The sequence below is a fragment of the Camelus bactrianus genome, chromosome 11 (genome assembly GCF_048773025.1).
Source record: "Camelus bactrianus isolate YW-2024 breed Bactrian camel chromosome 11, ASM4877302v1, whole genome shotgun sequence".
NCBI classification, from domain to species: domain Eukaryota; kingdom Metazoa; phylum Chordata; class Mammalia; order Artiodactyla; family Camelidae; genus Camelus; species Camelus bactrianus.
The window spans coordinates 84,855,578-84,999,756 of NC_133549.1; the positions used below are offsets into that span (position 1 = coordinate 84,855,578).

At 38.9% G+C, this 144,179-nt stretch overlaps 1 protein-coding gene, 1 non-coding gene and 1 pseudogene across 2 annotated transcripts; 1 reads left to right on the forward strand and 2 right to left on the reverse strand.

Annotated features, from left to right (window-relative positions):
- Nucleotides 1-15,470: 15,470 nt before the first annotated feature.
- Nucleotides 15,471-15,588, reverse strand: LOC141579272 (small nucleolar RNA SNORA71). Its single transcript, XR_012510428.1, has one exon. It is a non-coding gene; the product is annotated as a small nucleolar RNA SNORA71 (small nucleolar RNA).
- Nucleotides 15,589-36,125: 20,537 nt separating this feature from the next.
- On the forward strand, nt 36,126-65,199 carry LOC105076991 (cortactin-binding protein 2-like). Its single transcript, XM_074373122.1, is given in 13 exon segments — nt 36,126-36,146; nt 36,229-36,328; nt 47,434-47,586; nt 47,764-47,951; nt 51,285-51,442; nt 53,213-53,244; nt 53,561-53,917; nt 54,259-54,458; nt 57,787-57,845; nt 58,958-59,090; nt 60,113-60,214; nt 64,178-64,284; nt 64,286-65,199. Coding segments are annotated over 13 exon segments (1,725 nt in total). The 5' UTR covers nt 36,126-36,140; the 3' UTR covers nt 64,416-65,199.
- Nucleotides 49,628-49,727, reverse strand: LOC123619931 (U6 spliceosomal RNA; annotated as a pseudogene).
- Nucleotides 65,200-144,179: the final 78,980 nt, after the last annotated feature.

Consider the following 144,179-nt stretch of genomic DNA (forward strand, 5'->3'; position numbering starts at 1 on the left):
AACTGGGAGTTAGAGATCAGTGGGGTAGAGGTAAGAAAGTTTATTGCACTTTGATTCAATTTTTTTTTTTAGTTTCATTTGTCTTATTTTTTTTAAGTATTGTCGTAAAATATGTATAATATAAAATTTACCATTAACAACATTTAGTATATCACAAGGTTGTTCAGTCAGCACTATTTCATTCTCAGAATATTTTCATTAGTCCAAAAGGAAACCTTGCACCCAATAAACAATCACTGCCCAGTCCCCACTCCACCTAGCCCCTGGCAACTGTTAACCTGTTTTCTGTTTCTGTGAATTTGCCGATTCTGAGTATTTCATATAAGTGGATTTGAACAATGTATGGCCTTTTGAAAGTGGCTTCTTTCACTTATATATATTTTCAAGTTTCATCCACCCTATAGCATGAATTGGTACTTCATTTCTTCTTGTGACTAAATAATATTCCACTGTATTGATATACTATGCTTTTTTTATTCATTCATAATTTGATGGTCATTTGAGTTGTTTCCACATTTTAGCTATTGTCTATAGAGCTTCTATGAACATTTGTGTATAGGTTTTTGTGGTGAATACCTGTTTTTAATTCTTTTGGATATATACTTAGGATTACAATTCCCAGGTCATTGGTAATTCCATATTTAACTTAATGCAAACCAACCAAACTGTTTTCCACAGTGGCTGCACCATTTTGTATTTCAACCAGCAATGTACAAGTGTTCCATTTCCACATTCTCACTCACACTTGTCCATTCTTTTAATGGACTAAAAATTTATAAAATTCTTAATACAACTAACAGCTCTGTGTATATAGTGCTATTATAAATTAAAATTATTAAAATAAAACTACAAGGTGATATCATTAATAACATAAATAAGGATGAAGAAAAATTGGGGAACTGTCAGAACCTTATCAGGTATATTAATTTCCTTTTGCTGTTATAACAAACTACCAAAAATTTAATGGCTTAAACCAACAGAAATTCATTCTCTGGGGGTCAGAAATACAAAGCAGGTCACACTGGGCTAAAATCAAGGTGTTGGTAAGGCTGTGCTCTTTTCGGAGACTCCAGGGAGAACCTGTTTTCCTGCCTTGACTTCCTTGTCTTATTCAGCTTCTAGAGCTTGCCAGCACTCCTTGACTTGTGGCCCCTTTCCTCCATACTCAAAGCTAGCAGTGTAGCATCTTCTCTCCTGTCTTACCCTCTCCATTTTTACATCTCTTCTCCCAGAAACTGACCCTCCTGCCTCCCTCTTATAAGGACCCTGTGACTACAATGGGTTCACCAACATCACCCAATATCATTTTGCCATCTCAAAATGCTACACTTCATCCCATCTGCAAAACCCCTTTTGCCATGTGAGGTAATATATTCACAGGTTCTGGACTGAATGTAGAAGTTTTGGGAAAACTACTATTCAGCCTTCCACACCAAGGAAACTATTGTAGACTAAGGTCTTACTTGTGGAGAAGCAACCAGAAAGGGCCTGTAAAGAAGAAAATGGCAAAGTAACTTGAAGAATTTATGAACTCCTCAAGCCTTAGTTTTCTAAACTAAGTTTAGTTTAATAAAAGGATAAATATGTTACCTACTGTACACTCTTGGGGGGAAAATAAAATTTTTAAATGCTTAACTATCCTACTCACATTTCCACCAAGCACCCTTAATGCTCTTAGCAGACTGCAGGCAAAGCTCATAGCTGCAAATTTTAGATATGACATTTCTTTGAAGTCTCATATTTTATCTGAGAAATTCATGTGAATTATGCATTATATTTAATAATAGATGTGTGTTTCTTTTAATATAAAATAACATTTTAAATGTGTTACCAATAGGAACAATAAATTGGCACTCTTATTCTTTGATCTTGTATACCCCCATCACATCTCTGATGATCTCTGTTTGAAAAACAACATTATATAAATGGAAGCACATTGTAAACTGTGATGGGCAATGAAAAATTCATATTATTAGATTCAAATATAAAATATTGAAAGCATCACATTGGTCTTAGCTTCACATAGTGAATCTAAGGAGAGGGGAAAAAAAGGTTTTCTTTTATTTTTTTGAGTTAGGGAAAACAGAACTCACAAAAACATATGATTTCTGGAATTTTACCCTGTATGAACACAGTATGTCCTGTTCTTCAAACTGTGGTACAGTAGGCTTTTTCAGTTTTGCTGATTGCCAGGGAGGTGGGAGACTTATTATCAAGGAGAAATATGTAAACAGGGATAAAAGCCAGTGTAGTGTATGCAAATGTGAGAGATACTGGGGTCTCTGGTCCCCCCAGTAATCTCCTTAAACCTCTTGAACATCATCTTTTTAAGACGGTCAACTGATGTTTTCTCAATCTTCTTTGAATTTCGTGCAGATTCAAAAAGTATCACTTTTCTATCCAGATCACCATTTCTTTAGAAATTCTAGTGCCATTATTTTTACATCAATAATGTCAGTATTCACAAGGGCACCATGAAAGAGCATCAGGGTTGCCTAAGACTCCTGGGTAGTGGCAAAGAAATAGATAATTCAGGGTGTTGGAAGCCCTTCCTGAGATTTGAGGGAGACCTGTCCTGTGTTTCCTTTGCTCAGCTATTAAAGTGGCCTCAGACCTGTTGAACCTTTAGCCAGGAAAGCAAAAGAAAAAGAGCAGGTTTCATCAGGGGCCCCAGGATTCATTCCCATAATTAACAGCACTGGGGGACTATCTCATCCACTTACAATTTCTTTCATCTTATCTCTATTAGAGAACGTAATACAAACTTGAAACACAGCTCCTTCTCAAGAAATCCTTAAAGAAAATAACACTCCTGTCCAGTTATTTATAAATGCATGCTGATATTGTCATTAGAAGAATATTGTTTTAACATGTATAAAAGGTGAAGCTATATCACAACAATTGTATCTCTTTTTGAAAAAAGTCGCCATACAATTTTGGCAAATGAATGAATGAGATAATATTCTAAAATGTGTAGTCAGAGTTTAAATGGCTAAAAAGTTGAAGTCTAATGAAGGTTTGTTACTGAAGGAAAGGAGAGTTTGGGGAGTGCACACACAATTGCTAACAGGACAGTGTCAAAACAAGCGTTCATGAGGCTGATTGAGAATCTGCAGAATGAAACAAGCAGACACAGGCTTTTGTGGGTTCATGTGATTAAACAGTGATAGGTGAGTCAGGTCTGGTATAAAAGACAAAGACTGCTTCAGAAGGTGAAAATGAGTAGCTTAAAGCAGGAATTTAAAAATAATATCCCTGGCAAATAACCCTTTGATTATTTTTCTAAACAAGAAAAATGTTGCATGTTTTTATTCATGTCATGTGAGAAATTAAATCCCAATTCTTTTGTCTTCTATTTTCTAATAAATTATCAGTTTGCATTTGTTTCCTTTTAGTAAAATTAACAAGTCCAAAAATGCTATGAACTCCATCCCGATCCAAACTGTTCTCAAACAAAAGGACCTCGTTCACTCTTTGTCCTCCCTTAACCTGACCAGCCTTCTATTTTTACCTCTTAGCCCTGATATGACTTTGGCTCTTAATTTGAATTTCCTTCACCTTGTACATGTTCTAACTTAACTTGGAGATGTCGATGTTTGGTTCACTAGTCACAGTCCAATTCTTACCAACCTGTGTCCCCATAAGATTCACCTCAAATTTCCATTAACTCATACATCAAATTGCTTCTAAGCATATGACACTTTGGACATGATTAGAAGGCCAAGTGAAAAATATTTAGCGACATTACATGACAGGGCCACTTGGACAAAACTAACTTGTGGATGTGACTGCACACAATGGGAAATCACGAACTTTTTCTCACCCTGTAGTGGCACTGGGCCAGAGTCAGCTTAGAAGCTACTCTCTGGCATGGTTCTGGAAATCTTTTCAGACTTCCAGGAATCCAGAGTTTTTATACTAAAATATACATTAACATTGGGAATAATTAATGATTTTTCATGGATTAAAACCTATATCAGCCCCTAAATCTTGTTTAAGAACACTACCCTTTTAAAGGCTATAAATCTCATTCATTACTAACATTTTGTTCATGAAACAGTTTGTCATATATGGGAATATAGGTAAAAGAAAGAGCATAACAGCAATAAGAATGGCAAAAACAAGGGAGCTGATTTAAAGTCATTGTTCATGTAAGTGAATATTGTCCTTTCAGAAAATAACCTTTTTTTTTTAAATTTAAAAATATATTTCTGAAGTTCCCACTGTATGCTCTGAACTGGGCTGGGGGTGATGGAGAACATAGGGCACTGACAGAACATAGATCCTCCTTTAAAGGGGATTAGTCTTGTAGAAAGAGGCATTGTAATAAAATTAAGAAAGAATAGAAACCTACACTTAAATGTAGTGCATGTCAGATATTTTATGTACTTTAGCTCTTTTTTTTAACATTTTTTATTGATTATAATCATTTTACAATGTTGTGTCAAATTCCAGTGTAGAGCACAATTTTTCAGTTATACATGAACATATATATATTCATTGTCACATAGCTCTTATCTTCACAACAATCTTGCACAGAAGACATTATCTTTCCCAATTTATCTATATGGAAATGTGATTCAGGAAGGTGAGGTAACTTGCTTGGGGTCACTTAGCTAGGAAGTTGCCAAAGCAGGATTCACAGTCAGATATTACTAACTTTAGAGAACCAAGTCATTTCCACTAGGAGAAATATGTAAACAGCATCTAGCATCTCCTGTTTCTAGTGTATCACTTCCCATCAAGATGAAGGAGGATGCTGAATACTAGATGCTTGTACTCAGCTTGAAAGGTTCAGAGAGACATTTCAAGATTTTTGCCAAATTCCCCATGCCACTACTTACTGCTTCAGATCTTGAACTTGATAAGTCACCCGGCTGAGAAGCTCGGATCCTGTAACAGAAAAGATAACTGTTGGATTCAGAAATATTAGTATTGCCTGACAAAAACAGAGCCCATAAATTCATGGTAAATGAGTGAATAAGGTCTGAGAAGTATGAAAATTTATCGAGTTTTCCTGGAGAGTTAATAGATTGGCCCTGAGTTACCAGTATCACCTGATTCTCCTAGGCAAGCCCTCTTAGACCCCTACATGTGAGAGAGGGGCCTGGATGAGGATACTATGTGTGATTGTCAATGTCTTTCATCTGTGCTAAGTGACTGGCCCGTTTAGGGGCTCAGTCCAGTGCAGGCCTGATGACAGCTGTGCTCTAGGCAGCTTAGCCAAAGACCTGCAGGTGGGCATAACAACATGAAGTTTTTTTATAATGACTGTAGTTTCTGTTTACTAAGTGCTACTAAGTAGTGGACACAGCTGGAATTCAAACAAGTATTTATCTGCTTTCACAGCATCATTTTGCCTCTTGAGTATATATGGATCAGTCTTGTCATTCTTTCAAGGAACAAATTCTTTTTCTTCTATACAATCTATTCCAGAGCATGGAAAGCCACCCAACTCATTTTTAACTCTCAAAACCATGTAGCACAGCCTGGAGAGACAGGCTACCCCATCAAGCTGTATGATCTTAGCCTTAGTTCCTTATCTGTGAAATATAGATAATGCTATATCTGTAACTGTTGAAAGAATTACACAAGAAAATATAGTGTTTGGAACATGGTACAAGCTTATCACAACTACCATTATTATTATTGATAATAAAACCTAACAAAGATATGATAAAAAGAAAAAAATCTTTTACAATTCTAAATAATTTAATAACCAATGGAACTAAATAATATTTGAAAAAATAATCTACCAGTTTGGTCTAATATTAGAAAATTTACTGTTGTATCATATTGAGATTAAATAAGAAAAACCATATGATCATTACATTTGGAAAAGCATAAAAAGTATTACAATCATTTCTAACGAGAAAAGTCTTTTTGTTCCCTATGAATACAAGAATAATTCCTTACCACATTAAGGAATATTATACACAGACAGCTCATATCATAATTATTGTGAAAATACCAGTGGAGACATTTCCATTAACATCAGGAACAAAACAAAGCTGTCTACCATCCTCCTTATAGTTATTTTATGTTTTATGTTTTGTTTACAGCAGAAAACAAAGATAGGAAGTGTGATGACTAGAAAAAAGAAAAGAAAATTATCATTGTCTGTAGATGGTATCATATAACTAGAAAAACTCTAGAGAACCAGCTAAAAAATATTAGAAGTGAGTTCAGCAAGATGAATGAATATAAATATCAGTGGATTTCAAACATACCCACCACAATCAGGAAATATAATGAGGGAAAAAATCTCTTTCACAATAGTAACAGAAATATAAAGAACCTAGAAATATAAGCTTAATTAAAAAATGTTTCAGACTTCTGTGAAAAACACAAGACTATACCGAGAAACTTATAATAAGGCTTAAATAAATAGGAAGCCATATAGTGTATCTGTGTGGACTATTATAAATATATAAATTTCACCACCATTAATTTCCAGATCTAATGCAATCCAATACACTCTCAGTGGGATTTTTCTTTGGGAGTTTTGCTCGAAGAATAAATATATAAGAATAGCAAAAGAAAATTTGGAAAGGAAAGCTAATGAGGACAGGTGAGGGTGAACTCATTTTACCAGTTAGAAGATACATTGCAAAGCGACTGTAAAGAGTGGTATTTGCACAAGAATGGATCAATATAAGAGACTAGCCCTCAAAAAAGAAAGCACCTTGTAATGTACAATGGCCTGAGATACTGTAAAGGCAATGTTACAAAACAAAGGAAGGGATGGATTACACAATAAATGGAATATGGAAAACATTAGCCTAGGTCCTAAGCTTACCCCATATGTCACACACACTAATCAATTCCAGTGACGTCTGTATAAAACAATGTACGTAGCAAATAAAACAACACAAATATTAGAAACAAATAAAATTGACACTCAGGAGAAGGGTTTTTTTCAGATTGGGAGTAGGAACCTTTGAGCAAAGGACAAGATCAATAGAATTGGTGACATAAAGTTTTAAACACTGTATATCAAAGCTCTCATTCCTTAAATTAAAATGAAAATATCACAGGAAACAGTAAAATGAAAAAGTTGGGGAAATGTTTGCCACTGATGATAGGCAAAAGAGGTAACAGTTTTTTTCTAGAGTTTTAATAAATTTGTAAGAAAAATACTAACACTTCTAAAGAAAAATGTATAAAAAGGCATAAGTCATTTATGGAGGAATTACCAATGGCCAATAAAGATGGAGGAAAGTTCAAATTCCTGATAATCTCACAAATCTCAGCATCACTTTAACCCTATTTAATTGTCCACGCAGGGTGAGAGAGGGTCAGGTGGTGGCTACTGTCAGATAACTGGGGGGAGTGTCCAGTCACTATCTTCCTGGGGTGGTATTTCGTGGTATGTTTCAGGAGATTAAAAACCTCTGGTCTTTTGGCCAGGGATTCTTCTAGAAAGGTTTCATTAGAAATGAAAAAGAGATGCAACAATGCTTTTTCACAGAGATGGTCTTTACATTCTATTTATAATATCAAAAACTGGAAAGAAGTTAAATGAAAAATTGTATTGGAATGGTAGATTATGGTACATTGATGATTCTGAAAAAAATCTTATTTTAAAGAAATGTAATGATGTGTAAATGTTCACTATATAATTTTTCAGTTTAAGTATATAATTCAGAAATGCATCCTTGAGAACGTACCTCGAGAATTTAGGGCATGGTATTTCAGTTGGAATCATTATTTGCATTTTTAATACTTTTTTTTTTAAATAAGATGCAATGTCTCCATAATAAAAAAAAAAAAAAAGAAAAAGAAAACTAGTGTAAGTGTGTCTATGTGTATTTAAGGTGCAATATGTGTAAGTCAGTATGCTTTTCAAGAAACCGATCAAACATTGGCTCCCCTCGCCCGGCCCCGCGCCGCCTTCCGCGCTGCTGCCCACTTCCGGCTCTGGTGGCCGCTGCCTGAGTGGAGGACCGCGGAGCCCCAGAGTGGGGGGTTGGGGGTGTCGGGCGCGTGCTCGCGCCTCCCAACCTCCAGCCGCGGGGGCGCGCTCGGCCGGGCCCCAGAGGCGGCTCGGGGCCGAGGGGAGGGTCCGCTCCGACTGCGGGGGCGGCGCGCCGGGGGCCCGCGTCCACGGTGCCCCCGGGTCCGAGCTGCTGCCTGGGCCGCGGCCCCCGGAGCCGTGTACCGCAGCGGCGCCCGCCCCTCCGGCTCTGCGCACCGGCCTGAGGAGAGCGGCGGGGCGGCCCGCGCACCGGCCGCAGCCCCGGCTCGTCCTCAGGCCCGGCTCGCAGCACCTCTCCGCCGTCCTCCGGCTCCTCCTCGTCGCGGACGCCGGGTCGCCGGCCCCGCCGAGGGGTCGTCGCGTCTCCCCGCCCCGCGGGGCCGACAAGTCTTCCCGCCGGGCTCGGCCGGTTTCCAAGGCAGCGGCCGGGGAGATTCCCGCGCCGACTTAGCCCGGGACACCGCGGGGACCGTCCAGGCGACAGTGGCAGCCGGGTAATCCCACCCCTCGACCAGGACTCCCTCCATACTCCAGCGCCCTCCCCCGGGGTTCCCGCTTTCAGAAACGCCTGTAGCCCCGGTGCCCCGAGGCCTCCAGGCCAGGGTCTCCAAACCGAAGGCCCTCCACTCCCGCGGGTTCCATAGCGACTCTGTAACCTGGAGGCCCCTGGTCTCCGCCGGGAGTTCGGTTCGCACAGTGACGGACTCAGAATGCGCCTGGCGCGGGTCGGGAGGCAGTGCTGGATTTCCTGGGAATAGACTAAGTCTCTCACTCTGGATGAGGTGTGGGAAAGTTTGCTAAATAAACAAAAACCCTTTTGGGTGAATCAGCTTTGAAAATATTCTTCACACTGCAATGCTCCTAGAGCAACCCCAAATTAATCACCAATATTGGATCACTCTTGAACTAGTGCCATTTCTTCAGTATGTTGGAGGTAATAATGCCTATTCTAAGGATTATTGTGAGAACTAGGAATAGAAATAGGAACAATTCTTAGCACACTAAAAATCTCTGGGATGATGATGGTGATGAAAATCTGTGTCTAAATCTGCACTGGTGCAGAAAAATCAAGAGTGAATCCAATACTCCATCGACAGACAAAAGTTCACACGCAGGGAATTGCAGGAACCCAGAAAGCTGGAGCTGGCGTGTGCCCTAGAGACCAGCCTCTCGCATTTTATTGTGGAAGAACCTGAGACATGTAGATGTTAAATGATTTGCCAGAGAAGTAGGCCTGAAGCCTCAGAACATTACTGAAAAAAAGACTTGTGTGCCTGGAGGCCAGAGGTGCTGGTGAATTAGCGAGCCCTTCACTTTTCCTAAGCTATTTAAATAATATGCCAGCAAAGGTCTGCTTACGAGTCAGACACAGTGTGCTCCAGGAGTCTCTTCTCTTCTCCTGAAATCAGTCATTAGCCTAATCGTTCCTAGCACTCATTGTTCTAGAAGCTGAAATCAGAATAACCAAAACTCGCATCTTGGGGTACAAATACTGTCTGGATCAAAGTGATGTTTTTCTCCTTTTTAGCATTACATCTCTGTGTTAGGCCATTTCCTACTATGTTTCTGTAAGGTACTGTGTGCTGCAGTTGGTGAGGGGCTAACAGAGACACTGGTGGTGTACTAGGACTTGCAGAAAGAAAAGCAATGTGAATACTATCACCTTTTCTTTTGCCATTTCTGACAACGGAGAAAATTCATTTCAGTCAATATTAATTCAGGCTCTGTGTAACTCCTGGGCTTGGCTATGGCTCTGTTTCTTCACTATAGTGCTGCAGTCAAGCGTAGGAAGCAGGTAATAGGTGTGAGTCCATCACACACATCCATTCTGCCTTTCTCTGCCTTATGTCCCCTTCCAGAGGGATTCTGCTTCTCCTCTCAGTGCCTCTTTACTCCAATAAGCTAAAAATACATGAGTCCGCATTCTTTGAACTTAAACTTCTTCAACTCTAAATATGGGATATTAATATCTTTATTAATGGTTTGCTGGGATAATTTAATTAATCTAAATAGTAAAAGCTATTGAACAAAAATTATATATGTGTATATACACACACACACACACACACACACACACACACACACACACACACACACACACACATATATAATAAGTACTGTTTACCTTCCTGTCCTTCCCTGACTCCTTCCTCCCTCCCTTTATTTTCTCCATTATTCCCCCTCATTCCTCCCTCTCTCACCCTTTCTTTCCTCCACCTTCATGCTGTCCAGACACATTGATCCTACATCCCAGCATCCTACAATGAACATGGACCACACACGCCACAGTCTCTACTCTTTTGCGACTACCTCTTCCATTTTGTGAACTAGAAGAGAAGCATCCATTTAGAATTTTGGACCAAGATCCTTCCAACTCTAAAACCCCACAATTCTTTTCATGGCACCAAACCATCCAGCGTTTGTGGTAGAAGTACTTCTAGGGACAGGTTGATTATAAATATGTTTGCTTTGGGACTTGGGTTTTTAAAAACTTCTGATAAAAATCACTCATTCCCTTTTTTAAAGAGAGAATTAGAGAGCTGCCTAGGTTGGGGAAAACACACATTTTCCCCTGATGACTTTTCAGTGTTCTGAAGTCAAGAAACTAATATTGATATATATTTCTTCATTTTCTAAAGAGAAATATGAATGTTTCATGTGCTTTTTTTACCTACAGTGGGTTTGGGGTTGAAACAATTATCTAAAAAGACAAATGTCTTGAGGACTAACCCGGAAGTTTGGTGTCAGTGAATTGTATTTATACCTGGCTTTCCATTATTTCAAATTCCCATTAAAGTACACAATATTGTGCTGTGGGGTTTAGCTTTCACTCTTCTCTTCCTCCTAAGATTTGGAGACCTAGAGATACAAAATGAAATGAACCAAAAGGGGAGAATTTCCTAGAAATATTTTTGAATTAGAAAATTACTTAGCTGGGTTAATACTGTGTTTCTTTGCACCCATTTCAGGGAAAGAATGTAGATTCAAATGTATCATCATAGCGAAAGAAGTATCACAAGCGTGAGAACTGTAAGAGGGGCAGGAAGAGAGGGAGGAGAGCACAGAGACAGAGAAACAGATGAATAAAAATAGATTCTCTCCTAAAGTCACAGGCATAAAAATCTTGAGTCATCAATCCAAGCTCCATTTCAGGAAGATTTTTAAACTCACAGTAACTGTTAAGTACCTGTCCTCACACTGGGTGGCTGCCTAGTTTACTGTCAGAATGAAAGCTTGGGTTTAGGGTTTGGGTTGGGCTATTGCTATTTAAATGGTACACCCAATACAGAGGAAGGAAAAGACAATAAGCAAAAAGTCCTGGATCACAGAGAGGAGAAAGCGGGGAGGGGGCTGCTGAGGACAACCCACCCAGAGCTAGGTTTCCTGGGGGCTCCCTGGTTACTTAACCTACCCAACTCCCAGAATGAGCTACAGAAGCCCTTTCTGAGGGAAGTCGGTTGGTCTCAGGTTCTTGCCCAAGCATCCATATGATCAAAATCACCATCCAGATGAATGTACAAGCAGAACATGATATAGACATACAATGGAATATCATTCATTGTCAAAAAGGAAGGAAATTCTGACACATGCTATAACAATGATGAACCTTGAGGACATTACGCTGTGGGAAACAAGGACAAATACTGTGAGATTCCACTTACATGAGGTGCCTAGAATAGTCAAATTGGTAGAGAAGGAAAGTAGAATGGTGGTTGCCAGTGGCTGACAGGAGGAAGCAATGGGGAGTTAATGTTTGGTGGGTACAGAGGGAAGATGAAACAGTTCTGGAGGTGGATGTTGGTAATGGTTGCAGAACAACATGAACTGTACCCTTAAAAGTCATAAAAATAGTAAATTTTATGTTATGTGTGTTTTACCAAAATAACAACAACAATAAAAAAAAAATGAATAAATGAATTACTATGCAGGCCAGAAAGAGCAGCAATGGAGAAAGTTGCTTCATAGGAAATGAGCTGCCTCTAGATGAAGTAACACAGGGGGATGGAGAGAAGGGGAGTAATTTTTACCATAAAAGTTTCCTGCTGTCTCAGACATGATGTTAATGTTACCTTATTCAGCAAAAACTCTGTAGAGCAAATCTCATCAGGAAACCAAGGCTCAGAGGTTACTAGCTTGCTTATTCTTACAGTGGGGGGGTGGGTCACATAAGGAATTTGAGGCCAAGTCTGTCTGTGACAAAGCCCATATTCTTTCCTACACTGGGCTTTCTTTAAAGAGCTAGTTTTCAATGAGTTTGAAATACTGAAGATAAGTCCATACATAGGAATATTTAAGAAAATGCAAGCACTGCACAGTTGTGAGAAGAGAAAGCAGGAAGAAATGGTCTCTAGCAAAGCTAGAACGATGGAGAACCCGTGGCAGGATAAGAAAGTTCTCATTAACTTCCAAAGATTATTTTGGCTTTCTTACCTCCTTTGACTTCTGAATTTGAAAGCTCAATAGTAGATATGCCTACTTTACCCCTAAACTGGAAAAGGTGCAACAGGAGACTAAGCCAGCCTTTTCTGGATATTCTAATGATAATAGAGAGTTTGGCATTAGTTTTGATTTTTAAGAGAAAAGAGGGCCAATCCAAATCAAAGACAGCACAGCTCAAAATTGAATTAAAACCTTGGGGGTCAGGGCATCATCTGAATAATATCAGCTATCTTTCTGATTTTCTTCACAAAATGAGCAAAATGTTCTGTGGTAGAAAGAACACTGGTACAGGAATCATAGAAGGAGGCTCAATCTGTCATTAGCTGCTTTCAGTAATGTCACTTTGAACTCCTCTCTTAACCTCTGTGAGTGTCAGTTTTCTAACATATATAGGAATAATAATGCCTAACTTACAAGGTTATTGAAGGGTTGAATCACATTATTCCTAACACAGCTGGATATTCATTAGACTGCCTGGCATAGTTTGATTTAATATGCAATGGTTGTTTATTCTCTATGAAAAAAAGATGCTTTATTTTTCAAGTAACTGGTCTCCTATGTGAGAACAAGGGTAGGCAAGTTCAGGCCTATCTAAATCTCAAAGTTACTAGTAAGGAAGGGAAATGTTTCATAAAAAATATTAAAACTTTCCATGCTTTGATGCAAAAGGTAACTGGAATCATATTAAGATTAAATGGAACCATATGATCCAGCAATCCCACTCCAGGGTATATATTCAGAGAGAACTCTAATTCAAAAGGATACATGCACCCCAATATTCATAGCAGCACTGTATACAAGAGCCAAGACATGGAAGCAACATAAATGTCCAAAAACAGATGGCTGGATAAAGAAGTTGTGGTATATTTATACAATGAAATACTATTCAGCCATAAAAAGAATTAAATAATTCCATTTGCAGCAGCATGGATGGACGTAGAGATCATCATTTTAAGTGAAGTAAGCCAGAAAGAGAAAAATACCATATGATATCACTCATATGTGGAATCTTAAAAAAAAAAAAAAAAAAAAGAAAGAAAAAAACACACTATGAACTCATCTACAAAACAGAAATAGACTTGCAGACAAGTAAACAACCTTGTGGTTACCAGGGAAAGGGGGTGGGAAGGGATAAATTTGGGAGTTTGAGATTTACAAATGTTAGCCACTTTATATAAAAATAGATTAAAAATTTTTTCTTCTGTATAGCACAGGGAATTATGTCCAATATCTTGTAATAATCTTTAATGAAAAAATATGAAAACACATATATGTATGTATATGCATGACGGGGACATTGTGCTGTTCACCAGAAATTGACACATTTTAACTGGTTGGACTTCAATTAAAAAAAAAAATGGAGATCCAATGAACAAAAAATAACATGGTGCCCTGCTGTCATATCACACTTTAGGCTGGCTATTAAAAAACAGAAAAACAAAGATACAAAAGAAAACACAACAAAACAAACAAGCAGAGAACTCCCTATCTTAAATCTGTAGGAAAACTGATTGGTATTAGCTAATCACATTTATTAAAAGAAATATTTTATAGAGCTTTTTTTTTTTTTTTTTACTAGCATTCTGCATGTATAACAAAAATAGTTCATTTAACTGAAGCAAACGGGTAGCTGGGCAGATTCAGAACACATCTGCTGAAAGAGAGATTAACAGTTAAAATATAAAGCCACCATTTTTAAGCTACAATTATTGGCTTCAATGGGGTGAAAATTATCTGAGAAACTAGCCTTTTCAGTCTCTCATCAGCTGCTTTTCAGTAAATGAGTGTTTTAAAAAGCTAGTTTTGAACTCCTGGTCAGAGCTGGTCCATTGGTGTCACTTGGAGTGAGGTGGAGAATGAAAAAGTTGAGGCATTTTTCTTCTGATAAAATGTTCTGTATCCATATTCCAAATTTGTACATAACCATTAAGATCAGTGGAATTGCAAGTTTCATCCAATACTGACAGGCCATCTCCCAGATTACTAATTATTCATCCTCCTTCATGGACTGGGAATTATAGTTAGGTAGGAAAATCATATCAAGCCTACAGAGACATGAGAGAATGGATATCTAGTTTCATAAATGCATAGATGTTTGCATACTTACAATTGTGGAAATCATTAGCTGTTTATTGGAAATATGTTTTGCCTTCATTGCTACAGAGTATTGTAACTTCGAGGCAAAACCAGCTTGCCAGCATTCTTAAGAAAGAAAAAGTTTCTTATGAAAGTTTATGACACAGTGGACCTCTTTTTTTGGGGGGTGGGGGCAGCTTCAAGATTTATTGAAGCAGGTGAGAGGACAAGGTGCACACACACAAACTCCAACACAAACTCTCGGTTCTAAAAAGTTACACAGCAGTAGGCAGCGTGACATGGAGGCCACTGGATGACCTGGTCCAGATGGAAGAAAATCAGTTTTCTGGGTCTGCAGCACTCTGTGGCATCTGCTAGGGAGAGGCAAAGCTAAGTGAAGGTCTCCAGCTCTGAACCCCAAGTCCCTAGAATCGCAGGACTTTCCATCTGCCCCCTTTACAGAGGGGCTAAGTCCTTCCATTCTGTGATGAGCCAACCAAAGATAGATCTAGCTATGGTCATACGGCAACATCGCTCTTCCCTCTGCTACACAGTGTCTGTGACAGCCCCAAAATAACCATGAGGAGGCCCCTCCAGGGGATCTGGGATCCAGGTCACCAACCTGAGGGGAGCCACTGCTTTCCCTTCTTCCAACCAAGTCCAGGTCCCAGGCAGCACCCTGAGGGTGATGAGGAGGTCACAAAGCAGGAGCTCATGACAAGGATTTGCTCTCCAGCGTTACCTTATCTTTCTTCAAGCTGACATCCGTGAGAATGCCCCCACTTAGTCAGGGATGAGCTGCAGGTGTTTTTCACATCAAACTTGGCTCAAGAAGGAATCTCAATCCTCCTCAACCTGACACAGACACAGCCTGGCTCTGATAACAGGAAGGCAAGCTCCAAGTCTCCTCACTGCCTCTCACTCAGCAGGGCCCGGGGCCTGAGAGCCAAAAGCACTGGCTGGAGAGAAGTCAGAGTGTGTGAAAGTGCCAGCATTTGAAAGGGACAGGTGTGGACCCTCCAAACATGGGAAACTGCTTTCCACAATTCCTCTCCCCGCATCATCAACAACTGGACCTCTTGTGTTAAAAAGGGCTTTAACATTCTTAAAAGACAAAATAGCAGAATAATTTATTTTTTCTCCTTCATCAAGGAACATGTAGCATTGGTGCCAGTTATAGAGGGTGAATACAGAGGTGGCAAATGTACTTCTCCATGTATGGTGGTGAAATTGTGATTCATTTGTTTATTGATAACATCACTTAAGATCAACTAGAAATTTGGTGACAGCACTGGCTTTACTTTTTTATGAAAATATCTTAGTCCCTTTCAGTTTTGACTTTCTTATTTCTTAGGGAGTCATAGGGAGAGAAGAAAGCAAGCAAGACATCAAATTCTTGGCATGTTTTTTCTGATGTCAAATTTTAATATGTCAAAATGTTCCTAATAAAATCAGCTCCTCTCTTTCCCCCTCACTCCTGACTGCTTCATGCACAGAGGTTGATGGTAACAGGTCAGGATCTGAGTTGACTGTGACATCTTAATTTGATCATCAAGTCATTTGGAACTCCTAACTGCCAAAATTCCAGTGATAATTTGGCATGTGTTAACAAGCCACTGAATAAGGAAGTAATTTCACCTACTTCTTACCTTCCCTTTTTGCTTAACTGGCTACTCAACAAGTGGTTTTCTCATCTGTGACATTCTAAGACCCAGGGCCACCCCTTAACCCCACCTCTTTGGGACCTCTCATTTCCTTTTCTAGTTTATTTCTTATTTAAGCAGATTTCAATGGATCTCATTTTAGTCTCTGAAAGAATTAATGCTTTTCACTTGATGCCAAATGATAAAACTTAATGTCACCAGCTTTGTTTTAAATGTTAACTGCTTATTCATTATTGTAGTTTGATATTGTTAATCAACTACTGTAAATAAATGCTAATTAACATAATGTCAATTGACTTTCAAAGCAGCTGCAGACGGCTTTTACTTTTCAAAAACAGTTTCAGCATTATCAGCATCAGGGGAAGAACCACCATATCTGACAACACAGTGATCCATTATTGTTCCAACATATACATTTTAAATTAGGCTCAATACAGTGTCTACTAAATTATACATTTTAATTGATTTAATAATGTCTAATGGGATTATAATAAATGAGCCTCATTGGATGAAGTCTAAATATAGTTAAAAGATATTTTTGAAGAGTCATGAAAGAAAGAGAAGAATAGGAATGCTCACATGAACATATCTACATAGAATTGTCTCCTATTTTCCTCATTTTGAAGCATTTGGTAAAAAAGTATAGGCTCAAAAAGCAAAAGATTAGGAAATTATTGGAGCCAAATTAATGTTTGCAAGATAAAGAAGGAAACTTCATCTCTAAACAACAGGAAGAACCTCACTGAATTAGAGACACTCAGAAGTTAGCAGAGATTAACCTGAAGCTTAAAAACTCAGATTAGGGAAGTATGTCTTCCCAGACATTGGACCAGAAGCCCACACCTCAGGCAACATGTGACAGACACATTCTTTTAGTTGAAGGTCTGGACATATTCATACATACAAACTAGGTAGACTTAGCCCTAAAGTAATGAAGCCATAAGACATCTAAGTGGTATTGGAATAAGGTTCTAATGTATCTGAGAAGACATCTAGAGTAATTTTCTTGTGTCTGACAAAGAAGAAAGATGAAAGCAGAGAGATAAAAATTGTATGTTTCTACTATAGAAAGCTTATCCTACTTCCAGCAATAATGGAGTATCTCACTGCAGATCAAGCCTCCTGCTGAAACACCTAGATAATCCACATAAAACATGAAATACACATTTTTGTAAGATATTAAAAGCAGCCAAGATACCCAAGACTTGAGGAGTCAAGATCACAGGAGGAGAGAAACTCATGTAAGTTGAATATTCTCTGTGCCACATTCAGGGTCCCTGCCATTTTTGGCATAGAAGGGAAGGCTGGGAGTTGGGTAGAAGTTAGATGCTAAGAGGCAAGAATCCATCAGAGTTTTCAGTATCTCACGCAGCTAGGGAGACAGAAATTGGAGTTTTGGAGTTCATGACTGGGAAGACAGGACCGAGGCTAAGACCTCTGAGATGAGAAGTGAAGAGGATACTCTTGTTTTCATTTAGAGGCATTTGTTGAGTTCTTAAGGTGTACAGGCAAGAGGCTGAAAAGTCAAGTAGAAAGCAGGTTAAAAGCGAAAAAGGAGTTTGCAGCAGTCTCAGGAGGGTGAGGTGGTAAAAACTGGAGTTCAGGGTCTGCTCAGGAGGACTTTGGAACTAGGCTCATTTCCCTGATTTGCAGCAAGCCAAATGCTGAGACACTGAGGTTTGCTGCAGAGAAGCAACATAGATGGACCTGAAGATTGTCATTCTAAGTGAAATAAGCCAGAAAGGGAAGATATCATATGATATCACATATATGTGGAAGCTTAAAAGAAAGAAAAGAAAAGAAATGAATTTATTTATAAAACAGAAACAGACTTACAGACAGAGAAAACAAACTTACGGTTACCAGTGGGGGAAGGGGTGGGAAGGGAGAAAGGGATAAATTGGGAGTTTGGGATTTGCGGATAGAAACTTTTATATAAAAGTTTTATATATATATATATAGTTTATACTATATAGCACAGGGAACTATATTCAATAGCTTGTAGTAACCTATGGTGGAAAACAATATAAAAATGAATATATGTATGTTCATGTATGACTGAAGCATTATGCTGTACACCAGAAACCTGACACAGTGTAAACTGACTATACTTCAACAAAATATATATTAAAAAAATAGGTTTATTCAGGAGGCAGCCAAGTGACGAGATGAGATGGGAGAACAAATTTCAAATCTGTTTCCCCGAAGGTGAGGGCCTTGGGATATTTATGGGATAAAGAAGCAGGATGGTCTGAGGCATGGTTGGGAAAGGTGATTGGAGGTGAGAAAAAGGTGATGTCATTATTGTTCTCTACAGGAGCAACTAAGGTACATGCTTTTTCATGGGATGCAGGTACAGGAAATGTTGGTGTTAGCTTGTTCTGAGGGTGGAGCTTTTGACCCTTTGATGCCAATAGGTCATGGATTGGACACGGTGCATAACCCAGTTGTGGATCAGTGGTTCCAACAAGCTGGGGCTCAAACTTGAAAACAGCTGATTCCAAGTTCCTGAAAAACAGCTTGGGCAAACATTGTTTAGACTGTGTGATGCTTGAAGGATATGTGAGTTTCTGTAAAGACAAAGTGAGCTTAATCATTAAAGGCAGGTTACAGTTTACTGTTTATTAAGCAAGTTATAGTTTAATGGATCTAACCAATGACTGACCTCAGTTTCACTAGTAAGTATCCTAAGCTCTCAGTTGACATGCTAGAGGTATTAAAGTCTTACAGAGATTACAAGTTGTTTGAATCAGCCCAGTCTCTTGTTTACTATAGCTGTTTGTCAGAGAATGGGATATATTTCCTTTGAAGAAAGATAACATCATCCTGAACATCTACAATTTTCCATAAACAATGTTGTACATTCAGTAAAATATTGCAAGTCATTCCAGGAAACAGCATTCTAAACAAAAACTGGCAATAGAAACAGATCCATAGTTAAGCTAGATGCTAGGATTAAGAGACATGGGTTTTTTAAAATCCTGATTAATATATTCAAGAAAAATAGATGTCAAGAAGGGAATTACACCAGAGAAATTCTATAAAAGCATCAAATGGAATTTCTACACCTGAAGAATGTAGCAAGTGAAATTAGGTTCTAAATAGGTTTAATCACATATTGGACATAACAAAAAGAGGATTTGTTAACTGGTTAAGTCAGTTAAAATATTCAAATTGAAGGACAGGGAGCAGAAGGTTGAAGAATGCAGAAAAGTCACGTAAGAGATACATGCAACATGGGGAAAAGATCCAACGTTGAAATCGGAGAAGAAATGGAGATCATAGCGCAGAAGCAGTATTTGAAAAAATAATAGCTGAGATTTTTTCCCCCCCAAAACTGATGAAAGGTATCAAAAAAGTGCTACAAACTCCAAGCTGGATAAGAACAAAAGAAGCCACAATTAGACTCATGATTGTAAAATTTCTGCAAGCCAAAATCTTAAGAGCATCCAGAGAAAACTGACACTTTTAAAGGAGCATCAATCAGACTGATAGCTATTTTCTCAAAAGAGAACTGAAAACCAGAAGGCAATGCAATGATATCTCCAAAATGCAAGAGAAAAAAGCCAAAAATGTCAACCCAGAATTGATCAGCTAGTGACAATATTTTTCAAATGTGAAAGTGAAATAAACAGTTTTCTAGACAAACAAAAACAGAGAAATTCATCACCAGGAGACTCACACTAAGATAAATGCTAAAGGGAATTCTTTGGACTGGAGGAAAGTTATCCCAGAAATCCAAAAAGGAGTAAAGAACAAGAGAAATAGTGGGTGGTAAATACAATGCTATTGATAGTTTTGCAGGGCTTAAAATATACAGAAAATTACAGTTCATGAAAACTATAACACAAAATTAGGACGGGTGTCATTTAGACTATCATTTATTGTTAAGCCAAAAAACCTCAATCATATTGAATTGGTCAAGTCTTTGTGATCTCTCTGAAGGCTTCTGGGCGGAGTTCAGTCTGAGTGAAATTAGTTACAAAAGGGGCCAGGGGACCTTGGGAATATCAGGCTAAGGGCAGTGTCCAGGGCTGAGGGAGAAAGGATTACATGGCCCTCTCTCTGAGAGGCGGGACTACCAGTGCAACTAACAGTCTCATGTGTAGACTTTTAAATGCTTCTACATGAAGAAATATTTTTTATCAATACTCTTTCATTGTTTGCCCCCCTCAAATCCCAACTTTATTTATGTTTGGTTATTAAACACAAGGGCCATTTGATGAGTAGCAGGGTGTTCTTTTTTCATTTCATTATCTAGAACAAACTGAAACTAAAGTGTGAGAACTTGAATTTCACTGTGGCAGATCAAGTTAATTTGATCACACAACAAAAATTCCTAGATAGGACAGAAGGATCAATGTCTTGGTGGCCTGATGGGGAGTTTGTTGTAAGGAGGCAGAATGAAGCTCCAAAACTGGGTTGAAAATCATTACTTTAAGGTGGGCAGGAAAAGATGGTAAGTTTTCCTCTCTCCTCTAGCAATATAAACACATATTACCACAAAGTTGGCCATTTGTTGAAAAATTAATGGGATGTTGAAATCCAAAGAAATTAACATCATTTTGTGGCCTTTTCTACTTGTGGAATATTGGGCACCTCTTCTCCAAATGTGGGGCTACAAATATCTAATTCTCTCTTTTCATATGTCTAATCTGCTGTTAAAAATTTCTATTAAGTTTTTAATTTTTGGCTGTTTCATTTTCCCTTTTTAGATGTTCTATTGTTTCTTTAAAGAAAAATTTACACTGCCATTTTTGTGGTTTTCTGCTATCAATCCGGTTCTTTCTTTTCCTTTAAGAATAGTACACACTCTTGCGCTCTAACCTGTCTCTGATACTTCTAACAGCCAAAGTATTTGCAAATCTGTTTTTGTTGATGTCCTGGTGCTGTGTTTAATTGTGTAGCTTGTTTTCTTGATGGTGTGCTGGGTCCTCATGCTTGGGAAAACATACATAGGAGTAATCTGAGGCCCAGGATAAGTTATACGTGCCTCCTTCCAGAGATGATGTATCTTTGTTTCTGAAAGATGTCTGGAGGAACTATCACCTTCAACCAAGTTCAAGGCTAGAGGGTCTTTGATCTACCTGGGGATGTGAAACCTACCTATTTGCAGGACAGCTGCTTCACTTCTGGCTCTCTTTTACCCCAGGACTTATTCCCTTTGAGTTTCAAGTATATAGTAATAGTGATTTCTTAAAGATTTTCTAGCTTGTACAGGCCCTAGGCTTTGATTTCTGCCTCGATCACCCCATGAATTATCAAAAGCAAAGTTCAGTTTTGCCAGAATCAGCAAATGGTGTCAGGGCAAAATTTGCTTCTGTGCTTGCTTAATATTTTCTCTCCATTTAGTTCTGGTAGTTTCTTCCTATCTTGTTTCCTCTCAGATGCTTTTAGGTAGATTTTTTTTTTTTTTTATATTCAGCATTGTCAGTAGGATATTTGATATAGATAATCTACCCCACTATTCCCAGAAACTGGAAGCCCAAGATAATAAATAATCTGCATTAAGATGATATTAGCTCACAGAATTTGCAGTTCGAGCAGATAGTGTGTACTTTCTAAGCTGAAAATAGCTGTTAAGTTGTCAGTTATTACTATTGTTAGAAAGTAGAAGAAAGAAACCCAGTTATTGTGTATTGGCTACCAGCTTATATGGGGCTGTGTCATCCCCTCAGAATGGCTTTGGTTTTACAAGCTCCCATTCATAGTTTAGCCAAAGAAGAAAATGTATTAGAGCTTTGCTAGGAAGCAGAGGTTGGCAAACTATGACCTAAGAGCCAAATCTGATCTGTGGCTTGTTTTCATACATAAAATTTTATTGGAACAAGGTCCCACATTCATTTACGTATTGGGTATGGCTGCTTCTGTATTAATAAGGAAAGAGTTGGACAGTTTCAACAGAAGCAACATGGACCACAAAACATATGATATTTACTCTCTGGCTCTCTACGGAAAAAGTTTGCCAATCCAAAGTATTATTCCACCCAGCTCTTTTCTGACAAGTGGTTGTGCTGGGAGCAAGTCAATTATTTTCTGCAATATTTGTGTACAATTTTAAATACTGGAAGCTTAGTCTTGATACGATAGACTCCTCAGTCACACTGAAAAAAAATAAAAAGGAAACAGCAATAATGAGCACAATAAAATATCTTCAAGTAGCAACACTGTAATTAAATCACTACTCTTATTTAGTTCAGAAAAATATTTTCCTTATCCTCCACAGATATTAGCTCACTTAGTTTTTGCTTTTTTAGAGAATGTATTTTCTACTTCATTTATAAAGTCAAGCTCTTCATTTTTTCATTAACCTCTGCTCCTCGGGCCTATGTGAAGGAGAGAAGGCTTAGAGAAAATGGAAACTCACAAGCAGCAAAGAAAGGTGAATCCAGGCACCCATTATTTGTGGGAGAGTGGTTTTGAGCAGACATACAGCTCTCTTTCTCTATGCTGGACTAGCAGGATTTGTGGGGCAGGATGAGCCAGCAGGGGTTTCTGCCAAAGAGCAAGATACTTTCTGAGATGATTCCTGCTTCTCAGGAGTAATGATAGAGACTTTCGCACAAAAATCAAAGAAAAAGAAACTGGAAGAGGAAGCAACATTCAAAGCCCAGTACATTTCTTTTTTGCTCAGCACCAGCTCTAATGAACAGATCCCTTGTTTCTGTGTATGGTGTCAATTAAGCTACTGTTCTGGCTCCCAGATACACAAGGGTGTTCTATATGTAAATGGTATTGATGTCATTCATGCTATCAATGTTAAGACTGCATCAGTGTCTCTGCATTATTTTGGTTTAATCATAAATACCACGGAGTCTAGAAGATGACCAGGTTGAAAAGCATCTTTCTGAGATGAATCAGAATAGTGAAAAATGCACTGGTTCCATTGTGAAAGTGTGTTGCTAAATTAAAAACAAGGAACACAGTAATTTCCTCGACCCAGAGCCCTGTTGGACGGATGTCTTCTGAGATGTGGTAAGTATATAAAAGGGATGGGATCCAGGAGTGAGAAATAAAGAAATAATGAAATCATTTCTTTATAGAGAATCAGCTGCCTTACATGCATGCCACTTTACATATTAAATCATCTGAAATTCCCTGGGGATCTGGAGCTGGCTCTTCACCTGCTGATGAGTTTGTAACTCAGTGCTAATTAACTGTAATGACTTTGAGAAATACCCTTCTAAATCACCACCCCATCCTGGGTTGCCAAAAGCCACCTGCACCTAGGTGGCTGGCTAACAGCATCCCAATTTTATTCCATTTTTCATGTGGAATCCATTGTCCTCTGTCTTCACTGGAGAGCCAAGATGTCTCTAAACTTCTTCTGTGATGTGGTGTGGTAGGGGAAGAGAAGCTGCAGCCACAGAAGGTGGATATGTGAGAAAAGCTAAGGGGCTCTCTTCTGTAAGACCAGGACACAAAATCCCCCTCTGTTCCTGACCAACTGGGCTCACAATTCTCATTGTATGAGAATGTAGGGGTTGATCAGATAGTCTGAGGAACCAGGAGTGTCAGGGAAGGCAGTTCCCATGTGGCCAGTTCCTGGTGGCCTGGTGAGAACTGCAAGAGGCTTCTGGTAATTTTCCAGGCACTCAGCATGCTCCATGGTGCCCCTTGCACAGGCACAATGGCCGCATGGCCAGGGAGCCAGATGGACTCCATTCTAGGCAAAGGCAGAAAAGGGATGACAGAGTCTGAATTTGCTTAGCCCCTTAGCCTTGCTGCTGGCCCTCTGTCTTCCAGGGCCAGATTTACACTTCATGGTCCCCAAAGGGAGAGCACATCCCAGCTTGGTCACATGGAAGCTGTAGATTTGCTGATTTGCACCCTTGTGCATATTTTTATGTGGGCTGGGAAAACAGATGTCTCCATCCTGGTTAGTGAAAACCAAGCTGGTTACTGCTGCATCAGAATGACCTGGGTTTGGGGATCTGAGTTTTCCTTGCCAGAGCCTTGGGCAAGTCGGGAAATATGTCAGTCTTTGAGTTGGAGCACAGATGGAGGAGGTCTGAATCACTGCATCCCTCTCTCTCCTGTGTGCTGTAGGGATTACAGGAACAGTGACTGTAAGCATAGTACATTACACCCAGTGCCCCTGCTCCCTTACATCATTTTTAAAAATTAGGCAGGTTGAAAATTAATTCAAACCAACCAACCAACAAAGCAACCAACAGAATCATCCTATAGTCTCTTCCACTTTTTAAACTAAACCTGCACCACACCCTCCATTCTAGGTAACGATGAAATAGACCTTCATAAAATGGGTACTTGACCAGAATCTTCTGGCCAATGAGACAGCAAGTCTGCTGTGGAATACCTAGGGAAGCTTCCTCCCTCCTAAGAAAACAACACTTGAAGAAAGTTTCCTCTTTCTCCCACAGATGTTGCCCTATCTTCTCTAAGCAAAGGTGAGGGGGCGAGGAGTGTTTCAGCAGGGAAGAGATATGGTTTGACTGGGGTTAAGTTTGACCAGCGCAGGAAGCATCACAGGGAGATGGCTGGAAATAACTGCTGGAGGGCTGTGGATGCGTCCAGGGTTCTGCTTCCCAAAGCAGGTGATGGTGTTATCCTTACAGTCCTGGCTGCAGCACAGCAACAACACAGCATCTTGATTCAAGGCAACGTTGTGCTGGGTATAGAAGACAGTGCTGACAGGTGAGGTGGTGCAGCACTGAGAAATAGAGGTGGCTCTTTTTAGTAAAGACTATGCCAAAATGACATATTCTGTAGAAGCCCTTGAAGCTACATACTTGCCTTTTCAGCCACTCTCGTTATAATTACTCACCACTGAAATAATATATGTAAGGTGCTAAGTATAGTATCATGAGCATGGCAAATACTCAGTATGCATTAGCTACCGGCAGTATTGCAGACAGCAAAAGCTCCTTCCTGGATGCCAAGGATAGCAGAATAATCTATAAAAATAACCCCGGGGGATCTGTCTCCCCTTCTCTGCCAGGTGGGAAGTCGGTTTGCCCTGTTGCATCGTTATGCTTGTAATGCTTATCTTCTTCCTCCGGTTTCTCATTGTGCTGCTGGGCCCCTGGGGTGGTGGTGCTGGCAGGGCCCTGGCTGCAGGCTGCATGCAGCCTTGCTGGTCCAAATCTTCAAATTTAGGTTGTGATCCCACAAGCACAAACCCCTTGGCTCCATGTCTGGTTCTCTCCGCTTCAGTTAGACAGGAAACTAAAGCTGGGCAAACCTCCAGATTTTCAGATAGGCCTTCTGTTCAAATAAGCTTCCAAGGATGTTTCTGCTTGGGAACAGTAACACCTCAGGTTCCTTCTTGGGTTTTGACGTGTGCCTCTGTGACATACCACCAGGTTTAGAACTGATGCTGTGCTTGGAGTGGAAATGCCCACATGTGACTTGAATTAAACAGACCTCCATGGATCAGAGATGCAAGGCCAACTAATCTCAGGGTGTTAAGCTGAAATTTTCTTAGAGGCACCAAGCAATCTCCCCTGTGAGAGATAAGTCTTTGGCCCATGCAGTTATTTTTAATTGAGTTCAACTTCATGTTGGATACATAGCAGCTTCCTGGTGACTTAGTGAAGCAGTACAGTAAGGTGGGAAAATGGGCTTTAGCCTCCTTCTGCCCTGTGTTCAAATCCCTGCTCCAGACCCTAGTACTTGTGATGAAATCATCGAATTTCTCTGATCCTATGACCTTTCTCATAGGTTTATTGTGAGGATCATATTCGTATGTGCCAAATGACCAGAATGTAATAAATTCTCCATAGATGGTGGATATTATTTCTAAGGCCCCAGGGAGAGGAGATTGCTATTGTTCAAATGTATTTTATAAGTCAAAAAAAATGTTAATAAAAATAATGACATTGTTGGAAATAGGCTAGTTTGCTCAAGAGAACAATTTCTTTCAGACATTCTCATTATACCTGATTCTTTCCACATCTTTCATACTGGTTACCCAGGCTTAAGAATATTCTCTAGAAGCAATATATGGGGAAGAAGTTCTTTGGAATGTTACTAAAACTAACAACAGTGTTTTCCAGCTCAGTTTGGAAGAATGAACATAGCCCTAGGGAAGGAAGTTCTTATTTTACCTTTGCAATCAATTCAGCTTTATCAAAAACATGGGGAAACAAACTAGCATTCAAAAAATAGATAACAACTTTGACAAAGAGAGAAATTCAGCATTTGTCCCTTTGATAGCAGAGCAGGGAGTCTATCCTGATATAGAGATCTCTTTATTCAAGTTCAGCTTCACTAAAACATGTGATGTTGCTGTATCTGTGAGGATTTGTTCAGCAAATGATATTTAAGCACCAACATTGAAGGATTCAGTAATGATAAAAAAAAAAAAAGAATGTCTTGGGTCAGGTTTGAATCTGAGGGGCTCTAATGTGAGGCATTTACAGCCAAGAATCTGAAATTCAAAATTGCTCAATTCTGAGCAGGACTGCATGCCCTGATTCTGGGCTGGCTCTCTCCAAAACATACCATTGGGCCATCTCATTCATTCTTCCACCTTTCTTTCCCTTATGAGAATTTGTCAATTTTGAAATCATTTATCAATTACCTGAGAAATGGATCTCACGATAGAATTCACGGGACTCTGTTTGGTAAGATCTGTTCCTAAGAGAGAATTTTTTTGCTATTTTTATTTTATTTTATTTTATTTTGCCTCCATTTTTGTTTATTGAGTTATAGTCAGTTTATAATGTTGTGTCAATTTCTAGTGTACAGCACAATTCTTCAGTCATACGTGAATATACATATATTCATTTTCATATTCTTTTTAACTATGAGTTATTACAAGATATTGAATATATTTCCCTGTGCTATACAGTATCAACTTATTTATCTATTTTATATATACCTGTCAATATCTGCAAATCTTCATCTCCCAGTTTAGCCCTTCCCACCCTCCTCCCCCTGGCAACTACAAGTCTGTATTCTATGTCTGTGAGTCTGTTTCTGTTTTATGTATAAGTTCATTTGTCTTCTTCTTCTTCTTCTTTTTTTTTTGTTCCAAGTATGAGTGATACCATACAGTATTTTTCAGTGGAAAAGGAGGAGAAATTAATATGGAAAACCTAAAATAACCAATTGGAAACCAACCACTCTGCTTGATGGATGCAAATAAATGTTGTTTTTGGCAAAAGGAAAGTATTGTTTTCTATTTGGAAATAGGTGAACCTGTCAAGATAATAAAAAATAAGTTAATTATGAAGAAGACAAGAAATACTTTACAAAATGTATTATAAAAATGTAATGAACAACTGCGTACCTATATACTGGCCATGTTAGGCTATGTGAAAATTTTCTGAAAAACAAAAGTTACAAAATTGAGTCCCAAGAGGAGGGTATAGCTCAAGTGATAGAGCACATACGTATCATGCACAAGGTCCTGGGTTCAATCCCCAGTATTTCCTCTAAAAATAAAAGAAAATGAAAAAACCTAATTAACTCCCCTCATAAAAAACATCACGTATCCAAAATTGAGTCTCGGAAGGACAGAAACTTCAAACAGACCACTTTCTTAAAAGAAATGGAAAAGTTGGTCACACATCCACCTCGGGGTGGCCTGAGGAGCTGATGCCTTTGAGTTGTTGGAAAGCTTGCCAACTATTTTACAAAGGTAGCTTCTCCCCACCCCAGCATCCGCCAACACCCCCAGGATGAAAGTGGGGCTTGTTTAAGTTTAAAACATACAAGTAAACATTCCTATAGACACAGAGCTTATTTATTTTATATGTAGTAGTTTGTGTCTCTTAATCCTTTATCCCTTCTTGGCCCTTCCCACTTCCCTCTCACCGCAAGTAACAACTAGTTTGTTCTCTATATCTGTGAGACTGTTTTGGTTTCATTATATACATTCACTTGTTTTATATTCCAAATGCCACAAATAAGTGATAACATCCAGTATTTATCTTCTCTGCCTGACCTATTCCTCTAACCACAATATCCTCTAGATCATTCCATGTCATTTCAAATGGGAAAATGTCATTCTTTTTTATGACTGAGTAGTAGCCCATTCTATATATGTATAAATACAAATGAAATAAATTATATACATATTTATTTATTCATCTATTGTTGGACACTTAGATTGCTTCCATTTTTTGGCTATTGTAAATAATTCTGTTATATATATATATTAGGATGTAACTATCTTTTTGAATTGGAGTTTTTCTTTTCTTCAAATATATATCCAGGCGTGGAATTTCTGGATCATATGAGTTTTATATTTAGGTTTTGAAGAATCTCCAAATGTTTTTCAAAATGGCTGTAACAATTTACATTCCCACCAATGGTGTACAAGGGCTCCATTTTCTCCACTTCCTCACGAACATACGTTATTTGTGGACTTTTTGATGTTGGCTATTCTGGCACGTGTAAGATGACATCTCATTGGGGTTTTGACGTGCATTTCTCAGGTGATTAATGACGTTGAGCATCTTTTCATGTGCTGTGGGCCATCTGTATTTCACCTGTAGTCACCAAAGGCTACTGAGCCCACTGGGCTACCTGCTAGACAGCTGCAGGACAAGACATGGGACTGGGGACCTGTGGTTTCCCAGAGCCCCAGCTTCCTGCCACTTCCCAGGCAAGTACTGGGGCCCACGAGGCCACACTGATATCTCCCAGGACTATGGAAAGAACCCTGGGGGAGGAACTGTGAGCCCAGGGCAGACCAACCGCCAGCATTTGAGGTAAACCTGAGGGAGGAGTCAACCAGGTAAAGAGCTCAATGGGCTTTCGCTGAAGGCAGGGCAGGGGGTGGTCCTTGGAAGAACAGACAGAGGCCAGTGTGGCTGGACTGAGGGGAGCAAAAGTAGGTGGGCTGCTGACAGGAGGAGGAGCTTCAGATCTGGCTCAGGATTGGGGCTTTTCCCCAAAATGACCCTGAGACATTTCTTGTGTGTTAGCAGAGTGACAGGAACAGATTTGTATTTTAAACATCCCTCTCTTGGATTGAAGGGAGTAAGAAAGGGAAGCAAAGAGCATGAATCTGGGGCAATGGCAGTGGTGGATTAGACAGGGGAGGTGAGGGAGATACAGAGAGGTGATGAATGCATTTGGAGTTGGGACCCAGGGACAGGGGATAAGCTGACTGCATGTGGGGTGAAGAAGAAAGAGGGATCAGACAGAGTCCTAGGTTCTGGTTTGAGCAGGTGGGGAGATTGAGCAGCTGCTGCATGGATAGGGGAGGGGTGGGAAGTGAGTTCCAGAAGGCAGATTGGGGCCACATAAATCTTGGACACTTTTGAGATTAGATCAGTTCTGATACACTTTATTTTTTCATGGAAGTATATTTGATTTACAGTGTTGTATAAGTTCCTGGTATACAACATACTGCTTCAGTTATACATGTATATATGTTCTTTCTCATATTATTTTCCATTATAGGTTATTGCAAGTTACTGTATATACTTCCCTGTGCTATACAGTAGGCCCTTGTATCTGTAATCCCACACTCCTGATTTATCCCTCCCCATCGCCACTTTCCTCCTGGAAACCACAGATTATTTTCTATGTCTGTGACTCTATTTCTGTTTTGTAAATAAGGTCATTTGTATCCTTTTTTTTATATATTACACATATAAGTTATATTTATCTTTCTCTGTCTGATTTACTTCACTTAGTATGATAATCTCTATATACATTCCATTTAGTTGGAAATAACATTCTTTCATTACTTACAATGACTGAATAGCATTCCAAGGTTTATATATACCACATCTTTCGCATCCACTCACTGTTGGTAGACATTTACTGTGCTTCCACATCTTGGCTGTTGTAAATCGAGCTGATGTGAACAATGAGGTGTATGTCTGGGAAATCTAGAGATTATCATAGTATGCGAAGTAAGTCAGACAAAGACAAATATTATATGATATAATTAATATGAGGAATCTAAACAAAAGGCAAAAGTGATACCATTTTATAATGAAGTCACTGGGAGGAACTGCTTCCCAGGGGGTTTCAAGCAAGATGTAGTACTACAGGTGACAAAAAAATACTCCATGCCTCATGATCCGGACTCTGATTATACTGGGTTTGGACCTGGGTAAAAACTGACATCCATCCTGCGTCTTGGGGAGAGTAATTTAAGGACAGGAACATAAAGGAAGCAGCAAATGACACTGACAAGCCTGTCTGGTGATGGCTGCCATCATTTGCCTGTCTGTCCCTGGCCCCTGTGCATAAAGCCAGAGAAGCCCAGCTTGCCAGTCTGTGTACCCCATGAAGGGGATAGTCTCCTATCCCCAGCTATATCCTATCTGCCTCCAGCCCTGTGGTTTTTAGTGTAGGCAGTTGAGCCAGACTGTCCATGAGTCTGTGATCCCATCTCCAGCCCCTGCTACCTGTATAGCTTTGAGTCATTATGTTCTGACTTCCTAGACAGGACCTCAACAGCTCTCATCAGCTTTGCTTTGGAAATTAGAAACTCTCAGACCTCAGGATGCTCTTGCCCATCCCACCTATGTGCAGGCAGTTTTCTGCTGGCCACACAGAGATTTAGCACTGGCTTACAAGCCTGCACAAACGACATACACACCCACATGTGAAGGTTGACATTAAATACAGGCTATGGGATGGGATCAAGAGAAAAACAGACACAGGGGAGGTAGTAAGAGTAAGTAAAAAGGGGAGGAGGCATCACCTAGATGGGGCAATTCTCCTCCACTTTTCAGGTCTTATCCCACATGTACCTGAGGACAGCCCTAGAAGTACATGATAGAATAATCCCCACTGTGCAGGTGAGGAGACAGACAGGCCTGGACAGACGCCAGGATATATGCAGGATGGAGGACAGGTAAGAATGAGGAGCTGAGTCTGGAAGCCAGATTGTCTCCTCACAGCTGCCCTCAGACCCTCCCCGGGAGCTGTGGAGAGGCAGGGCTGCTGTAACTGTGGAAGATGTGGGTTTGCATGGAGAAGGGTGAGCAGGCAGCTACACAGAGGGCTGTGTGTGGAGGTGTTGTCTGAGCATGGGGTTCAAGTAAGGGGACCCTAGGAAGTGATGTCACTTCTTTTACCACAGACCCCAACAGAAATAGAACCAGGTAACCAGGCGCCCACATTCTAGTGATGGCCCCAGAGCCAGCTCACTTGGTTGGAGACAGTTGAGAGAGAAACTTGTTCTCCTTCTGTGTCCCCACCTCCCAGGGCTTCAGCTTCAGGAAATCCTGAAATGAGAGGTTTTTCGGATGCTGTAGATGTTGGTTCAATCCTCAATTCAGATGACTCTGATCTTTTACCAGGAATTCACCTAAGGTAAAATAGGTGGCCTGGAGCAGACCAATCCAGACACAGCCACCTCTGGGAGCCCTCCCTGGTCAGGGCTACTTCTCCTCATCTCCATTTGGGGGAAGGGGAACTTGAGGGGAGTATTCTCTTCTAGGCAGGAACGGGTTGTTGAGCACTTGGTAACCGGGTGGTCCTGTCATGGTCACACCCAAGGACAGGCTTGGCAGGGGGGAAAGAGGACTCCTTAGGGGCCTCCTACCTCTGCTTTGCCAATGGGAATCCAAGGGCTTCAGGTTGTCAGGTTTTTGTCCCTCATGTAGATCTGTGCAGAGAGTGGTATGTGTGAGTCTGGAGTGGAGATGTAGATCTGAGAATCAGCCAATACATTCAGACAGGGCTCTGATGATTCTGCCTGGCTGCTGGGCATTGTGTTTGCAGGACTCTACTCAGGACATCAGAAAGGACCTGGTCCATGGGGTCCCCAGTTCTATCTCCCTGCAAGAGGGGCAAGGGCCCCAAGACACCAGCAGACCTCAGTGCAGGCTCAGGGTGAGTGCGAGCAAGGAGACTCCACACCCAGGAAGCCCTGGGTCCCAGAGCTTCCCTGCACCTCCCTTGGTATCTCTATTAGAGACCTGCTGGCAAAAGAATCAGATTCCCCATCTCTCCCACCTGCCCTCACAGCCCAGGCCCTGCCTTCGCCAGATGCAATGTCAATGTCTGCATATTAGACAGAATCTCAGAGACTTTGATAGAATCTCAGTTCATGTTAAGTCAATGGTGTTTTTACATTTTTCTACAGATTTTCCTGTTTTTCTTCCACACTTACATGTCCATGTTGGCCTGACAATCCTGATCCCTCCCACCCCAGGATCAGTCTCTGTGTTCTCATGTCTAAAATGGAATGTTTTGACAGCAGTCACAGGGATGATGTAGTTCATACAGGGAGGTGCTGTCACTTCTGTGCTGACACAATTATCTGAGAAACTGATGCATTTAATCATCACCCACTGATACCTTTCGTGGTGATAGGGATAACCTTTATTCTGCTGAGGGCTCTCCTGTCCCACCTCTTGGCACACGTCCCAGAGGTTTGGGGATTTGGTCTGAGCTCTAGCCCAAACCACCCTGCCCTGGTGGTCCATGGTGTTGCCTCTGACTCTTATCTCTCCTCTGTTCCACCCCAGGGGGAAGATGTGTCAACAGGGAGCAGGAATGAGACCTGCATGGCATGAAACATCCAGAGAGACAGACTGGAGATTCTGGTGGCAAATCTGGTGCCTGCCATCCTGGCAGCAACCCCCCTAACCACACATGTTCCTGGGCACCTATAGAGCTTTGGCCACCACCTAGCTGGTTCTTGACCTTCTAGTCCAAAAGTGAGCACTCTGCCCTCATAGGACATTGGTGATTCAGCCACCTACTGGTGATGAGATGGGGGAATGTCACTCCACCTACATGAACCTCAGTTTGCTCCTCTGCACCCTGGAGTGAGCGAAGATCAGGCCCTAGGATGATAGTAAAAACAGAGGGGGCCCTTCATGGAAAGTGCTTTCTGGGGCCCTTGCCCCTGGAAAGGTCAGCTGGAGGGGCTGTGGTTGTGCAAATTGGTCATTTTCCTCCTGCCCTTGAGGAAGCCTCTGCCTCCTGCATCACTGATTGTGGCCTTGGTTTAAAATATTTTCCTATTTCAAATGTGATTTGTTATTCCATTAGCTGTCCTTGTCCTAGGTCAGTGAGAGCAGGAATCCCTGGGAGGGAAAAAAATGGAGTCCTAGGCCCACTCAGGTCTGTGCGGTGGGACTGGTTGGGTTCATTCACTCCTCAAGTATATAGTAAGGGACCCTAGGGACAGATACATTTACAGGAACAGCAATCATTTAATGCACTGAGCAGGCAACAGCCCTGCCCTCCAGGGCTTCCATTCTACCAGGAGTCACGCTGTCACACTAGACACCACATCTAGGTAGTGTTCTCAGTACAGTAAATGTGACAGAATCCTGGCCTCCTTTAGATATTGATACATCCTCCCTTATACCGATGAGGATGGTGGACACCTTCACCGGCTGAAATGGCCAGTTTCTTTGATTGAAGAGGAGAGGACTCCCTTCCCCAAATACAGTGTGGATCTGTGGACTGTGTTGATAAGCAGGGGGGCAAACCCTGAATTTCACACATCATATGATTTTTGCTTGAGAGCAGAAGTCTTAGGGCTTCTTCTGGCAAAGAAGAAAGGAGACCCAGAGAGCTGTGGTTGGGACTGTGGCGCTGTGAGGGGCATGTGGGAGGTCAGAGGACAGAGTCAGCTCCTGAGAGAACCCACAGCCATCCCCTCTCCATCCCAGCCCTGTCCTCACCTCCTTCCTGGGACCCAGGACACAAGGAGTGGAGAGCATCCTGCTCACACTCTGGTGGAGCCTCAATGATGGGGATTCAGCAGGTGCTCAGGGGACCCAGTGAGCCTCAGGAGACAGGTGAGCCCACCCTGTGGGAGGTGAGTGCCATGGACAGGAAAAGACCCAGGTGGAGTCCCTGGAGTTTTAGGCAGCAGGCAGGTGCAGGTGAGTAGTGAGAAGGCCCACGGGAAGCCTGGGTGGCAGACACAGCCTGTCTATTCCCTCCTGGGTCAGACACTCATAGAGCAGCTCTGTGTTCCCGAGAGGGCAGTGCCCAGAGCAGACAGCCTGTCTGTCCTCACAGAGGTAACATTCAGTGGGGATGGGCAGGGAGAGGGACAGAGCAGTGTGACAGGTGTCCCTGAAGAGGTGGAGAGGTGGTCACACCACTGACCAAGGTCTTTCCCTTCATAAGGCTTGTAGCAGCCCCTCCTCTGTGTCCAGGCCCACTTCTGCCCAGACTGTCAGGTGAGAAGGGATGTGGAGCAACTGGCCTCTGGGTGGAGAGGAGCCAAAGGCAAAGGGGCTCAGTTCCCCACAGGGCTCTGGGATCACAGCCTGGAATGAAAGGCCAGGTCTCTGCTGCCCTAGCCCCAGTTGTCTCCCTTTTTACTGAAGACTTAGCAGTGGTAGAGTAGTGTTTAAACTCAGAGAAAAACACTGGTGGCTACCAGATATGTTATCTTTCAGAGCTTAAAATCCAGTCCCAAGTGCAACATTTAGGGGCCACTTTAAGGATCACTTCTCTCCTTAGCTCATGGTCTGACACCCAGTGGTCAAGCCTGGTTTCCCTCCACTTTCCAGGAGTTCCTCTAAGCACGTCCTGGTCTCCTTGGAGGCCACAGCTCAAGTCTTACAGGCCCCAGGTAAGGAAGGAGTTGCCTCCTCCTTCCATGCTAAGGACTTTCCCTCAAGCCTTTCATGTCTCAGAACCTGCCTCTTCCTGTGATGAGCCAGGGGCAGTCACTGTCTTTGCAGAAGTCCACTCCAGCCACCCTAAAGGATGTGGCCTTCCCCTCTGATCTAAAAAGAGCAGACTCATCAGAGCACAATAGAGCAGCAATAGCACAAAGATACACACACATGCCCTGGCATTGTCCCATCCTGAATTATAAAGAGAGAACAGACCCTTTCACGTCTGACACGTCTCTAAGTTTGGGTGGCTCAGGCTTCACACACAAGCTATGTCACCTGTACTGGTAAGGCGGCGTTTCACCTGCACAGGTGCTTTTCTACAAGACTTTTCCAAGAAGAAAGCTTCTCTGCATCATGTAGGCTGGGAGTGGGAGCCCAGCCCCAGGATGGCAGAGGTCGGGGGAAGGCTTCCCTTTCCACATCTTGCTCTAAATGTCACTGCCTTTGCCCTATGTAAAAGGTCATTGGCTTTCTGTCCCAACATCCACTGCATCTCCACATGTTCTCAGGTGAGGTATCCTTATACGTGAGGGTCAAGATTTCACTTAAAAACCCTATAGGCTTCCAGGAAGGACATTTTCCTTTTTACAAAGTGAAAGTGATCAGTCTCTACCTAGATTTCTGGAATTCAGTGCTTCAAAAAATGGAATCATACAGAGAGTTTATTGAAGAATTTTATACTCATGAAAAAGTCTTTTATGTAAAAAGTCAACACAGAGATATCATCTGATATACAGCAGCTGTAAAAAGATTACACTATTACACTCACATATTGTTCATAAAAAGCAAATACACACACATCAACTATGTGAAGAAAAAAGCTGAAAGGAAACAAAGACATTTACAGTGATTGCTTCAGTGATTCCTATTCTGCTTCTTTATGTTTCTTTGTATTTTCCAAAATTAGTAATATTTGTTTCTATTTTACTCTGAAAAGTAAAATAAGCATTAGGAAAATTCAGACTAAGGAGCACCCACAAGGTATAATAAAGACAAAACTTAACATCTGCAAGGGACAGAATATTCTAGGAACTGTGTTCCCAGTTAACACACTGACCCTCCCTGTAGAAAACAGAGGGTAGACGGTGCGTGCTTTTTCATAAAATGTCATCTCTTGCTATAAGTATGTAAATACTATATAAAATATACCACATAAATGCTATATTTGCCCGTGTTTCATATTAAAGTGAAAGACTTGACATGCCCAGTGAATACAGCTAATCTCTAGAATATTTTTAATCTTTTGAAAGGCTGAGGACAATCAGAAAGGAGATTCCACACTTGTGTACCACTTTTTTTCTGCTTAGCAAAATGCTAACCAAAAGCCTAAAAAGTACCTAAGGTCTCTTCTTGGCTTATTAATAGATTGAGCAATATCATAAAGTCACTTTCCATGGCCCAGAAAGAAGCTTGCAAGACTACATAGCACATCAGCTGCTGCTCTGAATGAAGGTATCAATTACTTGCACACCCTCTCCTTTTCCCTGAAAACTCGAAAGTGTGTAGAACTAATGACTATCTCTTCTTATCACAGCACAGACAAATGGCTGCAGGGTTCTCCTGTGAAATAGTGAGAGCCGAAATGGACCCTGATTTCTCCAAGGAGCACCTAGCAGATCTGTTCATCAGTAGTGGTAAGTCTGTTTCAGCAAACTGAATTGTGGTAACAAAAACACATCTCGTCAGTGATGCCATTACAAGGAAATAAATGTTGCTTGGGATAAATTTAAGTGGACTTTTAATTTATTCAGCAGCTTTCGGATGAAAACTGGGACCCAGGTGAACACTTGCAAAAAATTATTTTCATATACATATCATTACATTTATTGCACATCCTATATTTTTTCTTTTTCTTCATCTTTTGTTTATAAATTATTATCTGCTATGAGCATACTATATAACTGCCACCAGATGATGCTAAAGGAGGAGTTGGTAGGAGCAGTCCACCTGGTGGAGCTAAGTATTGTGTCTTTGATGCAGTTTAGAACTGCACAGTGATAAAAGCAGATCAATTTTGGGTAAATTTTATTCTTATTTATAAATTCTCTGCAACCAAAGAACCCCTTATTGCTGCCCCTGGGGTGAACTACTTTCTCCACCTCACTCTTAGAGCGCTGTTGACTGGTACTTTGTTAAATACATTACATGTATTAATTAACTCATTTAATCTCCACAGCAGCCCTGTGCAAGTCAGTATGGTTATCTCCATTTCAAAGGTGAGGAAACAGGCACAGAGAGGTTCAGTAACTTGCCACAACTGCATAATGGCAGAACCATGATTAAAATGTCTATTAATAGAATGTTTTCATTAATTTTTCTATCCTTAGGCTCTAGAGTTTAACACCCCAAGCTTCACCACAGGTGGAGTTAGTGTAACCCTACATAGCATAGCGTGACTAGTGGTTGTGAAACAAAACTGAAACGGACCAGCCTCCAGTCTCCAAGACCTCAAAGCCACAGAGACCCTGGGGGCCGAGGGGAGTGAAGGAGGGAGGCAGTTGTGAGCTGAGTGAAGAGGAGGGTTGAAATGTGAATTCAGGTCTCTTTTTTAGGGGAAGTGGTGATTCTCATCTTTGGAGCTATGATCAAGGAATATATCTTGTGGCTGGGGTAGCAGTTGACCAGGATGAGGAAGAAGGAAATAACCAGGAGTTCCTAAATCAAAAAATAAAATTCAGAAGCAGTTTTAGAGAGGGATGGAGGAGTCCACAAACCCTGAGGCACATATTTTGGGGACAGGAAAATCCCACCAGAATCTGAATGTTGCTCTGGTACTGAGGTCAGTCTTTGACCAGATACTAGTGAAAGTTAGCTACAGAAAGTTGTTTTTCTCTGACCATGATACTAATAATAGCTAATATATATTAAGCTTTGACTCTGGTAAGCTTTATTCTAAACACCTGATTTATAAACACTTGAGACAGAAGTTAAGTACCCTATCCACAGATCCCATGGTGAAAACACAGCAGAGCAGGGCTCAGAACAAGCAGTCTGGCTCCTATTCCTCAAAAGACTAGGAATATACTTACCGTATGACCCAGGAATCCCGCTCCTGGGCATATATCCAGAACAAACCCTACTTCAAAATGACATCTGCAGCCCAATGTTCATAGCAGCACTATTTACAATAGCCAAGACATGGAAACAGCCTAAATGTCCATCAACAGATGACTGGATAAAGAAGTGGTATATTTATACAATGGAATACTATTCAGCCATAAAAACCGACAACATAACACCATTTGCAGCAACATGGATGCTCCTGGAGAATGTCATTCTAAGTGAAGTAAGCCAGAAAGAGAAAGAAAAATACCATATGAGATCGCTCATATGTGGAATCTCAAACAAACAAACAAACAAACAAAGCATAAATAGAAAACAGAAGTAGACTCATAGACATAGAATACAAACTTGTGGTTGCCCAGGGGGCAGAGGGTGGGAAGGGATAGACTGGGATTTCAAAACTGTAGAATAGATAAACAAGATTATACTGTATAGCACAGGGAAATATATACAAGATCTTATGGTAGCTCACAGAGAAAAAAATGTGACAATGAATATATATATGTTCAAGTATAACTGAAAAATTGTGCTCTACACTGGAATTTGACACAGCATTGTAAAATGATTATAAATCAATAAAAAATGTTAAAACAAAAAACACAGTCTGGCTCCTGAACCTGACCTGAATCACTGCCAGCCATTGCTCCTTAAAAACTCACCTGTGCCAAATGTTTATTTCTCCTGCTAGTTTTATAACAGAAGCCCGTATGTTTTTTCAAGGTTCCATCTTGTTTCATCTCAATGTAAAAAGCTAAAATATTTTGTTCTCACCCTATCATTGTAGATAAGCAATTAGACTGGATTCTGCTCTAAACTTAGAGAGCTAAAAAAATCTGAGAACAGTGAACTAGGTCAAGGAGGATGCAAAGGTGACCAACTCAGTGTTTCTAAACTTTTGGGAACATCTTGTTAAAAAACAAAACAAAACAAAACAAAACAAAACAAAAACACCTCTTCTTCCTAATTGCCCAATTTGGTGAGTGGCACAAGTCTCTTGGCCCCTACACTTGGAATTCAGGTCTTATTGGCAGACTTAAAAAACCTAAATGCCCACAAGTGCCAAAAAGCCACATTAAGGGGTGAAGCCAGCTGATTGGGACTGGGGGAGGGGAGGCACATCTTGGTCTCCCCAGGGCAGCAGCTTTCAGCTCTAGCCACTTGTTGGTGGTAGAAGCATAGACCCAGGGTCCTGAGATCTTGTGATTTGGAAGAAGAAGCCAGAAATCCAGGTTTTTCTGTGAAAATCTGGGAGCTTGTTCTTTCCATATTTTTAACTATCTCTATTTTTAAAGCAGTATGAGGACCATTTAGAACCCCCAGGTTCTCATTCATGGACCCCTCACACTTTTCACACAGCCAGTCTGTGTTCATGTCCTGCCAAGTGGGTCTCAGTGTGCCTTTTTCATCCACCCTTATGGTACCATCCTACTGTATGCCCCCTTTCCCCTGGCAGTGGCTGCTCTGCCTACCTCTTCTCCCTGAACATCCTTCATGGACCACCAGACTCCTGATTGAAAGTTCTGTGTGATTTCTGCCTCCCACATTCTTTCATCACTCACTGAATCAAGTCAATGCTATTCAAGACCTTCCATTCAAGGACATTGACCCATCTGATTTGCTTATCTGTCCCTTTTTAATTTAATTTTTGAGATATAGTGTAAGTTTAAGGTATACAATGCATTGATTCGATACATGTACATATTGCAAAATGAATACCACTGGAGCATTAGCTAACATCTCCATCAATTCACATAATTACCATTTCCTTCTCACAGTGAGAACAGTTAGTATTTTCTCTCTTAGCAACTTACAAGTATAGAATACAGTATTGTTAACTATAGCCTCCATGTTTACATTAGATCTCTGGAACTTATTTATCTTATAACTGCACCCTTTGACTGTCATCTCCCCATTTCTCTCATCCTCCAGCCCCTGACAACCACCATTCTACTGTGTATCATCAGACTGGCATTTTTAGATTCCACATACACATGATATCATGCAATATTTGTCTCTCTGACTTATCTCATCTAACACAATGCCCTCAAGATCCATCTGTGTTGTTACAAATGGCAGTATTTCTTTCTTTCTCATGGCTGAAAAATATTCCACTATATATATATGGCACATTTTCTTTATCCATTCATCTGCTGATGAATAGGTAGGTTGTTTGCATATCTTGGCTATTGTGAATTAAGCAGTGAACATGGGAGTGCAAATATCTCTTCAAGATCTCTGCAAGATTTTATTGCCTTCGGATACATACCCAGAAGTAGAATTGCTGGATTATATGGTAGTTCTATTTTTAGTTTTTGAAGACCCTCTATACTATTTTTCATAGTTGTTGTACCAGTTTTCATTCCCACCAACATTGTACAAGAGTTCCCTTTTCTACACATCCTCACCAACACTTTTTAACTCTTTGGTGATAGCCGTTCTAACAGGTATTGATATCTCACTGTGGTTCTGGTTTGCATTTCCCTGAGGTTGCTGATGTGGAGCTTCTTTTCATGTACTTGTTGGCCATTTATATATCTTCTTTGGAATATCTGACCCTTTTTAAAAATAGATACCTAAGCTCCAGCGAAAATACGGTATTTCTCCACACATATCCTTTGCTTTTCCACTCTCTACTCTTCTTTGTTTATGCTGCATTTTTTGCCTAGAATTACTCTAAGATTTCATCTAGAATAAACGCACAAACTCTCTCTCTCTCTCTCTCACACACACACTATGCTGCATGGCAGGTACTATGCCCAGTACAGTGCTGATCAAAATAGCCATGGAAGCCCCTGCTTAAATGCTCTAAGGACACCTCAAATGAAGGCTTTTCTAATCCCCCCAGATATGACAACCACCTCTGATGAACAGCAGTAGGTTTTGTTTACCTCTGTGCCCCACCTAACTCTAGGTCAAGGCAGTGAGGGTACTATCTGGGCTTTTGTGCTGGCCCACACACATGTTGCGAGCTCCCTGAAAGCTAGTAATGTAGCTTATTCTTCTGTTTCACCTTGTACACTGATTGCCAATAATTGCTTGTTGAATGAGTGGATGAATCTCCTGATCAGGAAATAGCATGGGCAAAGAAAAAGGAGTTAGTCATACTTAGTTGTCAGCAGGTAGAAGAACTTGCTTATGATGGAGGTAGAAAGAAGTAAGATTAGAGTGTGCAAGAGTTGTTAAGGCAATAGCTGATAATAGGGCATAAGGATAAGAGTGAGTTGAGTTTGAAAAAGGAAGTTTTGGAACTATAGATTAAGGCCAAAAATCTCCACTCTAACTCCTTTCTCATGTAGGAAGTAGTGTAGCCTCTCCAAGTATTAAAGGATTTTATTCTGTATGTGGCTCAGCAATTTATAAGTATCAAATATCCTCTTCCTTTTTTTAATAACAAAAGTAAGACATAAACACAAGATTCATCTGCCGAGACTGTGAAGGCATTTGCCCAAGTTTGCCAGCTGAGTGTATCATAGATCCTCATCTGCCAGAGTGCACACGTCCACTCAGCCCTGAGTTCTTCTGACTCTGCTTCCTACATCTCGTCTCCACCCCCTGCTCTCCTGTCCCCCTGCCACCTATCATTTCTTGCTCAAGGGACAATGGAGACCCTTCTTATTTCCTCTGGTCTCATTCCTTCCACAGGCCCCCTACAGGCTTCCAGAGGGCTCACCCTAGAATAGAAAACTGCTCAGGACAGTTCCCTGCTATTACACTGCAGTGGCTCCAGAATAAACACTGAAGGTCCCAGATGTTAAGAACATTACAGTCTGGCTTCAAATCTCTCCCTTGCTGCTGTCCATCCTCATCTCCTAAAACTCCATCCACTGTCACCATCATTTTCTCAGTAAGACCAGCTGCTGTTGACTGGTGACCAATGAGGAGGTCAAAGAAAACATACACTCTGAATAGATGGGGGCACCAGAGGCTTCTGAGCAGTGTGAGAGAATCTTGTGTCAGCCAGTGGGAAGGGTCTGTGGATACTGTGGTGTCCCTTTTTTTGTTGTGCAGAAAGCACCTAGCAGGGAATGTTCTTTTGGTCAAAGGGTGATGGAAAAGGACAGAGAATAGCACGAGCAGAGATCTGGATGAGAGAAAGGGGGTCTCCTCCTCTATTCCATGTAGGCTTTTAGAATATTGGGGATAGGAATCTTTCAGCTATTCTCTTGCTTTTTTTTTACCAATAAATTAAATTGATCAAATTACATGACTTCCAAGTGAGGAATACACTGATTTGTAAGGCATTCTAAACTTATCCCTGGTTTTTTAACCGTATTTTCTCTAAAGAAAGAGATTTAAGCTACTTGAATTGGGCTGTGGTTAGAAAGTTGAACTTTTATCTTCCAATGGGCATCATACATGCATTACTGTATATGTTCCTCTCTACAATTCTGCAGAAGAAAGCCAGTGAAAAGAGGCACAGAGAAGGAATTTTTTAAAAAAGTGTACGAATGAAAAAATACAAGAAGGAAAAGTAGCAGATTTTTTAAAATAACTAGCTTTAAGAAATAAAACTTATATGGAAATTAAAATGGTGCCAGTGAAGAAAATAATGTGGAACAGAACATGTCAACAAGGGTTATCTTTTGGCTAGCAAGGCTTATCTTGTATTTATTTTAAAATAACATCTTCCTTATCATATTGACTTGTGTGAGAGAGTCATGCCACATGGCTCCGTTATTTGCTAAGGAGTGTATGAACGTGTATTAGAAGTGGGTCAAATTTCTCCTCGGTGTAAGGTATTGAGTTGGGTTAGCAAGACAGATGCTTTTTAAAATTGCATGTGACAGTAGTAGTAAAAAAAAAATTAAACACTAAATTGCTATTTCAAAGAAATGCTTAGAATTCCTGAGAGAAATTTCTACTTCAGAAGTAATAGAGATGGAATTAGTGTGATAATAGGAGGAGGCTGTGCAATTGAAGTCTACATAAATGAGTTTTCCTCCTTAGACCCTACGTTTGTGGAGGCTCTTGGAATGTTTGTCCCTTGCTTCTCATCTGGACTCGGAGCATCATCCCTACAGAGCTTTGTTTTGAGTGAACAGTATAGAAGATGTGCTGCCATCCATCTCAAAGGGGAGATTTTGGACTTGAGGTCATGTTAGACATAAAGGAGTTAGGATTTAACTATAAATGTGATATGTTAATTATTTTTAAGCCCATGAGTCTTGCTGTAGAACTGCTATCCAGAACATTTAATACAATGGTGTGCAACACTGGACAATAGCCCTGAGCCTACCCAAGGGGGTGTCTATTTAAGATGACCAGCCTCTGGAGAGGAGCAGGGCTGACATAGCCTATAAAGTTGTAAGAGAATAGGACAAAAAGAGTAGATTTGTTTTAGAAATAGGGCTTTGAATTATCACAGGGCAAAGGGAATCTGAACGGCTTTCCAGCACTGGCCAAAAGGAATCTCCAGCTGTAGCGTGGAGTGGGTGGCCATCTTGTGTCTACACGAACCCTGATCAGGGGCTGATAAATCCTTCAAGCCAGAAGGTGTAATGAGTTTCTGCTTCTGTGGCTGGTTAATATATTAGAACTGAAACTATGTTAACCTGAACTCAAAACATGCTATTTCTCAACTAAAATGAAATTTACCTTTGGACCAACTTGCTTCAGGATGTTGCTTGTAAGTGGTCTGATGGAGACGTAGATGTTACTGAAAAATTGAGTATATTTTTGAGTAACTGAGGCCAGCAGTATTGAAGACCAAGCTTTTCATCAAAGAAACCCAGTCTGTTTGACCCTTGATCAGTCCCTCAGGGAAGATCAAGATGAACAGGGATGAGATGGAAACGACCCAACAATCATGAACAGCACCCCCACCTCCTTTTATCTAGGGCACAAGCTGTCCATTCACTGAGGGATTAATGAGCAATACAGTTCTTGCCTGTAGACCCAGGAGGATGAGTCTATGTCTCCCGAACTCCTGTAAACTCAGTTATCTCCAGTCTGAATCCTCCTATCCTTCTGTTCCAGCCCCTGCTGGACAGCTCAGGAGAGATGCCTGACTCAGCAAACACTCAGGCATGAAACAGCCCATCCCCATCTCCCCTGCCTCATGTGTGCTCTTCCTCGTATGCTTTCTGCCTCCATTACCTGCATGGCCTCTTCTGATGGGAGCTTCTGAGTTGTCTCTGGTATTTCTCTCCACTGCTCTGTCAGGACAGTCAACCACTGAGCGTTACCGACTCCATCTCAAAACACCTTTTTGTTCTGTGCCTTGGCCCTCGATGAGGGTCCCACTCCCTCTTGTCCTCACCTCATCAATAAGAGTCCGGGGGTGTGTTTTCCTGTTTTTCTTTCCTTTCCTGTCAGTTAGTCACACCAGTGTAAGATCTCAAAGCAGGATTCAAATCATGTTTATCGCCCTCCTTAAAGACTTTCACCCATTCCCATGGCTGGTAGTTTCTCCCCCATGACTTGACATTCTGGGTTCTGAGACTTCATATCAGCAAATCTCACCCTGGCTGATCACAAAATGTCAACACCTGAGCTCAGAACAGACCAGTTAAATCAGAGCCCCTGGGGATGGATCCTAGGAGATCATAATGTGTAGCCCAGGGTGAGGACCCAGCCTGCTGCCTGGCTGCTCAAAAATGGGCCTCCTGGATTCTGTTCCACTGATTTCATTCCTCTGCCCCTAGCTCCCAACCAAACCTGACTGAGGCCTGTGTCAGCTTTGAGCTCACCAACATACCCCTCTTGCAACATGCCCCTCGATTCTGACCTTGGTTTGAGGCCCCTGTCCCCTCCAACCTTTGTTCTTCTGACTGTGCCATGTCTTAAACCTAGAAAGCCTTCTTCTGACCTACCTGTCAAAATGCGCTTCCTTCTAATAGGTTCAGTTTAAAATGGCACACATCCCTGGTTAGAATTGATCACCTTTAGCATGCCACAGTGCTTAGCATGGTACATCCAGCAAGGAGGCATGGGAAAACGTTTGCTGAGATGCAGTTCCTCTTCCTGCAGACACGCTCTTTCTGGATGCAGCAGCTTCAGGACTACTGGAGCTAGTCAGACACTTCACACACATCAGGGAAAAGCTGGAGACCTGCAGTCCTTAGTTACAGAAAAGCAGATACATCAACCATTCAACCTGGCCAATTTTTTTTTTTAATCACTGGATATAAAAGGTTGTTAGCTTATCATCGTTGTTTAAAAAAAAAAAAAAACTACAGGTTTCTCAGACTTCCATGTCTCTGAAATAACATTTGAACCTGAGAAGCATAGAATTTTAGCACTCTTGACTCAATCGCTGTGTTGAAGAGGACCCAGCCCCCCCAAGTACAGCTAAATTGAGATGTGGTTGTTATTGTTTCTACTTTTCTAGTTTTTAAAGCTTCAGAAGAGATTCATTTACAGTGCTCAAGGAGTTCTTTTGAAAGTGAAAATGCATTTGTGTCTATAGTAACAAGGAGGCCGAAGGGAGTGTGATACACCATCAGAAGTGTTTGTGAAAAGTGGAAGGCATGACAGAATTACTCTCAAGTATCTTAAATTGATCTTTTTTCAAGGTTAATTTAGCTATGACTGGGGCATCTCAGAATCTTCTAAAACATTAAAAAGTAATTTTAATCTTTTTATTCATTGGTATATAGGAAGAATTATATGTATTTTAACTACAATTTGAATGACATTAGAGTGCTTAGCAGGTGCCAGGCACTGTCTCAATTATATTTTGTCCACTGACTTATCTTCTACATAAAATAACAATCTTCCATTTACTTTCCATCTTTCATTTGGGGTTGATATGTAGTTCAGCACCCCCTGTCTTTAGTGTGAGGACCCCTTAAATAAGAATCAGAAGTCCCAGACTGTAGTCCTTCCTTAACCACTGTTTCTGAAACCTTAGTCAGATCACTGTAACCTCTCTGAGATCTGTAAAATGAAAGGAGGGTTCTGCTTGTCTCTGAGGTCCTGTCTCCATAATTTTATGAATATTTTACGTATGTGCCATTAAAGGTCACTTAAGGATTTTGACTTTCTGTATTGTGAAATATACCTCTATCAGATACATACTACTTATATTTACAGATCAGTGAATCATTTAAAATAACCATTTAACCACTGATCAGGTCACGGAATATCCCCAGTTTCCAGAATGTACCCATGTGCCACACTCAGTTCACAAACTTTTCCTTCTGGAGATGTCCACTAGTCTGTCTTGTTGTAGTAACCATTTTCTTTGCTTTTTAAAAAAGTATTACTACATATGAACCCCTGAATTATATGTTTAGTGTTGCCCCATTTGAATTTTAATGTTCAAATTATATTGTATGCATCCTTGTGTGATTTCTTTATATATATATTTTCAAATTGAAGTATAGTCAGTGTACACTCTTGTGTCAATTTCTGGTGTGCAGCATAATAATTCAGTCATACATGAACATACATATATTCATTTTCATATTCTTTTCAATCATAAGTTACTACAAGATATTGAGTTTAGGTCCCTGTGCTATACAGTATAAACTTGTTGTTTATCTATTTTATATACATTAGTTAGTGTCTGAAAATCTAGGACTCCCAATTTATCCCTTCTTCTCTGCCGGTAGCCATAAGTTTGTTTTCTATGTCTGTGAGTCTGTTTCTGTTTTGTAAATAAGTTTGTCTTTTTTTTTTTTTTTAGATTCCACATATGAGTGATATCATATGGTATTTTTCTTTCTCTTTTTGGCTTACGTCACTTAGAATGACATTCTCCAAGTCCACCCATGTTGCTGCAAATGGCACTATTTTATTTTTTTATGGCTGAATAGTTATTTATATTTTTTAACATTTTTACATGTTATAATCATTTTACAATGTTGTGTCAAATTCCAGTGTAGAGCACAATTTTTCAGTTATACATGAACATATATATATTCAATGTCACATTTTTTTCTCTGTGAGCTACCATAAGATCTTTTGTACATTTTCCTGTTCTATACAGTATAATCTTGTTTATCTATTCTACAATTTTGAAATTCCATCTATCCCTTCCTACCTTCTGCCCCCTAGGCAACCACAAGTTTGTATTCTATGTCTGTGAGTCTATTTCTGTTTTGTATTTATGCTTTGTTTTTTAGGTTCCACATATGAGCGATCTCATATGGTATTTTTCTTTCTCTTTCTGGCTTATGTCACTTAGAATGACATTCTCCAGGAGCATCCATTTTGCTGCAAATGGCGTTATGTTGTCGATTTTTATGGCTGAATAGTATTCCATTGTATAAATATACCACAGTTTATCCAGTCATCTGTTGATGGACATTTAGGCTGTTCCCATGTCTTGGCTATTGTAAATAGTGCTGCTATGAACATTGGGGTGCAGGTGTCATTTTGAAGTAGGGTTCCTTCTGGATATACCATTTGTAGCAGTCCTCCACATGGTTGCTTGTAGTTGTGATTTGTTCCCTTTCATACCTGTTGTATGAATATACTCCTGTTGGAGTACAGTCTACTGTTGGTGGACATTTGGGTTGATTCCCTTTGGGATTTGTTAAGGAACTGGTATTGGACCATTGTGTATGTGTGTGTGTATTCAGTAATGCCAAACTGTTTTTCAGAATCCTTATATTCCCATAGCAGTTTAAGAGCATTCCCATTGTGTCACATCTTTGCACACTTAACTTTTTGCCAGTTTATATAGGTTTCTGTAAAACCTTTAATCACCAAATTTCCTTTTTGATCACAGCATGTCTGATCTCAGTGAAACAATCCTCTGCTACCAAGAAAATCATCATCATCTTAGAGAATTTGGATAAATCTTCACTGTCTGAGTTGCTGGGGGACTTTTGGGGACCTCTGGAAAATCACAGCACTGAGAGACCCTGTACTTTCCAGAAAAGTAAAGATAGTGGAGAGGGCTCCCTGAGAAGCAAGCTTCTTCAAGATTCTTTCAATCTTTCTATTCCCCAGAGTACACATTAGGCTTCCTGGTCTTCTTTCCTTCATGTATGTGAATTTGGATTTGTCCCCTGATACCGCTTGCTGAGGTTGGAGTGTTGCTTTTGGTTTGTTTTAGGAAATGTAACATCTGAATGTTACTGCTTTCATGAGAACCACTTTCTGATGGGAACCATTGCCAAGGCCTGTGTCCAGGGCTCTGACTTGCTGGTACAGCAGCATTTCCACTGGGTTCAGCTGCAGTGGGACGGGGAGCCTGTGCATGGGCTGCTACAGAGGTTCCTGAGAAGGGAAGTTGTGAACGAGGTAACAGCCCACAGGCACAGGCTGCTGCCGGGAGAGGGGCCTTGCGTGCCAGGCAACCTGGGCCTGGGCTCTGCCACTTACATGTGGTCTGCAGCAATTAAAATTTTTGGATATTCAAGGGTTAAATAAGATAACACATACAAAATCCATAGTAGTTTCTGGAATATATTATGTACTAAAAAAAAAAAGCAAATATTCATTGTTCTCAAGGAGTCTCTCCAATTTTAAAATGCTGTGGGAAACTAGATTAGAGAGTTAACCACTCTTCTTAAGGAAGAGCTACTGCTTTCCTTGGAGCCTTCCCTGTCCACCCCCTTGAGCTAATGTTAATATTTGACTGTTACCCTGTCCTGTCATAAATATTAAGAAGTCATGTGAAAAAAATTAGAACTCTGTTGACAACTTTTTAAGAATAATAATCACTGTTAGTGATTTTTCAGAATAATAAAATATTCTATATTCTACCAAATAACAAAATTAATTAGTGCTGACCAAAGCTAGTACATTACTATTTAATTTAATATTCTTAAATGAGGCCAGTAGCTGAGTGTCAGGATGGATCTGAAGTAAAAGAGCTCAATTTAGCAGGGTTTTATTGTGTAATCCTGCACAGGGGGCCACACTTGGAGGACAGGATCTTCATTGTATCAGCACAGTATTTTAAGCTGTAACCCAAAACCCCTCTGCTAGCTGCTTCACAAAAAGAGGCTTTTCCCCTTACATAACCAGACATCTTGCAGAAGGTGTTGCTGCCGTCCATTCACACCTTCACCCACATCTCAGATCTGGGTGAGTCTCTTGACCACCTTTCAGACTGCAGGATATCTGCAGGGCTTTGGGTACCACACCCTCACACAGACGTGTCTGCTGGCAGGAAGCAGGATGCTGTGTGGAGAGGGAGCTTCAGCATCCTCCATCTCCTCTGTATCAGGGAGGAAAACAGCTTTTTCTGAAACTCCCAGAAACCTAAGACTTCCCCTTACTGGTTCATTAACTAGAACTACTTTCATGCCCACCTCTCCACCCCAGACCATGGCTAGAATGAACTTCCCAAGACCAAAGTGCTCCACCAAATTCCTGAACAAAATTCTGTGTCTGTTGTGTTAGAGCATATGAATGTACGTGCATTTGTGGGGTGGGGCGGGGGAGGCAGGCAGAGGGAGAAGTGTGGAGTGGGAATGCCTTCAGTGATTTCATGAACAGTGCCTGCCACTAGTAACTTGAATTAGTTTCTGAAATTTGTAATTTAATCAGAAGTCTTCTGCCCCAAGCTCTGCTAAAGTCAGTTGCCTGGTTATAAATCTATGCTTTTGACCAAAGCACATATAATGTACAACCTTAACCAGCAGGAAGATAGGTAAAGTAAACATAGTCATAGGTCTGTAGCTTTTCAAATTATAGAGATTTCCATTAATTTCATCACTTTTATTATTTAAATCTTATTGCCAAAAAAAAATCACATAAATAATTGCAAAAGATACTAGTTTTTCTTAAAGATTTTATTTTTTAAGAGCAGTTTTAGGTTTACAATAAAACTGAAAGGAATGTACAGGGATTTCCGATATAACCCTTGCTCCCCAAACATGCATAGCTTCCCCTGTTATCACCAGAATCGTGCATTTTCTTATCAAGGAGTAACCTACATGGCACATCAAAGTCCCTAGTTTACCTAAGAGAAAAACATCGAATGCGTCATGAATTTGCATGTCTTCCTTATGCAGGGGCCCTGCTTCTCTGAAAGGTACAAGTTTACCGGTTTACCAGTTTGGTTCTGTAGATACAGCACTATTTTGGATAAAGTGTACCTCTTTTTCCCCTTCTCCAGCTCTCTGGTGAACCTTTGAGAAGGATTGATTTTACTTGTTTTGAAAGGAAAGTTCCAAGCTTCAAGCTCTACACCTTCCTCCGCTGTGTTTAAGAACAGGCAAGTGGGGTGTGCTGTGAAGAACAGAAAGAGGGGAAAGGGTAATGCCTTTAATTTACCAGGAATCACTCAGGTAGGTTAATAAAATGGGCTCTTGGAGTGAGTGCACAATGGGAATGAATGACTCCTGCAACACATTAGAACTCTTGTAACTGCAGGAAGGAACCAAGCCTTTGGGGGCTCTCAGAAGCACACTGGCACTTGTTCACAATTTCTTCTTCCAGTTCCTCACAGGGATGAAGGTAAACTGATCTTTTAGGACAACATCAGGCTTCTAGCATTAAAAAAAATAATAATTATATTTCTTTAGTAGGAAATTAATATTCAACTGTTATTAATTGTACATGATCTCATTATTCTTGCTAGAAGAATATTGGAGAAAGAGGGAGAAATATGATTGTTCCTTTTTTTTGAAGAAAAAGGAAATTATAACAGATCCCAAAGCCTGGTGTAACACAGTGATGTCACTTTAGCGGTGCTGCTAGAGTCACTGAGCCACTCTTTCATGTTTTTTCTATACCAAATTCTATCCCTTCATGTAGGACATACAAATATTCATGTATTATCCTCAGTCTTGGTATCTAATTATTATGATATTATATCATAATTATCATTATATCATAAAGATTTACATAAATCTGCTTTCTTATAAAATACAGAGTTAATTGTGAAATAATTCTAAATTATTGAGATTTCTCCTCATAGTAAATAAATCTTCATCCTTTTATGAACCTTCTGTGCTACCAAAAAGGGACTCTACTTTATAAAATATAATTCTAAAGAGAATTGCTCCCATTAAACTATGTGTACGATACAGTATTACTTAAAATGTACACATTTTAAAATTTGAAAACAAATGAATTTCCTCATGCCAGCAGAACTCTGTACATTTTGATGAAGTTAGCATTTTAGCTGACTTGCATTCTAGGGAAGTTAAAAGTAATACAAGGTGAACATGCCACAGGTCCAGATGTACCATCTTCTCACTTAACCAAATTATTAAACTATTTCATGTCATCTTTATTCATTTGTTCAGAATCCTTTCTTGAACACCTATTATTTGCAAGACCTTGTGAGGTACTCTCTGTACGTGTGAAAACTGATTTCTTCCAGAACTGATGTGTAAGAATTCCTCTGAGGTGTCTTACTGCACTGTCACGTCTGAATCCTTGCATTTCACGTCATGAGCTACAGATCTATCTCCGCATCTCATGCTAACACACATGATAGAGCGTGGTGTTACCTATCCCTCCTTCAGCCACCCCAGGTGGAGGGAAAATCAGAATCGGCTACATTTTTGTTTTACAGTTTTAAGTGTTTATCTTCTAAATTTTGGACTGATGGAAACAAAAGGAAAAGAATCCCTGTTCCAAACCGAGCCCCCACCTTCCTCCTCCCTGTGTCTCTAGTTACGAGGGCAGGTGCCCTCCCCCTGCGATCCCATGTGCAAGATGGTTGACTGGGCCCCGGCTGTCTGGCAACAGCTCAGCGTGTGCCTGGCCGGCTTGGGCACACTGGAAGCACTTCTTGGACCAAAGTATTTCCTGTCTTGTCCTGTAATCCCAGGGTATATACAAGCAACAGTGAATTAAGTGTCATTTCTCCTTCTTTGTCCATGTAAAGTAGAGCCCAGGCCAGTTTGGGATTTTGGGGGGTGAGTGGGAAAGCTGCAGGGGCAGCTTCTGCCATCAGCAGAGAATGCTGGGCTCCACACTGCTGGCGCAGGAGCACCAGGACTTGTCTGTTGAGCAGTTCCTAGGGAAACTGTTTTTTGCTAAGACTAGATTGATAGCAGTTTCACTTTGTTTACAAAACTCTCATCTGAGTTGTGGGTGACTTGCTGTGCAGTGTCTCCTGAGGAAGGTCCACATGACACATTCCATCAAGGATCCTATAACCAAAAAAAAAAAAAAAAAAAAAAAAAGGAAAGAAAGAAAGAAAAAACCGAACAAAATGACACAACTTCATTCTGTTGATGAAGTGAAAAGCTTCCTCCTTTATTAATGAGACTTATGTACTTACTAGGTTTTCTTTCGGAGCAGCTTATGAGAACAGACATATATACAATAAGGTTAATGAGATAGAAAATCAGAAGGAAATTGAAAGGAGGAAAAATTTATCTCCATCCAGATTACTTAGTAAGGTCTCTGAGATTAGCTATTAGATTTGATTCTGTGCTTTCCGGCATCCTGGGCAGAAATCCATTTTGGAAAGCAGGGGCTGCAAATAATACATCTTCTATTTTGTAAGACAAACTGTCAAATTAGTAATAGCTCACTGGGGGAAAAGAAGAAGTGCTATATTAAAAAATACATAGCATTTTCTTGTTAAAAAGCAGAAATACATTTATTCATATAATGACCCCTGTGGCAGTATCATGATTAAATTTAAGCCTTTTCAGAGTCTCAGGATTCTTAGGAGCCAGTTTTGGCCTTTCCTGTTTGGAGCAGTCGTTGTCAAGAAGTAGACGCTCAGAAAATTTTATGCTCCTTGTAAGCTGACAGGTTTACCTGCTGCTGGTTCGGGATGCTGGGTCAGAAGCCAGCACTTCATCGCTTACAGCACAGTTGCAGCCTAGGTTTCATATGTGCATCAGTTCCCCCAGCTTCTCGGGTCCCCTGGGGTGATGCCTAGTGGCCCAGGTGGGTGCTGTCTTTGCATCAAAGCTGTGGAACTTCAAGCTTGGATGGCAATCACCCTGTCTTCTAACAGTAGATGCTGGCGAATCTGTGTACCTTTTGTCCTGAAAGGAAAAATTTTCATTACCCTGCTGAGGAAACAAATCTGCCCACTGCTCCAGAAGGAGGCACTGTATTTTCTAAGTCTGTTTGCTGTACTATCATTCTTGGAAATGTAGTCCAGGACAACAGCTTACACAGGAGGTACAGAAATGCTGTGGAGAGTTGTCTCTGAAACATATAAGGGAATTAAGAAATTTTTCTCTTTTTTTGCCAAAGCTTATCATCTTTACCCCTTTAGCAACTTTAAGAGTAATTGTGTATTTTTTTTTCTGAATTATGTATCACTAGACATGAACAAAGAAGCTGACCATAGACAGATGCTTGTTATCTGGATAATAGTTTTAACAGTTTTGAAAGGCTTATGCCAATGACCTAATAGCTTTGACAAGTTTCCTACTCTGGGAGTAGTTTTTTAATTTACAGCCTTTAATTGTAATAACTGTTTTTTTTTAATGCTACAACAAAGTGTCGTCTTTTTTGAAAGAATCTTAATTGGCATTGAGGGCTTCAAATTTGGGCTCAAGTCCCACAGCTACAGCTATTAATGTGAAGAGTCCACTTGAGGTGATGGCTCGTTGACTGCATCCCTTCTACAGGGCTAACCCTCCACATGTAGACCCACCTTGGGGTAGGCAGATTTTATTTGCCAGTGATTATAAAATGAATCCCCATTGCAGAAATATTAAAATACAATCTATGTATCTTACTAAGGAAAACGGCAAGTAAGTTTAAGCTGTTTAGACACAGATTTTTAGGCAATCGTTTTCCCAGACTGCTTCAGTGTGTAAAGTTTTCTCCTTTCCACCTTCCCCCTTACAATAAATACTTATTTGGGCATTTATCTATTCAACACTCAAACATTGATTCCTGCTCTCCAAGATCTTATACAGAAAAAGGAGAGAGACATGTGAACAGCTTCATTTGAAATACATTGCACTTTTAAGCCAAACTCAAACTACTCTGGTGTTGGATAATTTCATTTATTCCAAAACTACCTGGGAATTATAGGATATATATAGAAACACTTAGGTTTTGCTTCATGGTCTTCAAACTTGTCCCTCATAATGTAATTCACAAGAGGTCTGGTCTTAACAATGAATCCGCTCCTCTCTCACAAGGTGGATGTGGAATTGTGTCCAGAGTTCAAGAAGCAATATTGTCAGGAACCTCTGAGAAAAGACAGCCAGGCCTTGGGCACACAACCAAAATCCCTAGCCAAAGGGAGCAGGCTGTGGTGAGAGCTGCTCTCAGCATCTTGATTAATAAAGCTGTTCTGCATGGCTGTTCCCTCCAGAGAGCAGGTATGTGGTTTCATGCTGAGAGGAGAGGAAATTCACACACATATGTAAGACTTGTTTGAATTTGGTTTTAGGGATCTCTCTTTTCTCTGTGTAACTAGAGAAATTATCTCGACATAATGGTTGTTTCACAACATTGCTCTAGAACTCATCTGTTTTTTAATTACTGGCTCACCTTTAAACACCAGACTTCAAAGTAAAGTTTGCTCATTGACAAAACCTCTGCATGGATATTAAGCAGGCCCATGATTCTGAAGAGGCTATTTCTTTGGGAACTGGAAATGTTGGATTTTGCTTGACTCCATGAAACCACATTATCGCCACTCTCCTTTGTGTCCTTTCAGAGCTGGACCAGCATACAGCTGATTTCAAAGGAGGAAGTTTCCCTTTATCCATAGTTTCAAGTTACAACAGTTGTAGCCAAAAGAAAGAAAGTGGTGCCTGGAGAAAGGTGAGAACCAGTCCTTGCAAGAAGTCTGGGCATTTCTCTTCATTCACCTGGAACAAGCCGGATCTGAGTGAAGAAGGTAAGGGGGCCAGGCATGTTCACCTACACACATGTGGGCACCCACAGGTGGTTTCTGAATGCAGATGTGCTGTTATTTTTATCATTATGCATTCAGCAAAACAAAACTGAGTATGTCAATGCATATTTTCAAGGAATAAAGTACATGGAGTAGGGTACATTTCAAAAATGTTGAGAGTACCCTACATGAAAAGATAACCTTTTATACTAGAAGTCTAAAATTAATTTTTTCTTTACTCTGTTAATGATCATCTGCTTTTGATTAATTTTTCTTAGGAGCCACACAATTATATATATATATGTAATAAAAATTGACCCATAAAAGGAAAGAAATATGCCAAAGAGCATCCCTAAACCAACCTTAAATATTTAGAAGTATGTTAGGGTCTCTTACATGTTTCTTTTTCATACATGGGATGTACCTTGTCCCAAGATTTAGTCTAAGCACTGGAAACACAGAAGTGAAAACAGGAGATAAAAATCCTTTCCCTCATATAGTTGACATTCTAGTAAGTCAGTGAACAGATTGTGTGTATAACTGGATATCATATACAGAAAAGAAATGTGTAAGTTTTTATTCTAACAAAGAATAATTTATCTCTGGGGCTGGCTTTGACAATAGGATAATCAACAATTGTACAAATTACAAATGTCCTCCCTAAAGGAGATCATCTTTGAGTAAGAATGATGTTCCAACCTCATATGCATTGAGGATTTCTAATATACGTAATTAATTTTAGGTCTTCAGGGTACAAGGGGGCTCCTGAAGTAATACGTTTCATGTAATTTTATGGCAACTTTATAGCAGAGGGGTTGCTAAAATAAAAGGATATGATGTCTGAAATCTTATATTTCTTAAAGCAGAAAAAAGTTGCTTTAGTATATTTCCATATTTAAGCTTGTATTTTTAATAAAAATTTAATATGGCTTTTAACCATATCAATACATGCCAGAGTTTTGAAATTATGCCAAATATGTGATGATAAATTGTGACCACTTTTTAAAAATGATTAAATAGACAGTAACTGGGAAAAAAAACTCATTGTAAAATAAGCGTTATATATTTATAATAGGATACATTCTGATCCCCAAAGCTTGCCATTACTTCCTAAAGTTAGAAGTAATGAAGTTTGACTCATGGAATAAAGTCATTAGACTCCAGTCCCGCAAGAGACTCCCCTACGTGAATTTCTGTAGCGAGGATTATACCCTCTACCTCTCTATCTATCCCTTCGTAGTATTCAAAAGAGCTCTGTGATGAGGATTGCCACCTCTGATTATAGATATCAAAACTGAGGCTCAGAAACCCATGGCTACCTGCTCCAAATCCCTTTGACAACCCCATGGTTCTGTAATCTGTGTTTTTGTATCTTGCAAGTCCAATGCTGTTTTCTTCCATCTGTGCCCCTCTAATCCTGCGGCACGTGGAATAACCCATGGCAGTCGTACCTGGACACCATGCAGACTCTTCACTGTAGCAGCTCCAAGTGTGTGAGAATTTCTTAAGGGTTCAGGATCAGCCTCTTTCCTGAGGTAAGTAATTACCTAAACAATAAGCATTGTCTGTATATACTTTAGAGTTGACAAACAAAACCCATTAAATGAATATGAACTTATATTATGGAAATAAGTCTACCTTGGCAGACTATCATGCAAAATATTAAACAGTAAATAATTATAAATGATTTTAAATTCATTTATATGTTCAGTAATTAGTTTTAGAACTATTGGATATATTGGATATTCTTTGAAGTACGAAAACTTACTTGAAAGATGAATAACATTGTAGGTTTACACTGACTTCAACACAGAGATTTATAAAATTCATTGGCCAGTGTTGAGGTGAATAAACCACTGTTTGGTTAAGAACCAAGGTGGACATGCCTCTAGGTATTTTTTATCATAGTAATCTTTCCAACAATTACATTTGATATAAAATCATTACAACAAGGTTTGGGTTGAATTTTGTTTTTGTTTCTGTTTTTTTAATCACTGTTTAAAAAAATACCAAAATAGGAACCCTTTTGCATTCCCTGCAGACCATTGTGGAAGCTCATGAAATTTGGTAAAGACACAGCCTCTTTCTTTGCTGACCTAAAGCACAAAGATGTAGGTCACAGGCTTCTGGAGGTCAGGGCGCAAGCCTGTGCACTTATCTGGAATTAGGGAAAAACTGCTAGTTAATGCTTTCTGACAATAATGACAGAAGTAGGGATGAGGAAACAAGTACAGAGATTCTCTGATGATCTGCCTTTAGTCAGGAGATTTCAGAATTATTGTTCAGAGACAACCTGTGCTAGCAGCATTCATACAACTTCTTTTCTTTTTTCTTATTTATTTTTCCTGCCTAATTTTTTTTAACATTTTTTATTGATTTATAATCATTTTACAATGTTGTGCCAAGGGGGTGCGGGGCGGGAAGGGATAGACTGGGATTTCAAAATTGTAGAATAGATAAACATTCATACAATTTTAGAATTCACTCAGAAGCAAATGTTTTCATGAACTTACAAAATGTAGGCTGTATTACAGAAACAGACATTTTGGTTCGGAAATGGCTGAGTGTTTCTCATGCTTCGACTGCAACCCACAGTGAGAAATAATTGACAGCATGACTAGTTACGCACGGATAAATACGCATTTGCATGTACCCATAACTATTACAAATTGGTATGTTTACTGAAGGCAGTACAGTCTGATATTTCCTATTCTGTTTCTTGTTTTTTTTTTTTAATGGATTGAAATCTGCAGTTTGAAATATTGGTATGATATGCAGTATTGCTTAATGGTGTGGCTTTTTGTATACTGTTTCTACTTCGAATTGCTTTGCATTTTACAGAAAACAAAGTTAAATTTGTACACTATTAATGCCACCTGCACTGTAATACATCATGGGGCCCACACATCAGAAACTCTGCTTAACCTATAGTCAATAGTGTTAGAAGGCAAACAAAAGTAGAGAAAGGGAAATTACCATCATCAAAGGGCAGGTATTAACTCCTTTTCAGGTACTTTGAGAACAAAGATCTAAGGGCATGGGGAAGAAACCATTGAGAGTAGGGTCCACTGATAAAAGCAGAGTTCAGGATTCCCGAATTCAACTTCAGGAGGTGTGAGTTGTATTGACTTTAGTTATAAATATACATGAGGTAGTCATTCCCTGACCTTTCCATAGTGTCTTAAGAGATGGATTTAATCCAAAAACAATTTCTCTGTACTAAGAAATTAATACAACATTATAAACTGACTATACTTCAGTAAAAAATTACAATACTCTTTCTTTTAAATAAAGTTCAAGATGCACAGGGACATTCTTTTAAAATGCTTACAATTTTTCTTTAAACAGGTATCAAAAATAATATTGCAGCTGAATTGTAACAGGAATGCTTCTCTGTCAAAACAAAAAGTAAGTTTACCTTGCAGATTTAACTCATAACAATACACATTCTTATTAGTTTGTGCAACAACTATGCTGTTAATACAATTTCTTAAAAACATAGAGGTCATTCAAATGCTAGTATTAAACTGAAATCTAATGAATGAATGAAATCTAAAGAAAAAAGTTCCTTAAGCTTAATATAACTTAATAATAGCCTATTTTGCTATTAGTTTGTTAAAAGGTTAGAAATATCATTGGCTTCATTTTATAACAAATTTGATAATTATTCTTAATACATTTGCAAAGTTAGGGTAAATCCTATTTGTGAACTTTTAAACAGGTTTTAAATGTTACCATTTTTTTTTTTTTTAAATGACAGAATTACAGAAACATAGCATGACTTGTTCTCTTACGTTGCTCCTGGGGAATTGAGTATAGCTCCAAATTTGTAAGCTGAAATAAAGAATTATTTATTATAGAATATTTGTAAATAGGCCCCCAGTGGAGCTGAGTAAACTGTGTGCCCTCTCGCTTGGCAGATAACATTTAAAATCCTGTGGCCTGGTTTACAGAATTACAGAAGGGGGAGAGGGTGAAGGAAAGTTTCATGTGCTTGTTTCTGCCAGGCCCACTGTTAGATCTGCTCTATTCAAGGAACCTATGTAATTTTTTGTGCTAATTCTATGATGTAGTATAAGGAATTCGTTCCAGATAAGGGGGCCCAGGAGCTGAAGTGTTGAGTCCAAAAAGAAAATCTGACCCAGGGCCATAGTGCTAGTAAGTGGTAGATTCATACATTCTCCACTATCCCACTGCCCCCTACACCATACACCAGAGTGTTCAATGCCTTAGCCTTGGAGACAGAAGAAAAGGGAAGAGTATGGAGACTGGAATGTTATAAGACAGCATGGATTTCTTTGTGTAATATTTTATCCTATAGAGAATTTTGAGTGGGAGTTATCAAAATCCAATGGGAGTGGGTTGTTGCCTAAAATGACATTTATGAATGCCTTTAAAGGATTTAAAATTATTTTCCTACCCTCCACCAAATCCCCCAAAAATGTGTGGTGTCTAGGTTCCATATTGGGAATTGGGCTGTTGCTCTCAGTTTGAAAAACTCTTCTGAACTTTGTGGTAGGTCTTTAGAGAATAATATATCATTGATGTTGAATTTGGATCAAAGACTCTCTATGGGTTCAGATGATGAAGCCGACCTTGTGAAGGAACTTCAGAGCATGTGTTCCTGCAAATCTGAATCTGATATAAGCAAGGTAAGCAGGACACATCAGGGAAGGCACTGAGTGGCTCCACCCAGCAGCAGAGAGACTTCTTGGAGCCGCATCATAACACTCACTCCCTGATAGAAATTCCTTATAGTTTATGCTCCAAATCAAAACATCCCTTACCTTGCTTAGAAAAGTGCTTCCTTCCAACATACAATTTATACAATACGAGAGCCCTATTTAGCACAGCTAGTCAGAAAACCATGAAGTTAAAAATTGTGTATGTTAATTGTCTTACCACAAGTTACACTAACACATCCTTTTTCTTTCCACATTCTTAACTTTGGCCTGTAAGTCATCTATCTGTAAGAGAACATTACAGCAGACTTGTGTTCTGGATATAGCAACAACTCTCCTTAACAAATAAGAAAAATGGGTGGCCTGTGTAATTTGTTTAGTCAGTCTTTAAGCTGTGAAATTTGAGATCCAAATATGTACGTCAATGACTCAGTCTCAAAGAAAGCATTATTATAGCATCAAGCTCAGCCTGTTCTGGCACTCTGATATCTGCAGCAACACTGACCAAACTTTCTTGATAAATGCCTTTTACTTTAAAGAGAGAAGGAAGGTAGTCATAACTTGTGCAGGTTCCACTGGGAGACTCCCCTATTATACTTGGACAGTCATGGTCTCTAGGACAGAGTAGAATTGACTACCTTATTTAACCTTGCTGGAAATGAGCTGAAATACTTAGCCACTGGAAAAATAAGGTAACAATCAAAGTCTTGCAAATTTTATATTCTTTTGTTGACATGTGACTCTTAAAAAAAAATAAAGGCTCATGTGGTTACCTTTTTTCTTAGAGACTGTTTCTCATGCATTTGCTGTTAGTTTCCCATGAAGTCTGCATGTATACAGTATAGGACTTGAGGGTCTGTTCTGTAGAATTTCTGACAGAGAAGAGAAGGATCACATTTCTGGTGTGGGCCTTCCACAGTGACTTTGTCTCACCTTGAATATGTCACAGTGTAACTGTGAAAACACAACTTGATAAATTGTGTACTTTCCAGATTGCCGATTCCAGGGATGATTTAAGGAGGTTTGATAGTTCAGGAAACAATCCTGCATTGTAAGCAACTGTTAATAATTCAAGAATGCCAGTGTCACAAAAGGTAAGTGCCCCTTTCCCTCCAGAATGGGACAAAGAAGGATTGTTGTGGAAGTGACTTCACAAATCTGTCAATGTACATCACCAGGTTACTTTTAAACCATAGCTGGGAAATAAATAGGAGAAAGGTAAAAGTGTTCATTAAGTAATCAAGGTTAGAAAGATTACTGTTGGGCTAATAGCTTGAAAGAATCATATAGAAAAAGCATTACTTCCCCCTCCCCTTCTGTTTGATGCCTAAAAATTTGATTCCAAAGTTTTGTGTGTTTTCCATTTGGTTTCATTATTTTATGCCAAAACTAGAACTAATGTAACTTCTGTCTTGTTTTACTTTAAAAGGGAACACTGATTTTCATCTGAGAACTATTTTGGAAAATTGGAGTTAATTTACAGCAAAGGGCTGAGTGATAACCTAACGGTCTTCTATACATGGTCTCACTTCTGGTTTTCTTTAACTTGCTGTATCATGCATGATGTTTCAGTGAGAGTCTTTCCTTTAAAAACCAATCAGAATGTCAAATAGAGGAGCGCAGATTCCAACAGAGTTCATTAACCTCTTGAAATAAAAGATTGGTTAATAAATGCCAAGAGATGAAATGGCCCAGCCTGATCCTCCTGGTGAACGGAAACAATAAAACTGCTCCTTACCCAGCAGTGATTTTGTGAGGATGCACCTTTTGCAAGAGGCATTTAATGATGCGTGATTTGCTCACCAAGCCATGTCAATCCTGGTTCACATCCTGTTCTCGTCCCCTCTGATGGCGACTGACACCACCCTGTGGGGAGCGCAGAGAACAGATTCTCAAGTGAGTGTGGTGAGACCACTGAATTATTCCTCCTCCTCAGCTCCCCTGCCCCTGCCCTCTCACTGCTTTATTAGGTTTCAGTCCTGATGAATCACATGTGAAACTGTGGGGCTGTGTGTGTGTCGGGGAGGAATAGTGATGAGGCTGCGGTCCCGTGTAAGAAATATGTAACTTGACCATCTGTGAAGAAGAGCACGACCTCCCTGGCTCACTCTCTAGAGTGTTTGCTTTTCTTGTTCCCAGTTGGGAACATTTTAGAAGCACAGTATAGTATGACTTGGAGAGCAGGTACGCAAGGATGACTAAGGAGGTGACCTGGGGTCTCTACTGAGAATTCTGGCTGGAGAACACTTTGTTCAGGAGCTGCCCCTGAGCTGTGGTTCAGAATACTTTTCTTAAGCCTCCAGGACCCTGCTTTAGGATTCCTCGTGGGACAGTCAGTGTGAAGAGGAGCCCTGTCTCCACTGGCCCAGTCACTTTCCTGTATAAAAAGTGTTCACTGCTAGTAACTGGCTGCTGTTGACTAGCATCTAAGGGAGACAGTTTTGTACCTGTTTCTGTGACATGACCATATTGGGTTGCCACAGTAAGGCACTGTTCATAAAAAAATAGTACTGAAAGTAAGATAAGCCCTGGACAGCTTTGTGTTAAAAGGGACCTTAAAAAATTGGTCCTTTGATACTTTCTGGGCTCTTAAAAAGAAACATGGAGTTGTTTAAATGTGTCTTTGATGTGGGTGTTAGGCCAGCTGCCTCCCGTTTTTCCTTTGCCCACTGAACACGTTCTGACTGTTCCCCAAGGTTACTATTTTTCTCCGAGCCTACCAGCAGAGGGCGAAGTAATACCCGTTTGGATTTGGCGTCCTGAGAGCTTCACAGGCTCGTGCCTTTTCTAGCCTGAGAAGCTCCGAGTATTTCTTGGTTAGATACCCAGTTCCTTCTGTTATTAGGAAGTAATTCCCTTTAGAAGAGCTTCTGTGTTAGTTGAAATCACTTTCCCCTGTTTGGTCAAAGAGGGGCCTATTAATCAAGTGGCATGTTAGCCCGTCTTCTAAATTAAAAAAAATTTACAGAAATGCATATTTAAATCAATAGAAAGAACAGGCACTAATACATGTTTTCTTCTCATGAAAATGCACATTAAATCTCCTAAAGCAAAGTTCTCATCTTTGGCTGCATAATGAAATCCACTTGATTTTCTCTAATCCCTGATGCCTGGACCACAGGCCCTAGACCCTTCTAATGCAACTGGCCTGAGATGCAAGCTGGACACTGGGGTTTCTGTAAGCTCCCTGATGAGGCTCATGTGCACCTGGGCTGAGATCCACTCTAACACATACCTCTGCTCTGTCATTCTTATTTTCCACCCCATTTCCTTCTTTACAAATGTGTCTTTGACCTTCATGTAACTTATTTTTCACATGTTATTCTCTCTTTCCACACCACACCCTACACCTCTCCCTGTCTCCTCACCTGTCACAGTCCCATATGTCCTTAGAGATCCACTGCAGTGTCATCTCCTCCACACTGTTTTCCTTTACTTCTTCCTGCTCTCCCATCTAGAGAACTGGGATTATGGTGTCTCTTAGCTTCCAGCAGATGCTCAGGATTGTATTAGTTACTCTGATTTAACAATATTTCTTTACAGTTAAACAATTAAAACTTCTTTTAGGGGCAGTGCCTTTTCTAAACAAACAAGAGGTTTTCTTTGAGCTTTAGAGGCACAATATGAGTATCCTTATGTTTAATTAAGAGAACTTTTGGGTTTTAGCCCAGGAAGGGTTGCCATGGCCCTCCCAAAGCCCAGGTGACTGTCCATGCACTCCTCACACCTCCCTACCTGTCCACATCCAGCCTCAAGATCAAACCACAATTTTAGCTGTTGTGGGTGCTCACTGGTACTTTATATCACGTGGGCATTTCCTGCCACAGGCCATCCAGATGCACTCCCGTTGCCTTCCTGATGCTGACAGAGGGGTGGATTAGCAAAGAACACACTGTGTCACCTTTCTTCCCTCAGGGCCTTGACAGCACTACCCCTGTGGATGCCCAGAGTTAGGTCCACCTCACCTCCTCATAAATACCAGTAAGCTGTTATTTTAGCATGCCATGTCTGCTGGCATTTTAAACCAAATTATGAGTTGGGATTGCCTTACTAGGCTCATGGCTCAGTGCACAGATTTAAGAAGACACCCAGGAGAATTCAACAGCCAGCAGAGGCCATACTGTTACTATTGTCCATTAAAAGCCATATGAAGTATCTTGCCTGTTAAATTCTATGGTGTATACATTGCTGTATGGTTGCATTATTTTAAATTGAAAAAGAAGGAAAGCAATCAGTATCATCTGCTTTAAACGCATTTGGAGCAGCACACTTGGTAGGCCTCTCTTCTTGTTTGCTTGTTGGCAGAACTGAACACTACAAGATAAGGGAGAACAGCGTGCAGGAAAGGTCTTGTCCCAGCGTCATCTACTCACCTATCCAAGTGTTCCCTCCTGGGTTCCCTCAAGGGCCTAGACCAGATGAGCAGAGGAGTTCTGGAACCCTAGGAAAATGAGAGCATGCAGTTTCCCAGTGTGGAAGACCTTGGGCTGCCTCAGCCCAGAACTGCTGCACAGGAACCTTAATTCTCTAGGACGTAAGCTCTACTAGAGCAAGGATGTTGCTCTTTGATGGTCTCTAACCACATGCCAAGCACCGCAGTTTTGTTTTGTAGTTAAACACTCAGAGTATCTGTTGAGTAATAGTCCAATTTTTCGTTTACAGCTCTGAAGTCAGAAAAGGTAAGTAACTCACTCAAGGCACCAGGGTTGATTTGTAGAACTGCTTACAACTAGTTGGTGGGACTAGTCCCCTCTGGTTGATTTCCTCAGGCCGAGGGCTTCATGAAGCTCCTGTTGGTGGGGAGACCCCAGACCCTTTGGCACTTGATTCACTGACTCCTGCACTGAGCTCTTTTGTGACACCAGAAAGGGCCTAATGAAAGCCAGGCAGTGGGTCTACGGGAAGTTAAGCACTCATCTTTTCCTTTTTTCATTTTCATTTGCTCCTTGTTAAGGAAGAACCTCCTACAAGCTTGTTCAGAGAGGAAGTTAGGACTGATCACAGAAGCTGGTCACAATGTCAAATGTGACATGCTGTTTTGTTTCCCTTTCTTACAGGAGGTCAGTCCTCTCAGCAGCTATCAAACACCTGAATGCAGCAATAGTATATCAGAGACTGAGTTGGGTGTTTCAGGAGTTAAATCTTTTCTTCCTGTTCCTAGAAGTAGTCACCTAGTGTTTCCAGAGCACTGAAAGCAGCAGCAGTAACACACGGCAAATAGAAATAAACAACAACTCAAAAGAAGAGATTTGGAACTTATGCAAAAATGAACAAGTAGAAAAACCTAACAAATAGGCCTGCCTACAGTTGTCTCATTCTTAACTTCTGTATATTTCACACAGAAACCAAGGACAAGAAGATGTAAATACCTTTAAGCGAATCAGATGTTTTCAGTGTAATACAAATATGAGTGTGAGGCCACTATTCAAGTTTTTGTAAAGACTGGATTTATAACCAACATTTTATTTTCAATTCTGTAGGACTGAACTGCAAGACCAAGACATTATACCCACTTTTCAAGTAGTTTTATAATAGAACAATTGTAATAGTTTTAATCAAGATGTTCAGGGGTATTAAAACAACTGTGTACTGTATATCTATATATATGTATATATGAACATTTAAGAAAACCAGGAATCATTGCATACTACATGTTAAAAATGTGTACTACATTGGCTTAGATAACATGTACCATTTTAAATGAATATCATACTTTTAGGTTCACTTGATGAAGAATGAGTTGAATGGGGCAATAACAAATCATTTCTAAACAGTTACTTTTCCTAAAAGCCATATTAAGCATTTTGCCTGTTAAATTCTAGTTTGTAGTTTTAAATCTTTTAATGGTTATATCATGTATATTTATGCATATGAGTTTGCATTATGCCTCCTGTAAAATAGGAAATTATATAATGCAATAACTAAAAGTGTTATCTTTCTTACAAAAGTTTTGTACCTAAGTGGATATTAAAAAACTGTAAGTGCTTCAATAAATTAATTCAAAGTTAATGCCCTCTTCAAATCTGGTGGCACAATGGATAATAAGTATTTTCTAGAATGGGTTCTTCTAAAATTATTAATCAAATGACTTATAGAACCTCAAAGTTAATGCCTTGACACCAAATAAAATATTGAGTTAACGAAATAATTTTGCTCTAGTTTCTATCTATTGCTCTTAATAGTTTATCAGTGCAAAATATGTTTGTGTTCAATTTAGGGGCATTTATAAAACTGGTCCTCCATGTTGGTATTTCACTTGCTATTATTCAGAGAAAGACCCACTGTTATTAGAAAGTGTTAGAAGGTTTAAACTGAAATAAAGCCAACATCTCAGTGGAGCTAGAGGAATTAGGCGCTCATTGGAAAAAAATGCTTTTCATACATATAAAAAAGTATGATTTTGTACGAAGGATATTTGAGTATTGAAAGCCCTTTCTTGGACAGAATGGTTATTTATAAGTAGGTACACATGTGTGTTGAAAGGATTTTAAACTTTGCAAGTAAATTTTTTAAATATATGGTGAAGATTATGCCGCATGGGGAGAAGTAGAGGAGGAAGTATCAGGGAAGAAATCAATTCCAGCACATCAGTTAGCCTAGGCTTCATCTCTGAAATCCTTGGAGTGTACAGCTTTGATCTCATGGACAGGGAGGTAGAACTAAAGCAAGGGACAGAGTGTTGATAGGAGAGAGAGGCTGGTAGGTCTTAGGATTGAACACAATAATGCCTTTGAGCTGAACTCAAATTCTTGGTACCCTGCTGGCATTTGATACTCTCAAGTGTTTTCACAAAAAGACACTAGTCTTGGGAACAAAACTGAATGCTTTCAAAATCATAGACCAACATACCTAGATTGAGGTGGCTCTCATGTTCTTCCTCTTGCTTACATACACCATCTTAGATTATATCAAATTTGATTTCTTAGTGATAAAGCATTGTTTTATATTAGCAGCTTTTCTGAAGATAAAAATCTCTTTAGTGCATTCAAGGACCAGAGAAGAGACAAAGGTACATTTGGAATACATTATTAAGAACCTACAGTAACATCCATACAATTTTGATTTGTAAGTAAAATTCAACATGTACTTTTTTATAACTGAATGGCAGGCTGCAAGATGTCTAAAGGGGGCATTCAGATTAGGAGCTTTCAAAATACAGTTAGAACACATACCTATGGTCAATTAATCTTTGACGAAGGAGGCAAGAAAATACAATGGAGAAAAGACAGTCATTTTGACAAGTGGTGTTAGGAAAGCTGGACAGCCTCATGTAAATCAATGAAGTTAGAATACTCCCTCACATCATACACAAAAATAAAGTCAAAATGACTTAAATGTAAGACAGGACACCATAAATCTAGAAGAAAACAGACAAAACATTATCTGACATAAATCTTAGAAATGTTCTCCTAGGGCAGTCTACCCAGGCAATAGAAATAAAAGCAAAAATAAACAAATGGTACCTAATTAAACTGACAAGGTTTAGCATAGCAAAGAAAACCATAAGCAAAACAAAAGACAACTTACCGAATGGGAGAAAACATTTTCAAACGATGAGACTGACAAGGGCTTAATTTCCAGAATATATAAACAGCTCATACAAATTAATAATAAAAAAAAACCCCACCCAATCCAAAAATGGGCATAAGACCTAAACAAGCAATTCTCCAATAAAGACATACAGATGGCCAACAGGCACATGGAAAAATGCTCAATATCACTAATTATTAGAGAAATGTAAATCAAAACTACAATGAGGTTCACCTTACACCAGTCAGAATGGCCATCATTCAAAAGTACACAAATGATAAATGCTGGAGAGGCTGTGGAGAAAAGGGAACCCTCCTACACTCTTGGTGGGAATCTAGTTTGGTGCAGCCATTATGGAAAACAGTATGGAGATTCCTCAAAAGACTAAAACTAGACTTACCATGTGATCCAGCAATCCCACTCCTGGTCATATATACAGAGGGAACCTTAATTCAGAAAGATACATGCACCCCAGTGTTCATAGCAGCACTATTTACAACAGCCAACACATGGAAACAATCTAAGTGTCCATCGTGGATGACTGGATAAAGAGGCTGTGGTATATTTATACAATGGATTACTACTCAGCCATAAAAAGACTAAAATAATGCCATTTGCAGCAACATGGATGGACCTGGAGAATATCATTCTAAGTGAAGTAAGCCAGAAAGAGAAAGAAAAATACTGTATGATATCACTTACATGTGGAATCTAAAAAAAAACAAACCAAACAAAACACTATGAACTCATCTACAAAACAGAAACAGACTCACAGACATAGAAAACAAACTTATGGTTACCAGGGAGAAGGGGATGGAAAATCATAAAATGAGAGTTCAAGGTTTGCAGATACTAACTGGTCTATATAAAATAGATAAAAAAGAAGTTTCTGCTTTATAGCACAGGGAACTATATTCAATATCTTGTAGTAACTTATGGTGAAAAAATATGAAAATGAATATACATATACTCCCATATAACTGAAGCATTGTGCTATATGCCAGAAATTGACATAAAATTTAAAACTGACTACACTTCAAGAATATTTTTAAAAAGCTATCACTAAAGAAAGAGAAATCATCATTTCAAAAAGTTATGTGCATCCCATGTTCATTGCAGCATTATTTACAATAGCTAAGACAGGGAAAGAACCTAAGTGTCCATCAATGAATGAATGGATAAAGGAAATGTGGCATATATACACAATGGAATATTATTCAGCCATAAAAAACAAAGAAATATGCCATTTGTGACAGCATGGATGGACCTTGAGGGGATTTGCTAAATGTAATAAGTTGAACAGAGAAAGACAAATACTGTATGATCTCATGTATATGTGGGATCTTAAAAAGAAAAAAAAAAAAAAAAACTCTCATCAATGAAGCAAACAGATTGGCAGTTGCCAGAAGCAGGGCCGGCGAGTGACATGGGTGAAGGTGGTCAAAAGGCACAAAATCCCAGTTATAAATTAAATAAACCCTGATATATAACGTACAGCATAATGACTATAATTAATAATAGTCTATTACATATTTGAAAGTTGCTAATACAGTAGTTCTTAAAAGTGCTCATCACAATCAAAAATATAATAATGTGCAGTGATGAGTGTTACCTAAACTTGTTGTGGTAATCATTTCACAACATATACATATGTCAAAGTACTATGTTGTACACCTAAAAAAACTAATAAAATGTTATATGTCAGTTATACCTTAATTCAGAAAAGAAAAAAAGTAAATATACAGTATATTATATAGTAGCAAGCGGAAATTTTAAAATATATCTTACTTATAGTATCATCAAAATTTAAAAAATAATTAGAAATACCTTTAATAAAATATGTAATACATGCACTGAAAAGTATAAAACAACATGAAAAAAAGAGTACTCAGAAAAATAGAATATCCACTGTGTCAGTGAATGAGAAGAGTTAGTAATTTTTAGATATCCATTCTCCCCAAAATGATCCATAGATTCAAAGAAATCCCCATTAAAATCCCTACAAGTTTTAAAAGAAATTACAAGCTGAAGCTACAATTTATATAGAAACAGAAAAGATATAAAATAGTTAAACCAATTTTGAAAAGTAATTCAATGGGGAAAGGAAAATCTTTACAATACTTGGTCCTGAAACAATTTTATATCAATATGTAAAAAAACAAAAACAAAAAGAAAATACTCTCAACCCTTACCTTACATCATATATAAAAATCAACTCAAATGGGTTATAGACCTAAATGTAAGAGCTGAAAGTCTTTAAACTTTCCTTTAAACTTCTAAAGGAAATCATAGGAAAAACATTTAACTTTAGATTAGGCACAGATTTCTTAGGATATAAAAAGCACTAGTCAATGAATTTGACTGTTGGTCACTTTCAAGCTCCACCACTCCCCTTTCTCCTTACCCACATCAGGGCAAGCTGATTAGAAAGCTTAGAATCTCACTCCTTTAGCACTGGTAAGAAGTTCAGATCATGCAAGCCTCACCTATACATAGGAATCATCACCCCAGCCCCACTACCTAACCACCATAAAACCCCAAGCTCTCCCAGCTTTCAGTCCACTTCTGGACTTGCTTGGAAGCCCACCCTGCTTTCCCAAGAAGACCTCATTATATGAGTGATAAACCTGTCATACCTTCTTGGTTGTATGTATGTGTTCATCAGTTTTGATATCTGAACCAAATTTTGGGTGGAGGGTTCTAACGCCCTCTGTGGGGGTAACCACAACACCATCTTCTTTCTCTCCCTTTCAGGTGCTAAATATTTATACCTCACTTACTCCTGTAAATACTTATACATTAAGTTCCTTTATCTGTAAACCTAATGTTTACCCAATGTACGTGAAGAACATTACTGTACCAACAAAACCTCTACACTGTGTTCATGACTGGGCAGTTGTGTCAGTCACAGAAATCTTGTGGTTTGTATGTAGGTAGGTAGGTGGGTACATATGGATGTACTAGCCTTCACTTTCTTAAGCTCACATCTACCAACTTTCCCATTCACTGGAGAATCTGCGTTGCCAAGATGGATCATTATTGTGCTCCTGAAATGCAAATCAAAACTACAAAAAGGTATCACGTCACACCAGACAGAATGACCATTATCCAAAAGTCCATGAACAATAAATGCTGGAAAGGGTGTGGAGAAAAGGAAACCCTCCTACACTATTGATGAGAATGTAGTTTGGTGCAGCCATTATGGAAAACAGTATGGAGAGTCCTCAAAAAAGCTAAAAATAGACCTACAATATGACCCAACAATCCCACTTCTGGGTATACCCAGAGGGAACTCTAATTCCAAAAGATATATGCACCCCAATGTTCATAGCAAGCACAATAGCCAAGACATGGAAGCAACCTAAATGTCCATCGACAGATGACTGGATAAAGAAGTTGCAGTATATTTACACAATGGAATACTATTCAGCCATAAAAAATAATAAACTAATGCCATTTGCAGCAACATGGATAGACCTCAAGATCATCATTCTAAGTGAAGTAAGACAGAAAGAGAAAGGAAAATACAATATCACTCATATGTGCAACCTAAAAAAAAAGGATACTATGAACTCATCTACAAAACAGAAACAGACTCGCAGACACAGTAAACAATCTCATGGTTACTAGGGAAAGGGGATGGGAAGGGATAAATTTGGGAGTTTGAGATTTACAAATGTTAGCCACTATATATACATACATTTTTTTTAAACTTTCTTCTATGTACCACAGGGAACTATATTCAATATCTTCTAATAATCTTTAATGAAAAAATATGAAAATAAATATACGTATGTATATGCATGATTGGGACATTGTGCTGTACACCAGAAATTGACACATTGTAATTGACTGTACTTCGATAAATTTTTTAAAATAAATAAATTAAAATTATTGTGCTCCTTCTCATGTCTTCCTTGACAGATGTACTTCATATCCACTTCAGATTTTTCAAAAGTGTGGCCCAGATTCATGGAAGCATATAGTACTTTGTGGTAGATGTGAGGTTGAATGTCTGCTTTTTAATTTCAAATCAAGTCACATTTCCTCTTGGGAATAGCCAACCTGTATGTTGTAGAATCTGACTAGTATGGTCTTTCAAGAGACATCAACAGACTTATGCTTCAGGGGACACAATTTATACTGAACTCCATGTGAATAGCCTCCTTTGGATCATGAAAAGTGTCCACCTTCCCAGATTACCTGTCATTCACATCCAAACTGAGAAACAGCCTGTCCTAAATTAGAGACATGTTGCTTTGAAACCTCAAATGAGTGACTCACCTGTATAAAATCAAAAGCCAAGATGTTTAATTCTTTAAGCCACTTTGAGTCTTTTTGTATATGGTGTAGGGGAGTGTTCTAACTTCACTGATTTACATGCAGCTGTCCAGCTTTCCCAAAACCATTTGCTGAAGAGATTGTCTTTACTCCATTGTATGTTCTTGACTCCTTTGTCAAAGATTAATTGATCAAAAGTTTGTGGGTTTATTTCTGGGCTTTCTATTTTGTTCCATTGATCCAATGTCTGTTCTTATACCAACACAAAATGACACTATAAACCTCTTAGAAGAAAACATAGGCACAACATTATCTGACATAAATCTCAGCAATGTTCTCCTAGGGCAGCCTACCCATGCAATAGAAATAAAAGCAAAAATAAACAAATGGGACCAAATTAAATTTATAAGCTTTGAATAACAAAGCAAACCATAAGCAAAACAAGAAGACAACCTATGGAATGGGAGAAAATATTTGCAAAAGATGAGGCTGACAAGGGCTTAGCTTCCAGAATATATAAACAATTCATACAACTTAATAACAAAATAAATAAACAAAAAAACCCCAACTCAATCCAAAAATGGGCAGAAGACAAACAACTCTCCAATGAAGACACACAAATGGCCTATAAGCACATGAAAAAAAAATGCTCAATATCACTAATTATCAGAGAAATGCAAATCAAAACTACAATGAGGTATCACCTCACATCAGTCAGAATGGCCATCATTAAAAAGTTCACAAATGATAAATGCTGGAGAGGGTGTGGAGAAAAGCAAACCTTCCTACACTGTTGGTAGGAATGCAGTTTGGTGCAGCTGTTATGGAAAACAGTATGGAGATTCCTCAAAAGTCTAAAAATAGACTTATCATGTGATCCAGCAATCCCAATCCTGGGCAAATATCCAGAGGGAACCTTAACTCAAAAATTATATGCACCCCAATGTTCACAACAGCACTATTTACAATAACAAAGACATGGAAACAATCTAAATATCCATCAACAGACAGACGACTAGATTAAAGAAGCTGTGGTATATTTATACAATGAAATACTACTCAGCCATAAGAAAGACTAAAATAATGCCATTTGCAGCAACATGGATGCACCTGGAGAAGGTCATTCTAAGTGAAGCCAGAAAGAGAAAGAAAAATACCATATGATATCACTTATACATGGAATCTAAAAAAAGAAAAATGAACTTATTTACAAAACAAGCACTCATAGACATAGAAAACAAACTTAAGGTTACCAAGGGGCTAAGGGAGTGGGAAGGGATAAATTGGGGTTTTGATATTTGCAGGTACTAATTACTATATATAAAATAAACAACAATATTCTACTATATAGCACAGGGAACTGTATTCAATATCTTATAGTAACTTGTGGTGAAAAAGAATATGAAAATGAATATATGCATGTTCCTATATGACTAAAGCATTGTGCTGTACACTAGAAATTGACACAAGAGTGTAAACTGACTAATTCAATAAAAACATAGCAAATTTTTTTAACTTAGAAAAATATCCACAATACATAATTTTTTGAGTCTGCAAATACAGACCCTACACATTCTTTTTAATGGCTGCATAGACATCCATATTATAGATGTACTATAATGTATTCATCCATTTTCCTATTGATAGGCTTTATTCAAATTCCTTTAGTTTTTTTTCCCTCATATTAAATTCTGTATTTTATCTCCTGCTGTTTGGACCAAAAATTAATGGTAAGATCTGACTTCTTTTTCCTTAAAAGAAACTTGGGGTTTGAGTCATGGGTATATTTTCTTCCCATTTAGTTTCTTTGGTTGCATACAGGAAAGCATTATCATTCGAATGTTCTTTTAATCATCTAGTCCACAATTTACTGGCAATCAGAACGAATTTGTAACTCATGAGCCATGTGCAGAAAAGAGATATCTCCCTTCACTGAGAAAATAGGCAATTTTGTGAAACATTGGCCATTTATCTATCAAAGTGGGCCATTATACACTGAACCACACTGAGAAGCCACAATGCACCTTCATTTGTTTTCATTTATGCTTTAACGGGTTTTGTTTTTGTATCTAGTGCAAGGCTGATCCAAATTTTGCTACATTTCAATTTACTTTTGACAAAACTGTCTATGAAAATATCAATCAGGAAAACTAGAAGAATAAAGTTAGAATGCATACTCAGCCCAAAAGTTTTCTTTTAATTAAAAAATGAATCATTGAGAAAACAATGAAGGAGATTGTTTCAGTTTATTTAATGTTGTTTCTGCTATTATAACCTATGGCACAGTAAAATCTTCATACACTGTATTTAAGTATTGGTAACTTTGTTTCTGTAGGGCAGATTCCTGGAAATGGTTTTGCTGTGTGAAAAGGCACAGGCTTTTGAGAACGATTAGTTGTAATGCTTTGCAGAGGGAGATCCTCTAAATGAATGCATCTCAGAAAGCAGTCACTTCTCTTACACTGAGGAATGTTGTCCCTTACAATACAACAGAAGCCTGTGGGCCACAGACAGTGACTCCAGGGCCAAGGTGAAATACTCTGTTCCTGGTAGGCAGTTGCAGAGCCTCATGTCCCTTCTGGGACCCTGAGGAGGCTCAGGGAACAAACACAAGGCTCCAGGGGGTGGACTTGACACTACTCTGGGTTTTTTCCCTCAGTCCTCATGGTGCATCTGCTGACTTTCTAGGCTGGAATCATCTAGGTTCCAGCTGTTCTTTCTTGCCTTTAACACAGCGGACTTAGAACTTTCCAATTTCTGTTCTCTCAAGATCTTGAGAAATCTAGTCACTTCCAGTCACTCATGTATGCACTAAAATGCCACCTCCTCAGGGAGGCCTTGCCTGGATACTAGCCATCCAATGTAATTACCTTTCTTCATACCCCTCCTCTCCTTCATGCCAAGATTACTTCACAGCCCTTTTCACTGTCTGAATCCCAATGGCTCTGTGGTCAAGGTCCCTGCCTCCCCTGCAGCTAAATATGATCCCTTTTCTACCCATTACACACCCAATGGCCAAAGGGGTTCCCTATCAAATCCAAGTAAATCCAAATTCCTCTCTCTGCTCATAACCCTTAGACTGCTTTCCAGAGCATTTAGAGTGATAGTATCTCATGGTGGTTTACTGGGCTCTACGTGAGCCCCAGGCTACTGCTCAATCCCTTTCTTTCTGTTCCATCCTGCTTGGCTCCCAGAGGCCACACTGGCCTTCAGCTCTTCCTCAAGGTACCAGGAACTTGCCTTTACCTCCTGTTCCCCCTACTAGAACACTGAATGGAGACAGTCACAATTCTCATACCCTGGCTTCCTTCAGGGCTCAGATCAAAAGAGTACCCTGTACTTCTCTGCCCTGTTACTTTCCTCATAGCATTATCACCAGCTAAAATTATTTTGTTTACTCATTTACCTATTTATGCATTGTCCCTCTACCAGTAGAAAGTAAGTTCCATGAGGGCATGGACTCTGCTCTTTCTTCCTTTTCCTCATCCTCAGTGACCGGCACATGGTCAGTTCTCAATAAATACTGCCTGTGAGTACAAATGAATTATACTGTGTATCTCTTCCCCGACTAGAATGTAAGCTCCTTGAAAACAGGGACCTCATCTCTCTGGTTCATTACTGTCTTCCCTAGTGCCCATCACTGTCCCTGGTGTCTGATGGACTCTTGGTAACTATTTGTTAAATGAATACAAATGTGTGCCATTAATGGAGCTTGGGATGTGATGGTGATTATTTCTGTAGTGGTATTTGCTTGAACCACATTTAGGTTAAAGGGATTTAGAATATTTAGAAGAGTATTCTCAAGACTACCTGTACTAAGCTGAATAGTATCTACCAAAAATTTATGTCCACTTGAACTTGAGTGTGATCTTATTTGGAAATAAGGTCATGGCAGATGTGATCCCATTAAGTTGAGGATGAGTGTGGGCTTTAGTGCTCTTATAAGAGGGAAATTCCAACACACAAAGATATGGAGGGAGAATGCTGTGTGATAATGGAGGCAGAGATTGGAGTGATGAATTTACAAGCCAAGGAACACCAAGGATTGCTGGCACCTCGGAGAAGCTAGGAAGAAGCGAGGAAGGATCCTCCCCTAGAGCCTTCAAAGAAAGCATGGCCCTGCCAACACCTTGACTTTGGGCTTCTAGAACTTCCAGAACTGTGAGAAAGTAAGTTTCCACTGTTTTAACCTACCCAGATTATGTTACTTTGTTTTAGCATTCCCAGGAAACTTCTAATACACCATCCCTCTTTTTTTTTAAATGCTATTCATCAAAAGATCCAATGGTATCAGTATTAAAAAAAGATATGAAAAGAATTTGATAGTGATCTAGACATTCCTCCATTTTAAGTGTTGGAGATTATATAAAAGACAAGATTTTTCAAGGTGAGAAACTGACTACAAACTAGCTTGGCCTGTTGGACATTTTGCTGAAGAAATGAGAAGTGTTTCCCCATGCCAGGGAATCAGTGTTCAGTTTAAAAGCTGGTGAGGTGAGCAAACACACATCACCATTACTTCCACTGACAGAAAAGCCAAGAACACAGAAGGAGTTGAGTCATATGAGTATATACTGAGACAACCTCTAGGAAAACCAAATGTACATCACATGTAACACACCTCACAGGTACACAGTCATTAAGCAGCAGCATTGTGTAAGGAATGATGCTCACTTGGCCTACACTCATTGCGTAAAACAATCTTAACTTCCACGCTGAGTCCAAAGTGAGGATTTCCTCAGCATGCGTAACACTATTTAACAAGTGCCCACCACCCCCCGGTGTAGAGCTTGGGGGTTTCACTCTTTCACCTTTCCACGCTACCTTAGCAAAGCTCAATAACCCTTAATTTCAAGGAAAAGGGTAGGTTCTTTATTCTCTCTGAGCTTTTCTCCAACTAAAGCAAGTCTGAAGAGGTGTCCCTGTCCACCTAGAGCTGCACTCCAAAAAGGGAGAGCCTGCCCAGGACGCTGACTGTCTGACACATGCGTGAGTCGTGCTGCCCACATGCAGTGATTCAGTCACACTGGCCAGCACTGTTCATTAGAGGAAGGAAAACTGGCCACTGAAATAAGGTAGTTGGCAGGGCTGATTTTATTATTTTTGTCTTCACAGCAAAAAAGCTTGAAAGTGATAACACATTCGTCCAGTGGGAGAAAAGGAGGCAACTTCCCGGACTCTAAGAGGAAGCACTGAACAGCACCAGGTTGAAATTATATGCTAAATTCCATCCAAGAAGTATCATTGAGGAAGTTGCTTATTTCACATTTATTAATAACACTCTGCCAAACCCTCACCTTGGTATCAGTCAGTCCCTGAGGCACCACTACTTTCTGTGGCTGTTCTTAAGAAAAACCCATCCAATAAGAAAGACTGAGCACAGGCCAACCTACCTTCTTCCTGCTGCTTCCTGGAGGCAAAGACCTCACCAGATCTGGGCAACACATTTCAAGAAGATCCAACACACATTCCTTTGAGGACTCTCCTGCTTGCCATGGGTTCTTATAACCTAGACAGCAAGAGCCATGAAAAGAGAGCGTGATGGGAGCTGACACGGTAATTTAATGGAAGTTCTTCCATCAAATAGGATGTGTGTTCAAATACAAGGAAAAGAACCAAGCCCTTTGAAAATGAAATGCACTATAGCAGGTAAGTTCAGAAGCAGAGCCAAGAAAAAGGTTTTTTTTTTTTTTGTTTTTTTTTTTTAATGCTAAGAAGATAAACAAAATGCCAGCTGGTTGTGCTGACCTGGCTTCCTTCGTAAGGGTTTTCTCTCTTCCTGAGTCAATGTAAGCATTGTTCCAACCCTTTTGAACTCCAAAGAGAAAAGTAAAATATTACATCATGCTTTGTATGCCTTTCTTGGAGCTGTATAGAGCACATTATTGAAATATTGGCTTTTTTCTTTACCTTAAAGAATATTGTAATAAAAGATCTGATATTGATAAAAGAAAACATCTTTCAAAACAAAAGCAGAAAATACAAATGACAGCCCTCAATGCCTTTGGATTGAAATGAATTTTCATTCCTTTTTAAAAAGAGTTCAACTTTCTCAAAGGATGAAAAAGAGTATTTTTACAGTTACACTGGTCTTCGCATGAGAAGTTTCTGCAAAAATTGGCAATGATATTTGATGCCAAGGGAATTGAGTAGTGATCATCCTTGTTCTCAACAGACTTGCCTAAAAAAATGTATAAGACCCTTATGATATATTCACATTATCAAGTCTCTAAACATTTTCAAGTTCAGCTAACTGAAAACTTCGGGAAAATAAATTTTGTTTCCTGGCTTTGATTAGCTTTGGTAGGTGCTGCTGTTAATTCACTTATAGTTAATGACATCTTTGAACCATGTACAGCATTGTTCCAAAACCAAACAGTACTCAAAGCTTTCCAGTTTCTCCAACTCAGGGCCCTGAAGCCCAAGCAGAGCCTTGGCCAACAAAAGGGTCACTTATATTAAGAGGTAAAATGGATTTGACTTAGAGTAACTGACTGAAAAAGCAACATAAGTTCATGTCACCTTCAATTTTTGTGATTGAATAACAGCATTTGGACTTTCTTCTTCACTTTGCTCTTCATTTGTTTTGATAATGCTGTTGATTGAGTCTGAGTCAACACTGGGTATCCTGAAAACCCTCTCCGAGGTAGTTGAAAATCTACCTCTGTAAAGAGGCGTGGGCCACAAAAACCTTTGGGATTGCTTACAATTCTCTGTACATCCAGCTGTAGAATCATTGCTACTGAAGAGTGGGAGACAAATCTAAGCTGTCTGCTTTCTAAGAAGTGAAAATCCTGTAATAGCTTTCACTTATTCAACCTTGATCACGTAGGGGGGAAACAGAACTGAGTGCAGCAACTATGGGACCCACTGTAAGGTCCATTTGAACAGTGTAAAAGAAACTCATCTGGCCACAGAACCACACAAGAAAACAATTCTACACCTGTTACCAAGTCAGGGGGTGGCATATGAGCAATTGCAGAGAGATGAGGGAATTTCTGTGACTAATGGAAAGACCAGAGGAGGTATCAGAATTCAGTCTGGGGAAGTGAGAGAATTACCTCACACAACATTGAGAGAAAGCCTCTGGTTGCCACTGGGTCATGGACCCCATTGAGGGTGATCATTCAAAAGAATTCATTCCGGCCTACATTGTAATGGGCCATGAGTAAAGCCCAAATATGTTACTCTAGCCATGGTTACCTGAAGCAAAGATTAAGACTCCTTTGGAAATGGGTTATCATTTCCCAAGAAAATGCAGAGGGATGAACCCTCATTTGGGCATGTAATTCAAGGGGGTTTGTGGATCCTCAAAGCCGCAGGTCAAAAACCCCCAATGTTAGAGAAGCTGACCTTCAAAGAGGTGAATTTGGGGCACCATTTCTACTTGGAGAGCCTCATAGTGAGAAGCTGGACCCTGACTTACTGTGTGAGGGGAACAATGAGAAGACACATCGCCTCTCTGCCCTTTGATTATAGGTAAGAAGTCTGCTGTGCTTCATCAGCCCCACTCCCAGGTGGGGGCCCAGGAGGCACAGCTGATAAGGAAATTTCCCATCCTACCCCAAGCTTTCATATTCTGACAATAAAATCCCATCACTGAAGACGATGTGTATAGGATTCCTTTCTGTGACCTTGAAAAGCACAACTAATACACCTGCCAAGATGTGAGGTGGGATGTCCCACTGTGGTTACTCAAATGCCTGCTGGAAAGCTGGCTTCTCTCCTCCCTCCCTCTTTCCTGAGCTTCACAGCAAAGATGGGATGATCCCACATGCCAGCCCTTATCCTGGAGACTGTCTTGATTGTTTGCCTCTTATTGTGGGCCTAGAAGAAAGTAATTTCTGGGCAGCTGAACTCTAAAATGAGTAATTTGGTAACTTGGAAAACAAGCGCTAACAAATGTTGCCCAATGAAAGGCTGTGAGGGTGCGGAATTGCTCCTCAATTAGAACTTGGACAGAATCCTAGAATTTTCTAGCTGTCCTTCAGTGCACAGTGTTTTTGAAAAGGTATTAGTCAAGATGAGTCACAACCAAAGTCACCAGGTCACAGGAGATAGAAATATCCTTGAAGTCCATAAAGATCAGGCTTAAAGAGCATTCAGGACACCATCACTCTTATCCTGGCTACGCACACACATTTACATTCCCAGGAGAACACACACCCTCACATCCTAGCAAAGGCTGGTGTCATGTGTTATACTAAAATGGAGTGAGGGCTGCTGAACATTTGGATCAATGTTCCAATCAGAAAGGAGACTCAATAAAAAAGCTTTAAAGAGAGTCTTGTATGTCTGTGAGTCTGTTTCTGTTTTATAAATAAGTTCATTTGTCTTTTCTTTATATTCCACATATGAGTGATCATATGTATATTCATATATGACTGAAGCATTGTGCTGTATATTAGAAATGGACACAACATTGTAAACTGACCATACTTCAATTTAAAAAAAAAAGTAAAAAAAAAAAGAGTCTTGAAGAAAATAGATAATCACTTTTCTAGAATGGATCATCTTAAGTCAGGGAATTAGACAAGATTCTGTCACTTCTCATTTCTGGAATGATGATTTTGAGGACATTTTCAAGAAGGCGTTAAGGGAAGGTCAAGCCATTTTCTCAAATAGATAATAAGAAAATATTTTGTCTTAGAAAAAGCATGTTATCTGAAAAGTGACATTTGATAACCTATAGCTTCTTAGGTAGAAAATTCTGAACAATCTGGAATAGTTGCTCACCAGTAACCGTAAGAGCAGTAGTCACATGTGACAAGAAGCCCACCCCTTCATCACCTGAGCTCTCATCCCCTGTCTCTCCACATATCCCCCAACCTGATCCCATCTCTCAGACTTCCCCAGCTCCCAAACTCCTCACAGCCTCCCAGGAATCACAGCAAAATCTCCTGCATCTTCAAACACTTGGACCACGCTTTCTCTTTCCACATGGTTTTAATGAAAACCTGGCTCCCTCTGAGCACACTGTTTTTATGGGACCCTCAAGGGGATTGCTTTCTTTTCCACACATCTTGTACCACCAGACCCAGAGGTGGAGGAGGATGTCCTCCCAACCTCTTTGTCCCATTAACACATTGTATCTTCCTCTTCCACAAATGTCCTTCTTTGAAGTTCTGACATCAGACTCCTCCAGCAAATGGTATTAGTCTTTTTTTATGGTCATACATATTTCTTTGGGGTTACTCTCTCTCTCTCTCTCATTTATTGAAGATTTGCTCTCCAGGTTCACTGATTTTAATATTCTCCTCTGATACCTTGACCTCTCAGCTTACTAGCACCTTTTCTTCTACCTTATTTCAGCTACCCACTCTCATGAAGTACCCTGGCTTTGTTGTTATCAATATCTGCATCCCATCATGATCTCAATTTCCATCATTCTATTCTCTGATCATCCTCTTCCCCCTGGGATCCCAACTCCCAAAACTCAGACACCACAAAATTCACAGTCCACTGAACTACCCACATTTTCAATATTCCTCACCCATTCTGCATCCTAGTTTCTCTCCTCACCTAGTTTATACACCTGCTCCAAACTTAAGAGTCATTCCTTTCCATTCTCCTCAACTCCCTCATCCCCCCTTTCTTCCTGTTGTACTTACTTGGCATAACCCTGAACCCAGTTAAATCCAGTTCTCCACCTGTTGTATGACTATGCCTGAAGAGCTGAAGATGGTTAAAAAACACACAACCATCTTGACCTGTCTCTCTTCAGATTTGTGAACTATATCACACATGGATCCTTTCATGACACCTGGCTATCTCTTTACTTTCCTCTGGTCCATTCATTCCCATAACTCACTTGGAAGCCATGTACCAAACAGAACCAGGGTGCAGAAGTTATTACTTTTGTTAGTCATATGGGCATCTGGGTAGGACTTCTGTCAACCAGAACCCCTGATCCAGTTGCATCCTACCCTGGTAAACGGGCCCAGGGCTCCAAATGCCCTCCTATTTACCCAAGTATTCTCATGTTTTTATGTGTGCCATGACTTTAAAAGACTGTGGAAACTGTCTTAGATAGAAGTTCACACTTCCTTCTGCTTAAATCCCCAATATTTCCTTTCCAATCCTCATGTTCTTAAGTCTATCTTACTATTTAATTAATAAAATTGAGTCAATCAAAAGAAAACTTTCATAATTTCCACACCCACATTTATCAATGTGCCTTTTCTCTTGTTCCCATAAATAATGTCCATCCTCCTTACTAAAGATGATCCCTCCTCTTGTGTCCTAGGTCCCTTCACTCTCACTCAAGGTACTCTGGGACAGCTCTCAAATCTTCCTGCAGCTCCATCAACTCCCCCTCCCCTTAGCTGATTATTCCCATATCCAATATAATGAAAGGATTTTCTTTTTCTCATCTTAAAAACAAAAGTCTTGACTTCCATTTCCCATCCACTTACAATCCATTCCTCTCCTTTCCTATAAATAAAACTCATAAAAGTCTATACTCATTGTCTCCAATTTCTGTCTCTCCAGTCTCTTGAACCCCACTCAAATGCTCTTGTAGAATTCACCAATAGCATTTGTAATGCTGCTTCCAGTGGTCAATTCTCACTCCTCATCTTAACTGACCTCCAACATTTACTAAATTGATTACTTCCTTCTTCTTAAGACACATTCTGAACCTGGATTTGGACACTATCCTCTCTGAATTCTCCTTCCTCCTATCATCTCCATCTTCATCTCATTTCCATGGCCTCCAAAGTTAGATGGTCCTCAGTCCTTATTTTTTATATTCATTCAGAATTCAGACTCTAGGTCATCTAATCTGAAAGCATCCTCAAACTTTAAAGTCTCTTAAGATCACTGGGGGATCATGATAAAAAGTCAATACTCATTCAATAGTTCTGGAGATAGTGAGATTCTGCAGCCCTAACAAGCTTCTAGGTAATGTTAATCCTGTAAGTAGCAAGGATCTAGGTTCACTCTCGTGGCATGAAACAATCTACATTTTGATGACTTTCATATTTCTGATTCTACTCTAGACCTCTCTCCTGAACTTCAGACATATATTCAACTGCCCACTTGCTATTCCACTTGGAGGTCTCAAATTTAACACGTCTAAAACATGTCCTGAATCCTGCCCATCCCTTACCCCCCCAACCAGCTTCTCCTTCAGTCTTCCCAGTCAATAACAATTTCATCCTCAAAACTTCTCAGACCAAAAACTTTAGCATCATCCTTGAGTCCACTCCTCCTTTCCCATCCTATATCCAATTTATTGTCACAGTCTGTTGCTTCTATCTTCAAGGTACATGCAGAATCCAACCACCTCTCAGCTACACCATTGTTACCACCTTGGTCCAAGCTGCTGTGGTCTCTCACTGGGCCTTCTGCAATAAACTCCTAACTGCCTTTACACCCTTAACTGTTCCAGTCTAGTCTCAACACAGCAGCAGAGTGACCCTGCTAGAAAATAACACCCAGCACTTCACCTCTCACTCTAAACACTCCAGTGGTTTCCCTCATCACTTCGAGTAAAAACCAGTGTTCTTACAGAAGACCATATCATCTCCCCTTCTCCCCGCCCCCTAGTTCTCATGATTCTATTTACCTCTCTGATCTCAGCACAGCACCTCCTTACTGTTCCTCCAACTTACCGAGCATGATTCTGCCTTTGCTTTGGCGCCTCCATTTCCTCACTCTTCAAGAGGCCCACATGACTTACTTCCTGACTTCATTCAGGTCTCTGCTCAGCTGTTACGTTAATGAGGACTTTTCTGACTATGCTATATAAAATGATCCCTCTAAATCTCTGCTTAAATTTTCTCCTTCATTACCGTGTGCTATTTTACATAGTGTAACCAGTTGTTTATTTTTGCCCCCACCCGCTAGAATATAAGCCCCATCAGACTGAGGACTTTGGCTTTTTCACTGCTGCTGTATCCATAGCATCTAGGACACAGAGATGGCACCCAATAATTTTTTGAAATTCTGGTTAAGAATTCTTATTTGATGTTACCACCACTTTTTTTTTTCATGTTTCACAAGTTTAATAGAACATTCTAACTATTCTGTGCAAATTGAAAACACTGTATTCAGTTATAAATATGTCATAAGTAAGGCTCAGCACTCTACAGGCCTGGCCACGGTGTGGGCACAGCATCCCTGGCTGCCCGAGGCTACAGTCACACAGTTGGAAACCCACATGCCAACCAAGAACAGGTCGCTCCCAACCCAGGGCTTTTAAGACAAGGTGAATATGGGGCCAAGAAATGGGAGCTTCTGAGAAAGCAAGACATTTTCCCACTGAATGGAAAAGCTGTACTTCCCAGCCTGAGCCCCACCCCACAAATCCCAGGTCTGCCCACAACCCTCATCCTCAGAGCCAAGTGTGGTCCATTTGTCACGAGGACTAGCTCACCATCAGCAGTTTCCTCCATGCGGGCTTCGCCTGGTAAGAGACAGACCACCTCTGCCCACTCAGGGCACCAGGTCTCTACTCACAAACCTTGTTTCAGAAACTCTAAGGACAAGGGACAGCATGCATCCCAAGCCCTCACCGGCATGAAAGGGTAAATACATACGAGATGAGCAAGAGCTCGTGCCTCAGGGTCAGTACCACCACTTGTTAAATAAGTGCCTCTGAAGTAACCTCGGGGGCCAGGCATCATGCTGCCATCTTGCCCTCAGGTGACAAGCTTCAGTCTCCCTGGGCACTGCTGTGCTGCTCCCCCGGTCTCCTGAGCATCCTGGCTTTCAGGCACCTTGATAGCCCAACCCGCCAGGCCAGTGGTTCTCAGCTGGCTGCACATTAAAATTACCTGTGGAGCATTTAAGCTGTCAATAACCTAATCATATTCTCCCAAGATTCTTCCTTAATTGGTTTGGGGTGGGGTCTTGCCTCAGTGTTTTCTCAAGTTCTCCAAATTTTCCTAATGTTCATCCAGGTTTCACAACCCCCACTCTGATGATTATCACTCTCTTAGTTTAGGCTGCTACAGAAAAATGTCACCACCACGGATACTTTTTTCTCACATTTCTGGAAGCTGAAAGTCTGAGGTCAAGGTGCTGGCAGATCTGGTATTAGGTGAGAGCAAGCTTCCTGCTTAACATGCAGCCATCTTCTTGTGGCATCCTCACAGAAGGAGCAAAGAGCATTCTGGGATCCCTCTTATAACCGCGCTGATTCCAGGCACGGGGTATCCGCCCTCCTGACCTAATTACCTCCCAAAGACCCCACCTCCAATACTATCGTGTTGGGCTTAGAGTTTCAACGTACGAATTTGGGAAGGACAAAATTGTGGTCCATAGCAATCATTTTGACCTCAAAATCATAGTCAAGGTCAGTGTGATTTTTACGCATTAATGTGAATGAATAAGAATCACCTGGAGGGTCTGTGAAACCAGTTTCCTGGACAAACTGCCAATGATTCTAATTCAATAGTTTGGGAGAGAGGAACATAGGTTTCTAATTCTAACAAACCCATAGGTAATGCATGGTGCTGCGGGCATCAGGGCCACACTCAGAGAACTACTGGTCTAGTACTTTCAGGTTACTCTGTGTGTGGAGAACGTTCCAGTAGCCTTCCAGGGATTGGGTTTAGGAGCTTTCAGTGGGATGGAACTTTCTGCAACCTTGACCACACCCTCCAAGCACCCACACCTGGGGACCAGCAGCAGCAGCAGCAACTCTCTGATTCTCCCTCCCCTCAGAATAAGCCCCAAATGTGCGGGCAGGGCCAATTTTCCTTTTTTCTTTTTGTGGGGGACGAGGGGGAGCTTGACTCTGAATTGTGCACTGATTTACTATTGATTTCAAGTATGTATACAAGTATTTATTAAATTCCTATCATGCACAAGTGCCGGCACCATGCTTGGCACTGGAGGATACAACAGTGTGCTCTTGCTACAGCCAAGTTAACCACCTGCCCCAAAGTCTTTTTCTGGATTTCTTCCAAGGATCAACAGGTACCTATGGGATTATCCCAGAGTCCTCCAGTTGGGAATGCAGATTAGGCTTCAACAGGAAGCTGGCTATGCCCTCACAGACCCCTGCAGATTCTGAACAGTTTATCAAATGAGCTCCCCCTTTAAGAGACAAAAACTAGGTACTATCTTCCACACCAGACCCTAAAGGATGGCAGAAAGAAACACAGTTCTTCTGCAAAGATTTTCCAGTCATTTGTAAGGATTTCCCCTGTCCTTTCCTTAATGAATAAATGTTTTAGTCCAACCTCTCCCAAAACACAGAGTGTAAGTGGCACAAGGAAACTGGGTTGCATGGCCAAACAAGCTGGGAAATAGTGCATATAATATTCCACACTTAGAGAATCAAAAATGTACCTCTGTGTATGAAAAGCCATGAGAAGTCCTGCAGTAACTTATAACATTCCACTAAACAGACTGAGAAACAACTGATATAGGTCAATCCAAGCCCTTTGTTAGTACACCTTTACAGGCTTTGGGTTATGTTAGACCAAATCACTTCAGCATTAACAAAGACTTAAACTCAACAACAGAGCCGCAAGCCTGAATCTGGGTAGTGCTGAAAATATGAGCTTTCTCTTGTTGTGAGCATCCTATTTTTCTGAAGAGATTTTCTGCTATTTGAGACTCAGTGGGAGGGCAGAGCAGGGCTTGGTAGCCTCTCTAGAGAGGAACACATAACTAGAAAGTGGTTCTTTCTTTGTGTGGTAAATGTCAGGTGACTTCCCTCTGATTAAAAATGAGTCTAAAGGGCCTAATTCCCAAAATATATGAACAGCTCAGACAACTCAATAGCAAAAAATAAACAGCCCAATCAAAAATTGGGCAGAAGACCTAAATTGACATTTCTCCAAAGAAGACATACAGATGGTCAACAAGCACATGAAAAGATGCTCCACATCACTAGTTATCAGAAAAATGAAAATCAAAACTACTGTGAGGTATCACCTCACATCAGTCAGAAAGGCCATCATTCAAAAGTCCACAAATGACAAATGCTGGAGAGGGTGTGGAGAAAAGGGAGAGGGTATGGAGAAAAGGTGGGAATGTCATTTAGTGCAGACACTATGAAAAACAGTATGGAGGTTCTTTAAAAAAAAAACAAAAAAGAGTTACTATGTGATCCAGAAATCCCACTCCTGAGCATGTATCTGGAGGAAATTAATTCAAAATAATACATGCACCCCAACGTTCATAGCAGCACTATTTATAATAGCCAAGATATGAAAGCAACCTAAGTGTCCATAGACAGATGACTGGGCATATATATATATATATATATACACACACACACACACACACACGCACACACACACAATGAACCACTATTTAGCCATAAAAAAGAATGAAAGTAGTGCCATTTTCAGTAACACAGATGGACCTAGATATTATCATACTAAGTGAAGTGAGTCAAAGACAAATATCATATGATATCACTTATATGTGGAATCTAAAAATGATACAAATGAACTTATTTACAAAACAGAAATGGACTCACAGACACAGAAAACAATCTTACAGTTACCAAAAGGGAAAGAGGGAGAGGAATAAATTAAGAATTTGGGATTAGCAGATACAAACTACTATATGTAAAATAGACAAACAACAAGGACCCACTGTATAGCACAGGGAACTATATTCAATATCTTGTAATAACCTATAATGACAAAGAATATGTATATGTATAACTGAATCACTCTGCTGTATACCAGAAACTAACACAACATTGTAAAACAACTATACTTTAATTTAAAAAAAAAAAAAGAAATGAGTTTAAACTTTTTAATGGCTTAAAATCTAGGAATGAGATGTAATTTCTGGAAAGATCTGTAACCCCTGATCATCACAACTCTCAGAACCTCCTTCACAGGGATGTGTGAGAAACAAAATGGGAACTATATATAAAAAGCACCTGGCACATACTCAGTGGGAAGAAAAAAAGAGTCACCTGGGAGGTGAAAGATCAGAACAACTGAAACCCACAGGAATCAGAAATAAGCTGGAGGGCAACTTCCAGGACAGGGAGGTGAGGAGCTCTGTGCACCTGATCCCCAGTGGAACAACCATTACTGCTCAAATTATCAAACAACCATGTAAAGTCTCTGGAAATTGTCCTAATGGCATACAGCAAATGGAAAAATATTATTCAAGAAAATGTAGTAAGTCTTGGTAGAAACAACAAAAGCCTATTGCAATTCAGCCATAACCTGCTCCCATTTTCCTTCCCTAGCTTGTTATGATGGAAGCTCTACTCTGGGATGTTATGGCCAAGAGGGTGGGGAGGGGGTCCCTTTCCCCCCGGCTCACAGTCTAGGACTACAGTACCTCCTTGGGGGTGCAGGCCGATGGCATTTCTCATTCCCCCAGCTTGCAGTTTGGTGTCACAGAGGCTAAATGCCAAATGAGTGCAATGGAGCAGTCAGGGCGCCCCTCAGCACTCATCTCAGTCCCAATTGCAGGGCAGAGTCTAATCTCAGGTGTGGCAGCCAAGAACACTTGGCCTCTGATCACTGTCACGCTAGCTCATTCACAGGGTGGAAGTTTTACACTAGGAGAGGAAAACCTGGAAGGTCAGAGTGTACTAACTCTACTCAATACCTTGCTATAAAGCTGGGATGTCCTTCAAGAGAAGTAGGAAACTGCATTTGCCCCCAATGCTGGAGCAATGGCCCAGAGACTTTACCCAGGTGGAGTCACATCATTGGAACGGAGAACTCTCCCCGAATGAAGTGACTTCATCTGGAACAGAGTGTGGGGCAAGCCTGAAGGTGCTCTCAGAAACCATGGAGATTCAGGTGGGAAGCAATTGAGAGCAGGCTGGTAGCTATTTTATACACAGTGTATTCAATATCTCGTAGTAACCTATAATGAAAAAGAATATGAAAATGAATATATGCATGTATATGCATGACTGGGACATTATGCTGTGCACCAGAAATTGACACTTTGTAACTGACTATACTTCAATTTAAAAAAAAAAAGAAAAAGAAAAAAGAAAGAAAGAAAGAAAAAAAAGAGCAGGCTGGTAGTGCCACAAGAACAAGCTAAACCATTAGGCCAGCGAGTTCACCAGAGAGGACCAGGGAAAAAGAGAGCTAAGAAGAAGTAAAATAAAAGCAAAGTTACCTAAATGTGTCTCCAGCAGGCAGCATAATCACAGAGAGGCACTACTCCAATTGACTTTAAAGCACAGTAATTTGCCTGCATCTCTCTGGTGGAATATACCCTAAAGATGAAGGAAACGAGGGAAAATGAAATTAAATATTTTTCAATGACTATAGTATGGGTGTAGTGTTGTACTATAATTCTGAAGTGGTGAGCAAGTGAATAATTACATACTATCCTAATTTTTATCACTGTTATTGTTGTTGAGAGCTGGGCTTCTTGGCAGGGGAAAAGAATATACAGATAGAAGATAGACGAAGGCAAGTAAAAGCCTTGAAGTCTCGAATTTGGATTGGAAGCAATAGTGTGACCTTTTGACATATTTTCTCTATAGTAGATATAGAAATAGGTATATATAGTAGATATAGAAATAGCAATATAGACATAAAAATAGGCATAAAATGCATTCCTTTGGTTGGTTAAAATCCAGTGTATTGTTTATCTATATCTGTCTCTTTGTTCAATTCACTGAAAAGACCAATCCAGTGACCAATGCAATAGCAAGGAGCAACTCTAGTGACCAGTTTGGTCTTCACATACCATTTCCCACTGAAAGGAACGAGGGGTCCTTAGAGAAGTGGTAACTTCCATCTCTGCAAGTAAGCTTAGAATACGTACAAGTAAACAGAGGATATCTTATTCCAAAATTCAAAGGAATTATCAAAACATATTGGGGTATTTCAGAAGAATTCAGGAGCCAACTAGAAGCCTTGGGATCTAATGCCAGTTAATAGGAATTATGGGAGACAGAAATTTGTTAAACAACTCTATGGAGATGAAAATGGCAAAATCCAGGCTGGTAGAAACAGCAAAGCATAAACAACCCAGTTTCTTCAACAAGTAAATTGCATGGGAATAAAAAGAAAAAGGAAAAGAAAAGAAAAGAAAAGAAAAGAAAAGAAAAGAAAAGAAAAGAAAAGAAAAGAAAAGAAAAGAAAAGAAAAAGGAGGAAAACTATAAGGGACTTAGAGATCTATGAACCATTCACAATATGTGAACCTTAATTTGATCTTGATTTAAACAAACCGTGGGCAGTCCTTGCTTTATATTGTTCACAAATGAACAGATCTCTGTTGCCAGTTTAGTTAAATAACACCAGTCCTCCAGCAATGTGGTTCAAATCTCAGTTACCACAGTATATTAAGTATGAATAATTGCATAAAATGCAGATGTCACCACTAGGTCTTCAGCCCACAAATCACTATACAGTCATCCCTCACTATCCATGGGGGATCAGTTCCAGACCCCCCAGGGACACCTAGTAAAGGATATTCAAGTCCCTTATATAAAATGGCTCAGTATAATGATCATAGTCAGTCCTCCATATACACAGATTTTCCAACATGTTCGGGGACTAATCATGTCACTTCTTTCAAAGTCTGTTGGTGGTTGGTCACTGTACAACTATTACTCAGGACACACAAAAACAGTAAAGTGTGTGAAGTGTGTGGTTGTGTAGCCTCTTGGTCTCTCAGTGATAAACCTGCATGCCACTTTACAAAAACAGAAAATTGAAGGAAGAAATTGACCAACAAAGATGAAAATTCAGCAAAGAGACAAAAAGTGATATCGCTGGACGTGAAATTCACACAGAATCTAGATGGAGTTATGAAAGAAACAGCTGACTGTGGGGATGTTGACCCTGCAGCCATCTAAGAGACTCTAGATCTGCAGCCAGAGGAAATCAGTGAAGGCAAACTTAGCAACACAAATGGGGAAAGCGGTTGTGGCAAAGAGACAAAGACACAAAGACTCCCAGAGGAAGTGACATCAGCAAAAATCTTTATGTTAAACAAACTCTTGGATACATTTCACAATATTGGAGGCACTAAGGATAAAATGTTGGAAGCGGATCCAAAGTTAGAAAGAAGTATGACAACTTGCCAAGACATACAAGAGATGGTGCCTTCATATTGTAAGTTACAGGACCAGAAAATGAGCGAGCACTGCTCAAACTATTCTTGATAGGTATTTTATAAAGAATTAAAACACTTAAAACACTTGATGTTCCTAATGTTTTAAATGTATTACTATGTACTAAATAAATACTAGTTTTACTAGATTTTTTCATTTTCTTATCTATTTATAACCAAAGTAGGAGAGTTTTTAATGTTTAATTGTTTAATATTTGCAAATATCATAGATCAATAATAATTTTACCATTAATTATGTAAATTATTTTTGCATGGTCACTTTACAGTCCTACACTACAGTGCAAAGTGAAGACTACCTGTATTTGAAGAAAAAAATGAAACAATGATCTTTGTACATTGAGTGGGTAGTTGAAGATATTAAGGACTTTTATTTTTTAGTTGTTGCAGTGGCATGGTAGATATGTTTAAAAAAAAAAAAAAGATGACGGAGAAAGTCCTTACCTTTTAGAGATACATACAGTTAAAGTTATATGATATTTAGAATTTGCTGAAAATAATGTAGAAGGGAAGTGCAAGGCAGTATAGGTGAAATAAAATTGGCCATGAGTTGGTACCTACTGAAGCTCAGTGACAGGGATATGCAGTTTATTTTATGTCTACTTTTGTATATATTTCAAATTTCCAAGAAATTTTTTAGAGGCTAATTGACCAGAGAAAATGTAAAAATATCATCATCCAATCTTTAATTGAAAAGTTTAACTTTACTTTGTGGCTCCCTGGCCACAGAAGAGCCAGGCAACATTGCCAGGTTCAATGGTAAACGCCTAGTGGGCTCTTAAGTAGGAAGGAGGCTAAGTCTGTTCAAGGACACTTGAGTTCCTGCCTTGCCTTCACAGGACACTGGAGCATGTGACATAAATGGGAGATAGGAAGGAATAAAAAGAAAGATTTCTTCCCCACAAGAGCATTGTCTATGATCACACTTTTGTTTACACAACTTTTGTTTAACCCCTGGTATTGGCTGCCAGTGAAGAGGCAGGGAGAAGAGAGATGGTTGTTTTGAAAATTGTCTTGTTTTTAGAAGCTTATCGAGCTCTGACAAAAACAATGGTTGAGCAATCAAGTGTGGCCAAAGACTCTTTTTTAACCACTTTAAATCCAATTTAATTTCCAGCTTTATTGAGATATAATTGACAAAGAGCACTGTGTAAATTTAAGGTGTACAATGTGTTGATGATTAACCACAGTAGCATTAGCTAACACCTCAATCATATTACATAATTGCCATTTCTCTTTTGTAGGTGAGAACACATAAAATTTACTCTCTTAGCAACTTTTAAGTATGTAACACAATATTAATTAACTATAACCACCATGCTGACATTAGATTCCCCTGAACTTACTCATTTTGTGACTGGAAATTTGTATCCTTTGACTAACATCTCCCCATTCCTTCCAGCCCCTGGCCATTGGTTACCACCATTCTACTCCCTGTATTGATTTATTTTACTAAAACAGAGAAAGCCTATTTCTTTATATTATACATTTTTGTAAATTACAATTTTAATTTCATAGGAGTTAATTGCAAGATAGATTTCTGCTATTTATTTTTAGCATCTGTGCCAACACTTGTCAATCAAAATATAATTCAGTCTTAGTTCCCTTTATCTGTACATCTGTCATTGCTGTTAAAGATCTTTCCTTCTATTACTCCATAAGTGTCAAAGTTGAAGGTGGAAGAACATAGCTAAAGAGTTGCTTATACATCAAAATTGTTCAGGCTTAATTTTCAATATTCACAATGGCTTCAGGAGAAAATATCTTTGGAGATTCATTTAAGTTGTTGGGTGAGTCTGTGCTCATTTCAGTAACTGGCATATATGTTTTTTGGAAAAAAGTCAGTTATCCTAACAATAGAACCAAACCTCTATAAGGGAGCACTATTTGAGAGTCAATCTGTACTTTTTGTACAAATCTCGTACTTTGATGAATGGAAGATGTAAACTGGGTCAACTTTTGATCCAAGTAACCATTTAGCATTATTGCTGCATGAATTCATTTTGCTACATGAAATTAAAGGCCAGCTTTAGCATATTCACTTAAAAGTTTCTGACCACCTTTCCCAATGCACTGTATCATTTTATAGTTAGAAAAACTGAGTTGTTAAAAAGCAAATGAATGTTCCCACCACAGTGAAAAAAGATAAACCCTAAACTTCTGCCAAGAAGTCTCTCTTCTCTGAGAAATACATAGATACTGATTCCCCAGATTCCTGTCCACTGACAGAAAGTGACTCAGGTCTCTGGCTTTACAGATAGGGAACAGCTAATAATTCACAGCCTATTGATTTGGAGTTCTCATGCCCCATGCCTCTGTCTTGAATTTATGTTTCTCTCACTGTATCTTTTAATAGCAAATTGTGATTATCTGCACCTGCTTTAACAGTCAAACAGGTTTTTATACTGAGCTTTATAAACCTCATTCTAAATTGTTTTCCACATAGTATTTGAGGTTCGTTCTTTAGCAAACTACTAAAATATTTACATTGGGGGTTTTATTAGCCTTTCCTCTAATACACTGTAATTTCCCAAACCTGGAAGGTCCCCAGTAACTGGAAGGAAATGTACTTGTTTTGAGCTTTAGCTTTTTTTTTTTTTTTTTCTTATAAAGAGGAAGAACAAAGTGAAAAGGCTGAGAAATAAATGAAAAAAGCTTGAGTCAGATGCAAGTGGATGTAGACTGAGACAAAACCCAAAACTCCAGCTTTAAATAGAGAAAACAAGAAGATAAAAGTGGAAAGTCTGTGGCCAAAATAATTTATTCTAAAAAATGAAAAAAAAAAAAAAAAGAGGGGAGAAAAATCTGATATGAGAAAAAGTCAGGGGTTAGGATAAGCAGTGGTGCTTAGGTGAACAGCATTGACTTTCCCTTTCTTGTTTCAGTGTTTTTCTTCTTAAAGTGGGTTGTTAGAATTAGGGCTTCTTTTGTCACATTGAGTTTACATTTGACTCCTTCCACTTTGCAAAGTTTTGTTTGTTTGGCTTGTGTTTATTCAAAATGAATTAGACTTCTACTTTCAGATCCAGTATGTAAAGAACTCAGAAGTCACCACTCAAACCTAACAATAAATAAAAAGTTGAGCAAACTGAAAAATCAACAACTCTTCTTGGATCTTTCAGAGAAGTAAGTCACAGGGCAAACTGCTACTCTCCCCCCAAAATTGGAGACATACAGGTGGATACAAAAATCACAACTTACCTGAGTAGAAACAACCAAGCAGAAACTTCCTTAGGAATCAGTGCTGGGGTAGTGTAATTGGCAAGTTTCTAGAGACTCAATGTGGACCAGCCTGAGAGATGAAAACTCCAAAGGGACTCAGTCATCAGGGGAGAGGGACCCACACTTTGATGAGTTTGTAGCTCCAGGAGGTCTAACAGGTTCTCACAGTAAAAATGGGTGAAAATTCCCATCTGCTTCCAGCAGGAGGAGCAGAAAGGAAACCATTTTGAGAAATACCAGAGCATTCTGTTTTTCTTATCAATGCCTAACCTCAGGAGAAACTGTTTTACCAGAGCCTAACCTACCTGGAGAAGGGAAATGTCCAACTCCAACCCATTCTACCACCCTGTCCACTTAAGAGTGGGGGGGAAGTTCTGAGAAGAACTGGTGAGGTTCCAGGGGCACAGGTAAGACCTAATCATAGGGCTACAGAATGCACACCTCCTCCAACACCTTACTACTATGTAACTAATGGCCTGTTTCCCACAGTTCCTTTTTCCTAGTACATCATGCTTGGCTTTCAAACAAAAAAATCACAAGGCATACCAAAAAGGTAAGAAACAGTTTAAAGAGACTGAACAAGTAACAGAACTAGAGTCAGATAGGCCAGGAATTATCAGGCCAGGAATACATATAAACTATGGTTAATATCCTAAGGGGTCTAATTGAAAAAAGTAGAAAGCTACAAGCACAGAGAGATGGAAACTCTAATAAAGCATCAAAAAGAAATGCAGAGATCAAAAACAATGTAACAGAAATGAAGAATGCATTTGATGGGCTCACTAGTAGACTAAATATGGCTGGGGAAAGAATCACTGAGCTTCAGGATATGACAATAGAAACCTCTCAACTGAAAAGCACAGGGGAAAAAAGCCTAAGTATTCACAAACTGTGGGACAACTACATAACATGTAATATATCTGTAATAGGAATATCAGAAGAAGAAAGAGAGAAAAAAATAAAAGAAATGTTTGAAGCAACAGTGACTGAGAATTATTCTCCCAAATGAATGTCAGACACCAACCCACAGATCCAGGAAGCTCAATGAACACCAAGCAGGACAAATAAATGCTCCCCCCCCCAATCCATACATAGGCATTATATTTAAACTGCAGAAAATCAAACATAAAGAAAAAAATTGAAAAAAGAGAGAAAAAAAAAAACACCTTACTTATAAGTAGAAAGGATAAAAAATATATCTGACTACTCCTCAGAAACCACGCAAGCAAGAAGAGTAGAGTGAAATATTTAAAGTACTGAGAGATAAACCCACCAACCTAGAATTCAACACTCTGAAAAGTTATCCTATTAAAAAGGGAGAAATATAGTCAGAAACAAAAATAGAGGGAATTTGTTGCCAGTAGATCTACCTTGAAAGAAATGTTAGAAGTTTTTCAACAAGAAAAAAATTTATATAGGTGAGAAGCTCAGATCTACAAGAAAAAAGAAGAGCATCAGAGAAAGAGTAAGTCAAGGTAAAATAAAAACCTTTATTTTTCTTATTGTTAATTGATCTAAAAGATTAGAGCTTGTTCACTAAATAATAGCAACAACATATTTGATTACATGTCACATGCATATTAAAAATGCTTACATATAAATAAGATGAATGATACAAGACACAGGAGTGAGGTATTAAGAATACTTTGTTATTATAAAGTACTTGTACTACCCTTGCAGTGCTATAGTGTTATTTAAAGGGGATTCAAATTAGTTGTAAATGTATATTGCCAACTCTAGGGCAACCACTAAAAATTAGTTTGGAAAAAAGTATAATTGACATGCCAAGAAGGGAGAATAGTGGAATCATATAATTCTCAATTAAAGCTACATAAAGGAGAAAAAAATGATTAAGACAGAAACAGGAACAAAGAACAGGGTGGTGAATAGAAAACACTAACATATATAGCAGATACTAATTGAACTACATCAATAATCCTTTAAATTTTAATGGTCTAAGCACTAATCAAAAGACAGAGATTGTCAGAGTGAATAAAACAATAAGACCCAACTATATATTTTACCTGCAAGAAACCCACATTAAATGTAAAGACATATATAGATTAAAAATAGAAGTATAAAGTACGTTATACCATGCTAACATTAATCAAAAGAAAGTGGGAGTACTAATAATTTCTGCCAGGGTCAACTTCAGAGCAAAGAAAATTTTTAGAGATAAAGAGGGGCATTACATAATTATGAAGAGGTCAATACTCCAAGAAGCCATAGCAACTCTTATTGTGGATGTGCCTAACAACGAAGTACCTGTATGCACAAATTACATGAAGCAAAAATGGGCAGAACTGCAAGGAGAAACTGCAATAGACGGATCCACCCTTATAGCTGGAGACTCTAATACCCCTCTAATTAGAAATGACAGATTCAGCAGGCAGAAAATCAGCAAGGACATAGTTGAATTCAACAGCACCATTAACAAACTGAGTATGTGACATCTATGGACTTCATCCAACAACAGCAAAATACACACTCTTCTCAATCTTGCATGGAACATTCACCAAGATAGATCACTTTCTGGGCCATAAAATACTTTAACAAATTTAAAAGAACAGAAATCACATAATGTCTGTTCTCAGAGTGCAGTGAAATTAAACAATAAATCAATGACAGATAGCTGGAAAATCTCAGATCTGGATATTAAACATTACATTTCTAAATAACATGAGTCAAAGAAGAAATCTCAGCATAAATTTTAAAAAATATTATGAACTAAATGGACACAAAAAACAGCTTATCAAAATTAGTGGCATGCAGCAAAGGTAGTGCTTAGATGGAAATCCACAGCATTGAATGGACATCGGGAAAAAAGAAAGATCTAAACTCAATTATCTAAGCTTCTACCTTAGAAATGAAAAAAGAAGAGCCTATTAAATCCAAATTAGGTGAAAGAAAAGAAATAATAAAAATTTAAGCAGTCATTAATGAAATTTAAAATAGGAGGGCAATAGAGAAAATAAATAAAATTAAAACCTTATTCTTTGAAAAGATCAACAAAATAGATAAGCCCCTAACTAGGCTAAGAAAATAAAACACATAAATTACTAATACCAGAAATGAAACAGGGAGGATCACCATTGATCCCATGGATATTAAAAGGATAATATGAAAAACTCTATTCCCTTACATTTGATAACCTAGATGAGATGGACCCATTCCTTGAAAGACACAATTTGCTAAAACTCAGACAAAAAGAAGCAGACGATTTGAATAGACTTTTAAAAGAAATTGAAACAATAATTATTTGAACTATCTGAAACAGAAAGTACCAGGCCAACATGGGTTCACTGGTGAATTCCACCAAACATTTAAGGAAAATTTTTACCAGTTTCTGCAACCTCTTGCAAAAACAGACACAGAAAAGATATTCTAACTCATTCTTTGAATCCAGCCTTACCCTAATACTAAAACTGACAAAGGCATTACAAGAAAACCAAAGACCACTATCTCTCAGGAACATTGATGCAAAATGCTCAACAAAATATTAGCGAGTCAAATCCAATAATATAAGAAGAATTATACACCATAACCAAGTGGGATTTATCCTTGTTATACCAGGCTGGGTTTAGAATTTGAAAATCAGTTACTGTAATTCATCACAATGACAGGCTAAATAAGAAAAATCACATGATCATATCAATATTCACGGAAAGAGCACTTGACAGACTCCAATACCAATTCCTGATAAAATCTCTCAGCAAAGCAGTCTACAAAAACCTTCCAGCTAACATACTTAATGGTGCAAAATTTGAAGCTTTCCCACTAAGATCAAGAACAAGGCAAGGATGTACCCTCTCACCACTGCTCTCAGCATCCTATTGGGAATTTTACCAATTCAACAAGAAGCAAAAATAAAAGGCATGTGAATTGTGAAGGAAAAAAATAAAACTGTTTTTGCTCATAGATAACATAATCATATATGTAGAAAATCCAAAAGAATTGAAAAACAAAAAACCTTAATGCAAATAAGTGATTATAGAAAGGATGTAAGATACAAGGCAAATATTTAAAAAGCCATCACTTTCCTATTTCCAGTCATAAACAAGTGTAATTTGAAACTAAAAACACATTTACATTAGCATCCTCCCCAAAATGAAATACTTAGGTATAAATCTAACAAAATATACACAAGACCTACATGAGGAAAACTATAAAATTCTGATGAATGAAATAAAAAAGAACTAAATAAATAGATTATTTCATGTTCATGGGCAGGAAGACTCAATATTGTCAAGATATTGGTTCTTCCCAAGTTGCCCTATAGATTCAGCACAATCCCCATCAAAACCCCAACAGGTTATTTCCTAGATATCCACAAACTGATCTAAAAGTTTATATGGAGAGAATAAAGACTCAGAGTCCCAACTCAATAATGAAGGGGAAGAAAAAAGTCCAAGAACTGAACAACTCAACTTCAAGATCTCTTATAAAACTTTAAGAGACTATAGTATTGGCAAAAAAATATACAATTAGTTCAATGGAAAATATTAGTGAGTCCAGAAAAAGACCCACATAAGTATAGTAAACTTATCCATGACAATGAGGAAAAGCAATACAATGGAGAAAAGATAGTCTTTTCAACAAATAATGCTGAAACACCTGGATATCATCGTGCCAAAAATTTATCTAGATACTGACCTTACACTTTTCACAAAAACTGACTCAAAATGGATCATAGACCTAAATATAAAATACAGAACTATAAAACTTGTAGAAGATAATATAGAAAACCTAGATGAACTTGGGCATGGCAATAATTTTTTATATACAACACCAAAGGCACGATTCATGAGAAAAAAAATTGATAAGCTGGATTTCATTAAACTTAAAACTTCTACTCTGCAAAAGACAATGTCAACAGAATAAAACAAGCCACAGACTAGGAGAAAATATTTGCCAATGACACAAATCCGATAAAGGACTGTTATCCAAAACATACAAAGAATTCTTAAAAGTCACCGTTCAGAAAATGAACAACCCAATCCAAAAAATGTGCAAAAGACCTGAACAGAGGTCCCACCATAGAAGATATACAGCTGGCAAATCAGCATATGAAAAATGTAAAACATAATCTGTCATCAGGGAAATACAAATTAACACAGCAATGAGATGCCACTACACACCAATTAGAATGATCAAATTACCAAACACTGACAATACCAAATGCTAGTGAGGATTCAGAGAAGTAAGAATTCTCATTCATTGCTGGTGGGAATGCAAAATGGTAGAGGGTTTGAAGATTTCTTACAAAATTAAACCTATTCTTACCACAAAATCCTTGGTATTTACCCAAAGGAGATGAAAACTTATGTCCACATCAGAAGTTGCACAGAAATGTTTATTCATAATTACCAAAAGTTGGACACAACAAAGATGTCCTTCAGTAGGTTAATGGATAAATAAATGGTGGTACATCCAGACAATGGAATATTATTCTGTACTAAAATGATATATCAAGCCATGTAAAGACAGTTTTCACATCGTAAGGAGGAAACAAATGCAAGTTACTAAGTAAAAGAGGTCAACCTGAAAAGGCTACCTACTGTATGATTCCAACTACATGACATTCCAAAAAAGACAAAACCATGGAAACAGTAGAAAGATCAGTGGTTCCAGGGGTTAGGAAAGAAGAAGGGATGAATAAGGGTTCACCAAGAATGAGACTAAATGTAAACATTGGATTTGAGGTGCCAATGTTGTGTTGATCATAACAAATGTACCACTCTGGTGTGAATGGTGACAGTGGAGGAGGCTACAAGACCGAGGGTAGGGGTAGAGGAACTCTCTGTACTTGCTGCTCAGTTTTTCTGAGAACTTAAAACTGCCCTAAAAAATGAAGTTTATTAATTTAAAAATTGAACTAGAATAACTAGAACAGAGCATGCTCTGAGACTGCCCCCTTGGGGTCACATGTGAAAATAAACCTCTCCAAATAAGAAAAGACTGAGTTGGAGGACTTGGCACTCAGTAGGGGCCTACTGTTCATCTACCACACACTGGCACCTGCAACTTTCATGAAGAAATTCTGTAAGGAAGAAAAGGAGTCCAAAGAAACCTCATCAATTAAAAAGAGGATTTGGACAAAGAAAGCCACCCAGGTTCCAGTGTAGAAATATCATTTCCCTTGAGGAGATTTGCTTACTTATCAAGATGATGACATAAAGAGCTACTTCCCTTTGCATAAGCTTTCAATTATATAAATGGACCTTTGTGGAATAACTGTCTTTTTTTTTTTTTTTGTTCTATAAACCCCCATTTTAAAACAAACAAAAAGCTCAAAAGTGTCCTCATTCATGAAAGTGGGGACACAAATAAATATTTATACACCCAAGTTCAAAAAGCATCATCCAATATAGTCAAAAGGTGGAAGCAACCTAAGTGTCCATTGATGAATATATAAGCAAAATATCATATATATGTACATACAGTGGAATAGCATTCAGCCTTAAAAAGAAAACTCCGACATATGCTGGAACATGATGAATCTCAAAGACATTATCAAGTGAAGTAAGTTTAAAAAGCAAATAAGTAAATAAATGGAATTCTTAATCTTTAAGTTAAAGGAGAAACAAACATTTTACAAGTTTAGCCCAATGAATCCCAACCTGATTTACATAGCCCTCTTAAGCCAATCACAAAGGGACAAATACTATATGATTCCAACTCATGTGAGGTACTCAGAGTAGTAAAGTTCATAGAGACAGCAGGTAGAATGGTAGTTGCCAGGTGCTGAGGGAAAGGAGAAATAGGGAGTTTTTGTTTAATGACCACAGTTTTGCAAGATGAAAAAGTTCTGTGGGTGGATGGTGATGATGATTGTACAACAATGTGATGTACTTAATGCCACTGAACCATATGTATACTTAGAAATGGTTAAAATAGGAAATTTTATGTTATGTGTATTTTACCACAATTTTAAAAAATAAATACTTTTTTAGAGTATCTTAATTCATGTAATATTCTCAAGAAGCTATATCTAAAGGAAACATTCATGTTTTGTGGCCCATGATACTTAGAGACTAAAAGAAAAAAAATCAATGAGACACAAGTAATGAACACATCTGAAAACAACTGAGTTTCACACAAATAAATGAATTTTATTGACACATGGTATTTTCTTACAGTAATAAATAGAATGCAGTCTTAAGAGTTAGTTTGGTATTGAGAAGGCAGTGTGTCTGTGAGAGGAGTGGTCAGATTTTATGGTACCATTTTCATTAGAATTGCATCTAAAAGGGAACCAGGTGCTGGCCAGGAATCACAGGTGTGCACAGTATCTGTGTGAGCCCTAATGCTTCTCTCCACGCCATCAACATAGTTCAGAGACCTGGGACAATATCCCCCAAGGTTGTCCCCTCCCCCTCAGTTTTAACATAATATATCATAAAAATAGCTAGTGCCATAAAAAGTCAACATTTCAAATACAAAAATTATTTTATACAAATATAATTCACAATATAATTATTTTAAAAATATAGCCACTTATGTATGAGTTTGAAACATCATTAAAATAAATAATATTTCCTAGAGAAAATTTCATTTGCATCACAAAATTATAAAACAGAAGCACATAAAACTAATTCATGATTTACTGTTCTTCAGCATGTGTCCATTCTCTCTTCCACTCAGTACATACAGTATGAAGAGCACGACACCACGCCTCTCTCTTGATACTTACATCTTTGGAGTTCATGTACGTCTTCCTGGAACCCCCCCAGTCTATCTGCCTACACGCTCTCTACCGGGAGCTTCTGTGGTAATAAGAAGGGCTTTCCTGCACCAATCTGCATTAAAGTATTTTTCTAGACATCCTTCAGTTCAGAGGTCTTATGAGCTTGTTACTTTCTGGAAGCAGGCATGCTCACTTCCAAATCAAGGGTGCTATATCCTTGCTCCCTAGATGGAACTGTAACAGCCCATTTCCCAGATAATGAATATTTTCTAATTATCTCATTTATTTGGATGTGGGTACTGCTGAATGGTATTAACCCTGATTTCCAGGATCAGGAAGTTTTCTCAACTGATTGATACTCAGATGTTGCTTGGTGGATATATTAAGGGCTGTCTTATGACTCTCACAGCATTCTACTACTTGTTTGGAAATGGGACAGTGTGTGAACAGACAATATAGCTGCGTTTTTAAATGTTGTGGAGAGAGTGGAGGAAAAGGTATATAAAAATATATATACCATGAAAGTCTCCAGTTATCATTATTTAATTGTATTGAGGCAGGAAGCCCCATAAAAAGATTGGCAGGACCCCCAAGCAGGGCCACTACTCTCCTGCCAGCACCATCTGGTTCCCTGGCCCAGAGGCTCTATCTCACTTTTTCCCTCTGAAACAGCTTACTTACCCTTAAAATTCTATTGGTTCCCTGAGCTCACTTCTGATTGGTTATTTCCTTCACTTCTGATTGGTTATTACCTCACTTCTGATTGGTCCATTTCCCTAACTTCTGATTGGTCCATTTGTAGTACTTCATTTGCATGGAGCTCACTCCTGATTGGTTATTTCTCTCACTCCTGATTGGTCCATTCCCCTCACTCCTGATTGGTTATTTCTCTCACTCCTGATTGGTCTATTTCTACAAAGCTTGTCCCTAGTTGGTCAACTTCCGTTATACTTTATTTGCATATGATGTTGCAAAGTGTAAAACTGGCAGCCTATAAAAGGCCTGTGTAAACCTACAGGTGGGGTTTAGAGCTTGGAGTGTTAACTCCTGTGGGCCTGCTGGTGTAATAAACCTGAGTTCTCCAACTCTCCGAGTGCTGGTTGGTCTCTTGCCCAGATCCACGTTGCTGTCACAACTGAGCTGTAACACCGAGCTACAACACTGAGCTGTAATGCATTTTTCTACAACATTTCCTTGAAGTATGATTACAGTTCTTCTCCAATAATACAAAGAAACAAGTTTCACTAACAATAAGTTGAAAAGTTAAGCTGGCTGATGTTGACAGCCACTTTTCCAATTCCTATGAAAGGGAAAACTTTTTAGGAAAAGCTGGCTTGCAAATGCAAGTGGTAAATCTTCCAGGATTTGAAGTACCTTTCACAATTTGACCATTGCCAGGATGTCATTTATCCAGACTCATATGCACGTCCTTCATTCCACTTACCAAAATTTTTCTTTTCTTTTCTTTTCTTTTTTTTTTTTTTTTTTTGGTTTAAAAAAAAATTATCCATCCTTGCTTTCTGAGACAGAAATGCGTGTCTCCTCCACCTCCATGTGCGAACGTCCCAGGCAAACATTTGATCTGCTCGCTAAAGTTCCATCTCTTGCACCTCTTCTTCTGTCTCCTCCTTCAGAACAGCAATCTGGGACCAGAACCTCTTCCATTGGGGGAGGAGCCTCAGGCAGTTGGAGGGGCTGATGGCCTGCCTGAAGAGGCTCTTCTCGCTCAGCAGCCTCTGGATGGAGTCGTGCTGTCGCACTTTGGTTCTCCTCTATTACCTAGGGAAATGGCCTATAGATCTCGGGCAAGAGGGCAGGGTGGACCAAAGCAAGGTTAAGGAAGGCGCATGCTCAGAGGAAGAGGGAAGCCAAAAAGAACACACCACATCCAGATGCTTGTCGTCTGACCACTCTGGAACATCTCATTTCACAGCTGAGTCCTCTTGCTGTATGGAACGTCTACCATTTTGAAATTAGCTGTCATTTTCTACTTATACTTAGCAGCTGGGAGTTGGTTCTTTTTTTTTTTTCTAGTTTTTAAAAAATTTTTAAATTAGTATAGTACTGAACAATGTGATTCTTCAGAGAACTTCAGAGGAACTAAGGGAGCTTTGAAAACAAGAATTATTCATGTTTGATCCCTTATATATTATCTTTAAAATGAGTGGAAGTCTACAGCACTATCAAAAGTTGAACCTCCTCAACAGGATTTGAAGCTTAACAAATCCAAATTGATCAGGATATGCCTGACTTCAATGAGTCTCCTTCATAAGTTCAAGTTGAATCTGACCCCAGCCTGGCAAGAGGTAGTGAGTTGGCCCCCTACTTTGTCACTTGAAGCTTAGTAATAATAATGATAATCGCAGTCCTTCAGTGAGGAAAGCATTTACCTCCAGGAGCCTCAAAAGCCTCAACAGAAATGATGCCATACATCAGCCTCAGAATTTCCTTGTGACTAAGCCCGAGGGAATTTGTAAATATCAGTTGAAACAATCTCTGACAGTTCTGAAAGCACAGTTAGAAGGTGGGTGGAAAAGGTACTAAGCTGAACTCCATATAACGGCTAGAAAAATGAAATAATGAAACGAAGTTTTCAACTCCTGCATTACAAACATACATCAGATGGCAAGAAAATCCGAGCTTGTCTTGGACTCCATCCAAGGGAGATTTAGTTACTGAAAGCATAAGGATTTAGTATTTTTTATGGCTTGATCCTCAAATAACTCAAAAAGTACAGAGGTTCCAATTTATTGATGTAACTTAGTAATATGCTGCAATTTTAGATCTGCTGAATTCCAACCTCGCCTCATTATACAGATCAAAGTGAGAAATGTGGGCAGGTATTTTGAGGACAGCTGGATCGCTCTATGGCATGTGTTTTAAGGAAGAGCTTTGTACATTACTGTGACTTGCAGGAACGGTCACATATGAAATTGTTATCAAGAATCCAAGGAGAGGTGAGATCTTAGGTAAATTATAAACACTCACCAAAAATCACTGACATTCCAACACTGCTTCTATCCTGTGTTCAGAGAGGATTACTGTGCAATCAGCAAATGCTTGTTTTAGGGTTCTTTGAATGATTTGGTATGTTCTAGAAAAGGAAAAAAAAATATAACATCACAGAACATAATCTGACTTTATCCTTGATAACATACATACTGTTCTACCAATTTAATTCTTTAAGTTGAATATCTTTCCTTAAGTACTTTTAACATAATGCTGAGATAGAGTAAGCCACAATTGCTTTTCCAACCATGGACTAGATTCTAAATTTTCATAAATAAATAGGACAAATATTTTTGAAAAAATTTCCCAAATAAGTATATTTTTCATTATGTAGAATCACTGTAGTTCATCATTTTATGCTATAAATATTTCCTGTGGTATAAATGGGATAGTAAGGAAAACCATAAGGATCCAAGTATGCCTGCGTAACCAAATATTTCATCACACACTGATAAGGAGGGAGAGTTTGTATAAATTTTCCAAAATTATACTCAGAATAGAACAGGAGGCTCATATACTAAGAAACAAGCACTTGTGCTCACATCAAATAGTTAACTATTCCACTGGGCAATTATTTCATATCTAGAGGGCATCTTCCACTTGCAGACATGACAGCTTGATGGAAATCTGTGTCAATGTGAAGTCAGCCTCAATGATTCTGCTCCCACTGTTAAATAGCAGGAATTCTGAAACTCACATTTGATCCAAATGAGCACTGTGTTCATCAAGCAGCAAGATCTTTGCTTTGCTGAGAACAGATCTGGCCAAGCACATCAACTGCTTGTGGCCATGGCTTAGGACACAGCCCCCATCCACAAGGACAAAATTGAGCTTTCCAGGAAACTGCTCTATCACAGATTTGAGTCCAACCTACAGAAAAGAAAGAGGAAAAACACTGTGCTCAGGAAGTGTAGTTCACCCACTACAAGGTTAAAAACACCTAAGACACACGGGAGTGCTGAAAGTTTACATTTCATACTCACCCCTCACCCCCACCCTCACTCCTGTTATTTGGGTTGAATTGAACAGAAGACTGTGTATAATCTCAACAGCTCTAAAAACCAGGCTACTGTTGGTTTCAGCGCTGTACTTCTTTCTTTCTGGAAATTTTTGATGAGTGCCAGGTCCTCCAAAAGGTAATGAAATGATAAATGGTCCATGACTCCTGCAAGACTCAGAGTTTATAAAGACATACACAGATGATGACAACACAACTGAATACATGCTAGAAAAGGTAATATGTACAGGAGGCAATTACTTACTCTATCATGACAGGTTCTTTTAACTACTTTCCATCCTCTATTCTGTCATAATAGACCATGAAAGGGAGTACTAAAAAATCAACTGAGGAGCCACTTAAAACTACATACAGGCAACTCATGACTCATCTCGCCAATTCATAAAAACTGATTTTAAGAAATTGATGAAACTAGGAAGCAAAAATAATTGGAGTTAAAATAGCAGTAACTTACTAGAGATTTAAAGGTACTTAAATATTGGGGTGAAATATGAGAGTTGTATTAGGGTCAATGGCTTTTTTTTTAAGCTAGATGGGAAAAATAAATTGAAAATGCAAATGAGATATATAAACCCATTCTTCTGAAATAAGACAAAAAATATATCTTGCCTCATATTACTTTTTTAAATAAACATGCTTTGATGTATTTTTTTTTTTTGCCAAGTTTTGCTGAGTGTTTGAGGGCTAAAGAGACACATAGATGATTATATCTTGCCCTTGGGAGGTCTGGGATTTAGTATTGGGAGGTAAGATGTAATATAAGCAGAATGAGATAATAGCCTTAAGAAAAACTCATGAGTTGAGTGGTGAGTTCAGAGATGGCCCAAACATCACTGCGTTTGTTCAGCAAATATTAACTGTGTGCCCATCATATGTACTGTAGACAATACTCCTTGCTTTGACTGGGTTTCTCACGAAAGCCACCTCACTTTGTGAGAATTCATTAATGTTTGAAAAAAGTTTCTGAGATGGTAGGAAATGTAAACATATTAGACAAGGGGGACTACTCTGATGTGCCCTAGATCTTAAAACAAAAACAAAATCTCTCACTTGTCTCCAGGTTCTCCTTAAGCTGTTATTTACTATCTCACCCCTTTGCCATCTAGAAATCCTGAATAACGAGTGTTTATCTGTTGTCTCCACTGCCTGAGACCATAGACTTTTTTCCTTCTTCAAACATCTATTCCTTGGCTTATCAGAAACCACACCCTCTATGACTATTTCTTCCTATGATCATGTGGAGTTTAACACCCCTCTTCCTGTCCCTTGAATATCAGCTTTCCTCATTCCCAACTCTCCAAACTCTCCTGCTGAGCTCTCATTCATTCTTAGGGTATCCACTACCACTGATAAGCTAATGATTTTTCATCTTTATCTCTAGCCCTGGACCTCTTCTAAATACTTCTTAAATCCTCCTCCTCCTTGCTAACCTTATTACAACAGCACTAGTCCAGGTCACAATTATCTCTTTAGCTTCAGACTATAAATCCCAAGTGGTTGATTTGTTGATTCACTGCACAACCACCCAGGGATCCTTCTAAAATATAGATTTGACCATATAATTTCTCTGTTTTAAATGCTATGGTGGCTCTCCTCCCAACAGAATAAGTGAACTCTCTCATGTAGCATACAAGGCATCCAGAATCAACCTCCTCATTTTTACTTCCAGCAGCACTCAACACACAATGTGTAGTTCCCTGTCCACCTTGACCTTCTCAGGTCTGTGCCATTGTTTTGCCTGGCATACCCTTCTGAATACTGAACATCCTTTAGGGCAGTCAGGCACATGATCATGTAAGCATTTGTGCAAGTTCCCCTGCTAGACTGTCAGCTTCCTAAGGGTAAAGACATGCTGTTTAGTTCAGTGCCAATATAGGACATGTTGTCAGCCTTAACACATTCATTCATTTGTTCAACAAATACATGTTGAGCTCCTAGAATGCTGGCCAAACAAAACAAACACGGTTTGGATGAATGATAAATAAACCCCAATTTAAGGAAGAATGACAAATGGTAAATGAATAGTGCTGGTTTAAGCTCTGCCAGTATAGCCTGTGATCTAAGAGCAGTCACTTTGCCTGCCTGTGTGCCTCTGATTTCTCATCTTTAAGACTCTATAAAACCCCTTACAAATAAATGATAAATAAGTTCTTTGACACTGATAGAGATGTCACTATTTCATTTCAGATCAATAAGAAATACTTCAGAATTTTAAGTCAAACTAAGCATCAAGAAAAGTACTGATAAAAGCTCACAAATCACACAGAAGTGCTTTCAATCTACACTCCACCACTCATTAGCTGATGATGTCAGGTGTGTGACTGTAAGTCTCACTTACCTCACTGGAAAAAAAAATGGGGAAAATAATGGTATAGAATTCAAAGACTTGCCGGAGATTGGAGAAGATGGTGGAGTAGAAGTATGCTAACAGCTCACCCTCTCCCACAAATGCACCAAGATTCACATCCACAATCCCACTCAGCCAACCAGAGCACCTGCGGAACTCCGACAGAACATTGCCCTCTTCAAAAGATAAAGATGCCAAAAATCTGGTAGGAGAAAAGGAAAAAAGGAAGAACAAAAGGCAAAGCAGAGCGGGACAGTTCCCGCAGGGAGGGAGTGGCAAAGGAGGACTGGCGCTCGTTCGCTGGGTCTCCCCTCTCCAACTGAAAGGCCAGCGGGAAAGAGGGGGAGCCTCCGAGGTTCGGATCTGTACAGAGCAGCCCTTGACTGACAGACCTAAGTTAAACGGGGACAGAGGGTCCCCCCGACACCCAACCTGAGGCATGGGCAGGCAGCGGCGGGCAGGGCCAGGCTGCCCAAGCCGGGCAGAGGACAGGGAGGATGCACTGAGGCAGCCCCGGGGGACTGCAAGGGGCTGCACGCCATGGCTCTGGGTGCACAGGGCAGAACAACCTGGGCCCTCCATAAAACAACACAGTTGATGTGCCCTGGGGGGGAGGGTGCATACCCTCATCTCTGAAAACCCGCGGAAAGTTTTTGGGGGAAGAGAGGCGGGGCTCAGGCACAGCCGCCATATCCTCTGGCGCTTAGCATCCAGGCGGGGGCGGGGGCGAAACCTGCATCCGCACCGAAGGGCTCAGCAGCCTCAAAGGCTAGACTGAGACTTGTCTACAGCCTGAGGCAGATAGGATCCTTCCATCCTGGTCCCTCAGAGAACTTGCTCTGCAAAGACAAACAAGGAGCTGGGTTTTGGCCCAGAGCAGGGACAGGGCTGTTCCTGGGTCTTCTCCGAGACCACCTGCAGAGCGCTGACCCAAGGCAGAGTGCGCAGCCGCACAGAGCAGCGGAGTTACCGGCGCCGGGGAGAGGGTGGGTGGCCCCCAGCCTTTCGGGCAGGAACAAAGACCCTGACCACGGTGCTGGGAGGGGGCGCCACCCTCCCTCCTACCTGGCCAGTCTGCAACATCTGACTACGGCATTGGGAGGGGCAGTGACCCGCCCACCCACAGCAGAGGAGAGCTGCACCTGACCCAGTGTTGGGAGGAGGCGCGATCTGCTTGCCGACAGGTACTGAGAGCAGCACAGAAGAGGGCGCCAACGGAGGGCCTCTGGAAACAGCAAGCTGAGCTTCCAAAACAGGATGAAGACAGAAAGACTTCACATTAAAAGCACACAGACTCCAGGAGAACACCAACACCCCCCCCCCTTTTTTTTAAATCTGTTTTTACCTGTTCTACTTTCTATTACCCTCTTAATTTTTACTTCTTAATTCATTTCTATTCCTCTTGGGTTTTGATGTCCTGTTATTGATTAGACACAGGTTTCAAATACATCTTTTGATCTTTCCACCCCCCCTTTTTTTAAAGGTTTTAAAAGGATGTCTCAATCCGATTGGTATTCTGCTTCAACTCACTCTTCAGGTATTCATTATACACTGTTTTCAAACCTTTTTTTCTCCCTTCTTTTAAAATTCTTTCTCTCTCTCTTATTTTTTCTTTTTTTCCAAAGTATTATTCTTAAATAGGCATTAGATAGATAAACTCCTTAAGGACCACAATAGATAACTGATACTCCATAAACCACAGTGCCAGAGAGGTAAGAGCAAGATGAAGAAGCAGAGAAACCTTTCCCAATTAGAAGAACAAGAGAAATCTCCTGAAAGAAAGATCAATGAAATAGATATCGATAGCCTACTAGATCAAGATTTCAAAAAAGGAGTGATCAAAGTGCTGAAGGAATTAAAAGAGATAGTGTTTAGAGATATAAAATATGTCAAAAAATGAAATTGAAGCTATAAAGAAGAGCCAAATAGAATGAGTAAACTCATTGACAGAGATGAGGAATGATCTAATAGCTGTGCAAAGCTGACTAGATAATGCAGAGGAACGAATTAGTGACCTAGAAGACAGGACAATAGAAAGCACCCAATCAGAACAGCTACAAGATAAACAAATAAAAAAGTAATGAAAATAGCATAAGGGACATATGGGATAATATAAAACATCCCAATCTTCTCATAATAGGGTTCCCAGAAGGTGAAGAAAGATCAAAGGGGATTGAAAAGGTTTTTGAGGAAATCATGACTGAAAACTTCCCAAACTTGAAGGAATCAGATATCCAAGTACAGGAAGCTCACAGGGTCCCAAACAAGAAGAACCTGAACAGACCCACACCAAGACATATCAAATCAAAATGGCCAGAATCAAGGATAAAGAAATGATCCTAAAGGCAGCAAGAGAAAAACAAAGAGTGAGATACAAGGGAACACCATAAGGCTCTCAGCTGATTTCACTACCCAAACACTACAGGCCAGAAGGGAGAGGCAAGATATATTCAAAGCCCTGAATGAAAAAAAGGTGCAGCCTAGGATACTTTATCCAGCAAGGCTATGCTTTAGGATAGAAGGAGAAATGAAGAATTTCACATACAAGAAAAAGCTGCAGGCATTTAGCAACACTAAACCCATGCCAAAAGAAATATTGAAAGGTCTATTCAAAATAGAAAAGCAGCAGGATGCTACAGACATGAGAAACTCACTACTGGAAAGGTGATAATTCATGAATTACAAATAAAGTAAACACGAAATTATAAAAGAAGACATACGAATCACTGAGAGTGGGAGAGGGAGGCAGGGAAATATAGAATATATTTTTTTCTTTCTTTTAAAATTTTTTTTATCAGTAGGATGGGTTTGAGATCATGTTACTATCAGTTTAATAAAAACAGTTATAGTAATGGGTTGATAGATTTACAAAAGAGGGTAACCACAAGCCAAAAACTTACAAGGGAGTCACAAAAATTAAATAAAATCCATGATAATACAAAGGAAAATTACCAAACCACAAAAGGAAGAAGAAAGGAACAAAGAGGATATACCAATTTAACTGCAAAGATAAATTCAAAATGGCAATAAACACACATCTATCATTAATTACTGTAAATATTAATGGACTAAATGCTTCAGTCAAAATACATAGAGTGGCAGACTGGATAACAAAGCAAGAACCTTCAATATGCTGCATACAAGAGTTCCACTTTAGGGAGAAGGACACATATAGATTGAGAGTGAAAGGATGGAAAAGGATATTCCATGCAAATGGAAAAGCCAAAAAAGCAGATGTTGCAGTACTGATTTCAGACAAAATGGACTTTAAAACAAAGGCCATAAGGAAAGATAAAGAAGGACATTTTATAATGATTAAAGGAGTGATACAAGATGAGGATATTACACTCGTTAATATGTATGCACCCAATATAGGAACACCTAAGTACATAAAACAATTACTAACAGAGATAAAGGGGGATCTATGGGAATACAATCATAGTTGGAGATTTTAACACTGCATTTAACATCACTAGACAGATCTTCCAGACAGAAAATAAACAAGGCAACAGAGAAAGTAAATAATACAATAGAAAAACTAGATTTGGTGGATATTTTCACAGCATTACACCACCCAAAAATAGGATATACATTCTTTTCAAGCGCACATGGAACATTTTCCAGGATTGATCATGTACTTGGGCACAAAAGAACCCTCAACAATTTTAAGAAGTTAGAAATTACCTCAAGCATCTTTACTCACCACAATGACATGGAACTGGAAATCAACAACAGAGAAACAATGGAGAAAAAAAGGAAAGCATGGAGATTAAACAATATATTACTGAAAAAACAATGGGTCAATGAGGAAATCATAGCTGAAATTAAAAAATACCTTGAGACAAATGAAAATGAAAGCATGAACAGTCAAAATCTATGGTACACAGCAAAGGCAGTGCTAAGAGGGAAGTTTATAACAATACAGGCCTTCCTCAAAAAAGAATAAAAATCCCAAATAAACAACTTAACCCACTAGCGGAATGAATTACAAAAAGAAGAACAAAAAGCCCCAAAAGGCAGCAGAAGGAAGGAAATAATAAAGATCAGAGAGGAAATAAATACAATTGAGGTAAACAAGACCATACAAAAAAATCAACCAAACCAAAAGCTGGTTTTTTGAAAAAGTAAATAAAATCGACAAAACTCTGGGAAAACTCATAAAGAAGAAAAAAGAGAGAGCACAAATTAGCAAAATAAGAAAGGAAAATGGAGAAATTACAACAAATAAAATAGAAATACAGAATATCATATGAGAATATTATGAAAAACTATATGGAATGAAACTGGATAACCTAGAGGAGATGGACAAGTTTCTGGAAACATACTGTCCACCAAGACTGAATCAAGAAGAAACTGACCACTTGAACAATCCGATCACTAGAAAGGAAATAGAAATAGCAATTAAAAACCTCCCTACAAATAAAAACCCAGGACCGGACGGCTTCACCGGGGAATTCTACCAAACACACAAAGAACTCACACTAGTCCTTCTCAAACTCTTCCAGATGATTGAAAAGGAGGGAATACTCCCAAAATCATTTTATGAAGCCACCATCACCCTGATACCAAAACCAGGCAAAGACACTACCACAAAAGAGAATTATAGGCCAATATCACTGATGAACATAGACGCCAAAATCCTCACCAAAAGAGTAGCAAATAGAATCCAACAACACGTAAAAAAGATTATACATCATGACCAAGTGGGGTTCATCCCAGGGACACAAGGGTGGTTCAACATACACAAATCAATCAATGTAATACATCATATCAATAAAAGAAAGGGCAAAACCACATGATCATCTCAATTGATTCAGAAAGAGCATTTGATAAAATTCAACACCTATTTATGATAAAAACTCTCACCAAAGTGGGTATAGAGGGAACATATCTCAACATAATAAAAGCTGTGTATGACAAACCTACAGCCAGCATAGTACTCAATGGTGAAAAACTCAAAAGCTTCCCACTAGAATCTGGGACAAGTCAAGGATGCCAACTATCACCACTCCTATTCAACATAGTCCTGGAAGTCCCAGCCACAGCAATCAGGCAAGAGAGAGAAATAAAAGGGATGCAAATTGGAAAAGAAGGGGTAAAAGTGTCATTATATGCCAACGACATGTTACTATATATAGAAAACCCTAAAAGGTCCATACAAAAACTACTAGAGCTGATTGAAGAATTCAGCAAAGTAGCAGGTTACAAGATTAACGTTCAAAAATAAGTTGCATTTCTTTACACTAATGATGAATCATCTGAAAAAGAAAGTGCAGAAACAATCCCCTTTAAAATGGCACCCAAAATAATAAAATATCTGGGAATAAATCTAACCAAGGAGGTGAAAGAATTATACACAGAAAACTATAAACCATTGATGAAGGAAATTAAAGAAGACTCTAAAAAATGGAAAGATATCCCATGTTCTTGGATTGGAAGAATCAATATGTTAAAATGGTCACACTGCCCAAGGCAATCTACAGATTTAATGCAATCTCTATCAAATAATCCAGGACATATTTCACAGAACTAGAACAAATCATAATAAAATTTATATGGAACCATCAAAAGACCTAGAATTGCCAAAGCATTACTGAAGAGAAAGAAAGAGGCTGGAGGAATAACTCTCCCGGACTCCAGACAATACTATAGAGCTACAGTCATCAAGACAGCATGGTATTGGTACAAAAACAGACATATAGACCAATGGAACAGAATAGAGAGCCCAGAAATGAACCCACAAACTTTTGGTCAACTCATCTTCAACAAAGGAGGCAACAATATACAATGGAATAAAGACAGTCTCTTCAGCAAATGGTGTTGGGAAAACTGGACAGCAGCATGTAAAACAATGAAGCTAGAACACTCCCTTACACCATATACAAAAATCAACTCAAAATGGATCAAAGACTTAAACACAAGACAAGATACAATAAACCTCCTAGAGGAAAACATAAGCAAAACATTATCTGACATACATCTAAAAACTTTTCTCCTAGAAGAAATAAAAGCAAGAATAAACAAATGGGACCTAATGAAACTTACAAGCTTCTGCACAGCAAAGGAAACCAGAAGTAAAACAAAAAGACAACCTACAGAATGGGAGAAAATTTTTTTAAATGAAAACAACAAAGGCTTGATCTCCAGAATATATAAGCAGCTCATACGACTCAATAAGAAAAAAAATAAACAACCCAATCCAGAAAAGGGCAGAAGACCTAAACAAGCAATTCTCCAAGGAAGACATACAAATGATCAAAAGGCACATGAAATAAATGCTCAATATCACTAATTATCAGAGAAATGCAAATCAAAACTACAATGAGGTATCACCTCACACCTGTCAGAATGGCCGTCATTCAAAAATCTACAAATGACAAATTTTGGAGAGGCTGTGGAGAAAGGGGAACCCTCCTACACTGCTGGTGAGAATGCAGTTTGGTGCAGCCACTGTGGAAAACAGTATGGAGATTCCTCAAAAGACTAGGAATAGACTTACCGTATGACCCAGGAATCCCGCTCCTGGGCTTGTATCCAGAAGGAACCCTACTTCAGGATGACACCTGCACCCCAATGTTCATAGCAGCACTATTTACAATAGCCAAAACATGGAAACAGCCTAAATGTCCATCAACAGGTGACTGGATAAAGAAGATGTGGTATGTTTGTACAATGGAATACTATTCAGTCATAAAAAATGACAACCTAACTCCATTTGCAGCAACATGGATGTTCCTGGAGAATGTCATTCTAAGTGAAGTAAAGCCAGAAAGAGAAAGAAAAATACCATATGAGATTGCTCATATGTGGAATCTAAAAAACAAAAACAAACTAACAAACAAAAACAAAGCGTAAACACAAGAGAGAAATAGACTCATAGAGAGAGAATACAGACTTGTTGTTGCCAGGGGGGAGGAGGCCGTGAAGGGATGGACTGGGATTTCAAAATTGTAGAATAGATAAACAAGATTATACTGTATAGCACAGGGAAATATACACAAAATGTTATGGTAGCTCACAGAGAACAAAATGTGACAATGAGTGTGTATATGGCCATGAATGACTGAAAATTTGTGCTGAACACTGGAATTTGACACAACATTGTAAAATGATTATAAATCAATAAAAATTAAAAAAAAAGAATTCAAAGTTTTGTATTGAGGATTAAATGAGATGATTTGTTTAAAGAGCTTGCCACAGAGTGTAGCACGTAGTAAGTACCTAATCCACCCTAACTCAGTATTGTTGAAGCCTGGGAAATCCCAAAATATGGGCCTGGTCACTGAATCCCTTCCCTAGTGTGACAATAAGATTTGTAATATTTTCCCATGACAAGTCAACTTGGAAAGTAAGTTAGCAGGAAGTATTGCAATACTAGTTATTCACATCGTGCCCCTAGGTACAAGGCTGAGATTTTGGTAAGTATGTTACAGTTTCTTTTGATTCACACCAATCCTACCCTAATTTCCTCAAGGCCACATTGGGAAAGTGACTTTAGGTGTTGTATTTTATACTTTCCTGTGATAAAGAGCTGAGCAAAGCATGTGGTTTTTACCCAAATGACACTATTTCTTAACACAGGTAAATAATTAAGTCCCTAAGCATATAGTACTGTCAATATTTAGAGAACAAAAGTGTAGAAAAATGACAGTGAGACAGACCAGTGTAGGATGCATTTTGCCACATTCCTATCTCATTATTTTACTCATTGCAGATATAGTAAAAACCTTTTAAAATCATATTTATTAGAGAAAGGTGAAGATAAGTTAGTAAAAGTTTAAATTTGAAGTCAGTGAATATTTAACAAATATATTAATTACCTATTTTCTGCCAGACATTGTGATAGGTTTTGGAGAGAAAATGGGAAGCAAGACAGATTAGTAATTGTTTTTTTTAAAAGATACAAAGTTCTTGTTACCAAGTGCTGATATGAAGGGCTTAAACTAACCTTGTGATTGTTTTTAATGCTTCATCATGTATCCCTTAATAGACTAATGAGAGTTTATTAAATTCTAGGTACAATACCAGACCAGGGAATTCAAAGGTGAATAATACTGGGTCCTGCCTTGAAGGAACTCATAGTTCAGAGGGAGAGAAAAATAATAAATGGGAAATTACTGTTCAAAGAGAAATGTGCTGGAGTTAGGGGAGACTGAAAGGGAACTTGCTATAGGGATCATCTACTTCAGTGATCTTTAACAGCAGAATTATTTAAAAATAAATATATACATGTATATATACACATATACACATATATTCCCAATATAATGTGATTTACACTATTGCCACAAGCCATTTTTCAATAGATTAAAAATAAATTCAAACTTTAGTTTAGCTATGGCCAAACTAAGGTGAATTAAAATTACTAGACTCTAAATGTTTCTAGTTATTTTCATTCCAACTTGGCATTAAAAATAAATCAAAGCATCAAAAGTTTGTGCCTATAAAGAACTTTAGGACAAAAGAATTTGCCAGCTTTATACAGCTGAGCTACTAAATCGTATGTACTTCCCAACTGCTATTTACAGAGAAGATATTTTGTTTTGTGACACATGAAACTGAAAAATGTATAACAGCCTTTAAAAAACCAGGCATTTTCTTCTGAAAAAAAAAAAAATCAGAGAAGTGAAGTGTGGTTGGACTGAATAGTTCACTGGCAGTCTATTGACATAGACTCCTTCAACCCCCTTTAGACATGCCTTTTGCTATTCTGCAGGTTTTCCAGTGCAAAATTTCAACTTAAAAGGCCACAATTTCTGATATTTAGCTTGCTCTCTAAAATAACTTATTCAACTATCAATGTGTAAGAAAGGAAACTATATAAGTAATCTAAAAAGTAAACAATTAACAAAAAGTCTTCACACATTCTAAAACCATTCTAAACCATCCTAAAACCAACAGCTGTGCTGCTTGGATTATACTGGGACAGCTCATGATCATAGTCAAGGGACTCAGCTATTCCTACACCCACGGCCAACCTCCACCAAGTCCCTCAGAATTCTCCAGGCTCAGCACCCTCATTGCTAATGGTAGCACCTGTGGTGCATCAGTCACAAGGCTGTCTTCATGATATATCACACCTGAATCATTTACTTATTCATTTCAATAAACAAATAAAATCATTCAATCAATCAATATTTATTGAACACCATCCATGTGGCCAATGTGACTCTAAGGACTGGAAATACCACAGTGACTCATCTCTTCCCTTGAGGAACTTATAATCTGCTGGGGAACATGGACAAGTTAAGAGGTAAATCTCTCTCCTATGTAAGGAAAGCTGTGAAAGGGGTAGAGTTATGGGATAAACCTTGGAGGGGCTCCTTCCTCATACCCGGAGGATCAGGGCAGGTTTCTGGGGAGCAGGGGTGTGTAAGGAGAGGCCTCGGTGAGGTGGAGGAGCAGGCAGTAAAGAGCTAGCAGGAGGTCCCAGGCACAGAGCATGTGAAAAAGCCTCTGGAGAACAGAGAGCACACGTGCCTTAGAGAAACCAAAGAAATTCAGTGTAGTTGGATCCTGGTAAGTGGGGAAGGTTGGGGAGGGAGTTTGGAGAAGCAGGCAAAGATGAAATCACAAGGGACCTTATAAGTCACCTTAAGCAGTGTGGACTTTGCCCAAAGGTCAATAAGGAGCTCTTGGAGGGGAGAAGCAAGGGATCAGATGCAAAGCTGCAAAGAGTAGAAAGAACTCTAGGGAGCCAATAAAAGGGAAACCAGACAGGAGCCTATTTCAAAAATCCATGTGAGAATTAGGAGTGGTGCGAGATGGGGGTTGAGAAAAGTGAATACATCCAAGGTTTTTGCAGGAGACAGCCTTGACAGGTCTTGATATAGGGAGACAGGTGGAGAAATTGGGAGTCAAGGATGAGCCCTAGGTCTTGGCTTTGGACAACTATGGGCTGGTGGTGCCACTCGCTGGGACTGGGAATGCAGGACAACTGTGTGGGTGGGGCAGGTAAGAAACTTACTTATGGGCAGAAGGTGCTTGTCCATGCTGAGATGTCAGGTGAGGAGCACTGGGAACAGTGGATTTGGGAGTCATCAGCATAGAGGTAATAATTAGAGCTAAGAGGATGCATGAAATTTCTTAGGAAGAATAAGTAAGACAATAATTAGGACTCTGTCAAACAACAACATTTAAGAGCTGGCCATGTGAAGACCACATGAAAATGTGATTATAAAAGCTCACATTCACTTACTACCTATTATTTGCCAGCCCTCACCTGGGTCCATTATATATATTAGCCTGAAAATTTATGACAACCCTACCAATTTATTAATTGGTCTATTTTTTCCCTCAAGATTCAGCCCCTTTTGAAATTCTCTTTGGTCTGCACAACTGGTGGTCAATGCTCCTGGGGAGAAGCTATCTGGCCATAAGTGGCTTGGGGATGGGGAAATAAACCCTTCTCAGTTCTAGGTCTTAGACAGAAACTCTGTCTCCTTCCCTTGGACTTGCTTTAAATTCATCCATAGAATGATAGGACACCCAGTGCTAAGGTCCAGTCCCCATCTACAAAAAGAAGTTTTCACACTGGAGTCTAGGGCCAAATCCCAGGTGGGAATAGACAACCCCCTGGCCTGACATTGTCATTGTGTACACTTTTGAGTTCCATTTCAGGCAAAGGGGAATTATGAAGAAGGTGCTGTTGGGATAAGACTCAGGTGTTTGACTACCTGGTATTACTCAGTTTATTTCCTTCTAGAGAAACAAGTCACACCAAGGTCACAGAGAGGACAAGATGAGATGACATTCAATCCCAGTTTGCCCTTGACAGTTCTGGTTTACACCTTTCTTCCCAGTATCTTGTCTAGTTGAGAAACTGAGGACACCCCCAAAAGGTCCTGTTTGGGCAAATTTTATGATTAACCAAATAGGGTTAAAGCTCAAGCCCCATCACTTGTAAACCCATGCCTTTTCTGCTTGTCTGGGTGTTGCTTATTTGTCTGTATGCTATTCTCAGGCCTCCTCAACAAAAACATATCAATACTATTCAAACATGTGACATTCATGTAAGGACAGCTGCAGCATCTCTGCTTGTGAACAGCAATTTTTTTTTTTTTTAAAAAAAGGATCAGTAGAAAGATATACCTAAATATGAGTTGATCAAACAGAAATATAAACAGGTAAAAATGTTTGTATTATATTGGTATTTAAAATCTTAACATGTCTTCTAAAATTTTAGCTCATTTTTATGACTCTGATTTCCTATAAATTTTACTGTGACTTGGCAATACTTGCAGATTTTCTGAAGTCTAATGTCTTCCTTTCAAAGTTTCTCTCCCACCACATTGTGTTCCTATAGTTAATTCTCTGAATTCACATCAAAAATCTTAAAATGTGTCACATGTGGTTTAGTTAATGTTTTCTTTAAAAATCTCTGTTTATTCAGTAATAAGGAAACTTTGATAATGAAAATGGTTACTCTAAGTGCATTTTTTTAGGGGCATGTGAAGGTTGGGCAGTCAGTGGGTAAGTGTTTCACACTCACAGATGTTTCAAAGCTCCTGGCAAGATCCACTCTGAAGGGAGGCAGAAAAGGAAAGAGCATTTGGGATAAACAGTACTGGGCTTTACAACAAGGACCAAAAATGTCAGAAATGGTGGAATAAAGTTGTTCTCTAAGAAGACCTTTGAATCTCAATGTACTTAGGTCCCATCATTGTAGTCTGCCATCATCCACAGCTTTGGACTTAAATCTCAAGTTTAATAAACCAGAATAATTTATGTTCCCATTCTCTTAAATATAATGCCTGTATTTCAAGAATTATCAGTTAAGAGCTAGGGTGTTCTGTTAAGGAAACTAAGATTTCCATTCTCAGTCTCCCCTAACCCTAAATTCCTCCATATAAAGCCTTTAATTATAGTGAACCATCTGTTGGGTAAATATAGGGTATGAGTTAGGAATTTAGATTACATTTTAATTGACATGTTTCATATACGATGTCCTAATGACCTCAAGGGATAAAGTAGGCCACAGCCAGGTCATGTGGCGTTTTGCCTGAAGGTGCTCATAGCCATAACCCCTGAAGACAGTTGACTCCTGGTGACTTTACAGAAGACTGTAGCCATCTACATGTGCTCCAGAATAGTCACCATCCTTTTGTGCTAAACCCATGCTTCCCAGAGAGTAGATCAATTCAAACTAAAGGCTCTGCCTTATATTAGGAAAGCTCAGAACCCAGACAAGGAGAAGATGAGATGGTGTGGAGAGACAAGCCTATGGATCAGGAATAATCCTGGTGTGCTACATGTAGGCAACTGGGTCTCTCCCAGTTAATGTCTCATTGATGCACACTGCTAGGGGAGAAGGCCAAAGTCATGCAATCTCTGGGGCCTGATAGTTGGAGACTCACCACTGAGGGAAGGGGTAGGTCTCATCCTAAGAATTGGGTGCTCCATGGATATTAGAGTTCTCCATTGTAAAGTTATGTACATACACATGCACACAGGTTAAGTGTGGGAAATGATCTCAGCTGTGATGTCCACTCATGTGTGTATGAGCTACCTTTTTCAAAATTATTTCAGTTACCAGCCTTACCTCATCTGTAACTTTCCATATTTTTTGATCACCCCACTGTCCATAGGGATCCAAGTTTTTTTCTAAATACTCCAGAAAAGATAAATACTTGCTATAGCAACAGAAAAAGAGGAAAACATGAATAATCTAAGCATCTTTGTATATTTCCATTATTTTATTGTGAAATATTCCAAGCAGAAAAAAATACTTTAAAAATAACATAACAAATATCCATGTACTTACCATCCATTTTTCTCAAATTTTACAAATTTTATCATAATTGCTTTGTATCTTTTTAAAGAAATAAAATAGTATAGCCACACTTGAAGCCCTTAGTGAACATTAACCAAAACCCAATGCCCTTAGGAGAAAGAGATTGAGATCATTGCAAGTTATGGGAATTTTTTTCTAGCAATATTCATTATTATAAGCAAATGTAATATAAAATTAAGCAGTTAAAAATTATAAGTTTATGAGTTAACTTGTTAGAACAAGTTCCTATTTTGTTCATGGATTTTCTTTGGATTTCTTTTTATAGGTCCTAGATTCCTAAATGATTTTGAAACTGTATGAGTTTACTCACACGCTCAAAACACACATGTTCATGTGGTCTCTAAGCCAAGGCACACTTCCACTTATTCACCCAGGTAGGCACAGAAGAGGGGCACAACTTAGCACCCAGTGAAATAGTGAAAATCAAATATTTGTTTATGTGAATGCATGTCACAGAAGAGAAGGGAGCCAGATGAGGTGGATCCTGCTGATGTGACAAAATGACAGCCTACTTTCCTGTAAGGAGCACTGCACAGCTATCACCCCTACTTGCTACATCACTGTCTACTTAGGTTTGCCTATATGACTAAACAAATGTGTAAAGAAAATCACTGTCTCAGTGAAAGGCTGATGCAACAATAACAATAATATCTAGTTCTCTCTGTACATGTGGGTGAACTGAAGAACACTTCTGATGTTAACACTCAGAGTAATTCTTTCTTTGCCTTTGTTAATAACATCTAGTAAGGAAAACTGAGAGTTAAATTTCTCAAAGCCTTAGGTTTCACAGATTGCCTTAGAATAAGAGAGAATGCTCAGTGCCCATCTGATCTGAGAGGAACTGCATGAGGCAAGTTGGCCCTGGATGAATGGTGTCTGTGCCTCTCAGGCAGAGCGAGAGCATCCTCACCATGGCAGCCAAGTTTAAGTGGAGTCATATTAGAAACCTCATTCACTGGGGCAGAATTTATGGCTTGAAGAAAAAAATTGTTACCAAATACCACAGCCAACCTCCGGAGAAGACAACAAGAGACTTATGCTGTTATTTCTTTTTTATTATTTTTTTTTTTACTGAATAATAGTCAGTTCACAATGCTGTGTCAATTTCCACTGTAGAGCACCATTTTTCAGTTATACATGAACATACATATATTCATTGTTGCATTCTTTTTCATTGGGAGCTACCACAAGAACTTGTATATATTTCCCTGTGCTATAAAGTATAATCTTGTTTATCTATTCTACATATGCCTGTCAATATCTACAAATTTTGAATCCCAGTCTGTCCCTTCCCTCCATCTTCACCCCTGGCAACCACAAGGATGTAGTCTATGTCTTTAAGTCTGCTTACGTTTTGTATTTATGTTCTTTCTTTTTTTTTTTTAAGATTCCACATATGAGCAATCTCATATGGTATTTTTCTTTCTCTTTCTGGCTTTACTTCACTTAGAATGACATTCTCCAGGAACATCCATGTTGCTGCAAATGGAGTTAGATTGTCATTTTTTATGACTGAATAGTATTCCATTGTACAAACATACCACATCTTCTTTATCCAGTCACCTGTTGATGGACATTTAGGCTGTTTCCATGTTTTGGCTATTGTAAATAGTGCTGCTATGAACATTGGGGTGCAGGTGTCATCCTGAAGTAGGGTTCCTTCTGGATACAAGCCCAGGAGCGGGATTCCTGGGTCATACGGTAAGTCTATTCCTAGTCTTTTGAGGAATCTCCATACTGTTTTCCACAGTGGCTGCACCAAACTGCATTCTCACCAGCAGTGTAGGAGGGTTCCCCTTTCTCCACAGCCTCTCCAAAATTTGTCATTTGTAGATTTTTGAATGACGGCCATTCTGACAGGTGTGAGGTGATACCTCATTGTAGTTTTGATTTGCATTTCTCTGATAATTAGTGATATTGAGCATTTATTTCATGTGCCTTTTGATCATTTGTATGTCTTCCTTGGAGAATTGCTTGTTTAGGTCTTCTGCCCTTTTCTGGATTGGGTTGTTTATTTTTTTTCTTATTGAGTCGTATGAGCTGCTTATATATTCTGGAGATCAAGCCTTTGTTGTTTTCATTTAAAAAAATTTTCTCCCATTCTGTAGGTTGTCTTTTTGTTTTACTTCTGGTTTCCTTTGCTGTGCAGAAGCTTGTAAGTTTCATTAGGTCCCATTTGTTTATTCTTGCTTTTATTTCTTCTAGGAGAAAAGTTTTTAGATGTATGTCAGATAATGTTTTGCTTATGTTTTCCTCTAGGAGGTTTATTGTATCTTGTCTTGTGTTTAAGTCTTTGATCCATTTTGAGTTGATTTTTGTATATGGTGTAAGGGAGTGTTCTAGCTTCATTGTTTTACATGCTGCTGTCCAGTTTTCCCAACACCATTTGCTGAAGAGACTGTCTTTATTCCATTGTATATTGTTGCCTCCTTTGTTGAAGATGAGTTGACCAAAAGTTTGTGGGTTCATTTCTGGGCTCTCTATTCTGTTCCATTGGTCTATATGTCTGTTTTTGTACCAATACCATGCTGTCTTGATGACTGTAGCTCTATAGTATTGTCTGGAGTCCGGGAGAGTTATTCCTCCAGCCTCTTTCTTTCTCTTCAGTAATGCTTTGGCAATTCTAGGTCTTTTGATGGTTCCATATAAATTTTATTATGATTTGTTCTAGTTCTGTGAAATATGTCCTGGATTATTTGATAGAGATTGCATTAAATCTGTAGATTGCCTTGGGCAGTGTGACCATTTTAACATATTGATTCTTCCAATCCAAGAACATGGGATATCTTTCCATTTTTTAGAGTCTTCTTTAATTTCCTTCATCAATGGTTTATAGTTTTCTGTGTATAATTCTTTCACCTCCTTGGTTAGATTTATTCCCAGATATTTTATTATTTTGGGTGCCATTTTAAAGGGGATTGTTTCTGCACTTTCTTTTTCAGATGATTCATCATTAGTGTAAAGAAATGCAACTTATTTTTGAACGTTAATCTTGTAACCTGCTACTTTGCTGAATTCTTCAATCAGCTCTAGTAGTTTTTGTATGGACCTTTTAGGGTTTTCTATATATAGTAACATGTCGTTGGCATATAATGACACTTTTACCCCTTCTTTTCCAATTTGCATCCCTTTTATTTCTCTCTCTTGCCTGATTGCTGTGGCTGGGACTTCCAGGACTATGTTGAATAGGAGTGGTGATAGTTGGCATCCTTGACTTGTCCCAGATTCTAGTGGGAAGCTTTTGAGTTTTTCACCATTGAGTACTATGCTGGCTGTAGGTTTGTCATACACAGCTTTTATTATGTTGAGATATGTTCCCTCTATACCCACTTTGGTGAGAGTTTTTATCATAAATAGGTGTTGAATTTTATCAAATGCTCTTTCTGAATCAATTGAGATGATCATGTGGTTTTGCCCTTTCTTTTATTGATATGATGTATTACATTGATTGATTTGTGTATGTTGAACCACCCTTGTGTCCCTGGGATGAACCCCACTTGGTCATGATGTATAATCTTTTTTACGTGTTGTTGGATTCTATTTGCTACTCTTTTGGTGAGGATTTTGGCGTCTATGTTCATCAGTGATATTGGCCTATAATTCTCTTTTGTGGTAGTGTCTTTGCCTGGTTTTGGTATCAGGGTGATGGTGGCTTCATAAAATGATTTTGGGAGTATTCCCTCCTTTTCAATCATCTGGAAGAGTTTGAGAAGGACTAGTGTGAGTTCTTTGTGTGTTTGGTAGAATTCCCCGGTGAAGCCGTCCGGTCCTGGGTTTTTATTTGTAGGGAGGTTTTTAATTGCTATTTCTATTTCCTTTCTAGTGATCGGATTGTTCAAGTGGTCAGTTTCTTCTTGATTCAGTCTTGGTGGACAGTATGTTTCCAGAAACTTGTCCATCTCCTCTAGGTTATCCAGTTTCATTCCATATAGTTTTTCATAATATTCTCATATGATATTCTGTATTTCTATTTTATTTGTTGTAATTTCTCCATTTTCCTTTCTTATTTTGCTAATTTGTGCTCTCTCTTTTTTCTTCTTTATGAGTTTTCCCAGAGTTTTGTCGATTTTATTTACTTTTTCAAAAAACCAGCTTTTGGTTTGGTTGATTTTTTTGTATGGTCTTGTTTACCTCAATTGTATTTATTTCCTCTCTGATCTTTATTATTTCCTTCCTTCTGCTGCCTTTTGGGGCTTTTTGTTCTTCTTTTTGTAATTCATTCCGCTAGTGGGTTAAGTTGTTTATTTGGGATTTTTATTCTTTTTTGAGGAAGGCCTGTATTGTTATAAACTTCCCTCTTAGCACTGCCTTTGCTGTGTACCATAGATTTTGACTGTTCATGCTTTCATTTTCATTTGTCTCAAGGTATTTTTTAATTTCAGCTATGATTTCCTCATTGACCCATTGTTTTTTCAGTAATATATTGTTTAATCTCCATGCTTTCCTTTTTTTCTCCATTGTTTCTCTGTTGTTGATTTCCAGTTCCATGTCATTGTGGTGAGTAAAGATGCTTGAGGTAATTTCTAACTTCTTAAAATTGTTGAGGGTTCTTTTGTGCCCAAGTACATGATCAATCCTGGAAAATGTTCCATGTGCGCTTGAAAAGAATGTATATCCTATTTTTGGGTGGTGTAATGCTGTGAAAATATCCACCAAATCTAGTTTTTCTATTGTATTATTTACTTTCTCTGTTGCCTTGTTTATTTTCTGTCTGGAAGATCTGTCTAGTGATGTTAAATGCAGTGTTAAAATCTCCAACTATGATTGTATTCCCATAGATCCCCCTTTATCTCTGTTAGTAATTGTTTTATGTACTTAGGTGTTCCTATATTGGGTGCATACATATTAACGAGTGTAATATCCTCATCTTGTATCACTCCTTTAATCATTATAAAATGTCCTTCTTTATCTTTCCTTATGGCCTTTGTTTTAAAGTCCATTTTGTCTGAAATCAGTACTGCAACATCTGCTTTTTTGGCTTTTCCATTTGCATGGAATATCCTTTTCCATCCTTTCACTCTCAATCTATATGTGTCCTTCTCCCTAAAGTGGAACTCTTGTATGCAGCATATTGAAGGTTCTTGCTTTGTTATCCAGTCTGCCACTCTATGTATTTTGACTGAAGCATTTAGTCCATTAATATTTACAGTAATTAATGATAGATGTGTGTTTATTGCCATTTTGAATTTATCTTTGCAGTTAAATTGGTATATCCTCTTTGTTCCTTTCTTCTTCCTTTTGTGGTTTGGTAATTTTCCTTTGTATTATCATGGATTTTATTTAATTTTTGTGACTCCCTTGTAAGTTTTTGGCTTGTGGTTACCCTCTTTTGTAAATCTATCAACCCATTACTATAACTGTTTTTATTAAACTGATAGTAACATGATCTCAAACCCATCCTACTGATAAAAAAAATTTTAAAAGAAAGAAAAAAATATATTCTATATTTCCCTGCCTCCCTCTCCCACTCTCAGTGATTCGTATGTCTTCTTTTATAATTTCGTGTTTACTTTATTTGTAATTCATGAATTATCACCTTTCCAGTAGTGAGTTTCTCATGTCTGTAGCATCCTGCTGCTTTTCTATTTTGAATAGACCTTTCAATATTTCTTTTGGCATGGGTTTAGTGTTGCTAAATGCCTGCAGCTTTTTCTTGTATGTGAAATTCTTCATTTCTCCTTCTATCCTAAAGCATAGCCTTGCTGGATAAAGTATCCTAGGCTGCACCTTTTTTTCATTCAGGGCTTTGAATATATCTTGCCTCTCCCTTCTGGCCTGTAGTGTTTGGGTAGTGAAATCAGCTGAGAGCCTTATGGTGTTCCCTTGTATCTCACTCTTTGTTTTTCTCTTGCTGCCTTTAGGATCATTTCTTTATCCTTGACTCTGGCCATTTTGATTTGATATGTCTTGGTGTGGGTCTGTTCAGGTTCTTCTTGTTTGGGACCCTGTGAGCTTCCTGTACTTGGATATCTGATTCCTTCTTTAAGTTTGGGAAGTTTTCAGTCATGATTTCCTCAAAAACCTTTTCAATCCCCTTTGATCTTTCTTCACCTTCTGGGAACCCTATTATGAGAAGATTGGGATGTTTTATATTATCCCATATGTCCCTTATGCTATTTTCATTACTTTTTTATTTGTTTATCTTGTAGCTGTTCTGATTGGGTGCTTTCTATTGTCCTGTCTTCTAGGTCACTAATTCGTTCCTCTGCATTATCTAGTCAGCTTTGCACAGCTATTAGATCATTCCTCATCTCTGTCAATGAGTTTACTCATTCTATTTGGCTCTTCTTTATAGCTTCAATTTCATTTTTTGACATATTTTATATCTCTAAACACTATCTCTTTTAATTCCTTCAGCACTTTGATCACTCCTTTTTTGAAATCTTGATCTAGTAGGCTATCGATATCTATTTCATTGATCTTTCTTTCAGGAGATTTCTCTTGTTCTTCTAATTGGGAAAGGTTTCTCTGCTTCTTCATCTTGCTCTTACCTCTCTGGCACTGTGGTTTATGGAGTATCAGTTATCTATTGTGGTCCTTAAGGAGTTTATCTATCTAATGCCTATTTAAGAATAATACTTTGGAAAAAAAGAAAAAATAAGAGAGAGAGAAAGAATTTTAAAAGAAGGGAGAAAAAAAGGTTTGAAAACAGTGTATAATGAATAACTGAAGAGTGAGTTGAAGCAGAATACCAATCGGATTGAGACATCCTTTTAAAACCTTTAAAAAAAAGGGGGGGGGGAAGATCAAAAGATGTATTTGAAACCTGTGTCTAATCAATAACAGGACATCAAAACCCAAGAGGAATAGAAATGAATTAAGAAGTAAAAATTAAGAGGGTAATAGAAAGTAGAACAGGTAAAAACAGATTTAAAAAAAAGGGGGGGGGGGTGTTGGTGTTCTCCTGGAGTCTGTGTGCTTTTAATGTGAAGTCTTTCTGTCTTCATCCTGTTTTGGAAGCTCAGCTTGCTGTTTCCAGAGGCCCTCCGTTGGCGCCCTCTTCTGTGCTGCTCTCAGTACCTGTCGGCAAGCAGATCGCGCCTCCTCCCAACACTGGGTCAGGTGCAGCTCTCCTCTGCTGTGGGTGGGCGGGTCACTGCCCCTCCCAATGCCGTAGTCAGATGTTGCAGACTGGCCAGGTAGGAGGGAGGGTGGCGCCCCCTCCCAGCACCGTGGTCAGGGTCTTTGTTCCTGCCCGAAAGGCTGGGGGCCACCCACCCTCTCCCCGGCGCCGGTAACTCCGCTGCTCTGTGCGGCTGCGCACTCTGCCTTGGGTCAGCGCTCTGCAGGTGGTCTCGGAGAAGACCCAGGAACAGCCCTGTCCCTGCTCTGGGCCAAAACCCAGCTCCTTGTTTGTCTTTGCAGAGCAAGTTCTCTGAGGGACCAGGATGGAAGGATCCTATCTGCCTCAGGCTGTAGACAAGTCTCAGTCTAGCCTTTGAGGCTGCTGAGCCCTTCGGTGCGGATGCAGGTTTCGCCCCCGCCCCCGCCTGGATGCTAAGCGCCAGAGGATATGGCGGCTGTGCCTGAGCCCCGCCTCTCTTCCCCCAAAAACTTTCCGCGGGTTTTCAGAGATGAGGGTATGCACCCTCCCCCCCAGGGCACATCAACTGTGTTGTTTTATGGAGGGCCCAGGTTGTTCTGCCCTGTGCACCCAGAGCCATGGCGTGCAGCCCCTTGCAGTCCCCCGGGGCTGCCTCAGTGCATCCTCCCTGTCCTCTGCCCGGCTTGGGCAGCCTGGCCCTGCCCGCCGCTGCCTGCCCATGCCTCAGGTTGGGTGTCGGGGGGACCCTCTGTCCCCGTTTAACTTAGGTCTGTCAGTCAAGGGCTGCTCTGTACAGATCCGAACCTCGGAGGCTCCCCCTCTTTCCCGCTGGCCTTTCAGTTGGAGAGGGGAGACCCAGCGAACGAGCGCCAGTCCTCCTTTGCCACTCCCTCCCTGCGGGAACTGTCCCGCTCTGCTTTGCCTTTTGTTCTTCCTTTTTTCCTTTTCTCCTACCAGATTTTTGGCATCTTTATCTTTTGAAGAGGGCAATGTTCTGTCGGAGTTCCGCAGGTGCTCTGGTTGGCTGAGTGGGATTGTGGATGTGAATCTTGGTGCATTTGTGGGAGAGGGTGAGCTGTTAGCATACTTCTACTCCACCATCTTCTCCAATCTCCGGCAAGTCTTTGAATTCTATACCATTATTTTCCCCATTTTTTTTTCCAGTGAGGTAAGTGAGACTTACAGTCACACACCTGACATCATCAGCTAATGAGTGGTGGAGTGTAGATTGAAAGCACTTCTGTGTGATTTGTGAGCTTTTATCAGTACTTTTCTTGATGCTTAGTTTGACTTAAAATTCTGAAGTATTTCTTATTGATCTGAAATGAAATAGTGACATCTCTATCAGTGTCAAAGAACTTATTTATCATTTATTTGTAAGGGGTTTTATAGAGTCTTAAAGATGAGAAATCAGAGGCACACAGGCAGGCAAAGTGACTGCTCTTAGATCACAGGCTATACTGGCAGAGCTTAAACCAGCACTATTCATTTACCATTTGTCATTCTTCCTTAAATTGGGGTTTATTTATCATTCATCCAAACCGTGTTTGTTTTGTTTGGCCAGCATTCTAGGAGCTCAACATGTATTTGTTGAACAAATGAATGAATGTGTTAAGGCTGACAACATGTCCTATATTGGCACTGAACTAAACAGCATGTCTTTACCCTTAGGAAGCTGACAGTCTAGCAGGGGAACTTGCACAAATGCTTACATGATCATGTGCCTGACTGCCCTAAAGGATGTTCAGTATTCAGAAGGGTATGCCAGGCAAAACAATGGCACAGACCTGAGAAGGTCAAGGTGGACAGGGAACTACACATTGTGTGTTGAGTGCTGCTGGAAGTAAAAATGAGGAGGTTGATTCTGGATGCCTTGTATGCTACATGAGAGAGTTCACTTATTCTGTTGGGAGGAGAGCCACCATAGCATTTAAAACAGAGAAATTATATGGTCAAATCTATATTTTAGAAGGATCCCTGGGTGGTTGTGCAGTGAATCAACAAATCAACCACTTGGGATTTATAGTCTGAAGCTAAAGAGATAATTGTGACCTGGACTAGTGCTGTTGTAATAAGGTTAGCAAGGAGGAGGAGGATTTAAGAAGTATTTAGAAGAGGTCCAGGGCTAGAGATAAAGATGAAAAATCATTAGCTTATCAGTGGTAGTGGATACCCTAAGAATGAATGAGAGCTCAGCAGGAGAGTTTGGAGAGTTGGGAATGAGGAAAGCTGATATTCAAGGGACAGGAAGAGGGGTGTTAAACTCCACATGATCATAGGAAGAAATAGTCATAGAGGGTGTGGTTTCTGATAAGCCAAGGAATAGATGTTTGAAGAAGGAAAAAAGTCTATGGTCTCAGGCAGTGGAGACAACAGATAAACACTCGTTATTCAGGATTTCTAGATGGCAAAGGGGTGAGATAGTAAATAACAGCTTAAGGAGAACCTGGAGACAAGTGAGAGATTTTGTTTTTGTTTTAAGATCTAGGGCACATCAGAGTAGTCCCCCTTGTCTAATATGTTTACATTTCCTACCATCTCAGAAACTTTTTTCAAACATTAATGAATTCTCACAAAGTGAGGTGGCTTTCGTGAGAAACCCAGTCAAAGCAAGGAGTATTGTCTACAGTACATATGATGGGCACACAGTTAATATTTGCTGAACAAACGCAGTGATGTTTGGGCCATCTCTGAACTCACCACTCAACTCATGAGTTTTTCTTAAGGCTATTATCTCATTCTGCTTATATTACATCTTACCTCCCAATACTAAATCCCAGACCTCCCAAGGGCAAGATATAATCATCTATGTGTCTCTTTAGCCCTCAAACACTCAGCAAAACTTGGCAAAAAAAAAAAAAAATACATCAAAGCATGTTTATTTAAAAAAGTAATATGAGGCAAGATATATTTTTTGTCTTATTTCAGAAGAATGGGTTTATATATCTCATTTGCATTTTCAATTTATTTTTCCCATCTAGCTTAAAAAAAAAGCCATTGACCCTAATACAACTCTCATATTTCACCCCAATATTTAAGTACCTTTAAATCTCTAGTAAGTTACTGCTATTTTAACTCCAATTATTTTTGCTTCCTAGTTTCATCAATTTCTTAAAATCAGTTTTTATGAATTGGCGAGATGAGTCATGAGTTGCCTGTATGTAGTTTTAAGTGGCTCCTCAGTTGATTTTTTAGTACTCCCTTTCATGGTCTATTATGACAGAATAGAGGATGGAAAGTAGTTAAAAGAACCTGTCATGATAGAGTAAGTAATTGCCTCCTGTACATATTACCTTTTCTAGCATGTATTCAGTTGTGTTGTCATCATCTGTGTATGTCTTTATAAACTCTGAGTCTTGCAGGAGTCATGGACCATTTATCATTTCATTACCTTTTGGAGGACCTGGCACTCATCAAAAATTTCCAGAAAGAAAGAAGTACAGCGCTGAAACCAACAGTAGCCTGGTTTTTAGAGCTGTTGAGATTATACACAGTCTTCTGTTCAATTCAACCCAAATAACAGGAGTGAGGGTGGGGGTGAGGGGTGAGTATGAAATGTAAACTTTCAGCACTCCCGTGTGTCTTAGGTGTTTTTAACCTTGTAGTGGGTGAACTACACTTCCTGAGCACAGTGTTTTTCCTCTTTCTTTTCTGTAGGTTGGACTCAAATCTGTGATAGAGCAGTTTCCTGGAAAGCTCAATTTTGTCCTTGTGGATGGGGGCTGTGTCCTAAGCCATGGCCACAAGCAGTTGATGTGCTTGGCCAGATCTGTTCTCAGCAAAGCAAAGATCTTGCTGCTTGATGAACACAGTGCTCATTTGGATCAAATGTGAGTTTCAGAATTCCTGCTATTTAACAGTGGGAGCAGAATCATTGAGGCTGACTTCACATTGACACAGATTTCCATCAAGCTGTCATGTCTGCAAGTGGAAGATGCCCTCTAGATATGAAATAATTGCCCAGTGGAATAGTTAACTATTTGATGTGAGCACAAGTGCTTGTTTCTTAGTATATGAGCCTCCTGTTCTATTCTGAGTATAATTTTGGAAAATTTATACAAACTCTCCCTCCTTATCAGTGTGTGATGAAATATTTGGTTACGCAGGCATACTTGGATCCTTATGGTTTTCCTTACTATCCCATTTATACCACAGGAAATATTTATAGCATAAAATGATGAACTACAGTGATTCTACATAATGAAAAATATACTTATTTGGGAAATTTTTTCAAAAATATTTGTCCTATTTATTTATGAAAATTTAGAATCTAGTCCATGGTTGGAAAAGCAATTGTGGCTTACTCTATCTCAGCATTATGTTAAAAGTACTTAAGGAAAGATATTCAACTTAAAGAATTAAATTGGTAGAACAGTATGTATGTTATCAAGGATAAAGTCAGATTATGTTCTGTGATGTTATATTTTTTTTTCCTTTTCTAGAACATACCAAATCATTCAAAGAACCCTAAAACAAGCATTTGCTGATTGCACAGTAATCCTCTCTGAACACAGGATAGAAGCAGTGTTGGAATGTCAGTGATTTTTGGTGAGTGTTTATAATTTACCTAAGATCTCACCTCTCCTTGGATTCTTGATAACAATTTCATATGTGACCGTTCCTGCAAGTCACAGTAATGTACAAAGCTCTTCCTTAAAACACATGCCATAGAGCGATCCAGCTGTCCTCAAAATACCTGCCCACATTTCTCACTTTGATCTGTATAATGAGGCGAGGTTGGAATTCAGCAGATCTAAAATTGCAGCATATTACTAAGTTACATCAATAAATTGGAACCTCTGTACTTTTTGAGTTATTTGAGGATCAAGCCATAAAAAATACTAAATCCTTATGCTTTCAGTAACTAAATCTCCCTTGGATGGAGTCCAAGACAAGCTCGGATTTTCTTGCCATCTGATGTATGTTTGTAATGCAGGAGTTGAAAACTTCGTTTCATTATTTCATTTTTCTAGCCGTTATATGGAGTTCAGCTTAGTACCTTTTCCACCCACCTTCTAACTGTGCTTTCAGAACTGTCAGAGATTGTTTCAACTGATATTTACAAATTCCCTCGGGCTTAGTCACAAGGAAATTCTGAGGCTGATGTATGGCATCATTTCTGTTGAGGCTTTTGAGGCTCCTGGAGGTAAATGCTTTCCTCACTGAAGGACTGCGATTATCATTATTATTACTAAGCTTCAAGTGACAAAGTAGGGGGCCAACTCACTACCTCTTGCCAGGCTGGGGTCAGATTCAACTTGAACTTATGAAGGAGACTCATTGAAGTCAGGCATATCCTGATCAATTTGGATTTGTTAAGCTTCAAATCCTGTTGAGGAGGTTCAACTTTTGATAGTGCTGTAGACTTCCACTCATTTTAAAGATAATATATAAGGGATCAAACATGAATAATTCTTGTTTTCAAAGCTCCCTTAGTTCCTCTGAAGTTCTCTGAAGAATCACATTGTTCAGTACTATACTAATTTAAAAATTTTTTAAAAACTAGAAAAAAAAAAAAAGAACCAACTCCCAGCTGCTAAGTATAAGTAGAAAATGACAGCTAATTTCAAAATGGTAGACGTTCCATACAGCAAGAGGACTCAGCTGTGAAATGAGATGTTCCAGAGTGGTCAGACGACAAGCATCTGGATGTGGTGTGTTCTTTTTGGCTTCCCTCTTCCTCTGAGCATGCGCCTTCCTTAACCTTGCTTTGGTCCACCCTGCCCTCTTGCCCGAGATCTATAGGCCATTTCCCTAGGTAATAGAGGAGAACCAAAGTGCGACAGCACGACTCCATCCAGAGGCTGCTGAGCGAGAAGAGCCTCTTCAGGCAGGCCATCAGCCCCTCCAACTGCCTGAGGCTCCTCCCCCAATGGAAGAGGTTCTGGTCCCAGATTGCTGTTCTGAAGGAGGAGACAGAAGAAGAGGTGCAAGAGATGGAACTTTAGCGAGCAGATCAAATGTTTGCCTGGGACGTTCGCACATGGAGGTGGAGGAGACACGCATTTCTGTCTCAGAAAGCAAGGATGGATAATTTTTTTTTAAACCAAAAAAAAAAAAAAAGAAAAGAAAAGAAAAGAAAAATTTTGGTAAGTGGAATGAAGGACGTGCATATGAGTCTGGATAAATGACATCCTGGCAATGGTCAAATTGTGAAAGGTACTTCAAATCCTGGAAGATTTACCACTTGCATTTGCAAGCCAGCTTTTCCTAAAAAGTTTTCCCTTTCATAGGAATTGGAAAAGTGGCTGTCAACATCAGCCAGCTTAACTTTTCAACTTATTGTTAGTGAAACTTGTTTCTTTGTATTATTGGAGAAGAACTGTAATCATACTTCAAGGAAATGTTGTAGAAAAATGCATTACAGCTCAGTGTTGTAGCTCGGTGTTACAGCTCAGTTGTGACAGCAACGTGGATCTGGGCAAGAGACCAACCAGCACTCGGAGAGTTGGAGAACTCAGGTTTATTACACCAGCAGGCCCACAGGAGTTAACACTCCAAGCTCTAGACCCCACCTGTAGGTTTACACAGGCCTTTTATAGGCTGCCAGTTTTACACTTTGCAACATCATATGCAAATAAAGTATAACGGAAGTTGACCAACTAGGGACAAGCTTTGTAGAAATAGACCAATCAGGAGTGAGAGAAATAACCAATCAGGAGTGAGGGGAATGGACCAATCAGGAGTGAGAGAAATAACCAATCAGGAGTGAGCTCCATGCAAATGAAGTACTACAAATGGACCAATCAGAAGTTAGGGAAATGGACCAATCAGAAGTGAGGTAATAACCAATCAGAAGTGAAGGAAATAACCAATCAGAAGTGAGCTCAGGGAACCAATAGAATTTTAAGGGTAAGTAAGCTGTTTCAGAGGGAAAAAGTGAGATAGAGCCTCTGGGCCAGGGAACCAGATGGTGCTGGCAGGAGAGTAGTGGCCCTGCTTGGGGGTCCTGCCAATCTTTTTATGGGGCTTCCTGCCTCAATACAATTAAATAATGATAACTGGAGACTTTCATGGTATATATATTTTTATATACCTTTTCCTCCACTCTCTCCACAACATTTAAAAACGCAGCTATATTGTCTGTTCACACACTGTCCCATTTCCAAACAAGTAGTAGAATGCTGTGAGAGTCATAAGACAGCCCTTAATATATCCACCAAGCAACATCTGAGTATCAATCAGTTGAGAGAACTTCCTGATCCTGGAAATCAGGGTTAATACCATTCAGCAGTACCCACATCCAAATAAATGAGATAATTAGAAAATATTCATTATCTGGGAAATGGGCTGTTACAGTTCCATCTAGGGAGCAAGGATATAGCACCCTTGATTTGGAAGTGAGCATGCCTGCTTCCAGAAAGTAACAAGCTCATAAGACCTCTGAACTGAAGGATGTCTAGAAAAATACTTTAATGCAGATTGGTGCAGGAAAGCCCTTCTTATTACCACAGAAGCTCCCGGTAGAGAGCGTGTAGGCAGATAGACTGGGGGGGTTCCAGGAAGACGTACATGAACTCCAAAGATGTAAGTATCAAGAGAGAGGCGTGGTGTCGTGCTCTTCATACTGTATGTACTGAGTGGAAGAGAGAATGGACACATGCTGAAGAACAGTAAATCATGAATTAGTTTTATGTGCTTCTGTTTTATAATTTTGTGATGCAAATGAAATTTTCTCTAGGAAATATTATTTATTTTAATGATGTTTCAAACTCATACATAAGTGGCTATATTTTTAAAATAATTATATTGTGAATTATATTTGTATAAAATAATTTTTGTATTTGAAATGTTGACTTTTTATGGCACTAGCTATTTTTATGATATATTATGTTAAAACTGAGGGGGAGGGGACAACCTTGGGGGATATTGTCCCAGGTCTCTGAACTATGTTGATGGCGTGGAGAGAAGCATTAGGGCTCACACAGATACTGTGCACACCTGTGATTCCTGGCCAGCACCTGGTTCCCTTTTAGATGCAATTCTAATGAAAATGGTACCATAAAATCTGACCACTCCTCTCACAGACACACTGCCTTCTCAATACCAAACTAACTCTTAAGACTGCATTCTATTTATTACTGTAAGAAAATACCATGTGTCAATAAAATTCATTTATTTGTGTGAAACTCAGTTGTTTTCAGATGTGTTCATTACTTGTGTCTCATTGATTTTTTTTCTTTTAGTCTCTAAGTATCATGGGCCACAAAACATGAATGTTTCCTTTAGATATAGCTTCTTGAGAATATTACATGAATTAAGATACTCTAAAAAAGTATTTATTTTTTAAAATTGTGGTAAAATACACATAACATAAAATTTCCTATTTTAACCATTTCTAAGTATACATATGGTTCAGTGGCATTAAGTACATCACATTGTTGTACAATCATCATCACCATCCACCCACAGAACTTTTTCATCTTGCAAAACTGTGGTCATTAAACAAAAACTCCCTATTTCTCCTTTCCCTCAGCACCTGGCAACTACCATTCTACCTGCTGTCTCTATGAACTTTACTACTCTGAGTACCTCACATGAGTTGGAATCATATAGTATTTGTCCCTTTGTGATTGGCTTAAGAGGGCTATGTAAATCAGGTTGGGATTCATTGGGCTAAACTTGTAAAATGTTTGTTTCTCCTTTAACTTAAAGATTAAGAATTCCATTTATTTACTTATTTGCTTTTTAAACTTACTTCACTTGATAATGTCTTTGAGATTCATCATGTTCCAGCATATGTCGGAGTTTTCTTTTTAAGGCTGAATGCTATTCCACTGTATGTACATATATATGATATTTTGCTTATATATTCATCAATGGACACTTAGGTTGCTTCCACCTTTTGACTATATTGGATGATGCTTTTTGAACTTGGGTGTATAAATATTTATTTGTGTCCCCACTTTCATGAATGAGGACACTTTTGAGCTTTTTGTTTGTTTTAAAATGGGGGTTTATAGAACAACAAAAAAAAAAAAGACAGTTATTCCACAAAGGTCCATTTATATAATTGAAAGCTTATGCAAAGGGAAGTAGCTCTTTATGTCATCATCTTGATAAGTAAGCAAATCTCCTCAAGGGAAATGATATTTCTACACTGGAACCTGGGTGGCTTTCTTTGTCCAAATCCTCTTTTTAATTGATGAGGTTTCTTTGGACTCCTTTTCTTCCTTACAGAATTTCTTCATGAAAGTTGCAGGTGCCAGTGTGTGGTAGATGAACAGTAGGCCCCTACTGAGTGCCAAGTCCTCCAACTCAGTCTTTTCTTATTTGGAGAGGTTTATTTTCACATGTGACCCCAAGGGGGCAGTCTCAGAGCATGCTCTGTTCTAGTTATTCTAGTTCAATTTTTAAATTAATAAACTTCATTTTTTAGGGCAGTTTTAAGTTCTCAGAAAAACTGAGCAGCAAGTACAGAGAGTTCCTCTACCCCTACCCTCGGTCTTGTAGCCTCCTCCACTGTCACCATTCACACCAGAGTGGTACATTTGTTATGATCAACACAACATTGGCACCTCAAATCCAATGTTTACATTTAGTCTCATTCTTGGTGAACCCTTATTCATCCCTTCTTCTTTCCTAACCCCTGGAACCACTGATCTTTCTACTGTTTCCATGGTTTTGTCTTTTTTGGAATGTCATGTAGTTGGAATCATACAGTAGGTAGCCTTTTCAGGTTGACCTCTTTTACTTAGTAACTTGCATTTGTTTCCTCCTTACGATGTGAAAACTGTCTTTACATGGCTTGATATATCATTTTAGTACAGAATAATATTCCATTGTCTGGATGTACCACCATTTATTTATCCATTAACCTACTGAAGGACATCTTTGTTGTGTCCAACTTTTGGTAATTATGAATAAACATTTCTGTGCAACTTCTGATGTGGACATAAGTTTTCATCTCCTTTGGGTAAATACCAAGGATTTTGTGGTAAGAATAGGTTTAATTTTGTAAGAAATCTTCAAACCCTCTACCATTTTGCATTCCCACCAGCAATGAATGAGAATTCTTACTTCTCTGAATCCTCACTAGCATTTGGTATTGTCAGTGTTTGGTAATTTGATCATTCTAATTGGTGTGTAGTGGCATCTCATTGCTGTGTTAATTTGTATTTCCCTGATGACAGATTATGTTTTACATTTTTCATATGCTGATTTGCCAGCTGTATATCTTCTATGGTGGGACCTCTGTTCAGGTCTTTTGCACATTTTTTGGATTGGGTTGTTCATTTTCTGAACGGTGACTTTTAAGAATTCTTTGTATGTTTTGGATAACAGTCCTTTATCGGATTTGTGTCATTGGCAAATATTTTCTCCTAGTCTGTGGCTTGTTTTATTCTGTTGACATTGTCTTTTGCAGAGTAGAAGTTTTAAGTTTAATGAAATCCAGCTTATCAATTTTTTTTCTCATGAATCGTGCCTTTGGTGTTGTATATAAAAAATTATTGCCATGCCCAAGTTCATCTAGGTTTTCTATATTATCTTCTACAAGTTTTATAGTTCTGTATTTTATATTTAGGTCTATGATCCATTTTGAGTCAGTTTTTGTGAAAAGTGTAAGGTCAGTATCTAGATAAATTTTTGGCACGATGATATCCAGGTGTTTCAGCATTATTTGTTGAAAAGACTATCTTTTCTCCATTGTATTGCTTTTCCTCATTGTCATGGATAAGTTTACTATACTTATGTGGGTCTTTTTCTGGACTCACTAATATTTTCCATTGAACTAATTGTATATTTTTTTGCCAATACTATAGTCTCTTAAAGTTTTATAAGAGATCTTGAAGTTGAGTTGTTCAGTTCTTGGACTTTTTTCTTCCCCTTCATTATTGAGTTGGGACTCTGAGTCTTTATTCTCTCCATATAAACTTTTAGATCAGTTTGTGGATATCTAGGAAATAACCTGTTGGGGTTTTGATGGGGATTGTGCTGAATCTATAGGGCAACTTGGGAAGAACCAATATCTTGACAATATTGAGTCTTCCTGCCCATGAACATGAAATAATCTATTTATTTAGTTCTTTTTTATTTCATTCATCAGAATTTTATAGTTTTCCTCATGTAGGTCTTGTGTATATTTTGTTAGATTTATACCTAAGTATTTCATTTTGGGGAGGATGCTAATGTAAATGTGTTTTTAGTTTCAAATTACACTTGTTTATGACTGGAAATAGGAAAGTGATGGCTTTTTAAATATTTGCCTTGTATCTTACATCCTTTCTATAATCACTTATTTGCATTAAGGTTTTTTGTTTTTCAATTCTTTTGGATTTTCTACATATATGATTATGTTATCTATGAGCAAAAACAGTTTTATTTTTTTCCTTCACAATTCACATGCCTTTTATTTTTGCTTCTTGTTGAATTGGTAAAATTCCCAATAGGATGCTGAGAGCAGTGGTGAGAGGGTACATCCTTGCCTTGTTCTTGATCTTAGTGGGAAAGCTTCAAATTTTGCACCATTAAGTATGTTAGCTGGAAGGTTTTTGTAGACTGCTTTGCTGAGAGATTTTATCAGGAATTGGTATTGGAGTCTGTCAAGTGCTCTTTCCGTGAATATTGATATGATCATGTGATTTTTCTTATTTAGCCTGTCATTGTGATGAATTACAGTAACTGATTTTCAAATTCTAAACCCAGCCTGGTATAACAAGGATAAATCCCACTTGGTTATGGTGTATAATTCTTCTTATATTATTGGATTTGACTCGCTAATATTTTGTTGAGCATTTTGCATCAATGTTCCTGAGAGATAGTGGTCTTTGGTTTTCTTGTAATGCCTTTGTCAGTTTTAGTATTAGGGTAAGGCTGGATTCAAAGAATGAGTTAGAATATCTTTTCTGTGTCTGTTTTTGCAAGAGGTTGCAGAAACTGGTAAAAATTTTCCTTAAATGTTTGGTGGAATTCACCAGTGAACCCATGTTGGCCTGGTACTTTCTGTTTCAGATAGTTCAAATAATTATTGTTTCAATTTCTTTTAAAAGTCTATTCAAATCGTCTGCTTCTTTTTGTCTGAGTTTTAGCAAATTGTGTCTTTCAAGGAATGGGTCCATCTCATCTAGGTTATCAAATGTAAGGGAATAGAGTTTTTCATATTATCCTTTTAATATCCATGGGATCAATGGTGATCCTCCCTGTTTCATTTCTGGTATTAGTAATTTATGTGTTTTATTTTCTTAGCCTAGTTAGGGGCTTATCTATTTTGTTGATCTTTTCAAAGAATAAGGTTTTAATTTTATTTATTTTCTCTATTGCCCTCCTATTTTAAATTTCATTAATGACTGCTTAAATTTTTATTATTTCTTTTCTTTCACCTAATTTGGATTTAATAGGCTCTTCTTTTTTCATTTCTAAGGTAGAAGCTTAGATAATTGAGTTTAGATCTTTCTTTTTTCCCGATGTCCATTCAATGCTGTGGATTTCCATCTAAGCACTACCTTTGCTGCATGCCACTAATTTTGATAAGCTGTTTTTTGTGTCCATTTAGTTCATAATATTTTTTAAAATTTATGCTGAGATTTCTTCTTTGACTCATGTTATTTAGAAATGTAATGTTTAATATCCAGATCTGAGATTTTCCAGCTATCTGTCATTGATTTATTGTTTAATTTCACTGCACTCTGAGAACAGACATTATGTGATTTCTGTTCTTTTAAATTTGTTAAAGTATTTTATGGCCCAGAAAGTGATCTATCTTGGTGAATGTTCCATGCAAGATTGAGAAGAGTGTGTATTTTGCTGTTGTTGGATGAAGTCCATAGATGTCACATACTCAGTTTGTTAATGGTGCTGTTGAATTCAACTATGTCCTTGCTGATTTTCTGCCTGCTGAATCTGTCATTTCTAATTAGAGGGGTATTAGAGTCTCCAGCTATAAGGGTGGATCCGTCTATTGCAGTTTCTCCTTGCAGTTCTGCCCATTTTTGCTTCATGTAATTTGTGCATACAGGTACTTCGTTGTTAGGCACATCCACAATAAGAGTTGCTATGGCTTCTTGGAGTATTGACCTCTTCATAATTATGTAATGCCCCTCTTTATCTCTAAAAATTTTCTTTGCTCTGAAGTTGACCCTGGCAGAAATTATTAGTACTCCCACTTTCTTTTGATTAATGTTAACATGGTATAACGTACTTTATACTTCTATTTTTAATCTATATATGTCTTTACATTTAATGTGGGTTTCTTGCAGGTAAAATATATAGTTGGGTCTTATTGTTTTATTCACTCTGACAATCTCTGTCTTTTGATTAGTGCTTAGACCATTAAAATTTAAAGGATTATTGATGTAGTTCAATTAGTATCTGCTATATATGTTAGTGTTTTCTATTCACCACCCTGTTCTTTGTTCCTGTTTCTGTCTTAATCATTTTTTTCTCCTTTATGTAGCTTTAATTGAGAATTATATGATTCCACTATTCTCCCTTCTTGGCATGTCAATTATACTTTTTTCCAAACTAATTTTTAGTGGTTGCCCTAGAGTTGGCAATATACATTTACAACTAATTTGAATCCCCTTTAAATAACACTATAGCACTGCAAGGGTAGTACAAGTACTTTATAATAACAAAGTATTCTTAATACCTCACTCCTGTGTCTTGTATCATTCATCTTATTTATATGTAAGCATTTTTAATATGCATGTGACATGTAATCAAATATGTTGTTGCTATTATTTAGTGAACAAGCTCTAATCTTTTAGATCAATTAACAATAAGAAAAATAAAGGTTTTTATTTTACCTTGACTTACTCTTTCTCTGATGCTCTTCTTTTTTCTTGTAGATCTGAGCTTCTCACCTATATAAATTTTTTTCTTGTTGAAAAACTTCTAACATTTCTTTCAAGGTAGATCTACTGGCAACAAATTCCCTCTATTTTTGTTTCTGACTATATTTCTCCCTTTTTAATAGGATAACTTTTCAGAGTGTTGAATTCTAGGTTGGTGGGTTTATCTCTCAGTACTTTAAATATTTCACTCTACTCTTCTTGCTTGCGTGGTTTCTGAGGAGTAGTCAGATATATTTTTTATCCTTTCTACTTATAAGTAAGGTGTTTTTTTTTTTCTCTCTTTTTTCAATTTTTTTCTTTATGTTTGATTTTCTGCAGTTTAAATATAATGCCTATGTATGGATTGGGGGGGGGAGCATTTATTTGTCCTGCTTGGTGTTCATTGAGCTTCCTGGATCTGTGGGTTGGTGTCTGACATTCATTTGGGAGAATAATTCTCAGTCACTGTTGCTTCAAACATTTCTTTTATTTTTTTCTCTCTTTCTTCTTCTGATATTCCTATTACAGATATATTACATGTTATGTAGTTGTCCCACAGTTTGTGAATACTTAGGCTTTTTTCCCCTGTGCTTTTCAGTTGAGAGGTTTCTATTGTCATATCCTGAAGCTCAGTGATTCTTTCCCCAGCCATATTTAGTCTACTAGTGAGCCCATCAAATGCATTCTTCATTTCTGTTACATTGTTTTTGATCTCTGCATTTCTTTTTGATGCTTTATTAGAGTTTCCATCTCTCTGTGCTTGTAGCTTTCTACTTTTTTCAATTAGACCCCTTAGGATATTAACCATAGTTTATATGTATTCCTGGCCTGATAATTCCTGGCCTATCTGACTCTAGTTCTGTTACTTGTTCAGTCTCTTTAAACTGTTTCTTACCTTTTTGGTATGCCTTGTGATTTTTTTGTTTGAAAGCCAAGCATGATGTACTAGGAAAAAGGAACTGTGGGAAACAGGCCATTAGTTACATAGTAGTAAGGTGTTGGAGGAGGTGTGCATTCTGTAGCCCTATGATTAGGTCTTACCTGTGCCCCTGGAACCTCACCAGTTCTTCTCAGAACTTCCCCCCCACTCTTAAGTGGACAGGGTGGTAGAATGGGTTGGAGTTGGACATTTCCCTTCTCCAGGTAGGTTAGGCTCTGGTAAAACAGTTTCTCCTGAGGTTAGGCATTGATAAGAAAAACAGAATGCTCTGGTATTTCTCAAAATGGTTTCCTTTCTGCTCCTCCTGCTGGAAGCAGATGGGAATTTTCACCCATTTTTACTGTGAGAACCTGTTAGACCTCCTGGAGCTACAAACTCATCAAAGTGTGGGTCCCTCTCCCCTGATGACTGAGTCCCTTTGGAGTTTTCATCTCTCAGGCTGGTCCACATTGAGTCTCTAGAAACTTGCCAATTACACTACCCCAGCACTGATTCCTAAGGAAGTTTCTGCTTGGTTGTTTCTACTCAGGTAAGTTGTGATTTTTGTATCCACCTGTATGTCTCCAATTTTGGGGGGAGAGTAGCAGTTTGCCCTGTGACTTACTTCTCTGAAAGATCCAAGAAGAGTTGTTGATTTTTCAGTTTGCTCAACTTTTTATTTATTGTTAGGTTTGAGTGGTGACTTCTGAGTTCTTTACATACTGGATCTGAAAGTAGAAGTCTAATTCATTTTGAATAAACACAAGCCAAACAAACAAAACTTTGCAAAGTGGAAGGAGTCAAATGTAAACTCAATGTGACAAAAGAAGCCCTAATTCTAACAACCCACTTTAAGAAGAAAAACACTGAAACAAGAAAGGGAAAGTCAATGCTGTTCACCTAAGCACCACTGCTTATCCTAACCCCTGACTTTTTCTCATATCAGATTTTTCTCCCCTCTTTTTTTTTTTTTTTTTTCATTTTTTAGAATAAATTATTTTGGCCACAGACTTTCCACTTTTATCTTCTTGTTTTCTCTATTTAAAGCTGGAGTTTTGGGTTTTGTCTCAGTCTACATCCACTTGCATCTGACTCAAGCTTTTTTCATTTATTTCTCAGCCTTTTCACTTTGTTCTTCCTCTTTATAAGAAAAAAAAAAAAAAAAAGCTAAAGCTCAAAACAAGTACATTTCCTTCCAGTTACTGGGGACCTTCCAGGTTTGGGAAATTACAGTGTATTAGAGGAAAGGCTAATAAAACCCCCAATGTAAATATTTTAGTAGTTTGCTAAAGAACGAACCTCAAATACTATGTGGAAAACAATTTAGAATGAGGTTTATAAAGCTCAGTATAAAAACCTGTTTGACTGTTAAAGCAGGTGCAGATAATCACAATTTGCTATTAAAAGATACAGTGAGAGAAACATAAATTCAAGACAGAGGCATGGGGCATGAGAACTCCAAATCAATAGGCTGTGAATTATTAGCTGTTCCCTATCTGTAAAGCCAGAGACCTGAGTCACTTTCTGTCAGTGGACAGGAATCTGGGGAATCAGTATCTATGTATTTCTCAGAGAAGAGAGACTTCTTGGCAGAAGTTTAGGGTTTATCTTTTTTCACTGTGGTGGGAACATTCATTTGCTTTTTAACAACTCAGTTTTTCTAACTATAAAATGATACAGTGCATTGGGAAAGGTGGTCAGAAACTTTTAAGTGAATATGCTAAAGCTGGCCTTTAATTTCATGTAGCAAAATGAATTCATGCAGCAATAATGCTAAATGGTTACTTGGATCAAAAGTTGACCCAGTTTACATCTTCCATTCATCAAAGTACGAGATTTGTACAAAAAGTACAGATTGACTCTCAAATAGTGCTCCCTTATAGAGGTTTGGTTCTATTGTTAGGATAACTGACTTTTTTCCAAAAAACATATATGCCAGTTACTGAAATGAGCACAGACTCACCCAACAACTTAAATGAATCTCCAAAGATATTTTCTCCTGAAGCCATTGTGAATATTGAAAATTAAGCCTGAACAATTTTGATGTATAAGCAACTCTTTAGCTATGTTCTTCCACCTTCAACTTTGACACTTATGGAGTAATAGAAGGAAAGATCTTTAACAGCAATGACAGATGTACAGATAAAGGGAACTAAGACTGAATTATATTTTGATTGACAAGTGTTGGCACAGATGCTAAAAATAAATAGCAGAAATCTATCTTGCAATTAACTCCTATGAAATTAAAATTGTAATTTACAAAAATGTATAATATAAAGAAATAGGCTTTCTCTGTTTTAGTAAAATAAATCAATACAGGGAGTAGAATGGTGGTAACCAATGGCCAGGGGCTGGAAGGAATGGGGAGATGTTAGTCAAAGGATACAAATTTCCAG